Here is a 121,896-nt window from a genome sequence, read left to right on the forward strand (position 1 = left end):
ATTATAAAATACAATAAATAAATATAAAATCCAAGAAGCCATAAAATCCAAGCTGATGGGAGGGACTCCAGGGTGCGAGCCACCCCGGTTGCCTGAAAGCAAGTCACAGATTTCCCACCACAAGATAGAGACGCTTGCGGAAGAATCTTTGACGGTGACCTCAAGGCAGGTGAACAAAACAACAGGTGTTCTCCTTTAGGTAGAGCAGAGCTTTTAAAAGGAGACTGATAGCTCAGCCACATTTGCAGACCGGTCCGTTTGCTACTGAGACACGCAAACAAGAAGTTATAGCTTGTTGCTGGCTTCTGTTCCCTGGTTTATTTGGGAAAAGTGAACTGGGGGGCTCTGATCTGGATGTTGTGATCCACAAGATACAGTTGTGACTTGTTTTGTCACTCCTGCTGGCGGTAGGCAAGCAAAACCCCCAAATTCTAAGAATCCTAGGAGTAACATGCAATTCTTCTTTGATTTGTTCAGTCGTGTTCAATTCTCAGAGGCTGCCTGGACAGGTCCCTGCAGTTTTCCTGGGAAGGTTTTTCAGAAGTGGTGTGCCATTGCTTCCTTCCTAGGGCTGAGAGAGAGTGATCACCCAGCTGGCTTCATGCCTAAGGCAGGACTAGAACTCACAGTCTCCCAGTTTCTAGCCTGGTGCCTTAACCACTTCACCACCTCAGCATGAAAATATGACCTCTGAATTGTGCTTGGAAAGGAATCAAAGGCGGTGAAGTTCCTCCAGGGTCAATAACTCAACTGTTAAGACACGAGGATCAGCTCCGCGTCAGGGTCCTGAGGCAACTGGTATGCTTTATTTCCTACTCTAACAAGAGGCACAATAGAATCAACGCCCTCCCTGCGCATTTCAGGAAAGTATTTGTGTAGGGCCTTGTTTAGACTCAACCTTCTGTTGAGTATTGTGGTGGCGCTCGAACATGCCTTCACGGGCTGCTTCCAAACACTTAGAAGCAGCAGATCCCGCTATCTAAATCTTTGGCAGTGTGGCTGATGAGTGCTGTTGGCCATCCTTCAAAGCTTGCCATGTAATCTGAGATTGAACCTGGTGTCCTCCTCCTGCATCGTCTCTATTAAAAAACATGCTGAGGACAACCCCTGAAGGAGGCTTGGCCTTTTCCCTCTATTCGCCCCTCCCTCCACCAGCATGACATGAAAAAGGTCTTTGTTCAAACAAGAGGCAACTTCAACAGTCCAGAAGGACACCCTTCCTGGGAAAGAGGAAAACATACAGACAAGTCAACATCCCTCTCCTAGGAAGACAGAGTGAAAATTTCAACTCCTAGCAAGGCAGCTGCTATGTAGGAAAAACATTCAGTAAAATCAACAATATTCCAAGTTTTCTGGCTGGAGTTTTTCCACATGACTGTGAAGATGCTGGAGAAGATGGGGGCCATTGGCAAGCAAATCCAGAGCTCTGCTTCTAAACTACAGCTTTTTCTCCAAAGCGACTGGGGGACCTGGTTGGCTAAGTATATAAATTAAGAGCACCCCGTTATCAATTCCATGCCCAGCCTCTGCTTCCTCCTTAAAGGTTGTTCAGTTTTTATCACTCCCTGGCACTGAGAGACAGAAAAATGCACATGTGTGAGAAACAAGTCATACACCTTTGTGCCAGGAGCTGCCTCAGTGCACCCGAAGGCAGGATTGGAGATGGCTGACCACAGAGTCTGGGCTAATTAAAACATTACAAACCACTCTCCTTTGCTAAGGTGCTAAAAGAGGACAGCCAAGTCAGACGTGGGATTCATACACCGGCATTGCTCTAATCCATAATGGGGCTGGTTCGTTCTGTCTCAGCACAAAGCGTGCACCTATCCGCTTTGTTAGCATCAATTACTAATGTTGAAAATGTGCAGACCTCTTGCATCTTAGCCTTTTGACCCAACAGTTTATTATTTTTCTCCCTGAAACTGTGGCATGCAAGTGCTAAGCACTTTACTGCACTGCACACAATCTCTTCTACAGTGTTCTTCAAAGTGCCACCACAAAACTCTTGTCTCTATAATCAAGCATATTCAAACACACACCTGCAACTTCCTAGAAAGTCAGAGATTATTTCCTTTTTTTTAAGTTTAGATGCATCCTGTCACAGAAGGATCTGCAAGGGAAACCCCTACTGATCCAAATGTACACAAAACAAAGGGACATCCGCAAACACTAGAAGAGAACCCGGAGTGTTTGATGTGGTTAAGACACACAAGTTAGGATAACATTGAGCTAAAAAGTTGCCATCTTCTCAACCCCATCTGAACTGGGACCATAACTCCTAACATTTCCAGCCAGCATGGCTGGAGTTGGGGGGTGAGGTTGGCTTAATGTACTCTTGAGGTTTCTACTGAGAAGGCCCACAAGGCCTTGTCACAGTTTTAAGTACCATTCAAGCCAATTTCTTCCACATGGGAAGGGCTAGGAAGTTGTGGCACCTCTTAATTCCCCTTCACGTACCAGGTGGCTACTGTGGGGTCCACAGAATAGCAGCAAACGTCATCCTAAGGCATCATAAAATGGGTGACTCTCTTGATCTTCAAGAGTACTTCATTCACATGGTTAGGACAGAAACGATGGGACATCTGCTGGAAAGTCTGACCAGCCACCGTTTAAAGGAATTATTTCCTCACTCAATTAGCTTCATTATCTAAGTTTGCTTTCATGTATGTATGTATGTATGTATGTATGTGTTACTGCAAAACTGACAGTTTAATTATTTATGCACCTGACCATATTTTAAGCAGCCAGGTAGCCTAACTCCATTCCTCTTTGAGATCGGCCAGATCATCACTCCAGTTCCTAAAATGACTGCTTTGTAAATACCCACTCAACTCACTCTGAACCTAGAGCTCTTTCAACCAAGAGTATCCGGCCCCTGTTTTTGTTGTTGCTGCTTAATTAGTTCCACTACAATGTCCCACTGTCCTGGTACACAATGGAGTCGTCCCAAGCTGCTTCATTTGACGTGGGTTCTGGTTTCCATGTACTGTGACACGGGGGGAGGGGGGGAGAGAAAATATAAGCTGCTGATCCACAAAGACAGAAGAATAAGAGGAAAAGGACAGGACCCTGCACTCAGAAAGGCAAGAGGGCATCATGTTCGGCCCCCCGCTCAGCATTCTCTTACGGTTCTAAGTATTCCCCCCCCCACACTGAAGTCGAAGATGCAGGAAAAGAGTGTGATATATGAGCTGCTTACTTTGAGTGGGATGCACCAACCCACCCAATCATTTCAAACACTGGACTGTATCTTCAATGGTGCCTTCGTATTGATCAGCGGTGGCCCTTCAGAGGTCCAAGTGGTGAAAAATCTTTCCCACCTCTACTGCATTTGCCTTACCTTTCACCTGGAGACAGTGCTGAAAGCCTCTGCTTTACAGTTAGTCCTTCTATGGCAGGGTTCCTCAACCTTGGCAACTCTAAGCTGTGCGGACTTCAACTCCCAGAATTCCCCAGCCAGCCAAGCTCTAAGGCACACCAGGAGCAACCCAACTATCTGGAAACGGAGTCAAATTAACAGCTGATTCATAGCTCACATCCTCAAAGTTGAAAGGCACTAAGGAAGTCAAGGCATGATCCCGGGCCCTACCAAGAGGGGTCCTTTCCTCGCATGCACACCCTCGCTTCTGTCCCTGAAGGAAGTGGAACCAAAGAATAATGAATTGTCAGCTGGCTGCACCCCAGTGCTTTGCTTGAAAGTAAGCCCATTGGGCTGAGAAGGTCAAAGCACTGGCGGGGGTGAGGGTGGCTCCATGGCGGCACAAAGGAACCTCATTGATCTGCCTCCTCATAAATCGTCTGAATTTAACGGGAACCCACTCAGGGAACAGACAAGCCCCCAACACGTTTGAGATGCCGGTGAGCCCACCAACCCAGAAGGATTGTCTCCCCTGGGCCGAGAGGTTATACCTTCAATAGATAAGGCTCACAATCTGGTGAAAGGATTTGTAACCCCCAAGTCAATCTCCAGGCAGGGCTGGGACAGACCTTGCCTGCAGACTTGGGAAATTGTTTGCCAGTGACAACCTGGGTTCAAATGCCGTGCTAAGATGGGGTAGGGTATATTTACTTTTTGCTCAGTCCGTGTGTTTTCCACACGCCCAGCTACTGTGGTTTGCCAATCATGGTTTTATAATGCAACACAACGAACGAGCCCAGGAACTGTTATTTATATAATAAACCAATATTAAGCAAACCAAGTCATTGTCAACAAAGCTGGGCCTGACAGACCCAGGGCCTGACTCAGCTTCCCAGGTGTTTACAGAAATGCTGCCCGCATAGTTTTACAACAATATATCAGATGGGTCAAAAGCTGACTCAGTATATAATGTCTTCAGCAGACTAAGGACAGATAGCTCAATGGCAGAGGGCTTCAGTCATTAGAATCTGCTATTTTTGGAACACAAAAATGTGTTTTCTCTGTGCTTGTCAGGTGCAGACAGATTAAAAACAAAAAAAGCCTGTTGTGGCAAAGAGGCAGAAGCACTATTTCTCAAATGGCTTAATGCTACTCCGGTGTGAGCTTTGAGAAAAACAATAGGGTAAACTGCTATCAGGACATGCATCCCGGCAAGGGGACCACAAGGGGTTTCTCTAGTCTACTTGCAAAGCCAGGACTGGTCCGGCCCCTAATTAATTAGCATTCGCTGCATAAGGGAACAATCAGAATAATTAAGGTAAAGATTTTGTTTCCCCACCTCTCAGGGGATTCATGCTGTACTGAAGAGTTAAAAGGAAGAGCTAGTTAAAAGCAGCATTAGAGAAAAAGAAAAAAACAAAACAGCTCAGCCATATATTCTGTTTTCACAGGTCAGATGGTAAAGCAAGCGTGCCCATAAATAGAAGATACACACAAACCAAATCATGGGGCAGCAGGCACCTCCATCCCCCCAAAACCCTGAGTCACGGTCCTGCAAAAGCTTTGTGATAGAAAAGAAAACACGCAGGGAATAATCGTATCAATTGAGTGTAATTTTCATTAAATCTGTATTTGGCTTCAGGTAAAACCAAAATTTTGCTTTGCACACCACCAACCCTGCCCAAGGTTATTGCAGAGGTGGTGGGGGGGAAAGGTTGCTGGTTTGCTGAGTTATGGCTGTAACTGAATAGGGAATCTGCCTCCCTCACAAAAGAGCATCTGAGGGGAAGGCTCGAAAACAGCCACCGTTTGCCCCAATCCTATCACAATGCAAAATGTGGCAGCAAGAAAGCAGAAAAGCTTGCTCTTAACAGCAAGGGAGAACTCTGATTTATTATTGCAGCTAAGTCCTACGTTCTGTGGGGCGGCTGGTTCTCAGGCAGAGGTGAAGCTTCACCTGACTCGCAACAGACTGGCAAGCATTCTTAAATACTACATTCCGTTTAAATTATGGTGCTGGAAGGAAGGAAGCTTGGGGGTAGCCAGCAGAGGATTTGCATTTTGTCTGTTGCACGCACACCGGCAGGCAGTCGCAGAGTTGGGGAACGCCTGGGATACGCTAACTAAAATGCACTTGTTAAATGTCAGTGATGTATTGGTGCAAGAGAAGTAAAGCCATTCGAGGCTGGGATCCTGCAAAGGTTGAGGGCTGCTGCCTTTTGCATCTCGATGGTGGTTCTAGCAAAATGACCACCGCTCTCTCTGAACAGACACTGCGCGAGCTGAAATCTGCGGGACTCTGAGCTGCCTTTCCGTTACGTTTCCCCATTGTCCAAAACCACAGTGGGCTTTGAACAGGAGATCCGCAAGCTTAATGAATCAATTAATTAAAGGGCTTAAAAGGCCAGCAAAATTATCTTTCAATGGTCTGGAGAATGGGTGGGGCAGATATGTATGTAGGAAAGAGGCTAACATTACCCTAAGCTTACATTAAACTGCTTGTTGCAGCAACAGAGGAAGCAGTGTGTCGAAACGGATGTGGCTTCCCGTACTTCTCTTGTGCCAATGCTATATTGGGATTTCTTCACACCTCTAGGATCTTTTGAACTGTAGGCTATTTCTCACAACAAGCGTGCTACTGTTCTTCGACATTTACCCAGGCCCCTGAAGGAGGTTTTTTTTCACCCTTCTCTCTTTTACTTACATGAAGAAATATTAAGCAGCCTCCGATTAAATCAAATCCCTGTAAAGATGACTAGGCTTTTTTTTTAAAAGCTCATATCTAACACAAAGGAGACCAAGACTACAATTAGACCAGGGTCTCTCGACCAGGGTTGCGTGGCACCCTCGGGTTCCGCGAGAGGTCACTAGGGGTTCCCTGGGAGATGACAATTTATTTAAAAAATTATTTCCGATTCGTGAAACTTCACATCAAAGAGGCAAGTTTCATTCTTTATTTTCAGTTTAAGAGCCCTGTTAATGCATACAGACAGGCCTACCCGTGAAACGAACATAATAATTTGGTAACTTCTGGCCTACATTTGAGCCTGGATGTGCAGGGGCTCCCCGAGGCCTGAAAAATACTTAAAGGGTTCCTCCAGAGTCAAAAGGTTGAGAACGGCTGAATTAGAGCTTCAGCTTCGGTAATGGGCTACTTGTTAGAACTGGGCTATGCAAATCCAGACTGACAACTCAGAAATGGGACAGGTTGCCATGGACCTTGCCCATAGAGGCAATCCATCAGAGCCTGCACACACACACCTGAGAATGGACTTGGGGAGAAGGAAGCAACTGATACGCCGAGGACTCGGTGGATGAAGGAAAGCGAGATGGCGTGGAGAGCTGGCAGTGCTGAACGCATTTGTGGTCAATCTTGAGAGGAGCAAAACGCTAAAAACAGCAAATGGGCTATTAACTGCAAAGAGGCTGAAAATGAAGGAATATTTTATCACATCTTTAGAAGTAACAACGAGGCTTCACATTCACTTGGGCAAGTCAAAGCAGGCACACGCAAGACCGTGCAATAAAACGGTACCAGAGTATTTCACACACAAGATTAATAAACTGCCTTTGTGTGATGCTTCAGGGATCCTGCAGGCAAACAACATTTCCAATTTACAGCCTGAATTTGGCATTCTGGTATCTGTCAATGGAAAGAATAATCTACCACAAAAAACTACTTAAAAAAAAAAAAATCTGATGGCATCTTAAAAGCTAACACATTTTTAGAGTGGAAGATGCATTTATGCCCCAGGGACTGTGTCATCCAACGCAATGAAGCATTGCTCTGTTACTCTGAGAAATTTATTAAATCTTTATTTTGTCCGCTTTGTTTAAGGCTGTGGACCATTTAATGCTTTCTTATGTGCCCCGTCATTCTTTCAGGAAAGGGTACTAACCTTCTGCTGACAAGGAGCAGTTCAGAAAGAAAAAGTGCACCAAGTTTATGGGGGGAGAGAATTGTTAGCATGAAAAACTGCCATGCGTTCTCTGACACCCTCAAATTACATTGGACTAAGGGCCCTGCTGGATTACGAGCACTGCCAGGATTGGCTGGAGAGTCTAACACATCTACAGGAGAGGTGTGCAAACCATTCTGAAGTGGAAACACCCAGAAATGCCCCATTTCAGCCTCAGAACAGTCATTCCCTCACTGCAGCCTTGAAATAGACCATCCTGTCCGTGACATGGAAGTTCGAGCAGCTACTCTCTGGCCCTGGGCAGTGCAGGAATGCTTCTGGAAAACTAGAATAGCACCAGAAAATTGTGAATGAGATTGGGACAGTCAGAGTGGGATGTTTTGAGAGCACGTGCAAACTCAAAAGGTTTTGCACATTTGTAATCTAGCAAGCACCAAGGGAAGAAGCAGGTGGTGATGGCAAGTATAAAACAAGGAAGGCTTTGCAACCCGTGATGCAGGCGTGCTAGAATTATCCTCATCCCATTCTTTGATGCCAAAGGGTAGCAATAAATATGAATCAGTGCTGAAATTAATAATCATATTTATAAACAGCCCATATGGCAAAATATTTTCTGTAGTGAGCTAGCCACTGTACAGTGAAGCAGATCTGACACCACTTATGAATTCTAAGTCAGTCATTTAATGCAGAAAACTTAGGAACACCTTCATAGCACATGGTAAAGTTTTGAGGATCCCCCGGTTTCTGAGCATGACACTTTTTTGGTTTAAAAGTCCAATTTGCAATGTTTTATTTTCTTGAACAGAGACATGCAGGGTGGACTTAGGTAAAAGACAAATGAGCCCACCTGCTCTTGATGAACCAGGCCGTGCTTAGCCTTGCCTGCAACTAGGGTCTACAACTAATGTTATCCAAGTGAAATGTCTGCTAAAAAGACAAGTTTTTCCCTCACTTTCCCCAGCCTGCAGATCTATGGCAGGGACCACCCCAAGCAGCACAATAGTTTTGTGTTAACTACTACCCTTCTTTTTGTATGCAATTGTCTTTTCTGATGGGAATAGTCCTAAAGTCTACAGCCCGGTCAAGGAAAATTACCATGCTAAGTAAGGACGCCTTCCTCTCCATCAAAGATATTTCCAAATTTATAGACTCCATTTAACAATTCCAGCTGTTAAAACTTGGGCAGTTACCTCACTGAGGATTTTTCCTGCCTTAACTACAGAGCGTTTCTACGGTCTTTTCCTATCTTCTCTGAATCACAAAGAGAACTTCAGCGCCAGCAATTTCATTTGGGGGAAAGTAACGAAACTCAGGGACAGACTACCTAGCTTTGTTCGCAGAAGGCCGGAGGGAGGTTCAATCTGCAGGTACCTCCAATTTGAGAGAGAGAGAGAGAGAGAGAATGCCCACAGGCAGAATATGAGGGAAACCTCCTTTACCCAAGATTCCCAAAAGGTCAGACGGATAAATAGTCTGATCTAGCAAACACACAGTTTCTGAAATGAAACATTTCCACAAAGACATTATTGGAAAACTGTGTTAGTCTATGGTATCCCCAAATCAGGAGTCTGGTAGTACCTTTTCAGACCAACACATTCTATTAAAAAGCATCTGATGAAGTGAGCTGCAGCTCACAGAAGCGTGTGCCTTTTAATAAAATGCGTTAGTCTGAAAGGGTGCTACCAGACTCCTGATTTTAATAAAAGTAAGTCTTTTCTATGATGCAGCATTGCATGTCTTCAGCATCTTGCATTTAAAGTGTAAACTTGAACTTAAAATAAAACCCAGGTAATACAAACGGCCCCAACCAGGAGCACTATAAGCTATAAAATTGTAATTTTAAAAAATGGATCCATTTGGAAAGTTATGTGACAACCAGAAAAGGACTCTGGAAAGAGGAAGAGAGAATGAAATCACTTCTGACTGAACCTGTCAAGCAGAGGTATAAAAAAGCCACCATGTAAATTGTTACTGCTCATTGCCGGGGCTTAAAATTCTTGAAGCTTTGACCGAGCTGAATAAGAGCAGGTAGCAAGCAACACCTGGCTGGGCCTGAGAAGCTCAGTGGGGTCAGGACTGATTAGTAGCTGGATGAAGATCACCAAGGAATACCGGAAGTAGGCTGATAATTTAAAAAAACAAACAAACACTATCTTGGAAGAAAACAGAACCGCCCCTACATTTTGGCCAAGGCAACTACACGGATGTGTCCATGATGTCACCAGTCTAGCTCAACTTGGAGATGACTTCGGACAGGGAAACCAGTTCAGCTGACACAAACGCTGGAAGTTCCACACACACCTACTCTCTAATAGGCCTTACTGTGGTTGTCTTTTGGGCCGTTGCTCTACAGGTAGTCCTCGCTTAACAACCATTCGTTGAGTGACAGTTCAGTTACCACGGTGCTGGAAAAACCAACTTACGGCCGGTCCTCGCACTTATGGCTGCCGCAGCGTCCCCACAGTCACACGATCACGATCTGGGCACTCGGCAACCAGTTCGCATTCACGACCATTGCAGCGTCCCGCAGTCACGTGATCGCCATTTTTGACCTTTTTGCCAGCCAGTTTCCAGCAAGCAAAATCGATGGGGAAACTGCATGATTTGCTTAATGACCACGTGCTTCACTTAATGACAGGGTGATTCACTTAATGACCGCTGCAAAAAGATGTAAAATCAGGTCAGATTCACTTAATGACTGCTTCACTTAGCAACCAAAATTCCAGTCCCAATTGTGGTAGTTAAGCAAGGACTACCTGTACCAAAGTTTGCTTCACCTGTGCTTCAGCTCCCAATTGATAGCTTCTGATGGAACACTGCCACCCCTGCTTTGCAGGGATACCGCAAGCCTCAATTCATACATCAAGATCACACGTCACACCTAGCCATGATGTGGTAATCTGGTCTTGGCTCAGTGAGTTTTGTGAAATAACAGGTGGCTTGTAACCTAAAAGACTAAGAACCTAAGAACCTAAAAACCTGGTTCTGCCGCCTCGCTTGGGGTGAGAGGGGCACCTCTTCATCTTGGGGGTGGCTATTATAGATCTCTCCCCAACAAACAAGATCCGCGCTGCTGGATTGTATATTTTATATTTATTTTATTTTTATAGAGTTATTTATATTGTAATTTATGTTTTTTAATTTTGATTGTAAACCGCCCAGAGTCCTTTTTGGGGGAGATGGGCGGTGATGGAAATCTGAAATATAAATAAATGAACAAACAAACAAACAAACCTTTTGATAGCATGTTGAATGAATCCTGACAATTGGGGCTTTTTTTTAATCCCCAAAGACGGCATCTAAGCAAATTACGGTTTAGCACAAAGTGTGCACCACTCTGAGAGTCATGCAAGAGAACGTGTGAACTGCTTGGAAGTACTACATAAGCATGCCCTTCTTTCACTCAGCATTAAAGCACCTCTGAGTCCGTCCTCTACGACTCTACGTTTGCGGCAGGAGTAAACGCTTAGAAAAAGCTCCAAGCCCCGTTTTGCTCACCCTTTAAAAGAGACATTACTCAATTCTGCATAAAGATGTACTGAGATAAAATAAAGGTCAGTCCAAGCATCTGGAAAATACTGCAGGTATTCCATCACTCTGTGGTTTCAGAGGTGGATACGGGGGTCCAAAGTGAAGAAAATGGTCAAACCAACTATGGAAACTTGGCACACCAATTATCTCATTGTGGAATAAATAGGTAAAGGTAAAGGTTTCCCTTGACATTAAGTCCAGCCGTGTCCGACTCTAGGGGGCGGTGCTCATCTCCGTTTCAAAGCCGAAGAGCCGGCGTTTGTCCGTAGACACTTCCTCCGTGGTCATGTGGCTGGCATGACTAAACGGAATGCCGTTACCTGCCCACCGAAGTGGTACCTATTAATCTACTCACATTGGCATGTTTTCGAACTGCCAGGTTGGCAGGAGCTGGGACTAGCAACGGGAGCTCACCCCGTCACGCGGATTCGAACCGCCGACCTTCCGATCGGCAAGGTCAGCAGCTCAGTCAGCAGCTCAGCGGTTTAACCCGCAGCGCCACCGCGTCCCTTGTGGAATAAATACCTGTGTGCAAATACACACGCTGAGGATCCAGCTGCAGGAATGTAATCCTGGGTGAGCAGTCCTCAGTCACAGTCCAGTCAGAGTACTAAAACAACAGGTGGAGCTGCAAAGGCTGAGCTTGACTCCTCCTTTTATCACAAGTGACCTGCAATCATCGCTCCAATTCTATTGTGAGCTACAAGCCAGATTACGTCAAGCAACTGCAATTCTGGATAATTTATTTATGCATCAACATTACAGTTCCAGCCCCAACCCAGCAATTTATTTCCTCAGGTGTGGCAGACAGGATAACACAGAACCTGGCAAGGTGAAGCTGAGCAAAAGCTGAGAGGGAAGCTTTCATTTCAATTTCTTAATATTCATCTTACAGTAGCTAGGGGACCTGCAGATGTCCTTTTCTACCTGGAGGCACGTGAAGCCGCACCCGTGCTCCCAGGTAGCCGGGGGAAAATGGATTTGCTGAACTGAAACAGCAACAGAACATTGCGTGCCCCAAGTGAACTTTAAGATGGATTAGGCCTAGGAGAGATTTAAAGAAAAAGCACCAAGAGAAAGCGGAAGCTGACCACTCGGGTAGTTTTAATTAAAAGTAGATTTATACACGGAGGGTGCTTTGCCTTGTGAAGTAAATCCTAGATTGCTCAATCTGTCCTTTTTTGGGTGGGTGGCATTTCTGACTTTTCCTTTTGGGAACCCCTGAGCAGAGGTTGCTGGCTCTATAAACAGGCATTTGATCCATAAGAACACAACCGACGATCCCAGTCAATCCGTTGAGTCGTACACTTCGCAAATGCCTCTCCCACCCTTTCCACCGGGGCCTCTGAAAGCACCGCCCTCTTGCCCGCTCCAGCGCAGGGGTGAACAGGACGCAGCAAAGGTAACCGGAGGCACATCCCGACCTGAGTACAGATCAGGTCGTCCCTTTGTGGAAACTGGGAGACTGCCTCTCTTTAGTGACCCTTGATCACCCCGCTAAATTTCTTCGGGGAGGGCCCATAAACAACCCATCAGTGATTTGTGATGGTTAACAGGGGTGGGCTGTGGCAGAGAATGTGTAAGCAAGTTTCCTGTCAATAGGGAGAACTCTGGATGAAGTCTTCTTAATGGAGGGTCTGGAAACAACTGTTATTCTGGAATTTGCCCCAAAAGAGTATTGGCCAATACCAGTCCAAAGACCCGCATGGAAGCTAAGAGAAGGTGTGAGAACCACTGGGACGTGGCCAGTTACCCACCTGATTCAGCTTCCTGCTGTTTACAGCAGTCTAAACAGATGCTTGCAAGGGTTTTTCACTACACGTTTGAGGCAACATTATCTATGCGCATCATGTCAATAGGAAACATATGAAGCCTTAAAAAACAACAACAACACAGTTCAAGGTATTTCCAAATAACGGAATTGAGAGGATCCTGGCTGGCTATAACTTACGGCTGAAGTGAGGGTCGAACCTCATTCACGCTCTCACCTCAAGGTTATATGTTAGAGCGACATGCAAATCATATGTCCAACCACGTATCCCCAGTGGAGCAGGTCAGCAATTTAAGGGACAAACACGTGAAACAAAAGACACGGTAGCCCTCGTATGGTGGCAGCAAAGGAGGTGACTCCTGCACCAGAAAACAAGACAATGGATTTCAAGGCAAAGCCCGGGGCCCTTGGATAATGGTTGGCAAACAGGTGCCCCACTGTTCTCTCCTGCACTTTTACAGGTCAAGCTTCCCTTCACTGAGTATTTACAGAGGCTCCAAGCGTTCCCATCTATCAAGTGTGCCCTGCAACAGGAATATGCAGGTTTTTAAAATCAATCTCTTTTTTCCCCCTCCAGAGTACAGGCCCCAGAAGGGAAGGGAAGGGAAGGGAAGGGAAGGGAAGGGAAGGGAAGGGAAGGGAAGGGAGAAAGAGAATACCAATCCTTAAGAGAACTGGTCTGACCAGTTTAGCCTGGAGGAAACATTACCTCCCTTCTCCGCCCTCCAGATGAAAAGCTACGTGTACTAGGAACTTGCTTGCTTTATAAGAGGAATAAAAGGCCTGCCAACAAGATACTCTGATCATTGATCAATGCAGTCTGCCCGCCTACCTACTTACCTGCCTACCTATCCATCCATCCAGGAAAGGAAAGGAAAGGAAAGATATTGGAACAATTAGTCGCCATCCGTAAATCAGTGACATTTCTAGCTCCTCTTTTTACTAAAGGGTCAGAGAAAAAGTGGTAAGGGGAGAGAGAAATGCCAGCAAGCACACAAAACACGGGGCCCTTCAACCGACGTACTATACCCGGTGTGCATAAAGGAGACAACGCTGCTAAGTGCTGATTGCAGGCTATTTTCCTGAGAATTTTTCCTACGCTCGGGTAAGATTCATGATCCTCGTTGGCTGCCTCAAATCATTCTGAGCTCTGGGTCTGCTTTACAGGTATGATCCCTGATGAACTAGATCTAAGCAGAAAGATCTGATTTATCTCCAGGCAGGTGGAAAATGAACTACAGAAATCTCACCTCTTCTTTCTAGGGGAGGGGAGTCAGGAGTTGAACTGTGATACCAATGGTTATCTGCTTAATCTAAAGGTAGAGGACAACAATTTCTGCACAACATCCACAAAAGCTTTCCTTGCTTGCTTGCTTGAATACAAATGGATAAGTTAGGCCTGAAATGATGGGTCATTTCTGTTTAAATCAGGGACTGTCCATGTCACCGACTAATATGCTTATGAGACCCATCATCCAACTACTGTACCATCTCATATGCATTAATGAAATCTATGCATATTATTGGCAGATGATTCAAAGATACTTCAGAAAAAGAAAGGCATTGCAATAGAATATTTTTATTGCCCCCACCCCCCCACTTCCCGATTTCACACCCCACAGGAAGATGAACTGCTTGAGTTATGCCTTCCCCAGTTCCTCCTGGCACTGCTCACTCAATTGACCAGAGGAGGTGATGGACCTGAGACCAAAAGGACAGCCAGGCCACCTCAAAGAGAGGTTTTCGGTCAGAAAGAAAAGGGATCAAAGGCTTTCGGACACACTGCAAGGCTTTGCTGATCAAGAACTTGCTCAACAAGGGAAGCACCAGGTCTGTAAAAGTTTAGATACATCAAAAGCATCAGAATGACTGACTGAGTAAACCAGTTCTCCTTTGGGAACAGGGTTCCCAATAAACAGAGAACTTTGTATGACTGCAGCAACAGGATTTAAGCAGCATGTAAGTAAGTATTCAGGCAGAATGAAAGAGTAAGTCTTTCCTCCTTTTTCATTTTTAAAGAGGATTGAATCAACAAGTGTTAACTAACACACAAAAAGGAAGGCTTTACCCCCCCCCCAATTTTATTTTATTGCTGAGCCAATTGTAACAAAATTTCATTTTAATGTACACTTTGGTGTATAGTGAAATGACAATAAAAGTTATTCTATTCTACTCTACTCTACTCTAATTCAACCCCCAAAGGTAAAGCTTGGTGGGTGAATGGTGGGTGAATGAGAGCAGGGGAGCATCCTGTCACCCTCATCAGGAGACAAAAATACATTAAAATTCCAGCTGTTAAACTTGGGCAGTTACCTGCAACAGCTGCACCTTAGTGTGTGTTTTTTTTCCCTGCCTCAACAAATGTAACCTGAAACAGCAAAGGAAAGCTTTGGAGGGGGGGGGACATTTTGTGGCAGTCACGACTAAATGTCAGCCAAATTTAGTTATTTTGAAGAAGCCAATGAGAATTGCAAATGAGATGAGGGAGAGATGTTGCTTTTTAAAAAGACAGGATTCTTCAAACCTGCATTTGCCTTAAAACCGCTATCAGGAACACCAGAAGGTCATGATCAACAAAAACAAAAGCCAAACTTGAGATTTTTGTTTTGTTTTGCTTTCTCTCCCCCTTTCTCATTTTTGTGACTCCCCTAACACAAGGGATGCTGGAGATATATTTAGGATGCTGTTATACATGTCTCACTTCCACGCTAGCCGTTCTTTTTAGGCCTCGTTGCTAAGACACATGGTATATGAAGAGAACCCCAGTCCCCGAGTTAACCGTGTGTTCAGGCTGAGAAAAAGAAGGCGGCTGCTGAAAGTGGTGGCTTTGGAGAGAGGCTGCTGCTGCTGCTGCTGCTGCTGCTGCCGCCCCAAGGGGGGCTATGTCGATCACCAGGTGGGAAGAGAGCAAAGAGGCAGAGCAGAGGCTCCTCCCGGGGGAATGCAAGGCTTCCTAGGTGCAACTCCTCCGGCTGGCGTTTTCCAACCACCACCACTACAGTACTTACTGCTGGCCAACTTTCCCCTGTAATCCATCGAGCGCGTGAAAAGGGCACTTACCGCCTTTCCAGAACCAGAAGAACAGCTCCCTGCCTCCCCCCACACCCCCACCCCCGCCACCCCTTATCATTTATCTTTTTTGGAAAGCAGAGCCTTTGCTCCCCTTTAAAATCACCAACAACCCAGAATCCAGCAGTGCTTAATAGGGCAAAAAGATGCTTTTGGCCGCCACATCTTGAGTTCTTCAGGGCAAATCTTATTCAACTGGCAGGCAATGACCAATGCTTGGGGGGGGGGGGGTGCGCGCACGTGCGTGCGTTTTTAATTCCCCCAGCCAAATGTTAATTATTATGCACATGCTGTCTTTTCCAAGTGATATCCCAACGCAGTGCATAAATCCAAATCTTACTAACATCTAACAGCCACAAAATAAAAGGATATTAATAGCAGCAGACTGAGCAAGCACCAATAAAAACGCTTTGTGGCTTAATGATAAATAAATGGCAAAAGACAAAATACAAAAGGTAGCATTAAATGGTGCTTGATGGCACACCCCCCCGCCCCCCAGATTTGTGTGTCAAAGGCCATAGGAACTAAACTTCAACAGCAGGAAAACAGGGAGTCAAAGAGGAGATTAAGTCTTTCTTCCCATGGAACAAAATGGATCAAATACTTCAGAACTTCTTTTTGGTTTCATTGATAACCTGACCTTCCCTATAATTTCCCCCCCCCCCATTTATTATATGCAACAACCCTGTGAGGTAGGTGAGTGTTAGGGGGCTTCGATACCACATCGTGACACTTCAACTTCCTCAATTTAATGCGTTCCAAATGTGTTGGGAACACAATGCCCAGAATCTCCAGGCTGGCGAGTAATTTGAGGAATTTCAGCTCCCTCTCCCAAACCTGGATGACACCCTTAAGGAAAGCCTCATCACCCAAGTGTGGTGCTTTGATAGCGACATAACACAGACAAGAGGCGCACTTCGCTAACCACGGGGTCATTTTTGAAAGCATGCTCCCCAAACCCAATGATTGTAAGATGGGGTTTATGGCTTAGGGCATTGTAAGCGAACACACAGACAACTATGATTTAGTAATTTAAAAAAAAACCACCACTAAAGCAACCGTGGGTTAGTGTGATGTGCAAACAAAACAGTCTCAATAGGGATAAAAAGTTAATTTTTTTTTATGGCTCATGATATCAAGTGCCTGGGACCGACCTGAACTTCCTCATTCACTAAGTGGGGGAAGGCGGTGGGGATTTCCATGCATTTCCACGGAACAAGCCTTTGAAATTGTGGGAATATTTCAGTGCTGGTGAAATTCACCAGCTTTCAGTTTAGAAGGAGCTTGGCAGCAGAACCTTAAAAGATGGAGGCCAGGATGGCTTTGACACAGACAGTCAAGGTGGGAACTTACGCATCGCAGGACCGTGACTATTTCATGGTTCAGAAAGTGAAACCTCATCCAGATTGAGCTTCACAGGTACGTACGTGGAGATCACAACCCAGTCATGGCCAAAAGCCACAAGTGGCTTGCCCACAACCACCACCTGGGATGTTTTTGACTTCCCAGTCTAGGATACATCTCTGGGATCTCCCATCCGAGGACAAACCAGATCTGACCCAGCTGGCCTTGGGCTAACTGGCCCTTAGTTCAAGAAAGCATTTTCTAGGATGAGGGCATGACTTTCTAAAGAAAAATAATCCAAGAGAAATAGCATCACGTGGCCAAAAAGCAACAGAACTTTGACCCAACTTTCTGATGAGGCAAAAGGCTACCTACGAGCTGAAAGCATGCAAAATGCATTTGGAATCCCATCACTGGGGGCAGCAGCAAAGGGCCCTGAGCTAAACTGTGGTGCCAAAGGTGTGTTGTAGGGGCAGGGTTAGTTTATTGATCAAAAACTTCACAGCTGAGTTAGGGGATCCTCAACATTTCAAGTCTTCTACCAGAAAACCCAAACGGCCTAAACTCAGGGACTGCTGCCCCCCTTAAAGACACACAGAAGCCAATGATGACCAGCGGGGTCCACTGTCAGGATTAAGCCACCCTGACTTTCTCAACAGGGAGGCGATTTGCAGCCAACGGCAGCAACCCGCTTTGTCCCCGGAGCTTTTCTTCCCACTGACCCACCTGGGACAATCGATGAATACACCGCCCCACCGAAGCAATTAAGACGTTGCGGAAGCGGCAAAGAGCAAACCCACAAAAACAGGAAACTGACGGAGAGAGAAAGAGACTTGAATACTGGGAATGAATGAGGACAGAAAAGGGTGGGAAGCCAGTTTTCTGCTCGGCTCTGAGCAAACACTGGTTCTGTGGGCAGCCGAGCAACATGTGTAGGAGGAGAGGAGCAGTGCGTCCGGATGATTTCTCCTTGCACGCAGAACCAAGAGGGAGCAATGGTGGGCACATTCCTTGGGTCTAAGTACCTCCAACGATTACTCAGCTCCTTTGGGAGAAGAGATCTGTAATACAGGTGGTCCTTGCTTAACGACAATTGGGACTGGAATTTTGGTTGCTAAGCGAAGTGGTCATTAAGCGAATCTGACCTGATTTTACGACCTTTTTTGCAGCAGTCGTTCAGCAAATCACCACAGGTGTTACATGAACCACATGGTCATTAAGTGAAGCTCGCGGTCCCCCATTGATTTTGTTTGCCAGAAGCCGGCCAGAAAGGTCAAAAACAGCAATCATGTGACCACGGGACACTGCGACGGTCATAAATGCGAACTGGTTGCCAAGCACCCAAATCGTGATCACATGACTGTGAGGATGCTGCAACGGTTTAAGTGTGAGGACTGGTTGTAAGTCAGTTTTTCCAGCACCGTCGTAAGTCTGAACTGTCACTAAACAAATGGTCGTTAAGTGAGAACTACCTGTACAGCAGATCTCCTCAGAACAATCTGAAGAACCCTTGTGTCTACCAGGACTCCCCAACTTATTCTCCAGTTCTCTAGCCATGCTGAAGTATAATTTTTACAATCTCCAGCCTTTTACCAGGCTGGTTTAAGATGGTGGTTGTCACCAAATAAAGCTGAAAAGTCTCTCACTGGGGAAAGTAGGTTTGCATGTGTTTTTCATTGGTCCTCCACAGATTTCAGACTACCACCAATAATTCTATCCCCACTTCTGTCTTGAAAACATCCTAGTGAAGGAGGCAAGAACTGAACATCCCGCATCTCAGTGTTCTACCTACTATACCATCCTGTCTTTCTTATTCCCAGTGTTAAGGTCTCAGTGCTCTCCACATGTGACCAGTCAGAAAGCATTTAGACCACACCTTTATTTACATATTACTATTTGTACTTTGCCCTTTTATTCTTTCTACATGTCTTTTACCTCTCCTTGTCTACTTTCTTTAAAACGCTTGATTTTAAAAAAGGTATGGTAAGAAAACGTAGCAAGGAGCAATTCATTGTTGGTGATTTATAGGCCAGCTTTTTATCCAGTGATTTCTGAAATAGCTTATATGCAACAAGCAGTAATGCAAGCAAAACCTGCCTGGGATGACCTGACGCACTAAGCCAACGGTGTGGTTACTCTGGTCTTGCTTTGGAACTTTCTATAAACCCAACCACTGTGGTTGGTAAACCATTGTTTATGGCTGGATACAAGGCATGAGCTCAGACATGGCAGCTTACCTAACAAACCATGGCAAAACAAACAATATGTTAGCTTGATTTGGAAACCTGGCCACTATTTCAACCCCTGTCCTACAAGTGATAGGAGAATAAGGATGCAGTTCTACCTAGCACGGCAAGAAGTATGGATTTTACATGGAATGTTTCTGATATCTGAAATGTACTATTGACAAAGCCAGGGTTATTACCACTATAGTAGATCCAGTGAGTGCATCCAGTAACATCATGTCCTGGGGTAGGGTCAAGATAGGTCAAACCTACCCTATGTAAAAAGGCATGCATATATAATTATAATTATAATAATAATATAAAAAGGGTAGCACAGGTGGTGCTCCTTCCACTGAGATGATAACCTCTTCTGTTCTAGACCATCGTATTTAGGGGTTGCAGCCTTGGATTCAAGTGCCCATTTGCCTCATTTCAGGCGGAGTCTGGTCTAATTTCGAAGCAACCTTGACTAGAAATCAGCTCAGCTCTAAGACTGGTTTCGCCACCTCGCCTTCTTTTAACTTCCTGCACTCTCTTTATATGGAAATAGATGCTACAGAGCTTGCCACAGAATCCACCCCACACATGAAAGTAAAATGAATAGATTGCTCAATATAACCCCTACACCAGATGCAAGATTGCACACAAACAAGTTCCGGGTTTTGAATCCTTTGCCCATGCCATTCCTCAACTGCCTTCTCCCGCCGAGAAGCAAGTAATCCATGCAAGATATACTTAGAAAGAAGAGGGGAAGGAATCTTCTCACACAATACAACTCCTTCCTGTGACAGACCCAAGAATAGACAACTAGGCACCCTTCTGATGTTTTAGATCACTTCTCCCACAATCCCTTGCCACCAGCCATGCTAGCTTGGGCTGAGAGGAACTGAAATGCAAAATACATCGAAGGGAACCCAGTTAACTGCCTTGGTTCTAGATACATGCTTCTCACTCCAGCATGTTTGCTCCTTTAGAGACAGAGTAAGTAAGAGAGCAAGATCTCAGCCAACTACATTCAACTGCATCTTCCCTGGATTCAAGAAGCTTTTTCTTACACCCTCTGTGTGTTGGTTGCTTACCAAGACGCCCTCCAAAGCAACAATTGCTACATCCCACATCCGAAGCAGGGGTCAGGGCAAAGAGATTCGCACACATGTCCCTTCCCTCACCCCCAGGCCTTCCAGAGGTAAACAACCTTGTTATTTACAGCCTGTTCCCCTCCAGCGGGGGTTCCGTACAAGCCCACAAATGCACCTTCTGAAGAGAACCTTCAGCCTCATCCCGGCATCCAAACCTTGGCACAGATTCATACTTGGGATGTCACCGTCTTCCAGATGTTCCGCCATCCTCGCTTTGTGCCTCCGAACAGATTAACATTAACAGGCAGACATTTTGGAAAGGAAAGACACCCCCCCTCCCAGCAGAAAGCACCAAAACCAGTTTAAAAGAAAAGAAAAGAAAAGAAAAAGAAAAAGCAATCACCTTCCTTCGTTGGCATCTGTCCACAAAGGGCTTCTTTTTACATGGCACAGATGGAAGACGACAGCCACGGAGCACCTGTCGCCCCGACACCCACACACAAAATACAGAATCCAGCAGAGGGGGCACCCCTTGCAGATTTTCCCACGGGCCACACAAAACACGGGGGCACCACGCATCCTGTTTTGCCCCGGCCCAGAGCAACCGGACAGCACTCCCCCTCCGCTACACCTCAGTGCAGGCAGCCACCCAGGCCTTCCTTTCCAAAGGCCCAGGAGAACGGTCCAAAGAGGGGGCAGCATCCCTACCCATTTCCACCCCGTGGTGGCAGAGCTGGGGGGGGAGGCAGAAGAGCACGCAGAGAAAAGAGGCGAGGGCCATCCCAGCGGCCCAGCTCCATTCCCCCTTCCGCACAGCCCCTGAAGAAGCAGACCCCCCCTACAAACACACCCTCCTCCCACCCAGGACAGCCACCTGTGTGGGGCCAGGGGGCCTCTCCGCTTCTGCTCCTTCAAGAGGCCCGGCCCCAGCAGCAGGAGGTGGGATGGTGGGGCCTCCCAGCACCCCTTTTCTCCCATCACCGGCATGACAGGAGGATTAGAGGGAGGGAGAAGCCCGCCCCCCCATGAAGGTCCAGCTTAGGTGGGGCGTAGGTTAAACCCCAGCGAGGCAGCCCAGGCTTGGCCCTTCCACAGGTCTCCACTTCGCTCGGGGGGGCCCGAAGACCCCCCAGAGGTTGCTTTTCGCCCCCTCCCGCCTACACTTCGCCCCGCGTCTCCCGTTACCTGCTCCAAGTTCTCCGTCACGGTGGGCAGGGGGCTGCGGCCGCTGTTCGACATGGTTCCGCTTGGCAAAGGCCTGAGGGGGGGTCCCCCCAGCTGCTCAGCGCCTTCCCCGCCGCCTGCTCCCTGACCCAGCTGGAAGGGGTCGGGGTCCTCCTCCTCCTCTTCTCCTCCTCCTCCTCCTCCTCCTCCTCAGGGCGAGGGGGGCGGCCAGGCCACCAGCATGGGGGAAGCGGGGCTCAATGGGCGGTCGGAAGGCACTACCACCGACGAGGCATAAGGCTTCCCTTCTAAGCCGGGTGGGAGTGCAGGGTGCCCGGCTTGGAGGATCACGCGAGGCCGGGGATGAGGCGCTAGAGACCAGGCCGCACCAGAAGGAAAACCGCAACTGGGGAAGCCCCGCCGTCCGAGGCGCGTCTTGGGCCGGCTGGACGTCGCCAAGCCCCGCCGCGCCTCCGCTGTCGGGCTCGGGCACCGTCTTCCCTTCGCCGCCGGTGCCAGGACTCCACTTGCCGCCCCTCGGTTTCACACAGCGGCGGCTCCCAATATGGCCGCCCCAGCCGGCCTTCGGCAACTTCCGCCGCGCTTCCGAAAACAGCCGAAAGGCCGCCTCGACAACAGCAGCGGCGACGCTGCCGGGGCCGCTTCCCACGGTTCGCGGAAAGATCCGAAGAGCCTTGGAGGCGCGTTGATTGGTTGAAGAAAGGGTCGAGGGAGGCGGGTGGGAAAATAAAAAGGAAGGGGGGGGAGGAGAAAGGGGCGTGGCTAAACTTTCTATCGCTTTGGGGTTGGAGAGAAAGTCAAGGTGGAAGAAGACGGGGAAAAGAAATAAATAAGACACTTCCGGAAACCTATGGCTATTTAAAAAAATAAAGCGGGGGGCGGAGAGGAGTTCGGTTACAGACGGAAATAGCCGAACATTCTTTCCCTGCTAGATACGAAAATAACCGAACGGGCTCGGAATGTACGGAAAGAGGCGAAGGTGGTGAGGCTTTTTTTTCCCCCTCTAGGTCAGTGTTGAGAAACACTGCTCTAGGTACCGTATTCCTGATCGGTGGTCAAATACCAGTGTTATCCAAGATAAAGAAATACAGATTTTTAAATTCGGTTTTTCAGATTCGGAGCCATACCTGGCCAGGACAAAGTGTACTTATTTCAATTGACTTGCTTCATGCCTCCATACTCTTTCTCAGTCTGAAAAAGCCCCTTAGTTAGCCTCTGTAAGAAGCTGGGTGAGAGGACTTTAAATCGGATTTGATTGGAAGGGGCACCTTTGCTTTGAGCTAAGTAATTTTAATTACTGTACATCTCATTCGGTTTACTGTACCGGAGCTGGCCTGCCAAGCCCTGCACGACCACTAGAGGGATGAAAAGAGTTAGATATTTTCCGTGGTTTCTTGCTGCCCTCTAGTGGTGCGGTCTGGAGCTGATAGCTCTAACCTCCCAAATACTGTAGGAAGATGTTCCATCTGCAAACAGTGCTTCTTCAGCCCCACAAGCTTTGCATCCATTAATTTCCCAAGCAATTTTACAGCCTGGCTACACATTATAAGATAGCAACAGCCTAGCTCAGTCATTCTCAGCCTTGGCAACCTTAAGATGTGTGGACTTCAACTCCCAGAAGTCCGCAGCCAGCATGTCAAATAGCTTCTTCTTAGCCCATTTGAATTACAATGATAAGGTAAAAACCCGGCCTTCTAGGACTGTTGTATGGTTTGAAATAAGTGGCTAGAGTGGAGGCATTGCCAAGAGACCCAAAGAGCTCTGTGTGGAATCAAAAAGCAAGCTAATCTTTTGCGGCAAAAGCACCCAAGAATCTTGTGGCGTCTGAAAGGTGTTTGCATTTGTTACAGCATCAGCTTCCAAGGACTGCAGCTGAATCCATGAGATGCATGGTAAAAGCTGTCATGCGTCTGCATTTCTCCTTGCGGAATCACATAAGGGTGTTGGAGATTTAGCTCCCATTTATTAAAATCAACAGTTTATTTATTTTTCCCTCTGAGATCTAACTGTTCCCCAGCCTGCTGTTAAACTTTTCTGGATTCCCTGTTCTGGTATATAAATCTGCTGTTTGTAATTGCTGATGCTGATGTACTGAATATTTAAGTCTGATGCCTTTGTGCACTTTTATTTAAATCTATCATGTGTACATGGCTTGCTAATTTGGAAAGCTCTTGGGCCAAAACTAATAAATAATAATAATGTTTGGGTTTTTGACCATAATAAGGCTTTTCTTTTCATTTAAAGATGATAATGATGGTGATGATGGATATTCACCACCAAAGTGCAAACTTTCTCACTCAAAATATCCCCAAGTAATGCCAATAAAGACATCTCGTAAACCAAACGAAATCTATGGCAGGATTCCCAGAGACTCCTGTGTACTCTAGGATAGGTTTACATATCAGGTGGAGCCATGTTTGGCTTTAACCATCATTTATTAAGCCACAATGGAAAGATTCACATATGATGATGCTAAACCATAAACCGTGGTTTGCATACTACTATTGCCAGGGCTGTATAATATTTGTTGTTTATTCGTTTAGTCGCTTCCGACTCTTTGTGACTTCATGGACCAGCCCACGCCAGAGCTTCCTGTCGGTCGTCAACACCCCCAGCTCCCCCAGGGAAGAGTCCATCACCTCTAGAATATCATCCATCCACCTGGCCCTTGGTCGGCCCCTCTTCCTTTTGCCCTCCACTCTCCCCAGCATCAGCATCTTCTCCAGGGTGTCCTGTCTTCTCATTATGTGGCCAAAGTATTTCAGTTTTGCCTTTAATACCATTCCCTCAAGTGAGCAGTCTGGCTTTATTTCCTGGAGGATGGACTGGTTTGATCTTCTTGCAGTCCAAGGCACCCTCAGAATTTTCCTCCAACACCACAGTTCAAAAGCATCGATCTTCCTTCGCTCAGCCTTCCTTATGGTCCAGCTCTCGCAGCCATATGTTACTACAGGGAACACCATTGCTTTAACTATGCGGGCCTTTGTTGTCAGTGTGATGTCTCTGCTCTTAACTATTTGATCGAGATTTGTCATTGCTCTTCTCCCAAGGATTAAGCGTCTTCTGATTTCCTGACTGCAGTCAGCATCTGCAGTCATCTTCGCACCTAGAAATACAAAGTCTTTCACTGCTTCTACGTTTTCTCCCTCTATTTGCCAGTTATCAATCAAGCTGGTTGCCATAATCTTGGTTTTTTTGAGGTTTAGCTGCAAGCCAGCTTTTGCACTTTCTTCTTTCACCTTCATCATAAGGCTCCTCAGTTCCTCTTCGCTTTCAGCCATCAAAGTGGTATCATCTGCATATCTGAGATTGTTAATGTTTCTTCCAGCGATTTTAACTCCAGCCTTGGATTCCTCAAGCCCAGCATGTCGCATGATGTGTTCTGCGTACAAGTTGAATAGGTAGGGTGAGAGTATACAGCCCTGCTGTACTCCTTTCCCAATCTTAAACCAGTCCGTTGTTCCGTGGTCTGTTCTTACTGTTGCTACTTGGTCGTTATACAGATTCTTCAGGAGGCAGAGAAGATGACTTGGTATCCCCATACCGCTAAGAACTTGCCACAATTTGTTATGGCCCACACAGTCAAAGGCTTTAGAATAGTCAATAAAACAGAAATAGATGTTTTTCTGAAACTCCCTGGCTTTTTCCATTATCCAGCGGATATTGGCAATTTGGTCTCCAGTTCCTCTGCCTTTTCTAAACCCAGCTTGTACATCTGGCAATTCTCGCTCCATAAACTGCTGAAGTCTACCTTGCAGGATCTTGAGCATTACCTTACTGGCATGTGAAAAGTGCCACTGTTTGATAGTTTGAACATTCTTTAGTGTTTCCCTTTTTTGGTATGGGGATATAAGTTGATTTTTCCCAGCCTGATGGCCATTCTTGTGTTTTCCAAATTTGCTGGCATATAGTATGCATTACCTTGACAGCATCATCTTGCAAGATTTTGAACAGTTCAGCTGGGATACCATTGTCTCCTGCTGCCTTGTTGTTAGCAATGCTTCTTAAGGCCCATTCAACCTCACTCTTCAGGATGTCTGGCTCTAGCTCACTGACCACACCGTCAAAACTATCCCCGATATTGTTATCCTTCCTATACAGGTCTTCTGTATATTCTTGCCACCTTTTCTTGATCTTTTCTTCTTCTGTTAGGTCCTTGCCATCTTTGTTTTTGATCATACCCATTTTGGCCTGGAATTTACCTCCAATGTTTCTAATTTTCTGAAAGAGGTCTCTTGTCCTTCCTATTCTATTGTCTTCTTCCACTTCCACGCATTGCTTGTTTAAAAATAATTCCTTATCTCTTCTGGCTAACCTCTGGAATTTTGCATTTAATTGGGCATATCTCCCCCTATCACTGTTGCCTTTTGCTTTCCTTCTTTCTTGGGCTACTTCTAGTGTCTCAGCAGACAGCCATTTTGCCTTCTTGGTTTTCTCTTTCTTTGGGATGCATTTTGTTGCCGCCTCCTGAACAATGCTGCGAGCTTCTGTCCAGAGTTCTTCCGGGACCCTATCTACTAAGTCCAGTCCCTTAAATCGATTCTTCACCTCCACTGCATATTCCTTAGGAATATTGGTGAGCTCATATCTAGCTGATCTGTGGGTCTTCCCTAATCTCTTTAGTCTGATCCTAAATTGTGCAATAAGAAGTTCGTGATCTGAACTACAGTCAGCTCCGGGTCTTGTTTTTACTGACTGTATAGATGTCCGCCACCTTTGGCTGCAAAGGATGTAGTCAATCTGATTTCGGTGTTGTCCATCTGGTGAAGTCCACGTATAAAGCTGTCTCTTAGGTTGTTGGAAGAAAGTGTTTGTTATGCAGAGTGAGTTGTCTTGGCAAAATTCTATCAGCCTATGTCCTGCTTCATTTTGTTCTCCCAGGCCATGCTTACCTGTAATTCCAGGTGTCATTTGACTGCCCACCTTAGCATTCCAGTCTCCTGTGATGAAAATAACATCTCTTTTAGGCATGTTGTCCAGTAGGTGTTGCAGATCCCCATAGAACTGCTCTACTTCAGCTTCTTCAGCATCTGTGGTTGGGGCGTATATTTGGATCACTGTGATGTTAGATGGCTTGCCCTGAATTCGAATTGAGATCATTCTATCATTTTTGGGATTGTATCCAAGCACTGCTTTAGCCACTTTACTATTAATTATGAAGGCTACTCCATTTCTTCTGTGGTCCTCTTGTCCACAGTAGTAGATCTGGTGGTCATTTGATGTGAAGTGGCCCATTCCAGTCCATTTCAGTTCACTGACGCCCAAAATGTCTATCTTTAATCTTGACATCTCACCAATAACCACATCCAATTTGCCCTGGCTCATAGATCTTACATTCCAGGTTCCAATGGTGTGTTGATCCTTAGAACATCGGATTCGCCGTTCACCACCAGCACCGTCGGCCGCTAGCCGTCCTTTCGGCTTTGAGCTAGCTGCGTCATCACGTCTGGGGCTAGTTGAGCTCATCCTCTGTTCCTCCCCAGTAGCATTTTGACCATCTTCCGACCTGGGGGTCTCATCTTCCGATGGTATACCGACATCTCTCTGGTTGTACTGATCCATTTAGTTTTCACGGCAAGAATACTGGGGTGGGTTGCCATCACCTTCCCCGGGGATCGCATTTAGTCTGACCTCTCTGTCATGTCCTTCCCGTCTTGGGTGGCCCTTCACGGTTTAGCTCATGGCATCATTGAGGTGCTCAAGCTCCAGCACCACGACAAGGTAACGATCCTTTGCTGAAGGCTGTATAACTTGCTGAGCCAAAAATAAACAAGTCATATTATGGCTTAGGGCAATGTAGGAAGTGAGTCCTTAAATCCCATGGAAACTTCCTCCTACGTGGACATAAACAGGCGTGGACTTCAAGTGCATTTTAATGCAGGCAACAAAATGTTGGCACTTTTGTAACAAATCTGGCTTTCTTGTTTGCATTTCTATATTCTCTCTTTGCTATTTCACTTTGCAAAGGGCTAGATTCTGGCCAAAAGACCCCATAAGCAATGTGGAAATATTTAACCTCTTATATATTGTCTAACATGAGAGCCAGTTTGGTGTTGTGGTTAAGGCACCAGGCTTGAAACTGGGAGACTGTGAGTTCAAGTCACACCTGAGGCACAAAGTCAGCTGAGTGACCATGGGCCAGCCACTCTCTCTCAGCCCTGGGAAGGAGGCAATGGCAAACCACTCCTGAAAAGCCTTGCCAAGAAAACTGCAGGGACTTGTCCGGGCAGTCTCCCAGAATCAGACACAATCGAACGGATTTAAAAAAAAAAATTGTCTAATATTATGCTCTCTGGAAAAGGTTTGATACTGGGACAGGTGGAAGGAAAGAGAAGAGGAGGACCAGCAGCAAGGGGGGTGGGCTCAGTTACAGAGGCTACGGGGACACCATTGGAAGATCTGAAGGACCAGGTTGGGGACGGCTCATCATGGAGAAAATCTATACATGGTCGCTAAGAGCGGATGCCTGACGGACCTTCTCATCCCCGTTACATCGGCCCGCCCCACCCGATCATCCAGAGAGGGCATGTTGTGGACCCCGTCCATAAGAGAATTCCATCTGGCGGGGTCCAGGAAGCGGGCCTTCTCTGTGGTGGCCCCACTCTCTGGAGTACCTTTCCCCCGGAGGTGAGGCAGGCCCCTTCTCTCCTGACCTTCCGGAAGGCCCTGAAGACCTGGTTTTGCCGTCTTGCCTGGGGTGGGAAAGGGAATAACCATTCTTGGGGATGGCTCGCACCCTAGAGTCCCTCCCACCAGCCTGGATTTTACATTTCTCTTGGATTTTATTTATTTATTGGGTTTTATTATAATTGTTTTATGTGATTTTAATGTTTATGTTTTATGGGGAATTTTATTGTAAACCGCCCAGAGTCCCTCTTCTGGGGGAGATGGGCAGTGGCTAAATATGAGTAATAAATAAATAAAAATAAATGCTGACTTGCTGGTGCGCCATCAATAAAAGCAAATATTTATATTTCTTTCCTTTGTTTTCCCTGTGTATGCCTCAGGCATAAGAATGCAAGGAGGGGATCTTTCTTGCTAGGAAGGATCCAAAAGGCTTCAACGATCCAAAACCAGGTGGGTTTATGTGGGGGTCAGCTAAGCTCCAATGCGCGAGTTGCCAAGATTTATCAGCCTGCTTTCCTGTCACACTCCACCCAACGACATTGTGAGGCAGGACCTTCCACAAATAAACTTTTGAAAATCTGCTCCTGTCCTTTCATCTGCAGGAGAGTTAGGAGACTTTCAAGCTCTGATGCAATCAGCACCTCATTCCAGACCAGAAAGGTAAGTTTTAAGACTAGCAGCCCTCCAAGGAAGAAACCACTGCCAAAACTTTGGTCGATTAAATACCTACCGTTGAGAAAGAAACTCCCAGCTGAAATAACGCAATTAGCTGTTATTTCTGAAAAACAGGATCTACTCAGTGCTCTTGCTCTGCTCTCAGGAAAATACAACCCCTTCCATTTCTCGCCTGGGAAACGTCACTGTTTCCGGAACCAAAACGGTGCTCAAGGTTTGCAGAAGGACACAACAACTTTAGTGAGGCAAACTGTCCCCCAAGAACTAGCTTGGATGAATACCGGTAGTCCTTGACTTACAACCACAATGGGGACTGGAACTTCCATTGCTAAGCGAGGTGGTTGTTAAGTGAGTCATGCCTGATTTTACCACCTTTTTTGCTGCGGTTGTTAAGTGAATCACCGTGGTCGATAAGTGAATCACTGTGGTCATTAAGTGAACCTGGCTTCCCCCACTGACTTTGCTTGTTGGACGCCAGCTGGGAAGGTTGCAAATGACAATCACAGGACCCCGGAACGCCACAACTGTCACAAGGGCGAGCCAGTTGCCAAGCGCCTGAATTTTGATCATGTGACTACAGGGACCATTGTAAGTGTGAGGACCAGTCATAAGTCACTTTTTTCAGCACCACTGTAACTTCAGACAGTCACTAAACAAATGGTTGTAAGTCGAGGACTACCTATACTGAATGTTGGTTGGTGGAGGGTTATACTTGGGTCTGCTCAAAGGAGTGTTGGTGTTGAATCAGCCTTTTCCTGACCTGGTGTCCTCCAGTTGTATTGAGCTGAAGCTCCAAGAATGGCAGCATAGTGCGTCCAGAAGGGTGTCAGGTAGAGAGAGCGTGGCTGGTGTGGATGAGGTGTCCTGTGTTTCAAGAAACCAGAATGGAGAAAACCTTTGAGCTGAATGGGTAGGTAACATCAAGGAAGCCAAAGACAACCAGGGTTTTTGCACACTCAGGGAGCTGGCTGGACAAAAATGACCTGTGTGAGTTTCAAGGGATATATTTATATTGGCACCACGCTGTGTCCTAACACATTTTTCTTAAACCACAAATGGGTTAAAATTGCCTAATGTCAGGCTGCTGCCAACAACCCAGATTAGAAACTGTTGATCCCAAGGATGATTTATAATATGTATTGAGAAGGAGATGAAAGGAACGGTGCAAGAATTCTGCCAAGTTCTCTAACTTTGGAAGGAGAAACCTATATATAGGCCAATTCCTGCGGGAAGACTTTGCCTCTTTTTCTCACACATTTTATATGAAAATGGGAAAGCGGCTCATCTCATTTGTGAAGGAGAGGCAGATTGCAGCTCTTAATTGTTTGGAAACTAGGAGGCTTCCTATTAATCTGAGAATCAAGTCTCATGCCCAGTTTCACCCATCAGACTTAGCTGGCTTAGCAGAAACAGCTCCACTTCCTACCTGCCTCTTTAATAGACAGCTCCACCCTGGGATGTGCCAAAATGTGCTGAGCAAGTCATGAAGCTACGACATAAAGACGTCCAGGATACATAATGACCTGATTCCCACATTGCAGTCAGTCCTAATGTGGTTTATTTCCTTTTGGCTTAGTGTGCAGTATGTGTACAGACCCAGCCAAAGTCGTTTTATTCAATACAACGTTGCTTAATGAAGCTCAGCTACCTTTGAACTGGACCACTTGGCTGGGTTGAGAGAATCTGCTAAGCCCTGATGGGGTTGATTTGGTTTTTGCCGTGATTTGTAACTCCCATCATTGTGGTTTGTAAGCTCTGATTTATGGGGAGATGTGCAAACCGGCCCATGTCTCAAGCAAGTCATGACAATAACACAATACTCTTCCCTGACCAGGGAACCAATTCTTACCAAATGGCCAGATGAATTCGGGCCTGTAAAATTGTGCATGCAGAATGTATGCTGCGGGTGTGAGGGTGCAGGAGCAAATCTGAGTGAAAACAAGGATCAGAGGTACTATAAGCAAAAAATAAATAAAATCCCCTGGTGGTTGAATGAGGCATTGCAGGCTCAATTGCTGAAATACCACAATACTATATAATACTATATAATGGCATCTATAGGAAACACTGCCCTGGTGACTCAATGAGGTATTGCAGGCTCAATGGGGAGACTAGAGCAATATAATGGAATCTATAGGAAGTACTACTGTATAGGAATACTATAATACAGCCCCTTCAATGTACCTCAGTGCACCCTGGTGGCTCAGTGATATCTGTATTTCCTATAGATTCCATTATATTGCCCTATTTTCCTCATAGAGCCTGCAATACCTCTTTGAGCCAGCAGGGGGAGTGTTTCCTTTAGATTCCATTATATTGCCTTATTATCCATAATGAGACTGCAATAATAGGGCAATATAATGGAATCTACAGGGAATACTTCCCCTGGAGTATATAGCTTGCAATACCTCATTGAGCTGCTGGGGTCAGTGTGTCCAATAGATTACATTATATTCCTGGTTATCCATACTAAGCCTGCAGTACCTCATTGAGACCCCAGGGACAAGTATTTCCTATACATCCCATTATATTGCCCTATTTTCATTACTGAGTCTGCAATGCCACATTGAGCATTTCCCTTAAATTCCATTATATTGCCCTATTTCACCCACTGCGCCTTCAAAACCTGAGATATTGCAGGCTCAGTGGGTGAAATAGGGCCATATGGAATCTTTAGGAATTTTCCATTGAGACTGCAATGCCTCACTGAGCCACCAGGAAGCAATATTTCTTATACAGTACATTCCATTATATAACATTGCCCTATTTTCCAAATAGAGCCTGCAATACCGCACTGAGCCATCAGGTGGCAGTATTTCCTATAGATTCCATTATATTGCCCTATTTTCCATCTTGAGACTGCAATACCTCATTGAGCCACCAGGGGGCAGTACCCCAGAGCACCATATAGATTTTCTTCTCAGCTGCAGGGAGATCATCAACACTGAGTGATGGATTTAATGCAGCAAAACATCTCCCCTCACCATGGATCTTTGTGACCCAGAAATAAAAGCAACAAACCAGCATTGGGTTGGCAAAGAGCAACGTCCTTTTGCTGCCTGGTTTAATATAGAGGGAGGTTCAAGTTGGTTTTTAATTGCAGTTGAAACAGTTTCCATTTATTCTTTTGAAAGGGAGCAGGCTATGCTTGGAGCTGTTGATGAATTTCCATTAAATTAGTAAATGATCCCTCCACCCGCGTCTGTCTAAAGATAGCAGCGTTGATGATGCATAAGCAACGTGAAAGGCACAATTTGGCAAGAAATGTATTAGGATCAATCAAAAAGCCACAGGATGCTGGAAACTGAACCAACAGCTGTACGCAAAGCTGATGCATGAAAAAGGCAGAAAAAGACAGTCATCTAACAGGGTTAGGGAAGACCTAGCAACCAAAGGAGAATTCTTGATATGCTTTATTTGGAAAGGGTCTCTCCGTTCCCTAAAATGAAAGCTTTTCTTACTCACACACCCCCCATTCCCGCATCTCGGAGTTACGGATGGAGAAGCAAAAGCGAAAGAATGCATCCAAATAAATTCAGGGGGAGATTTACAACTGGGGTGAATGGGGAGGGCTCCCATTGGCCAGTAGTGACATCATGGTTTCAGCCCTCTTGGGGGGCAAAGAGGCTGGAGGAGGGGGCTCACTGTATGTGTGCAGAGACAGGCCAGCTGGGGGTGAATCCGCAAGGGAGATCTGCACAAGCGGGCACACGCCGTAGGCAACCCTCGCCTGGCTCTCTTACCCAGTGGGGGAGAAACAGCTTGGGATAGAAAGGCCTGTGTGAGCATCCCGAAGAAGCTTAATGAAAATTTGTCATTGTTTTAATTGTGAGTGTGGCGTGGCATGCAACTGAGAGCATGTAAATATTACAACAATAATAGCCAGAGGAGTCAAGTCATGGCATCAAGCTGGCCTTTCTTAAGAAGGGAGTCCGGTCTAACAGTTACGCTCATCAGGGTTGGTTTAAATATTGTTTATCGGGGGGGAAAAAATGCAGTTGGTCGGGCGTATATCACACCTGAAACCATGGGGAGCTGTTTGAGAAACCACAGGGCGAGCTCACCCGACGGAGTAAGCCAAACTGAGGTTTCGTTGATTCGTTTGGGCTTTGTGAACTTAACTTCTAAGAGCACGCTGGATCAGGATAAAAGGTTTACCTAGGCCTGCCTTGTTCCGCCATGGCCACCCTGAAGCCTCCAGGAAGCTCAACACAACAACTCATGCTTCCTATTTTACCCTAGCCAGCAGCTCATTGTGGTAGACTACTGAGGGCCTACTTAACAGCCATTCGTTTAGTGACAGTGCTGGACTTACAATGGCGCTGAAAAAAGTGACTTACGACCAGTCCTCACACTTATGACGATTGCAGCGTCCACGCTGTCGTGTGATCACAATTTGGGTGCTTGGCAACTGGTTCGCATTTATGACCATCGCAGCATCCTGTGGTCACGTGATCGCCACGTTCAACCTTCCTGAACAGCTTCTGGCAAGCCAGATCAATGGGGAGCTGTGTGATTTACTTAACAGCCATGTGGTTTGCTTCATGCCCATGGGATTTGCTTAACGTCTGCCACAGAAAAGGTTGTAAAATCAGGTTGGATTCGCTTAACGACTGCTTCACTTAGCAACCAACGTTCTGGTCCGATTGTGGTCATTAAGCGAGGACTACCTGTACCCTGCTACCATGAAATTCTGTCTCTTTCAACCAAGTATCTCTAAATAGTCTAGAAGGAGAATCTAAAACTTTCTTTCCTGTACCATACAGTCCACTTCACCCATGTGTAATTAAGTTCTGGCTGTTTCCTAAGTTCTCTTTGCCTTCGCTCTCCCCCAATACAAGTAAAACTTAAACCTTGATTGAGTGGAATGTCTCTCGGATGAGGCTATGGCTAACGGGGCACAGAACCGATTAGCCACTTTATCCAATCCACCCATACCGTATGAACCCAACTCATAGGAAAATGAACAAAATACAAAAACGTCCCCATTAAAAACTAGTTCGGAAACCCAGCAAGGGAGAAATTCCTTTCAAATATGCACCAGGGCCAAGCTCTTTTAGCCACCGCGACAAAGAACGCGAAATGTTAAAATCCTGAGGAGCACAGTAAGAAAAGGCTGGCATTGCAAGGAGATCCTGCATTTTCCCCATCCGGAGTCACCCAGCATCGTCACCCAAAACTGTTTTTGCATTTTTGCGTCAGTGCGTGTGTGCATCTCATAGCACAATAACAAGACAACACCCGTGTGTGTGGTTAAACTGGTTGTTCCGGAGCAGGGGGTAATCAGAGGCAAAACCACACCACCAGGCAGCCAACTTCTCCTTCCCGGTGCTATTGTGAGTGTGCAGGGCGTGCAAAGGGTGAGATTATGTTGGTTGATGATTGATCGATTACACTGGTGGGATTGCTCATCACTGGAATTTTCTGGGCGGGTTCCAGATAAAGACACGTGCAATTTTGAAGCAGCCATTAAAAACGAAGCATAAACATACACCTATAAATATCTTCTTTTGGGTACCTCCGAGAGAAAGCTGAAAGGTGACAGGAACTGCTGACGGTGCCGGAATTTAGCAACCTGCATTCATGTTTCCTGTCAGCCACATATAGGCTGGGAACAGAAAATTTTAGGGACGTTCCGCCATGAGCTGAAGGGGATTTTTTCCTCTCTCCCTTTTGAGGCTGGCATATGAGGAAGTTGAGCTGCGCTGTGGGTGGTTCGGTTAACCCAGCCATCACAGCTATCTTTTTAAAAAAAGGTGATGCAGGGGTGGGGAAAGGGTTACAACTTTTGGAGAGCAGATGTCCACACGATGGCCACCCTCATAAGACAGGTTAAACCCCAAATCTGGGATAAGAAAACCACAATTTCCATGGTCACAAAGGTATGGCACGGGTACGTTTAGAATGCCGTGTCCTGTGCTGGCTTCCACGTTTCCAGTGGGATGCAGGAATGGGGAAAGGTGCAGAAAAAGTCATCTGAAATGAAGAAGGGAGGGAGGGAGGGAAGATTGAATATAGGAAGTATTGTGTGGGAGAGAAAATGGAAAGGAAGGAAGCAAAGAAGGATTAAAAAAAGGAAAGAAAGAGGGAAAGTATGCTTGTATGAGAGAGAAGGGAGGGAGGGAGGGAGAGGAGGGTGAGTGTAAAAAAGGAAGGGACTGGGGGAAAAAGAAAGAAAACAGGGCTTGGTTTCTTCTCCTAGAAGATTAGAGCCAAAGCCAATTCACTGGGCAGACCAGAGAAACAGCTGCTTCTTGCAACACATAATTAAACAATGGAATTTGTAGTCACAGGATGTGGTGAGGGCTGCTGCTTTCAAAGGTGATTACCAGCCAGTTCAGGCAGTATAGACGTTCGCCCTGACCAGAGCTAGTTAATGGATACTCTGTGGAGCTTCCAAGGAGTGAGGCAGTCTACCTGAGGGCTGCGATTCCTGTTCCCTGCTCCCCGTGAGCTCTCGCGCGATGGCTGCTTGGCCTCTGCGCCAGCGCTGGGCCAGGGTTAACATTTAGCCAGTGGCCTCGCTTGCCAGGAGCGTTTCGGCAACCCAGATTCTCAGCCCCAGCTGCAGGCTGCCAAGGGAGAGCAGAGCACACAGGGCTGGGCCAAAGAGCAGTGTGTGTGACAAGCATATGACACACGCCCAGGATGACACACAAACCATTCCGATGACCAATGCAGAGACCCGCCCTGTTGTGGGCGGCTGGCGTTGAGTCACTGCAAATCTGGTCTGAAGATGAGCGAGGCGGAATTCCCCCCAGCCCAAGACAAAGGAAAAACAGAGAGGGCCAATGCGGGGCGGATTATATATTTCCCCTGTTTCTCAAACTAATTTTTCCCTTATGGCGTCCAAACAGTTCAGCCTGATTGGCCTGCAGGTGAGTATAAAAGCTGTCAAAGGACATTGGTTTAGACCTGTGACCATAAGGGCCGATTCAGGCCCAGTTTATACACAGAGGGAACAACGCGCTCCCATCTTGCTGGATCGTGAAAATGGCCTTGCACCTAGAAACACAGCCTCTCAGGTTGAGAAGGCCGAATGCTTTACCTTGAAACACTAGCTTTCTACATGCAGATTCAACGATTTTTGCCCATTCTTTGCCTGAAACTGCTGTTCTCTTAAAACAACTGTTGGGGTGACATCATCTACGGCTGATTCAGCCAGCCGTGGCTTAGCATGATGTGTGAAGCAAGGAATCTGTGTGTGGGGGGCATCTTCGGATGGGTTTTCAGAAGAACCATTTTTAGAAGTGAAGAAGAAAACGATGGGAACCGTTCCTATAAAGGGGCTACCTCAAACTGTGTTTTGATTCCCACCACAGCCAATCGGATGCCTCCAAGGTGCCCACCTGCACTGGTACCGTGCCCACAGCAGCCTTCCTTGCCGGCATCTCTCAAAATCATATTTGGAGCTTCCATTTATGCCCCTCAAGATTGCTCAAGCTTTCACAGGTAGTCCTCGACTTACAACCATTCATTTAGAGACCGTTTGAAGTTATGACGGCTTTGGAGCTTCCATTTATGCCCCTCAAGATTGCTCAAGCTTTCACAGGTAGTCCTCGACTTACAACCATTCATTTAGAGACCGTTTGAAGTTATGACGGCTTTGGAGCTTCCATTTATGCCCCTCAAGATTGCTCAAGCTTTCACAGGTAGTCCTCGACTTACAACCATTCATTTAGAGACCGTTTGAAGTTATGATGGCTTTGGAGCTTCCATTTATGCCCCTCAAGATTGTTCAAGCTTTCACAGGTAGTCCTCGACTTATAACCATTCATTTAGAGACCGTTTGAAGTTATGACGGCACTGGAAAAAGTGACTTATGTCTGGTCCTCACAGTTACGACTGATGCATCCCTGCAGTCACATGATCAAACTTCAGGCTCTTGGCAACTGGCATGTTGCAGCGTCCCGGGGTCACGTGATCACCATTTGCGACCTTCCCAGCCGGCTTCCAACAAGCAAAGTCAATAGGGGAAGCCGGATTTGCTTAACGGCCACATGAGTCAGTTAACGACCGTGGCAAAAAGTTTGTAAAGTCAGGCGTGACTCGCTTATCAGTCCCAATTGTGGTCATAAGTCGAGGACTACCTGATGTTTTTAAGAAAGCAATCGCAACACAAGGAACTGGACACATGCAGCCTTACTTTTTTATTTGCAATTGAATCTTGAACAAATATCCAACCCTGTGACTTGGGGGACTTGCTCTTTCTAAGGAGTTGCCTTGCAGCAACAGAAGAGGCTTTTCGGGGAATGGAAAAAGCCGTGCTGGAGAATGCAACAGCTTTCACGCCTTTCATATTTACTCATAACCATTTTTAAAAAGCCATTTTCCATGAAAGGAAGTGTTCCAAAGGGGTGGCCAGTCAAAGCTGTTGCCTTGATCAAGAATGATGTCAAAATACTAGCAGTCCGTTGTTAATATAAAGCAGTGTTTCTCAACTTCGGCCACTTTAAGGTGTGTGGACTTCAGCTCCCAGAATTCCCCAGCCAGCATGGCTGGCTGGGGAATTCTGGGAGTTGAAGTCCACACACCTTAAAGTGGCCGAAGTTGAGAAACACTGATATAAATACATCAGGCCTTTTCAGAAAAGACAAAAATATGGAGCTGCCTGCTTACGCTCCGTTTTAGAAGTATGATTATCTACATTTTGCATGTTTTGTTGCTTTTGGTTTCAGGTTTTTTTCCTTCTTTTAATAATTTTGCCTATTCCTTTTCTTCTTCTTTTTTGTAGCTGATAAAAATAACTTACCTTTCACTGATAGCAACAATAATAATACTGCCCTACCTAAACCAGGAGAGAGTTGGACCATAAGGGAGGCCGAGCGCCGAAGAACGGATGCTTTCGAACCGTGGTGCTGGAGAAGACTCGTGAGAGTCCCTTGGACTGCAAGGTCAGATCAGTCGATCCGACAGGAAATCAACCCTGACTGCTCACTGGAAGGACAGATACTGGAGCTGAAGCTCAAATGCTTTGGCCACCTAACGCGAATTGGGGACTCTCTGGAAAGGACCCTGATGCTGGGAAAGACCGAAGGCAAAAGGAGAACGGGGCGGCAGAGGATGAGATGGTTAGATAGCAGCACCGACGCAACAAACGTGAATTTGAGCAAACTCTGGGAGACAGCGGAGGACAGGAAGGCCTGGCGTGCTGTGGCCCATGGGGTCACGAAGAGTCGGACACGGCTTAACGACTGAACAACAACACATAAACCAGTGTGTCAGCCTACTGTGGAAAGATAAAATACGCAGATCCCTATTCTTTCCCCCATGCCGTTCTTTCTTATAATTACATATGATGCCTGATCAGGAGAATGTAATGAAATATTAGTACCAGAATATCCAACTGCCGTCAAAAAAAAAAAAAAAATAGGGCAAATTAAGTATCTGCTCGTTTGTTCCCCCTTTTGCACCACTGCTGTTACTTATAATGATTAGCTCTGATTATGAATAATAATAATAATAATAATAATAATAATAATAATAGTAATAGTCGCCTTGAGTTATACATGAAAAGGCAAGCTTTATTTATTTATCTATCTATCTATGCAATTTATAGGGCTGCTCATCTCGCACAAGGTGACTTCGGGCGGCATATAGTAAAACCCGATAAAAAAAAATCTAAAAATTTTTACAATAACCATGAAAACAGGATAATAACCTAACCATATTAACAGGAAAAAAAAGTATTAAGCAGGGAGTAAAGGTGCCATAATAAGGATAGGGCGTGGCAGGTCCCCCTTTTCTAGGGGCGTCCTGGAAAGATGCACGGCGACCCCCCCCCACCCGCGCGGGCGCCCCCCACTTTCTCCAGGGGGTCCCCCCGCTCCGCCCGCCTCACCATGAATGGGGCCACCTGCCGGGTCACGTGCCACCCGCCGACGTCACCGTCCCCGGGAGAGCCGGGCCGGCTTCTGATTGGCGGCCGATGAGGTCACCCCGCAAGCCTGCCTCTGCCCCCCCCGCCCCGCTTTCCCCGGCCGAGGCTCCGCTCCCGCCCCGAGCAGGGGAAAAAAAAAAGCAAAACACGACCCGTAACAACAAGACGGGGACGCCGCGGGGTGGCGGCGGAGGGGAAACGGGGGCATCCCTGGAGCCCCGCGGAGGAAGGCTGCAGAAGCGGAGCTGCGCCCGGGTGCTGGCGAGGGGTCCGGAGCCCGGGATTCAGCGACCGACCCCCCCCCGCCGCCTCCTTCCCGGATTTCGGCTCGAGGATGTGATGCAGGTGAGTGGAAACACCTTGGGGGGGGGTTGACGGAGGGAGGAAGATGCTTGCTCGCCCCCTCCCCACTTTGCCCATTGCAAGGGGGGCGACTTGGAGGAGAAAGCCCTGGAGATAGATAGATAGATAGATGTGTGTGTGTGTGTGTGAGAAACTGGAGGTGGGGGGGCGCAACCGGGTGTCTAATGGTGGAAAGTCCCCCCACCCCCGTGCGCCCCTCGCAGGGACTGATTTGGGCTTGAAAGAGGGCAAAAGAGGAACTGCATCTCCCTGGGCATTTTTAGCACGGTTGTTTTTCAAGGTGGGTGGTGGAGGAAGGGAAACAGGGGTGCCCTCTCGGCCCCATTTGGGGACGAGGACCGGCTCTTTCAGGCTTGGTGAGGGCTGCACCGCGCAGCCACAAAGGTACCTGGGCAGAGGAAGGTTGGGGGGGGCAGGGATTGTGGAATTGTAGGGGGGCAGAGGCAAACGCCTGTGTTCCCTAAGGTGGCAACGCAGGAGTGGGTGATTTGTGGTGGCTGCCAGTCGGCTGTTGTGACAGATCCGGGGTGCGTGGGAGGTGCAGGGGGAAAGGCTGCTAGTGATGCTCCGGGGATTTGGGGGGGGGGGTCTGTTTTGCCTTCTAGGTATCAGTTTAAAAAAAGAAGCCTCATGACGGTCACTCATGACACAGGGAGTTATTTTTAAGCCAATGATGCCAGGGTGCTGAAAACCGGGCCTGGTGGGTTTGTGGCAAAGATGGGTGCTGATCGGGCACACGAGGTGGGGGGTGCATGGGTGTCAATTCAAATGCAGGGGGTTGGCATGCAAGAAAGACACCTGTCTGTGAAAGGGCGGTGAGTAAAACAAAGGGACGGGGGTGGCTGGGTTTTTAAATGTTTAAAAAAAGGAAATTTAACCACGTCTAGTGTGGGCATTCCCCCGCACCAGCTCATGGTTTATGATGAAAGAGCAAGATGGAAATCAAATAAATGAATGCAAGCATCCCAATGAAAGGGGGGGGGCCCTTCCCTTGTTTCTTTTTTTAAAGGATGAAAGAAAATTAAATAGTTGCACAATATCTGTAAATTAGATTACGCGAAAGGTGTGTGTGTCCTGGATGCGTGTAGGCACACTTGGGGCGCTGAATCTGTGCAAGTGGTGTTTTGGAAAGGGACAGACCGGCCGTGTATGAATGAACGTAATGGATTAGCAGTCTGTTATTGTTTTCAGATTTATACGCTGCTTTTGCAGAATAAAACCTGGTTTGGTTTGGGCGAAGGGAGCAAAGGTATCAAATCGACAATTTTTTTTTTTTTTTTAAGTCACTAGCCGGCCACTTGTCCATGCCACCAACTGGCAAGCAGCGTTCTCCCGGCCTCCTCTGTTTTCCCACCTGCAACATGGGTATCGCGTTGTTGATGCTGGCTTGCGACAAGGTCTCCAAGGGTTTAGATCAGAGGTTTTCAAAGCTCTGCCTGGAGATTCTGGGAGTTGAACTCGGGGCTTTGCACACACAAAGCAGGACCTCTTTCTTTCACTAGAGCGCTTCTCCGGATGATTTACCCTAACACTGCTGGGTTATTACGTGTTTCTTACATTCAGATGAGTGGCTTTGTGTCCTACCCAAGCCCCTTTAGCTTATGTTCTTGTGTGCTTTGGTCTATGTAGGAACCTTGTTGACCGCTCTGCTGTTCGCACAGCATTTGAAAAAGAACGTGCAGTGCGTAATCTTGCCCTCTTCCAAAACACCACATTTATGCCAATGTCTTAAACTTGCCTCTTGTAGAATGCACGGGGTGGATATCTTGCACATGGGCCTTTCCTTGACATCTACCTTTGTAAGGCACTTCTGAACGACGCGAGCACGATGACCTCATTGTACGCAGCTTCCTGAATCAAGTATGCAATCCTGACATGGGCGTGATGATGTCATCGCACATGTGCGATGACATCATCACGCCCATGTCTGGGTTGGGTCCTCATCTTGGCATCATCGTGGTTTTGCTGAGTTGCAAAAGAGGTGCGGTATATTTGGCCTCCCTTACAGGGTTGTTTGTTTGTTTCTTTGTTTATTATTCAGATTTATTTAGCCCCTCCCCCACCTCCGATATAGGACTTTGGGCGGCTTCCAAACCATTAAAACAAATGTAAAAACAACGAAACAGAACAAGACAACCCTTTAAAAACAAGGAAAGGGGATCCCACAAGGATACAGATGCAGTGAAAAGCACGTCCGAGATAGGAGTTTTAAACATGATTCGATTCATCAGCCCCTATTATTTTTATCGGGTACCAACTTCTCTGGTGGAACATCGGGGCCAGCTCTAACCCCAGCAGCAAAATTCAGGTGCCACCGCCAACAAAAAAAAAGTAGGGAATTATTTCTCACGAATTTGATGGCACAGGAAGAGTCGGGGGTGGGGGCCGCCTTCAGACATGATACTCAGCCGCAACAGGGCTCTTTGAGCACAGCGGAACGTGTGAACCCAGCCCCTGGTTTTGGGAATCCAGCCGCTGCAGCTTAGTGCACCAACTGCTGTACGGCGCAGAGACAGCCCCTGGTGTTCCCCGATCAGATCAGATCGGAGTCTCTGGAGTTTGCTCATTAGAAATAAGCACGGCGTTGTGCTCGGGGGAAGAGGGATCTAGGAACGGCACGCAAACATCTTTGAGCTACAGGCCAGGGACTTCACAAGGAAGTGTGAGATGTCAGGAAGCATGGATCGTCCTGGATGGCGACTAGCTAAGGACAGTAACTTGGCCCGTCCAAGGCCCTTACATCAAAGGAAATTGGGGAGGGGCCATAGTTGTCCAAGAGGGCACATCAGGCTTGGGGCCCCCTTGGCAAAGGGTGGAAAATACTGGGAATGTTTAGTTCCTGGAGGGAGGTCGGTCCCCGGTGTCTGGGGGGACCTTGAGATCTTTCTTCGCCTTGGCCGGCCTCACTGCCCGCCTCTTCCTCCTCCTGCGCCCGGAGAGAAGGCTGCCCAGGGTGTCTAGGGCCAAACGGTGAGCTCATGCTGGGGTGAAACCCAAGAAGACAGATGCCCTCGTGCAGTGCCAAGCTCTGAGCTCAGGTTGGTATTTTTAGAGGCATCCTCCAACTTCTCTTGCTGAAAGGAGCAGCAGTGCCTTAGGGGGACCCGGCAGGCTGCAGGCAGGTCAGAAAGGTAAGTGCCAGAGAGGGAAAGTGCCTGTGTGTGTACGTGGGTGTGTGAAGCATTTCTTTAAATATGTGGCCTTTGGGAAGTCTTGCTGTGTGTCTGTGTGGATTTATAAGGTAGGGGCTGTGGACTGAGCCTGGAGCAGGAGTGGCTGTTTTTAGAATGCCCCACCACCCCCCTGCAAGGTAGGCTGCAGAGATTCAGGGCTGAGCTGGGGGATGGGGTGGGGTAAAAAGCCCAGCTGAACTTGGGTGTTAACAGTGCAGAAGCAAAACATACGTGTGCAGGGATCCCCCCCGAGAATTTGCACACCTGTGGATGTATTAATAGCCAAGAGCTACGGGCTGGTTGTGTGCGTGTGAAAGAGAGACTCCCTAGTGCAAATGAGAGGGTTAGGGTTGCAGATTACTTTTTAAAAAACGGCTAATAGTAGTTGGGAGGTTGGTGGCTTTTTGGCTGGTCCCTCAAGCAAGGCAGATCTCTGCCCACAAATCTGAAATTACAAGCAGAACAATCCATTCTCCCAGCCTCAGTCCCTCTGCCACTGAAATGGGCGGAAGGCTCTCTGCGCTTGATTGTAAACATGGGATCCTTGGCCTGAGCTACTGGGATGTTGCTGTGTGGCCAGGAGCACCTGCGGACACATAATGTGATCCAAGGAGGATAAAAGGCTGGAAATGTTACAGGAACCCTTGCCAGAAAGCAGGGCCATAAAAAGAAGTTAGCCTAAATACATCAAAATGTTACTGGATTACAGCTGCATTGCTTTTGGGTGAGGGCATTTAGGATGGGAGCCATCAGGGAAGAGTAAGTAAATAAAAAGGCTGCAAGACTTCAGGGTCTGGGGGCTTTAAACAGTACGGGTAGTCCTCGCTTAATGACCACAATTGGGACTGGCCTTTTGGTTGCTAAGTGAAGCGGTCATTAAGCGAATCCAACCAAATTTTGCGACCTTTTCTGCGGTGGCCGCGAAGTGAATCACCATGGTCGTTAAGCAAACCACGTGGTCGTTCAGCAAATCACACGGTTCGGCGTCGATTTTGCTTGCCAGAAGCTGGCCGGAAAGGTCGAAAATGGAGATCATGTGACCACAGGGCACTGCGATGGTCATAAAAGCAAACCAGTTGCCAAGCGCCCAAATCGTGATCTTGTGACTGCACGGACGCTGCAAGTGTCGTAAGTGTGAGGACCGGTCATAAGTAGTTTTTTTTTCCAGCACTGTTGTAAGTCCGAACCGTCACTAAACAAATGGTTGTTAAGCGAGGACTACTGGTAACAGTCAGGAGGTATTTAACCGGGGATGTGGATGGTGTGGATGACCTCCCTTCCCCGCTTCCTTGCTTCTTTCCTCCCTCTCTGCAGGGAAATGCAGATCTGAGGCTGCCTTTTTCCTGAGAACTAATGGGCCCAGGGGTGAGGAGAAATGGTGGCAGGAAACGAACTTAGCAGAAGAGCTAAAACTGGGGACAGCGGGAGAAGCCGAAAGACCTTTGCACGGAATCTTCCTGTATTCCTTTGCGCTGCATAGAGTTAGGAGTGCAGGGAGTGAGTGCAGGGAGTGCTTTTGCTAAATTTGTCCCAGTTTCTAGCTAAGATGTTTCCCCTTCCCTTTAAATGCGCTTTTGAAAATGGTGGAATTGGAGAAGGAAAAAGGATGGGAATAAATAATTCCTTTGTGCTGCATGGCCTGTTGTTGCTCCTTAGAACATGATTCAGGATGCCAGTTTATTGCAGCAAAGAGAACCAATTTTAAATGGAGACCCTGAGTTCTAGTCCCGCCTTGGGCACAAAGCCAGCTGGGTGACCCTGGGCCAGCCCCTCTCTCTCAGCCCCAGGAAGGAGGCAATGGCAAGCCCCTTCTGGAAAACCTTGCCAAGAAAACTTCAGGGACTTGTCCAGGCGGTCTCCGAGAACTGGACACGATTGAATGGATTAAAAAAAGAGAGAAATAAAAGTGAAGGAGATCAAATAAGGGGAAAAAAAGATGATTAGCTCTAATCTACTTCTGTTGGCCTTAATTTTCCCCCCTCTGTGAGACAGGAAACGGCCCGCCTTTGTTGCTTTGAGAGATCTAACGCAAGAAAGGGCGGGGAAGAATGATCATTAACTTTGTTCCTTACATCGCATTCTGCTTTCCTGCCGTCCCTGGCATAAGAAAAATGAAATGGTTAAAATTCTGTGCCCAAACAATTGTCCAAAGTAAGGAATGTAATGATGTGTTAAAGACAGCAGAATTCTGCAATAATTCTGCAATTCCATGTTAGTGCAGGCGAGGCACAGGGTTGGATCGATGGAGCGTCTGTCCGCCTGTTCAATTTTTTAAAAGCAAACTTCTAACCCCAAAGGCAAGCAGAGACGAGAGAATACACCAGCTGTCTCTGTTGTCCTCTCTGAAATTTGAGAAGTTCCTTTTTCGCTCTTAGAATCCAGAGATTAAGTCCTCTCTTAAGAACAAATGAATAGCGGGAAAGAGATGAGGAACCGAGACAGGATGGTAACCAGTTAGTGTTATTAGACTCCTGTCTTTCTCAAGGCAGAATTTGGTAAGGGCTATTATTTCACTGCAAAGGAAACACACACCTTCCCCGTGGTTTAATGAAAAGGGCAAATTTATTTGGATTTAGACCAGAAGCGGCCCCATACGTGAATCCAGAGCCAGAAGCTCAGTGCCCTGGACACAAAGGCCAGATAGCCCTTTCAGGAGCAAAGGGGTTTGAATAAAATTATTGGGGTGAAAAAGAAGGAGCAAAGGGGTTTGCAAAACGAATGCAGGAAGGGGAGTTTCCAAAAAGGACAATGAGTCACTGCCTTCTGGATGATGGATGTTGCAGGCCACCGAGAGCCTCTCTGACCGCGATGGGGATAAACCAATAAATAAATGAGCACCTGACCTTGCATCAGATGCTTCCAGCCTAAGATTGTTAGTATCAACCAGCCCCTTTCCCAGTTCCGTCTGGAAATAAAAATCAAAGTGCAGAGGGGATGTTTTGCGCTAGCCGCATTCCTGCGGGGTGTTGCTTTAGGGTGTTTTTTTGCAAGCCGATGGTTGCGTTACGCTTGTTGGATCTACGAGCTGCTTCAGGGCAGCGTTCATGGCACCCCTTCTTCCTATATTTTCCCACAACAACAACCCTGCGAGAGACCCAAGTCAGGGCCCTACCACAGCACCTTCCTTGTTAGACCACGCTGGCTCTCGCTTAACCTATTCAGTTAGAAATGGGTTGCATTGGTGCAACAGGTCTGGTGATTTTCACCTCAGTTTGCTTTCTGGGAACCCAGTTTGTTGATAATTAAGTCTGCTGCGCAAGCCCAGTTCCATAACCTGGTTAAGCAAATGCAGTCGGGGACTCTACAGCCAGGAATTGAGGCTGCACCGGAGCAGTGTTTCTCAACCTCAGCAAGATTAGGATGTGTGGACTTCAATTCCCAGCTGGCTGGGGAATTCTGGGAGTTGAAGTCCACACATCTTAAAGTTGCTGAGGCTGAGAAACACCACATTAGAGTATACTGCCCATTGTAGTGCCTGATTGACTTCTTCCCTTCTCCGCAGCTCACCTTTCCCAATGCCACCCTCGCCACTGGAAGAGCGGATTGGCGTGCTGCAGAGGCCCAAGACTTTGGCTCTGCGTCTCAGCCACAGCTTCGTCACCCACAGCGGTGGCGGGGAGAAGCCGCCATCCCCGTCCGCGGCCTGCCGAGCCACCAGCCAGGGCCCCTGCGAAGCGGCGCATCGTCGGAGCAGCGTCCTCCTCCCCGGCCACCCCCAGGTCCTCGACCTCAAGCTGCGGACAAGTGGCGGGCCGCCGGGCCGAGGGCCGGAGCGCGGCTTTGCCTCGCCGCCAGACCTTAAGTGGGGTGAGAAGAAGGGGGTGCTGCCACCCCAGCTGAAGGCACTTCTGCCCCAGGCCAAGCTCAAGAAGCGGGATTTCAAGGAGAACTCCAGGCCTGCAGGGGAGGCTTCCCCCAGCTCCTCCTTGCCCCCCAGCCCGGCTGGCACCATGCGCCCCTTGAAGTGCGGCTGCTGGGGCTGCTGGCGGCTGATGCGCTGTGAGGAGGCCGGGGCCAAGTCTGGCCTGCGCTCCCTGGGCAGCTTCTCTGGCCGGTCCAGTCTGCGCTCCCTGGACTGCCCCAGCTGCAGCCCGCAGTCCGTGAAGAAGCCGGGCTGCTTCTCCTGCGCCCCGGTGGCCCTGCGCTCCCTGGCTTGCCTGACCTGCAACCCCTCGGTCAAGTCGGCCAGCTCGTCCTGCAGCTTCTGCAGCAGCGACCCCATTGTGGCCTACGACTCCCGGGCGGGCCCCTCGCCCGCTCCCAGCTGCTACGGCAGGGAAGACGACCGGGAGGAGGAGGAAGAGGACGACTACACGGTCCGCACCATCTGGCCCGACGAGCTGGCCAGGAAGATGAGCAAGGCCCGTATGCAGCCCCCGCCGTGGGGCCAGCAGCAGACGTCCCCCTTGATCCTGGACTGCCGCAACCTGGTAGAATTCACCAAGACTCAGCTGCAGGGCGCCATGCGCTTGGGGGCACCCGACGCACTGGGACGGCGACGGTTCCAGCAAGGGAAACTGGCCGTGCTGGATTTCCTCTCTGCCCGGGGTGCCTGTGACGGCCGGGACTCCTCGCTGCAGCGCCTCTGGTCCAAGGAGGGGACCGGCTGCGGGGGCGTCCCGGAATCTCCGCCGGCCAGCCCCCCCACGCCCCAGCCTACGCAGAACCTGCACCTTGTCCTGGATCTGGTCCACAAAGATGAGCAAGAAGGGCCTGGTAAGAGAGGTAAAGAGGGACGTAAAGTTCCCCAAGTTGGAGCACGAGACTGCCTAATTTAAACTGAGGTGCAAGGTAGGATGTGATGGTGGCCATTAGCTTCGAGAAAGGAGGATGGGAGAGGGAGAGGAAAACTTCCTGCAATGGGACGCCGGGCCTGACAGCCATGAATGGTAAATAGAGCATCTCAGTTCATGAGCAGTGTACCTTAAATGTAAGACACTGACTGGGACCCTCGGCAGTCATAGCTGTGTGCAAGGAATGCTGGGAGTTGTAGTTCAGCCCACATTCCAAGCCCCATTGTTCCCCCTGCCTCCCGGCCACTTCTGAAAAAAATTAAAATTTGCTGGGTGAGATTCCCTTCTCTTAGCTAACCGAATGAGGGGAGGGGCTACAAAGGAGGGGCAGCAAGGGAGTCAAGCTTTGTGCCTCTTGTTCCCCCCAAACTACAGCTCCCAGCATTCCTTGCCCCCTAGTAGGGACGCTGTGACTGAACCAGGATGAGCCTTGCCCGGCTCATAGCCTGATGGAATTGCTGAAGCTTCTTTTATGCTTGTCCCCATCCCCAATCTGGAGGATTCTTTTGACAGATGTTGGAAAGCCGGAAGGGAAAAAGCAACTTCATCTCCGGCCCCCGCCACGCTCCCTGTCCTAGCTTTGAGCTCAATGCTCAGGGATGCAACTGTCATGCTTTGTGTTTTGGCCACAGGTGGGCCAGTCGGGTCGGAGATCTCAGACGACTCGGGCTCCCCGCTCACCCCCGACTTGGAGAATGCCGAGCTGAGCCCCATCCTCCCGTTCCTCTTCCTGGGCAACGAGAGGGATGCCCAGAATCTGGAAAAGATGCTTCACCTCAATGTGGGCCACGTCCTGAACGTCACCACCCACCTGCCCCTCTACCACGCTGACAGCGGGCGACTCCGTTACAAGCGCCTGCCGGCCACCGACAACAACCGCCAGGACCTGCGGCAATACTTTGAGGAGGCTTTTGAGTTCATCGGTACGAGCCGAAGCTTCGCCGAGGTTGGGGAGCAAACCACAGGCTGAAAATCCCCACCTCCCCCCCATCTTTGCAAGAAAAAATTCAAATCTCAGTGGGGTGGAGGTACAAAGGTTTGGCACAGAAGCAAAAATTGGGGGGAGTAATCCTTCCTTTCCCAGGCTACGTAAAGATGCTTGGCTAAAGGGTCAAATAATAACCTTTCATTTGACAGCAGCCCCTCTCTGGGGTTTCAGACAGAGCTTCGGTTCTTGCAGGTGCTAAGCCGTACTGTAATTATGGTTTGTGGGACAAGCCACAATGGCTAGGATTCCCCCGTGCTAAGGAACAAGCCACAGTTTATAAATGGCCCTGAGTTTGCACAGCGCGCTAGCTCAAAACCAGACTATTTAAAATCTCACGTGATTCTGCTAGGCTGCAACCAAATTAAGCCATGATGCATTGACTATGCTACTATTGACTGAATTTGCCGAGCGTGCTAAGCCATAAGCCATGGTTTGCAAACCACAAACCATAGCTTATTCATCTTGAAGCTGGTTTGCAATGACACAAAGAACCACATGGGGCAATGCAGCTTCGAGTGGGAAATTTATGGGCCTAATCCAGCTGTTTTGGAGAAAATGGCATTTCAGATGCCTCCATCCTAGGACCACCTCCCACACACACATACACACACACACAAAAACCTAGAATAACTTCTAATTTCCTAAAATGTTCTCAGCAGAGACGGTACATACAACTGGGTTATGAAACATCAGTTGTCCTTTACCTTAGATCAGCCTTTCTCAACCTTGGCAACTTTAAGATGTGGGCTGGGGAATTCTGGGAGATGAAGTCCACACATCTTAAAGTTGTCAAGGTTGAGAAACGCTGCCTTAGATGGATGAGACAAATTCCCATGCTGAATTTATTTGGACCCAGAATAATCCAGCCTTGAAAATCCACATCAGTTGATCACCTGCAGATTTAAAAAGACCTGTCCTCAATATCTTGAGGGCTCTGCCTGACTGACCCACTTGCAGCCAATCCTGAATTCATCTGAGCCAAATGATCAAGGAGCTGTTTATAAAATAACACTCTGAACAGGAGGATATTGAAGGCTTGCACAGTACACTAAACTGAACTAGAATAAAATAATCCAGCGTGCTCTTGCGCCTAGGCATCTTCCTGTTTGACCCCCAACAGTGATCTTTTGGTTCACCCAGGTTCCCGTTTCTACGTGCCGTAGCAAGTTATTTATATTTTATTTATTTATTAAAGGAATGTATATGGCTGCCCAACTCACGGTGACTCCAGGCGGCTTCCAGAAATAAACCCAACGCAAAACCCAGTATACCCCCACCAAGCTAGCCAGGATGTATCTCGGTTGGGGCCTCTGACACCGCTCTTTCTCTCCCCAACCGCAGAGGAGGCTCAGCAGAGCGGCAAGGGGGTCCTGATCCACTGCCAGGCCGGCGTCTCCCGCTCAGCCACCATCGTGATCGCCTACCTGATGAAGCACACCCTGATGACCATGGGCGACGCCTACAAGTACGTCAAGGGCCGCCGGCCGGTCATTTCGCCCAACCTCAACTTCATGGGGCAGCTCCTGCAGTTCGAAGCGGACCTCAATGGTGGCGTCACGCCCCGCATCCTCACCCCCAAGCTGGCCGGTGTGGAGACCGAGGTGTGAACGGGATGGAGCGTTGGGGGACCTCCTCCGTCAACTCTCAGGGCTGGGGAAGGTGGGGGTGTGTGCAATAAGGGGCTGGGGGGCAGCAAGAGGGTGTACCCCCGGATGGCCAAAGCAGCGAGCCGACCGACGGGTCCCGAACCTCGTGGAAACCAACCGGCCCCGGGTCTGGCTGGCTTTGCCTGGCAGTCCTGGTGCGCAAGCGCCTGATGCTGTCTCCCCCCGCACAAACTGCCAGAGGCTGCCAACGCTTGGTTTTGTGGGTCTGGGTGGCACTGCCAGCGTTCAGCGGATGCCGCGCTTTCGCCTCCCACCTTGACTTTTCTGAGCTAGTCGACCTTGGCATCGGGGTGGGATGGGGAGTGATTGGGGTGGGCTGTTGTGTGCCAGGTTAATTTATTGGGGGGTGTGTGTGTGTGTGTGTGTGTGTAAATTAGGGGAGGGGGCTGTCCCTTGCCACTGCCTTTTTTAAAGAAAAGCTCCAGCGTACTTCCTTTTTTACCGTGGAGAGCAGTAAGTCCCCATTCCTCGTGCACTTGCCCACCGTTGGTGCTTTTGTGCGTCTGCAAGAGACCGCAAGTGTTCGATAGGGAGGTGAGGTGGGGCGGGGGAGGAGGAACGGGTTCCCAAAGCTGGGGGCTGCAGACTTTCCTCCTGGGTGAAAAAAAACCTTGCTGCAAATGGGAAGGTGGGGAATGATGAGATTCATCCTTCTCTCCCCACTTGATGGGGGCAGCCAGGTCTTTCTCTCTTTCTCCCCCTCCCCTTTTTTTGCTGTTTGGCCTCTCTCTTTGGGACCCCAACCACTGACCAGGATCGTGCAGCACTTCGGAACCCATAGCAAAGTGGTGTTTCGGAGTGAGCTGGAGGCAGCCCACAACTTTTTAAAGTAGCTTTTCCTGTGCCACTAGTGAAGGAATACAGGTAGTCCTCGACTTATGACCACAATAGGGACCGGAAAATTCATCATTAAGCGGTGTGGTTGTTAAGCGAGGCATCACGTGACTGCACCCAATCTTACAACTTTTGCTGTGGTGGTTAAGTGAATCACATGGTCATTAAGCAAACCACACGGTCGTTAAGTGAATCACACAGTTCCCCATTGATTTTGCTTATCAGAAGCTGGCTGGGAAGGCTGCAAATGGCAATCACATGACCTCAGGACACTGCAACCATTGTAAATGCATGCCAGGCACCTGAATTTTGATCTCGTGACCGTGGATGCTGCAACGGTCATAAGTGCGAGTGCTGTCGTAACTTTGAACAGCCATTAAGCGAATGGTCGTAAGTCGAGGACTACCCGCAGATGCAACAGCTTTAAAGAGCTGCAGATAGCAGTTATGTTGCCCCCAGAAGCAGATTCAAAACGTTGCACCACCCCTACTGAGTACATGGGCTGAATCTTTGAAGGGTGAAAATGTGGGGGGAGGGAACAGGAGCCCTCCTCTGAGCACAGCTAAGGCAACCTGCCTCCCCATCACTGGCATGGCCTTCCAGAAAATGAAAGGGGTGCTTAATTTAGAAAAGTGCAAGGGGGTGGAGATGAATGTACAGATGGCTTGAGACTATCATTCCCATCATCCTCAACAGCCAGCGACAATGGAGGCTGCTATCTTACGGAGGCATCTGCTTTCCCCAGGACTTACTTGGGGACGGTGAAGCCGAGATGGTTTCTCCCTCCCCTCTGACTTGAGATGCAATACATACACGCACATTTTTGTTGGAGGGTGGCTTTTCTTAAGGCACCCGTGTCCTCCCCTGCCGCGAGGGGAGCGCAAACAGTCTGCCGTGCGCCCTGTGGATTTCAATGGTCTTCCAAGTTTTGTTTCTCCCCCTTTGTGGAACTGAAACCCATCACCAGCAAGGACCTGCAAAGTGGGCATAAAGAGGGGGAAAAATGTGGCTTTAAGACATTGGGGGGGGGGGAGAATGCAATGAGAAGTGGGCAGCAGGCAGGCCCTCCTTTTCCTCCACTCACTGACCATGCCAAAAACAAAAAACAAAACAAAGCAAGCCACACAACTGTGATAAAATCTTTGTAGTTTCTGTGTTTCTCTCTCCCTGAAAAAGTGTCTTAGGTGATCAGTTTTTGCACCATTCCTATCTTGTTGGAAATGTCTGAGCCCTTTTGACTCTGAATACCGCCAGCAGCAAGATTTTACAGGATCAAGACCGTCTGAAATTCCTAGGGTGGTGTACAGGTGGTCAAGTCACAACAGTTCATTTAATGACAGTTCCATTTTATGACAGCCTCGGAAAACATGCTTTACGACCTGTACTCGCACTTATGCCCGTTGTACCAACCCTGCAGTCACATGATTGCAATTTGGGCACTCGGCAACCGGATTCCATTTATGACTGGTTGGAGCGTCCTGTGGTCATGTGATTGCGATTTGCGACTTTTTGCCGGTTCCTGGCAAAAAAAGGCAGTTGGGGAAGCTGGATTCGCTTAACGACTGCCGTAAAAATAGTCAGAAAATTGGGTCTGGTCATGTGGTGACCCAACTTACAACTGCAGTGACTTATGAAGGAAATTCTGGTCCCAATTGTGGTTGTAAGTCGAGGACTACCTGTAGTGGGGAAGATGTTGGATTAGGACTGGGGAGACCCTGGGCCAAGTCCATCTTTGCTGTGGAAGCTCCCATGAAGTTGAGGCCCAAACTGTTTCTCAGCACATCCTCTTGCAGGATCATTATGAAAACAAATTGGGCGGGGTTTGGCAGAGGGAGGGATATAAACTGAATAAATTTGGCCAGCGGGATTGGCAATTTAGGGAGGGGCTGCCAATTAAGCCTGGCACTCCAGATTGCCATGAAAAACAACCGTTTCGAAGCCTCTTTGGCAAGCGAATTCACATCGTTTGCTTCCCCTCAATATTTTGAGTTACCTGGAAGCCTCGTTGTGTTTTCAGAGGGGAGGGCTCGGGAAATGGTGGCTCTATTTGGAAACACGAATTCGGTTTCTGAAAACAGGACTCAGGAAAAAAAAAACTGAATGCACAGGATGCCCAATTCAAAGCGACTGAAGCTGCTGGCCGATTTGTACGTGCATGTGTGCGCACACACCTGCCTCCATCAACCTGTGCTCCTGGCCTTGCTTAGATTTTCCCCAGACCGAGCCAATTGGTGGCTGCGAGGCATCTCCAGTACCCCCCCTCCCCTGTGGTGGCAGGGGCAGCTAGCGAGTGCCATTCCTCCGTTCCCACTTTTTAGACTTTTGTACTTCAAATCCCGCCTCTTGCCATTCGGTCCCCCCTCCTGCCTGCCGTTTCTCTTTGGACCCCGCCTTTGTTATTTATTAGGCCCGACTGTAAAGGCCTCACTTAATTTATTAAATGTGATTTCTGCTTTTGTAATGAGACTCTCTTTCGGAGGGGGAGGGCCGGGCCTGTTCAACTCCATGACCTCTGCTGCGGCGGCTTTGGACGGGAAAGGGCGGTGGGTCTGATTCACGCTTCACAGAAGCCTGACCCAATCCTGCCTGCTGTTCCATGGCTGGCTTCAAGCTGGGAAGAGACGTCCGATATTTGACAAAGCTTTGTGTTTATTGGGGGGTTGGGGGGGGACTGTTTTCCCTAGAGGAGTTGCTATTTCCAGTTCTATGCAGAATGCCTGGCTGTGCAGGCAGGAAAAAGCACTGAAGACGTTGCCTGGCCTGGCACTGAAACGCCTGCGAGGAAACAGCAAGGCTCAGGGAGCACCAAGGACGCCACAGGCAGGAGGAAGTCTGCCTTGCGACGTGTGGGTTTCTGGGAACTGGTTGAGCTTTTCCGCTAAAACCTTCGCTGCCGTTCATCTTTTGCCGGGATCAGGCCGGAGGAGCAAAGGTCCTGCTGCTTTCAGATGACGCGGGAGCATCCTTGGACCGATCCTCTCGGAGAGTCCGTCCCTCGCTGGCCCCCTGTGCAGCCAAAGGCGCCACCCAGTGGCGGCTTGCGGAATCGCACGGCAACCCAAAGAGGTTTTCAGTGGTTTTATTGTAATTAGCAGCAGCGCTAACGAGCTCGTCCCTGGGACAGAACGGCAGGATAGGAAACCGACCCCTTTTCCTCTACCTTTAAGATCCAGCTCAGTTATGTCAACCTGCCTTCCTCTCCAGCCGGAGCCCACCTTTGAATAAAGGAATAAATGCTTCTTTCTCAGACGGGCGTGCCGCCCTGCTGCGAGTTGGGGCTCGCACCTGTTGAACGGCTGCCTGTCACCTGGATAATAAAGGCACACACAGAGATGCCGGTTGTTCGCATGTGGTTACCAAGCCAGGGCTTGCTTGGCGGAACACACCACCATCAGCCTGACTTGCGGATCTGGCCCCCCTTCTCTAACAAAACAAAAGAGAAATCCCTTTCCTTCCCTGCAGGGGAACGGGCAAAGCGGTGATTGAAGCACAGAGCTCAGAACGTAGTACGTAGACAGAAGGAGACCTAAAAAGCTGCAGCCGATCATAAAAAATAATTTACTGCTCCCTTCGGGTCTTTAATCCGCGCAAAGGCCCAGGCCGAAGTTTCAGCCCGTCTGTCAAATCCGGAAGCCCCGGCACGCCCGGTGTCCCTTTAATCGCGGCAGACAAACGCCTCGGCTGCGACGAAACGTCCTCTCCACCACCAAATTCAGGCAATTAGCGTGTCTATTCCTTCCTGCAGCCTTCACGGGAACAGAAGTTAAAAAAAGGGGGGGGGCGAGGAAGAGGGGCCAACAGCAACTCAAAAAAGATGTTCCCCTGAGTTTTTCTTTTCTTAAATCGTCCCTGAATAAGGGGAGGCAGTGGTAGGCGCTCCCATCTCCCCTGGCAGATTCAGTGCCTTCCTTCTCCGTCTTCCTTACCCACTGCGGCATGGAGCTGTGCTGGTGAGAAAGAAGGCAGGGGGCGGGAGGGGCCAGAGAGAAGGCAGAGTGGCTTCGGCCTGAATAGCAAAATTGAGAAACAAAAAATAAGCATGGTGCGAGTCCTACGGCCGAAGAATTGCGGCAGGGTCTGCCGGGGTGCTGCTTATTTTTGCCAGCAAGGGAGATCTGAGTGGTGGCGCTGGGGCGGGGCTTCTGAGGAGGGGTGGGGCCTCCTTTCCTTGTGCTCCGCCCCTAGGCCTGGTCCAGAGTTCCGTCCTCTTCGACACTTCCTTCCTCTCGGCTTCCCGCAGCGGGTGGAGGGCCGGCGGCGCTTCACTTCCTCGGGACTTGGGTGGCTGGCTGGCCCCTGCTCTCCCAGACTTCGCGGATGGTGCGGCGGACTTCGCGAGGCATCTGGAGGGTCTCGGCGTGGCACTGGAGAATGTGCTGCTTGACGGTGGCCAGGCAGATGCGTCTCAGCGGGTACTCGCATACCATGCACACCAGGTGGCCGGTGGCGGCATCGAAGTCCACCAGGAAGCGAGCGCGCCAGGTGGGGTTGAAGCTCTTGCCTAGGAGAGGGGAGGCCTCCTTGCCCACAGGGGTCCCCTGCTTGCCCGCCCCCTGAGCTGCCCCACAGTCTTTGGGGCTGCTGCCAGTGGAGCTGCCCAGCGGGCAAGGGGGGGTGAGGGCGTCCTGGCCTGGGCGGAGGTGACCGGCAGCGTCCCTGGAGTGAAGCCGCAGCAGAGGCACGGAGCAGTCACGATCTGGGAAAAGAGGCAGGCCGTGCGTAATCTATCAGATCGGCTCATACAGTCCACCTTAAACACTCTGGGCGAAGAGAGTCGGATGCTACCCAACATCCTGTCTGCCCAGATGAGGTTTTGCATAACTTCCACCCCCCTCTTGGAAACAACTTGACAGGTAGCCCTCACTTAACGTCTACTCGTTCAGCGACTGTTTGAAGTTACAACGGTGCTGAACAAGGAGACTTACGACGGGTCCTCGAAGTTGCGGCCGTCACGGGATTGTGATTCAGGCGCTTGGCAACCGGTGCACATTTACAACGGTTGCAGCATCCCAGCCTTCACGGCCAGCTTCCAACAGGCAAAGTCAGTGGGGAAGCTGGCAGGAAGTAGCAAGTTGCAGTCACATGACATCGCGCTTAACAACCCACTGTGATTCGCTTAATGACCGCAGCCAGAACTGACAAACTGTGGTCGAAAGTTGGGTGCAGCATGTGATTTTTTCACTTTATGACTGCGTCGCTTAGTGACGGGATTGTTGGTCCCTATCGTAGTTGATAAGTGAGGACTTCTATTGACCATCAGGAGACAGTATGTGACCGGTTTTGTCCCATATAGTCCCACGCTGCCTCCTGGTGGTCAGTGTAAGTAAGAACACACATAAGGAAGGGTAGCAATCTCCAGAATGGTCAAGCCACAAATCTCAGCATCCCTTGCCAGCCTGGGTGACGGGAAAAGGGCAGATGTGTTCCTGGGGGCTTGAAAACCACAGCACTGGGACTCAAGAGACGCAGCCCCCAGAGATGCCCCAGTGGCATCAAAGTTATGGGCTGGCCCATTTTGTCTCTGCCGTTCCCACCCCCTGCCCCCCTCGCCATCTCAACCGATCCAACCCCAGCTGGTCAAGCCATGGGAAGCCACGTTGTTTTCTCCACCCACCTCTTCTGAATTTACTCTCCCTCCCTGAATGTGATTGCCTTAAATTCTTAATTAACTTAAAGTACTGACACACCGCTTGGTGCGCTTACAACTCCGTGGGGGACAGAAAAAGTTGTCTGTTGGTGACAATGGCCAGGAGAAACATTTAGATGTGTGGAGTGTCCAAAAATGCAGGGAATGATAGTTCCCAGAGATGCAGGCCACAATATGGTCTGCCTCATTTAGGACATGGCATGTGAAATCAGTCAGTTGCTGCTAATTCAACAGGCTGGGCCTGAAGCAAAGCTGGCTTGCTGTGGCATGCAAGCCATCATACAGCCCACTTGAACACAACATTTAGCAAAGAAAAGAGCGCAATGCCCCAAACAGGTTTGTTTGCTCGTGAGCAGACCCTCTCCCAGGCTCATACCCGATATTAAGCCTTCACCAGGCTCATTCTGAGCCTGGCCTACCTCGCAGGGACTTTGCTCATAAATGTGAAGCAATCATACCCCTGGGTGACAAGAGATGGATGAAAAATGGAACAAAAGATGAAGCACTATGTTGGCCAGGTGTCCAGATGTTTCTGGCCTGCAACCTGCCACAGCTCAAGAACAGCCAAGGGAGAAAGGTGCTATCCTAACAGCTGGAAGGCTGCAGGCTCCTTAGTTCTCATGCAGGAAACAGCTTGCAATTTGCGATGCTTGCAAAGCTTCATTTCCAATTAATGGGTAGACTGCTGGATATCCATGCTGCTTCCTCATACGTCCTTAAAGGATCTTAAGGCAACCCAGGAAGGCAGGGGAACAGCAACAGCCAGCCACATCCTCCTGTACCAGGGGCAGGGAAAGGGGAAGACACCCCCCCACAACTTTCTAGCAATATTCACTGCCAGTAGAACAAGCCTTTTGCAAGGCCGATAGCTCTTAAACTGCCAATTCAGGGCCAAGCTTCCCCAATATTTTGCATTTGAACAGAGAGCTAGCTCAAAGTATTGGTGGGAAAACAGCTCTCTCAACTCCTTATGGTAAAGATTGCTATTAATATCAGAAAGGGAGAGGGAAAACAAGGGACCTTGTGAATGATGATGATGATGATGATGATGATAAAAATCCCTTGTTCCCAGGAATTTGGCTTCACCTGACTCCTCCCTGTAGCGATTCTAAATCTCTGCGTGCGAACAAGCCAAATCCAGACACCTTTTAAAATTCAGTAGCCCAAGCCAGGGGCGCATCTGATCTCTAGTTTTCAGCTTTCTATTATTAATTTATTTGCCTTAAATTCCCCACTGGAGGAGGAAGGGGAAAAAAAACCCAGCAACAGCGGATCCATACCCCAACTGCCCAAAACCCTGATTCGGCAACTTTTTGCCCGGAAGCATGAGAGGGTGGTACATACAAGGAACGCAGAGCAACGTTCCCTCTCTGCACACAACTTGAGGTGAGGAGATTCAGGAGATAAATGGGTTTTTTTTTTCAAAGCACCCAGAATTAAACTGTGGAGTTCCCTCCCATCAGATATGCACCACAGACTGAAAGTTGAGGGCCAGTCTGTTTTTTTAACCCACTATTTCCTCACCCTTCTATACTGCTACATTCAAAGATTTGGACTAACAGCTGCTGTTCTTTACAGCAATGCACAGCCTCTGAAATCATGCATGGTCTCCGCAGGGGAGCAAAACACTTGTCTTCTTTTCCACGTTTGTGAACTTCCCGGATGGCCAAGGTTGGCCTTCAGGAGACAGCTAGTTAGACTGGATGGGGAGTTCTGGCCAGATCTAGCGGCAGCGCGCTTTTGACGTTGGGCACCTACAATTTTACCAGGCGCTGCTCATGTTTCCAAAATGAGCTTTCTACCTATAAGGACTGAGTCTATGCGAAGCAAGAAGTGGAGTCAAATGCTGATTTACCTCTCTTCCCTGTTTTGTGTACAATTATTACACTTAACCTAATCTTTGCTTGCTAAACCAGAATTCTCTGCAAACTCTTCCAGTTCCCCTGCAATTCATTCTTCTAAAACAATGAGGACCAGTAACTTTTTTTTTTTTTTTTTTGAAGAGAAACAGCCACAAGTTCTTAATTAGATTCAGTGCTGATATTCAACTGACCAATGCACAAAACAGGGATCTTCCTTCCTTGTAATGGAGAGGAACTTCGTCTACCTGGGCAAAATGAGTGACCACTGGCATGGGGAACCCATTGCTGATGCCTTCCTGGCCAGTGAAATGCAGCTTGATCTAAAATATGGGAAAGACAATCCCTGCGGCCCATTTGAGGATGTTCTAACATGGAACAAATACCCACTATCTCAGATGAACAAAAATCCATGCTCACCCACTGTTCGCTTCCTTGTACTGGGCTTAGCTCCAGAGCCCCGGGACGGTTCTACAACAGAAAGATATCGCAGCTGTTACTGTCGGATGCACACAACCCAAATGCTCAGCTTCCTGTCGCCCCAGGCAACTTCTTCATGGCCCAGGAAAAGATGTGTTCTGCAGCTTTGGGGAACAAACATCAACCCAAATGCCCAAAGGGCACAGCCTCTTTGGGGACAGGCGATTATGCCTGGGCACAAACGCTGTGTGTTTCTTTACAGACCTGTGACAAAACTGCAGCGGAGTTAAAGCTACGGGCAAACCACAACATACACGGAGAGTAAAAAATGAACAAAATTAAAGTGTGATGGTCAGGAGGAAGCTCAGGTTATATTTTGAGGCAGAGGATCTGCCAATGGGGCTACCTTCTATGGCTAAGCTTGGCATGATGCTTGAACCTGGACTACGGGTTAAACCGCAGCTTTGAATGAGGCCTTTAACTACGATTTGTTCTAATGAGTAGATTTACTTAACGAGTAATGGAGGAGGAGGAGGAGGAACTACTTTAATTCCACCATGGCTCCGATTGTTGCTCAGACCCAGAGGGCAGAGAGTGTACAGCTTAAAAAAATAACTTCTGCTGCTCTCCAGCACAGAAATGGGAGGCAGCAACAGCCGCTCCATCCATACAATCTCTTTTTTACTTTTTTATTTAAAATACAGGATAGAAGAGGTTTGCCAGCCAGGGACCAGGATACCGGCCCACGCGGAGGGCAGCTGGCTGACCGAGCTTAGTCAGGTACGGCAGTCATAGGTAAAAGCCTTATCGGTGATTCGGGTGTAGGGAGTTGTGCAAATATGTTCAGAGCCATGAGAAACAGGACTGATTCTGCCCCAAAGTTTCTACCCACCGGGCTGAGAACGGCAGTACAGCTTCAAGGTGAATCCAGCTGGGAAGGAGCCGTCAGTGAAAATCCGGATTTCAGCAGGCGCTGAACCGGGAAGTCCACATTCTGAGAGCCACTCCTTTCCTAGGGAGCAAAGCAAATGAGAAAAACCGAACGCAGTGATGGCTGATTCTCAGAAAGCCAGAGACTTAATATTGGAAGGGACCCGAATGGTTTCTAGCCCAGCCCCCTGGTGAAGGAGGAATCTAATCTGAAAAGGCAGGATATCAATTAGCCTAATGACCTCTCCCACTGCTCTCTCCCTGCCGAATCCAATAAAAATCCTCATTTTATTCTGGCACGAGGATTCCTGCCTTCCTGCCTTGGGCTGCAGGTTGGACTGGAAGACCTCCAAGGTCCCTTCCAACTTTATGATTCTATGATTTCCAAGCCATATATAAATCGAAGGACATTTTCACTGTTTCCTCCAGAACCTTGAGGACTAGAGACATTAACAGGCAGGGAGTTCAAAAGGTGCAGAAAAACGACTGTGATACGCACAAAGAGAGGAAGGGTACGTTCAGTGTGAAGCACAGCCAAGTTGTGGGATGGGCATAAATTCTGTAAAGACCACCCAAAGCCTCTATTTCGCGACAAGCTATTTCACAAAATGTCTTTTGCTGGAAGTTACACAAAGATGCAATCCTCCATTTCTGACCAAGTCCACTTTTTATAATCTCTATGGAGTCAACCCGCCCCCCTCCAACTTGGTTGGCTTTCAAGCTTCCCTTTGCTTTCATAAGGGCTAGGATCTTGAGTTTTGAAGGCTGGAGGAAGACCTTCCAAGTCTATTGAACAAATCAGCTTTTGTTTTAGCATTAAGAGTGCTCACAAAGTGGCATAAAAGGGGGGACAGACAGGACGATGGGATTCAGAAAGGCAGGTGCCCCATGTGTCTGGAAAGCTCGTCCCAAGGGCAGACAGTCAGGCAACCCTGTGCTACCTGCAGCCTCCACGGGCTCTTGACTCCTCAAATCTTTGGCAGGCAGCCTCTGTCGAACTTGAGTTCGCCGTTCAGGTTCTAAGTGCATGCCTTCTACCAAAAGAGAAGAGATCAGACGACAGCATGAGTTCCTTTGTGGGCCTTGAATGGTGGGGCAGCTTTGTCGGGGCAGGGCCCCAATTTTATGGCAAAGGAGAACCAAGGCCCACAAGAGCTAAGACACAGTTAGGAAGCAGCAGTGTTCACACAAAACACTTGCCAAGGCATTTCAGAGATTTTTGCGGCTACGTTCAGGGCACTTGCTACGGCTGGTAAAGATTATATTAGCCTGAATTAAGTTTCTTGCACAAATCCAGCCAAAGGAGAGCACTGAGGCTCTCCAGGTGGTGAATTACAGCTCCCAGAAGCCCCAAGAGCATGGCCTACAGCAAGGGATGCTGGGAGGTGTCACTGAGCAGCAACAGGAAGGCCCCACCTTTAATAGCTGCATAGAAAAAGGGCTTTCTTTACCTGCCTTCTTAGATCAGCCCTGGCAGCTGAGGCTTCTCTTCCTTGCTAAGGGATAGGGAACCTTTGGCAGCCAGTAGACAGGGAGGAATTTTGAGAGCCTGTCACAAGCGCGCTCACAAAATGGATTCCCAGGGCAGGGAGCGTAACTGTTCACAACAAGGTCAGGTGCAGCTGGTCTGAAAACATTCGCTTCTCGGGGCAGACTTGGAGGGGGCAGTTTTGGGTGGTAAAGAACATCCGAAGCGAGGAACCAGGGTTCAGCGAGGTTCTGGGTCTGAAAAGGATGTTCTAGGCCAGCCTTTCTCAACTTTTTGACCCTGGAAATACTTTTCAGGCCTTGGGGGACCCCTGCACATTCAGGCTCAAATATAGGCCAAAAATTACAAAATTATTGTTCGTTTCACGGGTAGGCCAGTATAGATGCATTAACTGTGTCCTTAAACTGAAAATAAAGAATGAAACTTGCCTCTTTAATGGGAAGTTGCCTGAATTTGAAATAATTTTAAAAATAAATCGTGATCTCCCAGGGAACCCACAGGGACCCCTTGCGGAACCCGAGGGTGCCACGCAACCCAGGTTGAGAAACCCTGCTCCAGGCAGCTGCCACCATCTCTGTGATCCAGCACTCACCGCAGCGCACTTTGACGGGCCCGCGCTTCCGGCTCACCGGCTGCTCCTCCGAATCAAGGAGGACTTCGATCTCGGCAGGCCGCTTGTTCTCGCTGGGACCGCCTGGGGTGGGAATGGTCAGAAAGGGAATCAGAGGCTGTAAGCGCGGGACCAGGCCGTCTGTTGCAAAAGGCACACCTCTTCGGCAGTTCCAATCGGCACGGGGAACGCAACAAGAACAGCAGAGTGGGGAGCTGCTTACCTGCCGAGGAAGTCGGTGATTCTACTTCGGGAAGTACAGCCCCTTCACTCCAGGCCTCCAGGATGTTACGCTTCTCTTCCAGGCTGAAGTCCAGCGAATGGGCATGTTGCTGCAAAATGTGCTGACGGGCTGCCGTGGGGCCAGAGGCAGTCAAGACACCGCCGCATACCATGCATACCAGCCGCCCGTGATCTGAACTCTCGGCTATCAAGTATTCCTGCTTCCAGGAGAGTCCAGGCTCTTCCTGGCCAGCTGGGGCAGCAGACTCTGAAACTGGATGTTCCTCTGGGGGGAAATGGGGTTTTCATGAAAAAGAAGCCCGATACTATACCCAGAGAGAGTTCTACAACCCACATTCCTTCTCTAAGCATTAGAACAGCGTTTCTCAACCATGGCAACTTTAAGACGTGCGGACTTCAACTCCCAGAATCCCCCAGCCAGCTATGCCGGCTAGGGAATTCTGGGAGTTGAAGTTCACACGTCTTAAAATTGCCAAGTTTGAGAAACACTGCAATAGAAGATACTCAGTTGCTTTAGGGATGGGACGTCTCATCCAATTTAGTTTTAATGCTTCAGGCAATGGAAGTTTAAGCTGGAGATGGGCGGCCTGTAATCGCAGAAATGCTTGCCTTGTGGGAGACGTTCCCCACCTTTATCCACAGGGTTTACACGTGCCCCATCCTGCTTCACTGAGGGACAGATGAGGAGCCGAGAATCAGCAGCAGATTTCCCCTTCTCCTTGAAGCGTGAGATGGCCGAAGAGACCTCGGTGTAGTCTGCCAGGGGGGTCTCTGCCTTCAGCGCCATGAGAGGTTTGGAGGTACAGAGTGGACACCCCAAATCCCAACTGTGGAAGAATCAGAAATACCACTCACCAAAGGAGAAAGGAAGTACTCCACAGCTGCCAATTATTCTTTCCCTTACCAGGGAAAAACACGCCGACACTGTACCAGCATCACAGGAGAGGCAGCATCTGGATGATCTTAGCCAATTCAGGGAAGCTAAGCAGAGCTGTGCTTGGTTAATACTTGGATGGGAGACTGCTAGGAAGTTGAAAAAACTTCCCAGAAGAAGGCAAATCACTTCCATGTTATTTCCAAGAAAATCGCATGGTCATATAATGCAGTCAACAAGAGACAGGCTTGGGGACGACTATCTTTACACACACACTAAGGTGCCTGTATACCAAGTCGGGTATCACCTAATATTTTCATTTTAAATCAAGGTATCACAATTAAGTCTTGTTCCTGACACTGACATCTCTTTTAGAGCTGTTTCACCCCCCAGTAAGCCATAGTTTGTTGAAACCCAGCTGATAATAGGCCACAAATCATTGCGTTCACGCCCTGTGCCAAGCCATAAACCACATCAAACAAACCATAAGAGGCGGATCCTCAAAGGCACTAAATCAACAGCAAAACAACACAATAGCGTAGCATGAATTTTCCCCCCTACTCTCTACAGCTTTCCCCAGTCTGATGTCCTCTGGATGTTCAACAAACCAACTGTATAATACGCCAGTTTATCTGGTTTAATATGTCTCTAGCTAAGGAAGGTCTGTCTTTGTCTGGTACCTAATCTTTGGGATCTTTTGCAAAATAGAGGGGCTGGAGAGAGGCTTAGACAGAGAAATAGACTACTGGCAGATTTCCTTTACAGGTTTTACTGCAAACGTACCAGCAGCCGACAATGAGAGAGATGCCACTTGGCTCACGCTGCCTTTACAGGGATCCCTACTCTTCTTAAAATAAGCATGCGATTAGCAGACAACAAGCCTGCATTAGCAGACAACTGAAGTTCTTCTCAACAAACATCACCGGCTTAATGCATTCATATCCCAGCCTGCTGCCAAGGCATTTTAACCCACAAAAGTCAAGGAATGTTCCACAAAATACCAAGCGGGTTTCGAGGCCTCTTCTGTTGCTGACAGAGGTCAAGGACCCCAAGAGTCTGTTAGCCTAACATCTGTGCATCCAGTTTTGTACACTGGGCTTCCCCAGCACGTGCTCAAGAAATCTTCCAGTCATTAAACAGATTTGCTTTTCCCCAACCCGCTGCTCTTCAGCGATGTGGGACTACGGCACCCCTAGTCACCAATTATGCCGGCAGAGCATGATGGGACTCAGTGCCCAAACTGTGTGGAAGACTCCAGGCTCAGAAAGATTCTCTAAGAAGGGTAATGATTTTGGAATTCCCCCAAGCACACACAGATTCTCACAGATAAAGAAGCCTGCCTTACTTACTTACTTACTTACTACACAAGTTAAGAGGGGAAGGATTAACGAGGGATGAGCAAAATAAGCAGAACCAGGGTCTACAAAACAAAACAAAACAAAACAAAACAAAACAAAACAAAACAAAACAAAACAAAACAAAACAAAACAGTCTTGCAGTATTGCTTTGAAACGAGCCATCAATTTTTGCCTTTTCCCTCCCTTTTACATTCCTCAACCTCAAAGGTATGTGCTTATCTTGAAGAGACAAAGGCGGCTTTGTATTTTCAACATGGAAACTAAAGTGGAACAAATGGAGTGAAACCGAATCTGCACTATACAAGATCCGGAGGAGGGGAGAAAGAGGGAGCCCAGCTGGGTACCTATTTATTCATTCAGTCAGTTTATACAGCCTCCCCACTCGACAAGGACTCTCCATGCCGTGCATTTTTTCATACCATGATCTGAAGGAATGCGAGGGCAGTGCTGTTAACTAACTGGAGAGGGAGAGCGTGCTCGAAGAAACCCATCAACGGTGTTCATACAACACACTAAAACCAAACCACAGTTGTTGTGTTCCCCACACTTCTAGTGCCCCAAACAAAGAAATCATTTTACAGCTTCATCTGGCAGCAGGATTCACCCAACCCGCAAAGACCACAAGCGAGGTTGGCCCAACTCACTGGACCACACACCGCCCAACCCCATTTTAGCCTGCTTTAATGTACGGTGGGAATCCAATCATCCCTGCTCTTCTTGGGGAGTATGATTTTTTTTTAAAAATCAAGTAAAAGACCCCCATTTCTAATCACTGTTTTCTCATGCAGGATTTTTTTTTTTAGAAATAAATAAAAGAAGTGACCTCTACTCAAAGATTAAAAATAACTGAAATGCAAACTATTTTAATTGTGTCTATCGTACAGATCGCAGTTGGAGGGCAACAACAAGTGGGTCAAACTTTGGCATAAGTGGTCCAGTATTTGATGGAAGGGAACCTCATGGAATTTGGAAGTGGTCGCCCTTGTTTTCTTCCAAGGATTTTCTACTTCCTAGTCCAGGGTTTCTCAACCAGGGTTCTGTGGAACCGTCAGGTTCTGCAAGAGGTCACTAGGAGTTCCCTGGGAGATCACAAATTATTTTAAAAATTATTTCAAATTTGGGCAACCACATTAAAGAGGTTTCTTTCTTTATTTTTAGTTTAAGAACACCGTGAATGCATCTACACAGGCCTACCCATGAAATGAACATAATAATTTCACAACTTCTGGCCTATATTTGAGCCTGAATGTGCAGGGGTTCCCCGAGGCCAGAAGAATATTTCAAGCGTTCCTCCAGGGTCAAAAAGTTGAGAAAGGCTGGGGGACCTAATCTAACCAACAAATCTTGGATTTCTGAGAGATCTCCCATCCAAGCACTAAATGGCTTGACCCCACTTAGCTTCTGAACTGAGACCTGGTCAGCCAGGTGCCACCACTTGCTGAGACTAGCAGCAATGTGCAAATTCAGACCTTCTTACCTGCTGCAGAGGCCTCCTTGGACTGGATAAGCAGAAGGACTTAGCACCAGAAACCACTCAGTGCTGACTAAACAAAGGAAATTAAGCAAAATCAGAGAGAGAAAAAAAGATGATTTAATTAGTTGCCCACCCCTTGAGGACAAAAAATCCTAAAGGGAAGCTTATTTTGTCAATAAAGAGAGAAGAATTTCACTTATTGCCTGTGAGAAAGAAACCTTTTGCTCAAAACACATGCACAGCATAGCAACCTAATCTCCCAAGATTCCTTTTCTTTCAACAAGATTTTAGATTCTCCCCCCCCCCCCCGCCGTCCCAGCAGACAAAACCTGTTCATACACACCCTCCCTTCAACCCCGTTTTCTACTTTTCCCTGGATTCCAAATTCGCTGCCACCCCCTGCCAAAAAAGCACCCACCCACGTACCACCAGATAGTGCTTTTTCTGGCCATCTCACCCTGGGCTCCATTCGGATTCCTTTCTGGAGCTTTTAAGCAGCCAGGCCAACGAATCTCGTTTTACTTTTCAGCTTGGAGTAAACATGCGACACCCCCTAAATATGTGACACCCCCCCAGGTGAATATTCAGGCTTTTCCCCACGCATTTTGCCTCCCCACAATCCCCAACCTTTCCCTACATCTTTTAAAAGTCCTTTTCCAGATTCCAGCGTCTCCCCCTGCCCACCCCTCCAGATCTGCCTGAGGATGCTTTTCCACCCCCCCATGAAGAGGGAATGAGCCAGCCCCTCCCCCAAAGCTGGGGGGGCTGCTTTAATGTGGGTGACCCCTTCCCCCCCCATGCATCGGGATGGGGAGAAGACCATACCCTCGCCCCCCCACTCAACCAGGTGATTTTGCACCTGCATGGAATTGCCCCCCCACCCCCTTGCACTGCCAAAGAAGGAGAAACTCCAGTTTTTCGTCGGGTGGGGGTGAATTTAGAGCGGGGGAGGGCAACAGGTATGTATGGGGTGGGGAGGTGGGGGGATGCAACAAGCACAGTTTTCAGTTCCCCACCTGTAAATTGGGGGGGGAGATACCTGCCCCTTCCTCAACCCTGGGGGGGGTTGCTCTCCCGGGGGGAGGAGATTAAAAAGCCCCTTCCTCCCCGCAAAGGCCTGTTTGAACGCACTCCTGGGTGTGGGGGGGCTACCTCAGTCCCTCCCTTTCTCAGGTGAGCAATGGGGGGGTTAATAGAAGCCCCCACCCCCGGGGAGAGCAACAGCCCCTCCCCCACTCAGGGGGCTCCCCCAGGCTTTCTCCCGACCCCCAGGTGGTGGTGGGGCAGGGGGCCGGAGACCCCGCCCCCCCCATCCCGAGAGCTCCCACCTGGCCGCGCAGCTGCTGGGCCTCTTCGACGCTTCTGCGGCTGCGGCCCCCGCCGCGCATCATAGAGCATGGCGGCTCCCAGCCACATAGAGCGGCCGCACTCGGCCAGACCACTCCCGCTCCCCGGCTGCTCTATGGTCCCATTGTCCGAAGGGCCTTCCCCTCCCTCAGAGGTAGCCGAAACTTCCGGCGTGAGCGGCGACGGTCATGGGCCGATCTATCCTTCCGCACCTCTATGGTAGCGGCCCACGGAGTTAGACGGCGCAGGGGAAAGAAGGGAGGGCACACTTCCGGTTAAAGCTATAGTACGGGCTGCTCTCCTTGGCTCTTGGCTCTATGTTCGCCGCCTGGTCGCTTAACCAATCGCCAGCCGCGTGGTAGCTCGCTTCCCCGCCCCCTCGCCTGGCGCGTGGCCAATCGGCGTCAAGGGACCGGGTGGGGGGCGGGGACGAGAGCGGCTAGAGAGGCTGGAGAGGCTGGAGCGGCTGCCATCTTTTGGGGAAAAGGTGGAACTGCAGGGGAAGAGAGAGACTTGTTGGGAAAAAGAAGGAAATCAGCAAAGGAGGTCAAAGTGGTGGACTCTTGTCCCGATCCCTGTTTTGCAAAGAGAAACCCCTCCGTTTTTTGGGGGGGAGGAGGAAACAATGCAATGACATACAAAAAGCAGAGAGCCCTCCCCAGTTTCTACCTGCCTCCTAGTGGCTGCTCCTTGCAGGTAGGCTGCCCCTGCACAGGGAGGTTCTGACTCGATCGTCCAAAGATGGAGGTCTATTTGTCTGCACGACTGGCCTTGAGCCTTTTGCCCCCAGAAGCCAGCGATCCCACGAGTGAACCAGCTGTTTCAACTGCGGGACTGTTGGCCATCCCGGAGTTAATTAGGGGAAGGGGCTCCAAAGGGTTCCCAGGCCTCTTTCGTGCCTGAGCTCCTCCGCCTTTTTGACAGCGTGCCTCGAGGGAGCTTCTCCCCAGCATTGCAACCCCGTGAGCTTCACCGGTCGAACTTCGGCCCCCTCGCCCAGCCACCGGAGAGGAAAGGAAAAACCCGCCCTTGCGGCAGGGGGAAGGCAGACGTGGCCCGCTGGGCTGGGCCTCTGGTCGCTGGGGGGGACCCAGCAGCCTCACCTCCCGCAACGTCCATCCAGCCCCCCAACCGTCCAGGACTTGCAAATCGGGTGGCACCCGGACCCAGCCTCCCCGGCGGCTGTGCTGCGTGTGGAGCATGGGCACTGTAGCCTCTCTGTCCCGTAGGAGACGGCCCTTGCCCTGGAGGACTCCCCCGCTTTCCCCCGCCACCCGCAGGGAGAGGGTTAGGGTTCCAGGAACTGGGCTCGTGCACATCTGGGCGCGTGCACGCGTCTCGGTTCCCTCTCCAGCAAGGCAACGAGTGGGTGGGCGCGCCTGGGGGTGGGGGGGAGGGCAGGGGCCACATCCTGCATCTTTCCTCCCCTTCGCTAGCAAAGGGCGATCAGCACCCTCGTGCGTGAAAAATACACGCGCGCACACCCGCACGCATTTTAGGAGAAGGAAGAGGAGGGGGGCTTCAGGGCCGTGCAAGCCATTTATTTATTTATTTATTTTTTCATTTGATTCCCTCTCTCCTCCCCCCCCCGCCGTTCCTCTTCTCCCCTTCTCCCTCCCTCTCCCCACCCCCGCTGCAGAAATACGATGCGTCCCCTTTAAATTTACCCAGGAGCCTTTAAAGGAGCCCCAGGGGCCCCGGGGGGGAAGGTTTCCCCACCCTGGCTGGCTGGCTGGCTCGCCCGCCCGCTCGCTCCCTCCCTCGGCCGCCGGCGGGGAGGGGGCCCTTTTGGCCGAGCGCGCGGCTCTCGTTGCAGTTAGTGGCGGTATCGATCGGAGATACGGAATTGTTGTTATTATCATTATCATTATTATCATTATTATCATTATCATTATTATTATTATTTTGGGGTGGGGGGAGGAAATCGTGAATTGCATGCAATTGCAACGGATCGAGGGAGAGCGCGATCCGGAGAAGGCAGGGAGGGGTCGATCGGGGCAAAGTGGGGGGACGGGGGGGTGGATGCCTGAGAAGGGAGGCGGACGGACGGACCGAAGGAGCGGGCATGGAGCCCCCCCGCCTCTCCATCAAACAGGAGCCCCTGGACGCAGGTGAGAACAAAAGGGCCTGCAGACGGCGCCCTCCCCTCCCCCCGCCCCACTTTCCCCACCCACGCCACCTGCCGGCCCCGGCTGCGTAGAAAGTGGCCCCCCCTCCGCCCCCTGCCTCCCCCTCCCTCCTCCCCCCGTCTGTCTTCCTGCCCCGGCAGTCCCCCCTCGGAGGAAGGGCGCTGCAGCTGCGAAAGAGCGGCAGCTTCAGCTGTGTGCCTGAAACCTTTGGGGAGGGATGGGGTGGCAGGATGGGGAGGGGGGTGGCCGCCCGGGGTGCCCCCTTCCCAGAAAAGGGGTGCGAGGGAGGGAGGGAGGAAGCCACCACCACCACCCGCAGCAGCAGCAGCAGCAGCAGCAACAGAAATAAGTTGTCCCCCCCCCTCCGCAGGGCTTCTTAGCCTGGCCACTCCATCAGCAGTCTGGCTGTGGCTCTGCTGCCCGTCCCCTTTTCCCACCAGGGGACCCTCTTCAAGAGAGGGGGTTCTGTCTGCGTCCCCCCTCCCTCCTCCAGCTCTGGCTCCCCAACTTGCTCAAACTTCTGCCTTTCCCAGCCGAGTGATGCCAGCAGCATTCGGTGGTTGCTGTCAAAATGCAGGGTCGGGGGCTTTTGTGACTCTGGGCCGCGAGGTTCGGGTGGCAAGCGTGTCCCCCCTCCTGCTTTCGATGCCCAGCGTGTGTGTTCTCCTCCCGTGGGCACTGCGGGGCAAGTGCCGCCATCGGCCGAGGGTGTTTCTCTCTGGTTGGTCGCCCCTTCAAAGAAACAACTCCCCTCTTCCTCCTCCTGTCCCAGGGCCTGGTTCCTGGTCTTAGAGGAACGTGCAGGCTGAAACACTCTGCGTGTGGGCTGCAGCTTAGCTTTTTAAGTAGGCTGGGCAAAGGAGGATTCCTGGAGTGGGGAGGTGGCCTCGTTATCCTGGCCAGGGACCGTCCTTTGGCATCGTCTAGCTGAAAGTCCTCCCGTTCTAACCTTGGCCCTGTCTCTCAAAGGAGCCCCTTTCTTGCTGAAAGGACTTGGCCTTTGCGGTGAAGAACCGATGACCACTTCTTCTCTTCCTTCTCCCTCCTCCTCCCCATGAAGAAGTCCTTTGCTACGTCAGTCTAAATTTCCATCTCGCCTGGTTTGCCCTGATGGATTGCTAGGTCTTCCAGAGATCCGAAATGTAGAGATTGACTGCCTCGCTCTTTGGAAGCCCCCTTTGGCTGCTTCAGGACCCACTTTCTCTACCATCCTTGCATGGCTCCATTTGGGTATATTTTTTTGCTATTTCCAGTGTTGTTACCTAGTCAAAACAGTACCACCCATGCACAAGAGAGAGGGATCAGAAAGCCTGGGGACTCGAGATTTGTAGAACTACGAATGACGACAACTGAGAGTGGAAGAAATGCCACAGAAAGCCGAGAGACAAGCTTTGGACGTGAAGGTGTGGGGAGAACGAGGAACGGAATAGCATCTCATACAGGGGCGCTGTGGTGTAGAGAATCTCATAGACCACTCTTCACTACCTCATGTTAGGAATGTAGGAACGTAAGCTGTGCCCTGCTGGATTGAACCTCTGGCCCCTCCAGTCCAGCAGTCTGTTCTCGCAGTGGCCGACCAGCTGTTCAAGGAAGCCCACCAGTGTCCCAGCAGATGGCCTTCAGAGGCCACCCCTTGATCCCCAGGACTTCCGTGAATCAGTCCAACCTTCTCTGAAGCCAGCTCCGCCTCTTGTGGTAGCAAATCCCATAACTGAATGAGTAAATCTGAGCCTTTGTATCTCTCCAGGAGACTCCATGTTCCCGGAAGGGGCCTTTGAGTCCCAGAACAGTGGTGAGTCAAGCTCCGGACGTCTCCTGCGCCCCTCCGGGAACGGCTTGCTACGAGGGATTGCCAAAAAGGATCCTGTGGCACTCTTGGCTGGAGGGCGCAAGTACTCGGACCATTGTGAAGCGCGAGCATCAAGACCGGGCAAAAGCCGGATTCCCGGGCGGGACCACCGGCGGTATTACCACGAGCACTGGCGGGCCGAGTACCTGATGGACTTCAACGCGGCGCGGCACGGCATGATCTGCATGGTGTGCGGGAGCTCCCTGGCCACTCTCAAGCTGAGCACCATCAAGAGGCACATTCGGCAGAAGCACCCTTACTCCCTCGCTTGGAGCGCCCATGAGAAAGAGGTCATCATGAACAGCTGGGATGCTCATTTGGGCCTCGAAGTGGAGACTGACGGGACCCGGGACTCTGCCAAAAGGTCTGGCGCGTCCCCAGCGGATCACGGTAGGCTGGCCAAAATGAGGGGCAGGTTTCAGGCTGGCGGATTTGGTTTGGATTTTGAGCAGGAAGCCCCGAAGTCCATTCATGGGAGTTTAATGCAGAAGGCACATATCCATTGGTGACGTTCTCATGTTGGATGCCTATCAAATATCTATCAATCTAATTTCTGATGTTTGTTTAATTTCTAATATTTAGCTTTCTAATTTCTGTGTAATTTCTAATATCTATCTATCAGCTGTCTAATATCTATCTAGAGAGCCAGTTTGGTATAGTGGTTAAGTGGCTAGAAACCAGCAGACAGTGAGTTCTAGTCCTGTCTTGGGCACGAAGCCAGCTGGGGGACCTTGGGCCAGTCCCTTTCTCTCAGCCCTGGGAAGGAGGCAATGGCCAACCACTTCTGAAAAACCTTGCCAAGAGAACTGCAGGGGCTTGTCCAGGCAGTCGCCAGGAGTCAGCACTGACTTGAAGGCACGCGCACAATATCTATCTAATTCTATCTATCTATCTATCTATCTATCTATCTATCTATCTATCTATCTATCTATCTATCTATCATCCACCTATCTAAATTCTCTCTCTTTTTCTCTCTAGCTCTCAAATTTCTCGGCCTTACTCCATGTCTCTGGGTGGCTAACATCGAAAAACATTAAAAAAAATAAGTGAAATAAAACCTCAGACAGTATCATCTAGAGGGAGATGAATGCTTTAAAATCATGGTTTCTTGAACAAGCTGTTGTTTGTTTGCTTTTATTTTAATTCTTTTAAAAATGTCAGCCACTATTGGCCCAATTTGCCAGTTCTGCCCATGGTTTTCATACCTTAACGGCTAGCTGCACGCCTTTTCCTGCACCCAAAAACGAATGAACAAAACTGCATGTTGATTTAGTGTGGTGAATGAACCAAGCAGTGACGTATTGTAGCTCCAGACTTGTAATGTGCTTTGAGTCCAACCGGACTGAGGCAGTGTATAAAGGTCAAAAATGAAAAAAAAAACCCCAAACAATAGGAAGATGGCATTTGCCAACATAACAAGCCTGTAAGATTACAAGAATGGCCATTCTCTTGTTTGTTACAAGGCTCATCCTTCTCTGCTGGATTGTATCTTCCAGCAAAATTCTTAATAAAATGCATGTATGGCATTGATTTACAATACTGGATATAACTAGTCTCCCCAGGTTCATTTACATGTAACTTGAGATGTGGCCTTCCTTCCTCTATCTCCCTTTTCCTTTCCTTTCCTTTCCTTTCCTTTCCTTTCCTTTCCTTTCCTTTCCTTTCCTTTCCTTTCCTTCCTTCCTTCCTTCCTTCCTTCCTTCCTTCCTTCCTTCCTTCCTTCCTTCCTTCCTTCCTGTCTCCTCTCCTCTCCTTCCTTCCTTCCCTCCTTCCCTCTCTCCTCTCCTTCCTTCCCTCCTTCCCCCTCTCCTTCCTTCCTTCCTTCCTTCCCCCTCTCCTCTCCTTCCTTCCCTCCTTCCCTCTCTCCTCTCCTTCCTTCCCTCCTTCCCTCTCTCCTCTCCTTCCTTCCTTCCTTCCCCCTCTCCTTCCTTCCTTCCTTCCTTCCTTCCTTCCTTCTTGTCTTCTCTCCTCTCCTTCCTTCCCTCCTCTCCTCTCCTCTCCTCTCCTTCCTTCCTTCCTTCCTTCCTTCCTTCCTTCCTTTCGTCTCTCCTCTCCTTCCTTCCTTCCTTCCTTCCTTCCTTCCTTCCTTCCTTCCTTCCTTCCTTCCTTCCTTCCTTCCTTCCTTCCTTCCTTCCTTCCTGTCTTCCCTCCCTCCTCTCCTTCCTGCCTGCCTGCCTGCTAGCAACTTACAGGTAATCCCAAAGTAGCTTCTGCCTACGCCATTTCCTTAATCTTCCCCAAACAGAATTGCTGGCTAATGTTTTCAGGGCCATAAACATTTTAAGAGGAGAAGGACTGAGAAAAGGCGGCAGAACCCCAAAAAGATATTGTGCCGGTCTTGATGGGAAGCCGTTGACAGAAGAGGCCAAGTGCACAGCGGAGCGGAGATGAGCTGGGCTTATCTCTGAAAGAGAGTACAGTCGGTGTGCCTGGGGGAATGAGTTTTCCTGGGGGGGTTCACCTTTTCAGCCTGATGTACCTGAAGGTGGAAGTAGCCCTGTTCAAATCACAGACGTCTGGTGGGGACCGTCGTATGTCTGAACTGTAAGTCATAGGGCGGAACCTGCATTTTCACAGTAGCTCCAGATGTGCAGCAACAGCTGGGACAGCAAAAACTTTCTGTTCCTAGAGAGCAACAACAGCAGCTGTTAAATATTGAAATAACAGATTTTTTTTTTAAAATGAAAAGGAAGTGTGTCCCTGTAGGGTTCAAGATGGGTCCTGGGTTAGGAAAAATGGAAGACAACAAAGCGGTTTAAATCCCAGCCAACAAGGGGTTTTCGGCACATCCCATTTCGGTCCTTGACCCTCCAGCTCAATGCCAAGATAGGTTTCTTATTTTTAAAAAAACAACAACCCCGAACTCTGATTTTTAGAATAAAACAAAGTTCTTAAAGACAGGTATCTTGGGGTTGGGCATGCTTCCACCCCTGTGCTGTGGAGGCGTCAAAATTAATTCCCCGTGTCAAAGGGCAGTCTTTCATTGCTGACATTAGGACTAGAAATCTAACTTAAAGATGGGGCGAAAACAGCATTCCCCTGAGGCTGAATTCTATGTCGATGTTTCAAAATTAAAAGTTTTTTTTTTTAATCTGTTCAGTCGTGTCTGATTCTGGGAGACTGCCTGGACAAGTCGCTGCAGTTTTCTTGGCAAGGCTTTTTGGAAGTGGTTTGCCATTGCCTCCTTCCTGGGGCAGAGAGAGAGTGGCCGGCCCAAGGTCACCCAGCTGGCTTTGTGTATAAGGCAGGACTAGAATTCACGATCTCCTGGTTTCTAGCCCGGTGCCTTAACCACACCTAACTGACTCAAAAGTAAATTAAATAAGATTAAAATTAAGTTTCATGGTGGCCCCTGTAGTACAGAGGGGTTTCTTCTAAGTTTATTCCCATAAAATGTGGTGTGATCTGCTGGACTGAGATATTCCCCTAGGGGGCTATGGGGTCAAGCAGGAACTTGAATATTTTCCATCCAAATCCAACAGTTTAATTGTTGCCCTAGATCAGGGTTTCTCAACCCTCAGGTTCTGCGAGAGGCCACCTGGGAGATCCCGATTTATTTAAAAAATTATTTCAAATCGGTGCAACTTCCCATTAAGGGGGTAAGTTCCATTCTTGATTTTTAGTTTAGGAACACTTAATGCATATACATACACAGGCCTCCCCAGGAAATGAATATAATAATTTGGTAACTTCTGATTTGAGCCTGAACGTGCAGGGGATCCCCGAGGCCTGGAAAATATTGCAAGGGTCCCTCCAGGGTCAAAAGGCTGAGAAAGGCTGCTCTGGACTGCTGGAGAATGGGAAAGATTTACCTGGGTTTGCCCCGTCTTGCTTCCCCGCAGGTGAGCTCTTGCTGGATGGAGGTCGCCGGAGACGCCATGGCCCAGGTCCCCTTCCCTCCCGCGGGGGACGTCGGCCGTCCAGCCTGGCCTTGAAATCTTCCTCGGAGGGAGAATCCCAGAGCCTGGAGCAGTATTTGAAACAGTCACTGCAGAGCTGGTTCCAGTGTGAATTCCTGATGGACTACGATCCCCAGGGCAACCGTCTCTTCTGTATGATGTGCGGCTCCTCCCTGCCCAGCCTCAATCTGGACGATATTAAGCGCCACGTGATGGATGCCCACCCTACCTCCCTTGGCTTCAGCCCTGCCGAGAAGGGGGCCATCCTGGAGGCGTGGAACTCCCGTGCCTTGGTGCTGGCGGCCGAGGGGAGAAATGCAGGGGGCACAGCAGCAGGTGAGACAGAAGTAGGGACGGGGCAGAACCAGCGCATCCCAGGCTTGCCCGTTGCTCCGTAAAATTTTGAAATCAAATGGAGCAGCTGTTTTGTTTGGCCTAAGTGCCTGAGTTTTTATCTATCTATCTATCTATCTATCTATCTATCTATCTATCTATCTATCTATCTATCTATCTATCTATCATCTCTGTCTGTCTATCTATCTATCTATCTATCTATCTATCTATCTATCTATCTATCCATCCATCCATCCATCCATCCATCCATCCTATCTATCATCTCTGTCTGTCTGTCTGTCTGTCTGTCTGTCTGTCTGTCTGTCTGTCTGTCTGTCTGTCTGTCTGTCTGTCTATCTATCTATCTATCTATCTATCTATCTATCTATCTATCTATCTATCAGATTTTGCCACTGCCCATCTCCCCCCAAAGGAGAGACTCTGGACAGTTTACGAAAACAATAAAAACATTAAATATCATAAACATAAATATACCTATCTAATACAATATTACAATATAATATAAAACATAAATGTAGTATAAAATCCAGATGACAATAGTTGATATAAAACTATATATCCCTTTCTTGGGGAAAGATGGGCAGTAATAGAAGTTTGAAAATAAATAAATAAAGCCACTCGTGTGTATCTAAAGGGCCATTTTAGGGCACCAGCCATCTCCAAGGGTGATTACCTTCCTCCCCCCAGGCAAGATGGCAGAACCAGGTTTTAAGTTGTTTTCGGAAAACCACCAAAGATGGAATCTGCCTTATCTCTGGGGGAAGGATGTTCCAGAGGGTGGGAGCCACTGCAGAGAAGGCCTTGAGTGAACCTGAGTTCACATTTTCTGCTAAGTTTTTTTTTAGATTTTTTTTATCCCACCTTTATTATTTTCTATAACTAACTCAAGGCGGGGAACATACATAATATGCCTTCCTCCTCCTATTTTCCCTGCAACAACAACCCTGTGAGGTGGGCTGGGCTGAGAGAGAGGGACTGGCCTAAGGTCACCAGCCGGCTTTCATGCCTAAGGTGGGACTCGAACTCACCGTCTCCTGATTTCTAACCTGGTGGCTTAACCTCTAGGAATATGGACGTTGGGGATAGGGATAGGGAAGGAATGAGCAAGTGGTCAAGGCAGGACCTGTAGAAAAGATTCCATGGCCCTGGGAAAGAGGGAAGGGTGAGAAAGAAATTGAAGGTAACCCCGCCTTGATTTTGTTCAGCATGCAGTGGGGCAGAGAGAAACTTGAACAGGCATGCAAGTTTGCTATCAGCCCTTTGAGGTTGGCCAGGTCAGGAAACAGGCATGGCAGAGATGCTAGGAACGTTCTTTATTCTAGAAAATTGCAGAACCTTGAAAGCAGGGCAGGAGAACCCTGGCAATTTCCAGGAATTAAACTCATTATTTATCTTCCTCTCGTAACCCATCCAGAAACAGGGACGTCCACCCAACGGGATCTGAACGTGAAAGAGCTGGACTCATCTGCTTCCCCAGATCACCCCACTGCAGAGGACGGGATCGACGAGGCTGGCCCTTGGGACTCAGAAGAGAGCAGCCCTCGCGCTCCAGCACGTGGCAGAGACCACCGCCGGTACTTTCAGGAGCATTGGAGAGTGGAGTATCTGATGGATTACAATGGGGTGCGCCACGGGCTGGTGTGCATGGTCTGTGGGAGCACCTTGGCCACGCTCAAGATGAGCACCATCAAGAGGCACATTCAGCAGAAGCACCCAGACTCCACGCAACTGAGTCACCAGGTCAAGGCCCTGATCGTGCAGGAGTGGAGCCAGAAAGTTGCCCGCCTGGCGGATGCTGAAGACTCCCAGCCAGAAACGGATGCTGAGGTAGACCAAGGTAAGGGGCGTGTGTACAGGTAGTCCTCGCTTAACAACTGTTTAGCGACCTTCCAGAGCTACAATGGCACTGAAAAAACTGACTTACGACCTTTCCTCGCACTTACGACCATTGCAGCGTTCCCCACGGTCACACGATAGTGAGTCAGGCGCTTTCAGAGGGAGGGCGGCCCCGTGGCAAGAGAGTTGGTTTTGTTTTGTACAGTGGGAAATGCAACAGCTGTAACGGTGGGGCAGATAAACCATACGCGAAGTATTGGAAGGGTTACCCAGGGTGACGATGGAGGGAGCAAGAAGTACGCTGACTTCAACCCCTAATGCTGGTCTGGGGACAAATCTTGGGAACTGGAGGAGGAATTTCTCATTCTCCGTTATACCCGTTAAGGGTATACTCCATTAAGGATATACTCTGTTAAGGCAGTGTCTCTTTGGATGGTTTGCAATGCCACTTCCAGGTTTTCTCGCCACCTGGGCCGAGTTGCGGTTTTAAGAGAAGCCGCCAGCAGACTCACCTTCTGTCGCTTGACTGCTGAGGTCTGCTTCCTCTTCTGTCCCTTTCCCAGCCTCCCCAGAATCTCTCACACGCAGGTGCCTGCCTCCCTTTCGTTGGCTCATAGTCTCTTTTCTAAAACTGGGGATTATTCTTTGAAAAGGGGGGGCCCTGACTGTCTAAACCAGGGTTCCTCAACCAGGATTCCGTGGCACCCTCAGGTTCTGCGAGAGGTCCCTAGGGGTTCCCTGGGAGATCACGATTTATTTTAACAGTTATTTCAAATTCGGGCAACTTCCCATTAAAGAGGCAAGTTTCGTTCTTTGTTTTCAGTCTGAGAACACTGCTAATGCATCTAGACAGGCCTACTCAAGAAATGGATATAATAATGTTGTAACTGCTGGCCTAGATTTGAGCCTGAATGGACAGGGTTCCCCGAGGCCTGAAAAACATTGTAAAGTTTCCTCCAGGGTCAAAAGGTTGAGAAAGGCTGGTCTAAGCTAAAAGGGGGATAAACAGCAAGGGAGCCCAGCGTCAGCCGCTTTGCATAAAACAGGCAGCTATCCACGGCAAGCTCACCATCCCTTCCCCTCCTTTCTTGCTTTCCAGCGGAATCACAGCGTGTTTACAAGCCACCTGCATCTCCCAAGGAACCTCCAGAGGATTTGGCAACTGCTAAGAGGGAGGAGGATGCCCCCGCAGCAGACAGGTTGGCCCTGTCCCAGCCCTCCCCGGGGGCCGCATCCCTGTCCACCGGGACCCCGTCTCGGCGGAGCCAGCGTCGAAACTACCAGCCCCGCTGGCGGGTGCAGTACCTGATGGACTACGACGAGCAGAAGCATGGTTTGATCTGCATGGTCTGCGGAGGCACGCTGGCCACCCTCAAAGTCAGCACGATCAAGCGGCACATCCTTCAGGTGCATCGGTTCTCCCTGGAGTACACAGAGCTGGAAAAACAGACCATCCTCGACGCTTACGGCGAAAACGACCGAGTTTCGAATCGCCAGGAGCCGGGCCCCAAGGCGACGGCCGCAGGGGCCGACTCCGAAAGCCAGGATGTTAAGCCGAACGTTGAGGAGGCCAGGAAAATGGCCTTGGGTTACAAGCTGTCTGTCTGTGCGGTTTAGCCGTGGTTCCGAACGGCCCTGGGGTCGGGACAACGGCGGACGGGTCGGTTTCTCCTCTCCTGCTGTGGACAGCAGAGATGCTTGGAGTGCTCGTTTTTTTCGGAGATCTGCGACTGGAACAATGGATGCCGAGGCCAAAAAAAAAAAGTATTCTTTCTCTTCTGTTCCAGAGCATCCATTTGATCTGCATGTTGTGTTTCAGCAGCAATGGGTTTTTGAGTTTCTTTTTCATCTTCCTGGGGCTCTGAGCTCCAAAGATTTTGACTCAGAAAAGGCGGGGGTGGGGGGCTGACGGTACATTGAGGCGCCAGAGAGCTGGGGAAAAGCAAAACAAAGAAAAAAAACAGAGGGTCCCCCTTCGAGGAAGGATGTTAGGATGGAAAAGAGAGGTAGACTTGCCCATCGTCAGAGACACTGCAATCATCCGAAATGGAGCAGGCTTGTGAGCTGCTAAACCGCCACGCATGGAATTCCCGTATCCTGCTACTTTGCTTCAGAAAAGCACTTAACAGGCTTGTAGACGTGATTTATTTCTTAACTCTTGAGTTGCTGTATGAAGAGGTATACCCCTAGCTTAGGGCAAATCTGCACGCCAGCAGCTGCTGCTGCCAACCGGCAGTTTCCACAGACATCCTTGCCTTACGAGGGTCGTTGCTCAGGGTCGGGGCCTCCGGGTAGGAATGGGCTCCAAGCGAGGTTGGGAAGAATCCCTACCCAAAACCCAGTTGGCCTGGACTGGGGAGGGTACCCTAAGGGCCCCTGTGGACGGGCCTGCCTTTAGGTTTCTCGTTTTTTTAAAAATGGGAAGTTGCATGCCACAAACCCGCACAGGAACTTCCTCGGGTAACGTGTTTTTTTCCGCCCTGGGAAAGCCCTCGGGCAGGCGTTAGAAAATAAAGATAGCAGGTGTGTGCAGCTGGGAGGCGGCTTTGCGTAAAAGTTGGCCTGGCTTGGCTGCTGAGGAACGTGACGGTGGGGAGCTGAAGTGGCGGAACATCCTGACGTTTGGAGCTGTTGCAGTGGCATTTGGCACAGGGCATCCAGGGTGGAAGGCACTTATTCCAGCAGGCCAGCTTTCAGTCCTGCAACCGTGCTGTGCAAAAAGTGGGCCCTTCGATTCCAAAGCGCCTCCCTTGGCCCTACGGGAGAATTTGGTTTCTCCTGTGCCCTGGAGCTGAATAATGGTGACCTCGCCCAGAACAAGGGGCCCTTGGCTGAGGTGGCATCACTTGCGGAATTTCCTGGGAGAATTTTGGCTCTGTTCACTCTTTTCTCTTGGAGTTGCACTTAAATCATGCGTAGGACAGCGGATATTGCAAGGGACTCCGTGTTCGTGGGGGCCATATCACGTCAGGCTGAGAAGGGGCATCGGCCACACGGTTCTTCCATGAAGAATTAATTGATTAAAAAAAACAAAACACAGCACAGCACAGCACAGCATGGAAGGCAACAGGATGACAGTTTAACTGTGATGTTTCTTTGGTACAGAAAATCAACAGGAAAAAAAAACCCTTCAAGTATACCAACTTAGTGCAGTCCAGGGAGGAAAAAAAGACTTGCTGGAGCTGCTGCTAATACGTTTCCCCGCCCGCCCCCCATCCCAGTCTGCTAGACAGTTTTTGGAGTTTTGGTATAAATTTTAGCACTTCCATCATCCCACGCTTCAGCCCTCTGCAGCAAAGGGTGAGAAGAACGCGGAGGACGTTGTGCGGGCGCTCGGCTTTGCCCTCTGCAGCGAGCAGCAACTGCTGACCTTCCCGAGGCAGATGGGACATTTTGGAACGGTAGGCATAAATCCAGGGTAAGCCTTGGGAGATGAGCTTCTGCTGGTCAAGAAGGAATGAGGGGGGGGGTTTCTCAGAGGACCTTCTACGCTGCACCCCAATTGTTTGATTTAGGATTACAGCACGCAAGCGTGGGGCTTTCACGAAACAAGGGGTTGGGGAAGAAGCGAGCAGGGATCATACTGGCAGGAGGGGGTGGGAAAATTGAGATTCAGCAGGAGGGCAGCTGGTCTGGGAAGGTCTTTGGCTTTGAGGGGGTTGCCAAGTATAGACAAGTTAAATCAGGAATCGTCGGAGACCCTCTGGATTTTCCTGAATTATACCTCCTGGGATCTCTCGCCCTCACTCCGGTGTCCTGGGGGTGCCATAAGCAAAAGGCGCGTCGTCTCCACCCAGCCTTTAGAGAGCTTCAGGCTGCATTCTGGGCAGAGCGCAGCCAAAACGCACATTAGCTGTTGTGCCCGAGCCGTTGCCCGCTTCCAAAATCCAGAGCGGGATCTCTTCGACCTCCCATGTTGCTTCGAGACGGCAAAAGCTATCCGAACTGGCTTTGCAGCTGTTGCCTCGAAAGGCCCCCCCTTATTTTTCAGCAAAGAAGTGTCATGCAGACCCGTCTTCGCCACCCTCTCGTGGGCCTTGTTCCTTCTGGTAGAACGCGCCACTTAGGAACTGCAGTGAGCTAGACCTGTTGTTAGCAATAGCCTGAAGGCTTCGAGGACAGCATGAAGAAAGACCCCTCTATATTGTGGCACACCCATATTCGTAGCAAACCCACTTCGGGGGTGGCCTGTTCCTTTCCCTCTCCAAAATGACGACTCGGTTCTTCCTTCTATCACCTCCTTTTCCTAAATGGCCGGCTTGGTTCGTTTTTGTAGCCGGCCGTGTTCACGCCGTCCCCAAGTTTGGCCACCAGGAACGTCGATTACAACCTTGTGACTGTCGGAACTTCGTCTCTGTCGCTTGTGAAATGCATCAATATGAAATGTGGTTTTTATATTATATATATATATATATTATATATATATAAGCACTAAGTTTTGTAAAACAGGTTATGGGGAGGGGGGGAAAAAGCCTTTTAAAAGTTCTGCTATTTTAAAACGCAACTCCAAACGTTCCTTCCTTTCCTTTTTGAAAGCTTCCGGGGCTCCAGTTTTCAATTTCGCTCTTGTGGGTTTGACAAAGCTGGAGCATATGGATCCGATTTTGCAGGGCACGGTTGAGCGCTAGGGCTGGCGGATCCTCAGGCCACCATTTTCAAGGGGGACAGCATTTGAGGTTTTCAATCCCAGCCATCTCCGGTGAGGAGTGTGGGGACCCATCTAGGGCAGACCAACCACCCAGCTATGGAAGGCAAATGCTTTGGATCAAAATTTGTATGGCTTCTGCTGCTTTGCAGCCCAGCCTTTCTCCTCTGTGCCGACAGGAGTCCAACCAGAGCGATCTTTCATCTCTACCGTGTTCCTCCCTTAGAGCAGCAGCTTCCAATATCAAGCAGATGATCTGCTGCTTTGCCGTTTTTGGCCATTGGATGGAGCCCTCAGGCTCGCCCACAGGCCAACCTTGGCATCTGCAATTTGCCTTGTCTCGGACCAGTGTTTCTCAACCGTGGCAACTCGAAGATGTGTGGACTTCAACTCCCAGAATTCTGGGAGTTGAAGTCCACACATCTTCGAGTTGCCAATTTTTTTGCAATCCCTAATCTATGAATTAATCCTGTTGCTCATTCAATTGCTCTATAGCAGATACTGCTGTGCAGTTAAAAAAAAAAAAAAGGCAATCACCCCTCAAAATGCAAAACAGATTTGGGGTGGCAACGGAAGGACAGGACCCTAAATCTAGATATTTTCCCTCTGACTGGAGTGCAGAGTTGCCTTGAAGATACCACCTTCCTTTTTGATTTTTTTGACCAAAAATTCTGAATCACCAAACCCTCCTTTATTAACTGCCACATCGTGCATCGAAAAACCATTTAGATCCTTTCCTTCTTTAAGCCTCAGGCCCCAGATCTCCCCGGCACCCGTATTCCCCGGCACCACAACCCCATAAAGCACATTGAATGCAAGAGCTTTGTTGGTAATTTTTTTTTTTTTTTTTGCCATCTACGTACATTCTTTTTTTAAAAAAAGAAAAGTCTGCCCGGCGCAAAGAAGTCGGTTCACGGTAGTCAAACACAGCAGTGACAGAACAGATGTAAGCACGGAGCCAAAGGCTTCCAGTGCAGAAAAAGGCTTTTTAAAAGGGGTATTTCGGGGGGAGGATGTGGGGGTGTTTGCAAAGAGCGGGGAGAGAAGCCAAATACTTAGCCATCTCCCTGGGAGCGGATGGTGGCGTAGAAGTGTGTTGGGAATGCATGCAGCTCTCAACGATTGGGGCTCCCTAGTGCCCGAGGGGTGCCCACCTGAGAACCCAACCCACCCTGGACCCACTGGCACTGTTCTCTTTTGTGGGAAACCTGGGGCACTGCCACCCCTGAAGGGATGCTTTTCCCCAAGCTGAGATTTTGAAAGCCAGAGCACTTCCTGGGTTGACATGCCGAGGTTCCCCCACCCACAACCCTTCTGGAGCCTGCGCCCCCCCCCCCCCAATTTTAAACAGCAATCCAAGGAGCAGCTTGCAGAACACAGGTTGGGAAAGAGAGGGGGGGGGAGTGGGGGGGCAACCCCTTCCTGTTCAGCTGCCAATCTCTCTCCGGGCTCTTCCTCCCCATGCCCAGCACATCTGCTCAGCCTCAACAGGAGATGCTCGATTCTGGGTCGGCCCTGCTTCTTCCCTGCTAAGCACCATTCCGCTTTCACCAGAATGGGCGACCAATTTGCGGGAATAAACGTTTATGTCTCTCATCTGCCCTGGCCACTTCCGTGAGGACAGGTGTCTTCACTCCAACTTGCGTCCCACTTTTCCTGAATCTAAATTTAGCCGGTGCTTCTAAATTTAGCCAGAATCCCCGCTGAGGCCACCGACATACAAGATGGCGACTCTCTGGGAGTTTCTCAGTCTGGGCCGCTGGAAGATGCGTGGACTTCAACTCCCAAAATTCCCCAGCCAGCCAGGCTTGCTGGGGAATTCTGGGAGCTGAAGTCCACGCATCTTCCAGCGGCCCAGGTTGGGAAACATTGCTCTGGGATTTAGGGAGGAAAAGGATTAAGCAAGGATTCTGGAAGGAGAGGGCTAGAATGACGGTGTGATGAGGAAGGGTGGGGGGGTGGATTTTTTTTTTTTTTTTTTTAAGAACAGCCATTCATACAGCAGTTGCAGATGTTTTCATTTCGGGATCACACAAAAAATACAGCGTCGGGTGTGTGATGGGGAGGGAAGGAGGAGAACAGAAGATGAGCTAGAATCAAGGGGGGGGGGTTGAAGTCATGATGAGATGGGGAATCCCCCTGATCCGTTTCTATTGGCGGAGTTTTGGGGGGAGCTTCCTTAATCCGGAGCATCTCATCTGAGGGGCGGGGAGCAAATGAACCTGGTGCAGTGGATTGTTCCCCCCCCCCGAGCAGAACGAGAAATGCAGCACCAAGTGGAACCCACCCCCCCCCGTTTTACTGGAGGAGGAGGGTGGAGAAGGGTGAAATACTCTGGTCACTTGTGAACCCTTTCAACCTACAGGCTGACTCACCAAGGACATCTCTCTTAACCGAACGGCCCTTGCTTTGGATGGCCGGAGGATTTTCTATCCGAGGAGGACCCCGCTTAGGGAACGGCTCTTTTCGCACTTCCCATCCTTCTCCCCAGTTTTCAAAACTACCGATACCAGTTCATGATTAATCCAGTGCATTCTGAGCTCAGTGTTTACGCTTTGGGGGAGGGGAAGGGGGGAAGGAATAATAATAATAATAACAATAATAATAATAAAACACAATCAGTAAGCTTGGAACGCAGACATCAAGCTGACTTGGCAAGTTCCTTCATAGGTACGAGTAACAGTGATTATAGCCATGACACAAGGGGGATATTTTTTTGTTGGTGTGGATTTTGTTAATGGCTGGGTCCTAGTTCCTGGCAAAGGTTATTCGGCCTTTTTCTTCATGGTGCCGGGCAGCTTCGCCTGGATCCTGGGAAAAGAAAGGAACGCGTAAGAATGGAGGGTCCGGCCGCAGACAACTCCCTCGGTGGGCATCAGGGTTCTTGCTCCAGCTGATTCACGATTCTTTTTAAAAACTACAACTGAACAAGTCGCAAAGCTTCCTCTTCACCCTAGGATGGACAAGGCTCAACAGGCCTTTTTAGTTTCTTTATTTGCAGCCCGGAACTTTCTTCTGAAATGCATACACCAGCCCCGTGTGTGTGTGTGTGTGTGTGTGTGTGTGTGTGTGTGTGTGTGTGAGAGAGAGAATGAGATAAAAGGCAAAACAGAAGGGAAAGAAGCTTAATACCCCTTCAAGCATTTTTTATACCCCATAATCCCTGAATTATTTTTTAGAAGACCCGTATTTAAGATTGTCAAATGTGGAGTCTATGATATTTGACTGTCCGCCAAAGTGAAATTTCCGGGTTTCCCTCCCTTCTCCCCCCCCCTCCCTCCTCTTTCTCCCCTTCCCTTCCCTCCTTCTCTTTCCCCCTTCCCCTTCCTTCCCTTCCCTTCCATGGTGTTGAGCCCAACTACCTCCTAAGACATCAGCTTTAGCCAATGGGCTTGTTTCATTGCCAAGGAAGTCCTGGGCAATGGCCCTTAGCACTCCTGAGCTACCCCCACCCATCTTTGGAGCTGGAAGCGGGGAGGAAGGTCTTGCCACTACGTGGCTGAGCCTCGTCGTTTCTACATCTGGGAGGAAAACATGCCATTTGCCAAGCTCACTGGAGACTGCCTAGAACCGGTCAGTACGTTTGGGGCAACTCACTTTGTAACGGCAGACTTGACTCGATCCCGGATGATCCCGACATAATGGTCGATCTGAGTCTGAGAAGGAAAGGTGACAGGATGAGAGAAACGGAATGGCTACCAAGGATACAAAGATGGTCAAACTGTCAAATTCTTACATCCTCATCCATGGCTCTGGTCCCACCCCCACCCCCCCTGCTGTTGGACCTTCTACAACTCATCCCACATGTCCCCAGCCTCTAATTTTCTGCTCCCGATGAGGGTGGCTACAAAAAAGAGGGAGCGAAATGTTGAAAATGGGTGGGGCGATGTTCCACATTCAAAAAGAAAAAGAAGTACAACACACTGGTTTCCATTCTTATTTACTGTTTTGGTTCTAACAAGCTACCCTTCACCTGCCAAACGTCAAAAAGATGGGATCCAAAGCTCTGCTCCCTTTACTGGGACACACTGCCAGGCTCCCCTGCAGGTTTCAGAGCCTGGGAAGGTGTTTGTGACTCTGTGCTGCCTGTTTTGTAGCAGAAAAAACGTTGGAAAGTGCCCGAAGTTCCCCAATATTGTCAAGCCACCAACTTTTCAAAAAATCCCATTATTCCAGCATTGCTGGAGCAATCCTAGTCCAGCTGTGGGAGACACACATCCTACCATCATTTCTGAATGGCTTGGACCCATCTTACATTTACCCAGAATGCTTGTGACTGAAGCTACCCACCTTGTATTTCTCATAAACGACTGGGACGCTGAAAACCAGCAATTCCCCTAAAGAGAAAAAAAGACATCTTAGGTCAAAGGGGTGAAGCCTGATTCTGGAGAGGCGCTGGGGCCAATCGGGGGGTCTGCAAAACCCAAGGGCTAGTTAAAGAACTGAGGGCAGGCCCGAGGATTCAAAGCAGGCCTCTCTGAGGTCGCTGCTCTTCACCTTAAAAGGGGTACTAAGTGGTGGACTTTCTGCATCTCTGGCCACCCAGGAAGAGGAACGCTTGGGGTTCAGGGCCAGGAGGAAACGCACCCCAGCAGGAGAGGACCAGGGACTTTGACATCTTGTGGGTGTTTTATTTATTAATATTCTATTTATTAAATTTATACAACGCCCATCTCACTATAAAAGCAACTCTGGGCCGCTTACAAATAGAAAATTCATCCAGCTGCCCAGGAAAGGGAAATGCTCTGCTTTGGGCAGTCTTGATGTCCCTTTCCCTATCATGCCACCTGCACCATTTTCACCCTGGCTGGGTATGAGGAGGACTACAATTTTTCAAATGGTGCCTGAGTTTTGTTTTTTTTTATAACCTCCTCCCCGCTGATGCCTCTTCCTTGTAGGCTGGGTATTTTTGATTGTGAGCTTGAGCAGCGATGCTCCTTGGGAAGAGCCAGGATGCTGGTGATAAGACTGGCACTGGGGAGACCCGGGTTCAAGTCACCCCTCAGCCACAGACACTCTCGGGGAGGCTCTGGGCCAGTCCCTCCCTCTCAGGCCAGCCTACCTCACAGGGTTGTTGTTTTGGGGTAAAAAATAGATGCATGCCGTTTTGAGGTCTTGAATGATATAAATCTAACACACACATGAAGAGTAAAGAGTGGGGTAGCCACGCCCCAAGCAAATGAAGGAAGCGACAGGGCTCAGAAACCTGTCTGCCTGGTCACTGGGGAACAAACAATGCTCAGGTCTGCATCACAGTTGCAACTTACCAAGGATGAGGAGGGTGATCCCATTAAAAATGGCCCCGACGTACGTCATCAGCCACATGACGACTGCGAGCTGCAGGCAAAACAGGACAGGGCGTTGTTAGCAAGAACCCAAGGGCAGGCTGCTGCGCACGGGACGTTGTGAGGCAAAACTGGAGCAGCCAAATCCCTTAGATAGAGGGGGCACCCAGCACGCCGCAGGACCCCCTTCTCCCCTGGGAAGGGGAAAGAGGAACCCACTGCTCCCCTCAGGGCCGCCTGCTGCTCACTAGAGCCCCTCCCCAGAGGCCACTGAGTTCAAGCTCTTGGTGCACCAGATGATTTTGCACACTGGACATCATCAGAGGTGCACAACGAGGTGTGCAACCCTCAGCCTGGGAAACGGGGTGTGTGGTTGGGACAGAGGCGCAGCCCCGAAATGGTCGCAAGATTGGGGTGGGCAACCTCAGGGTTAGCGGGGGGGGGTGCTCTGAGCAATTCTGATTATCTATGGGCTCATTAAAAGCCGATTTTGGGGGGCTCTCCGTTAGCCAGTAACCAAAACCGTGCTGCAAAATGGCAGAACTCATGCTATGATTTCAGATCATTGGGAGGGAGGGTGGGGTTTTTAAGGAAGGAAATTGGAGCATTTCCCCACGTCTGTTCCCACATGTACTTCTGAGAAACGGGCAAAACACGGCGTTGGCAAAAACAAACCATTCTGCCATCGATGCTGCACGTGGGAACAGTGCAAGCTGCTGGCCAGTTGCCCACTGAGAAGACAAGTGAGAACCCCACGATTTTCTACCTCCCCACCTCCAACTGAATGAAATCTTGGGGGAACGCAGGGGCGCTAAACCTATGAACTGCCTGTCCCAAGGGGGCGGCCAACTGAAAAAGGCCACCGAAGACCATCTCGGTACTCCTCTGCCCAGGGGGACCGGATGGCATCACCCACCCTGGATCTCATGTGGGTTTGTGGGCAAATCCTAGGATCACAGGATGGAAGGGCTGGTGTGGAGTGGAGACCATCTGGCCCAGCCTTCAGCTCTTGTTATTTTAAACTATATTAAGCCCTACTTTCGGGCTCAGCCAATAGTTCCTGCGCGCTTCCTGTTTGGATTTTCCACCCAGGCGTGTTAAAACTGCAAAGAGAGCAACTCTGGAGAGGCAGCTTTGCCCGACGCCCGCACTGAACTAGAAGCAACGTTTTCCAAGCCACCGGGGCTGGGTTCGCCCATCGACATTAAGCCCCAGCTGAACAAGCCGCACGGTGGTTTAGGAGGCGGTGTGGGAAGCCAGACAATATCTGCCTCAGAGAGTGGGGAATCTAAGGGCCTTCCCTTGCTTTGTCCTGAAGTACCCCCTGGGCAAAGCTTTGCATTATAACATCCTTGACCCAGATTGCCAGAGCAGGCCTCGCTCTGACCTTCAGCGAATCCACCAAATCCTCCACCAGGAAAAGGCGCAGGACAGCTTTCAGGATGTGGTTGACGTGCACCATGGCAGAGCTGACGTAGTTGTGGAAGGTCTCGGAGGAGAGCGTAATGTCCTTGTCCAGATAGGCTCTGGGGAGGGAAAAGGTATAGCCACAGCCAAGGAAATACAGAGACGTCCGCAATCTTCCGGGGCAACAGGGACACTGTTTCTCCTTGGGGCACGGAGAGTATTTCAAATTCAACACGTTCACACTCTGAAACACTGTACAGGTAGTCCTCACTTAATGATTATTCATTTAGTGATGGTTCAGACTTGCGACGGTGCTGAAAAAAAACCCGACTTACAACTGGTGCTCACACTGACGACTGTCACAGCACCTCCAAGGTCACGTGATCACGATATGGGTGCTTGGCAACCGGCTTGCATTTCTGACTGTTGCGGCATCCCATGATCACGTGATTGCCATTTTCGACCTTCCCAGCCAGCTTTTTCACCAAGCAAAATCAACGGGGAACTGCATGACTCGCTTAAAGACCACGTGGTTCGCTTAACAACCATGGTGATCTGCTTAATGACTGCTGCAAAAAAGGTCATAAAATCGCTTTGGAATTGCTTAATGGCCACTTTGCTTAGCAACTAAAATTGCGGTTTCAATTGTGGGTGTTAAGCGAGGACTACCTGTAGTGCTGTTCCAACCACTTTGAAAGCGTTTCGAATGCAAAACACTCCCAGTAAAGCTGGAACAGCCGTTTTAAACACAGGACAAGGAGGAGGAGGATTTCAAGCTCTGCTAGTTTCCCCCCCATCCCTTTTGTGCTTCGGAAGAGAGGAAAGCGAGTGCTGAATCACTGGAAGGAATGCGTGGTGTCCTGATGAGCAGAGAGGTGGGCTGTCTGGAAAATCTCCAAATGGAAAATTTCCCTGCACAGATGAATCTGACTCCTGTAAGTATTCCCATCTCAAGATCCCCAATCTGTATAAATATCGTGCCACATTATTGGAGGGGGAAAATAATTAAAGTTACGCCATTTTGTGAGGTTTTAACAGCGCATTCAAAGAAAGCAAAAAGTTTTCATGCATGGGAAAAAAAATGCACCGCTGGAAACAGTGCTGGGCAAAAGGCAATAAAGCATCATACGAGCGTGAAACTGCCCAGCTGGACCAATGTGGGAAGAATTCTAGGAAAAAAATTGCCTCCAGAGAAAACTTTCTGGCCTGCATCTTGAATGGGGAGGGTGGTGGTGGCCTAAGGTTCCTCACCGTTTACACAGGTTGCTTCCTTCTGAAAATGAGCCTTTCTATATCAACTTCCAGATTTGTGGGTTCCCTGTCAACTTATCTTCCCAACAAGATGAACAGCGCGGAAGAGACTGTTCTCCCAGCATCCCCACCTCTGCTTTCGTGGCCAATAAATCTAGCCGCACTGCCTTTCCTTTTTCTTATCTCCTGCCTTCAATCTGTTTGGCTATTTCTGACTCTTTTTCTGCACTCAGCGTAATGTTGCAGATGGGGGTGCGTGTGTCTATATGAAGTCCTGTAAGGATAGGCACAGGTTCGTTTACCTGCTTTAAAAACCCCTGTGAGTAGCAAGTGATGGGAAAACTTTTCAGTGCCCGAGTCTCTGAAACACTCGTCTGGCCAAAAGGCTTTCAGACACAATGGACTTCAATCCCCATAAAATATAAATGCCCATATACAGGTAGTCCTCACTTAAGAACCATTTGTTTAGTGATGGTTCGGACTTATGACAGCGCTGAAAAAAGCCGGTTTGTGGCTGGTCCTCACACTAATGACCATCACAACATTCCCCGCAGTCACGTGATCACAATTTGGGCGCTTGGCGACCAGTTAGCATTTATGACCGTGGCAGCGTCCTGTGGTCATGTGATCAACATTTTTCACTTCTCGGCCAGCTTCTGGCAAGCAAAATCAATGGGGAACCATGTGACTTGCTTAACAATCACGTGGTTTGCTTAACACCCACGGTGATTTGCTTAATGACCGCTGCAGAAAAGGTAATAAAATCAGGTCTGATTCGCTTAATGACTGCTTTGCTTAGCAACCAAAATTCCAGTCACAATTGTGGTCGTTAATCAAGGACTACCTGTAAATGCCAACCGGTTGCTGGTTACCTTGAGTGGGTTTTATGGATACTGAACTCTGTGGCATCTAGAAGATACTAGGCTGAGCGAGGCCACGCTTTATAGTGCCTCCTCTTGCCCTATAGACTTTTAATGCACTCTTGTCTGGCACTCAAAGGTCCCCTTGAATTCTGACAATTTGGTGGAGATCTGCCCATTTCACAGGAGGGGAACTGAGGGCAGAAGACCCAGGTGGGCCCAGAGCCAACCCAGCCCGCTCACTTGAAGGGATGGCCTTCTTCGGATTTTTGTACAGCTTGGATGACGGACTTGTAGACCCGGAAGCAGATGGTGACGGAGAGGAGGGCCAGGACGAGGTACGAGACGACGCTGATGACGCTGAAAGCGGCCAGGGAGAGCAGCAGGATCAGGGTCGTGCTGAAGACGGCCCCCGTCTTCTTCACATCCCGCCAGAAGATCAGATCTCGCACTGTGGAGAAAGCGAGAAGAGGAGGCACAAGCCATTAGCGGAGGCGGCCAGAGACACTGCGAGGAAAAGGTGGAGGCTCCGCTGCGAAACCGAGCGCGCCAGCCCTGCAGGGAAAATAAGAACGATTTACAGTCTGGCTGTTTTGCAGACCTCTAATGATGCATTTGGGTTCTCGTTTTAAAATAAAGGGAAGAAAAAGCCCCCTTACAAATCTGCTTCAAAATATAAAGATGGAAGAGGGAGTCTCCTTTTTTTTTTTTTTTTTTTAAAGGTAATTAACTTGTGAAATCTGTTAGATGCGTAAAACCAGCCTTTCCCAGTCTGTAGTCACAACAGTTGGGAATTGCAATCCCCAACACATTAAGATGGGAAGCAGCACAGAAGCTCTTAAAATGCAAATAATTTTTGTGACTGAGTAGTAAGCCCGTCTTAAATCTTCTTCCATTCTCCTCAGAATGGAGACTCTGAACATGGAGTACCAGTTAAAGTATTCTTTTTTAAAAATCTGTTCAATCGTGACTGATTCTCAGAGACTGCCTGGAGCAGTCCCTGCAGTGTTCTTGGCAAGATTTCAGAAATGGTTTGCCATTGCCTCCTTCCTGGGGCTGGGAGAGAGTGACTGGCCCAAGGTCACCCAGCTGGCTTTGTGCCCAAGGTGGCACTCGAACTCACGGTCTCCCAGTTTCTAGCCTGGTGCCTTTAACCAGGTAAAGGTAAAGGTTTCCCTTGACATTAAGTCCAGTCGTGTCCGACTCTAGGGGGCGGTGCTCATCTCCGTTTCAAAGCCGAAGAGCCGGCGTCTGTCCAAAGACACTTCCTCCATGGTCATGTGGCCGGCATGACTACACGGAACGCCGTTACCTGCCCGCCAAAGCGGTGCCTATTCAACTACTCACATTTGCATGTTTTCAAACTGCTAGGTTGGCAGGAGCTGGGACTAGCAACGGGAGCTCACCCCGTCACGCGGATTCGAACCGCCGACCTTCCGATCAGCAAGCTCAGCAGCTCAGCGGTTTAACCCGCAGCGCCACACCATTAAATAATAAATATTCTGTTTCCAGACTCAGAAATATTTTTTGTGGAGACCATGCAAAGCCATTTTTAGTGAGCCAAGATTTTTTTTTAATTCTGAAGCTTATGTAGATTTCAACCTAATTATTGACATGTTTAATGAATTTCATATCGTTCGCATTCACGCATACCAACCATTTATGTCTGAACTAAATTCCGCATTTCAGTTCCTTTTAAGGAGCAGAAAGGTAGGATATAAATATAGTTGCTTATTTTTTGGATAATGCTGTGGAGAAGAGGTGGTTTCAAATCCCAAACAATAAAAACTTCATTATTGTCTAGTGCTCATATTGATTCTTCCTTTTTCCTCTGCTCTTCCAAAGGAAGAGGACACCAAAGACATACTGTGGTCGTTTAGGGCTCAGGAGCCTGTTCCTGCAGGCCTGGTAATTTAAGTATCCTTACTTAAGATAGCTAGCTGTACCGTCTGATGTGGAGAATGAGTCAGTGACAATACAATTTATATTCCCCAAATAGCCACGTTAATTTACAGTAGATCCAAGACTACTGTCGGTGTGGGTGTGTCTTTCAACATTTCTATGTATTTAGCCACCAACCCCCCTCCCCCATATTTCAAAACTATCCCATTTTACAATATTTCTAGAGTGGTATAAATGCATGTATTGTACAATATATTACAATATTGCTTTAAAAAACCACATAACGGTCCATCAAAACTCCAATTCACTTACTGCTGCTAGAAAGTCAGACGGTCCCCCCTGCCATCCCCTGGACTTTTTAAGAATACGTCTAGCCTCCTCCTGGGGAAGTCACCTCAAGATTTAAGGTGAGGAAACAGACCTGGATTGGCTGTTGGGGGTTTGCAAGAGATCAAAAGGACAAGATCAAGTGTATGATCCTTTCCAGCAAGCTCCGTTTCCTGATCCCAGGGCAGGATTGTTGAATCCAGGGCTGAGGTGGGTGGTCACATTGCTTATACTACCTTGCGGGGTGTGTGTGTGTGTGTGTGCTGTCTGGCAAGATATAGAGTGCCTAGCTTCCCCACCTTGGGTGGGGATGAGATAGACCCACAACTCTGAAATACTCCCACTCCAATTGAGAATGTTTAAAGCATTCCTTTAACTACCTCTTTAGAGTCTGGCTCCCAATTAGCACCAGCCACACTTTTTCACACACGGCATTCCCAAAAGAGGGCCTGAAATATCTGAATCTGAGCAGCTACACGCTCCCCATCAAATGTCCCAAGTACAGGTAGTCCTTGCTTAACGACTACTCATTTAGTGACGGTTCGGATGTACGATGGTGCTGAAAAAACTGACTTGCGATCAGCCCTCACACTTACAACTGTTGCAGCGTCCTGCAGTCACGTAACTGCCATTTTTTGACCTTCCCAGCCAGCTTCTGGCAAGCAAAATCAATGGGGAACCACGATTCAGTTAACGACCATGTGGTTCACTTAGTGACCACCACAAAAGGTCATAAAATCAGGCCGGATTCGCTTAATGACTATTTCACTTAGCACTGAAATTGCGGTCCCAATTGTGGTTGTTAAGCGAGGACCACCTGTAGTTGCTAACTGCAGAGAGATTGTAAGCAGCCCTCACCAACTGGGTGCCCTCCAGATAGGTTGAATCAACTCCTGATGAGCAGGTGTTTCTGGAAATGGAAGTCTAGGGCATCTCAATGCCCTGGACTTCAATTCCCAGAATCTCTGAGGTATCCGGACGGCACTCAGTGGGATGAACCCTGATATAAGTCAGGCTGGCTTTTGGTAAGAGACATCAGATCTGGGAGTTGTTGGAAGAAGGAACAGACTGGTAAATTATTTAGGTCAAGGGGGACCTACTGCTAAATCAAGAAAAACCTGAAAACTCTCAGTGTTTCCCAACCTTGGCCTCTTTAAGACGCGTGGACTTCAACTCCCAGAATTCTTCAATCAGCATGCTGGCTGGGAAATTCTGGGAGTTGAAGTCCACTTATCTTAAAGTTGCCAAGGTTGAGAAACGCTGCTCTATCTTGTACAAGTACTTCACCGGTCTATAGCGTAAAAACATGGAAGAGATTTGGGGGTTCTCATGCAAGGCACTCAAAGCTTGTGAAATCTGGACCATTAAAAAAAAAAGGCAAGGCAAGGCAAAGCAAAGCACAACAAAACAAAACAAAACAAAACCAACTGAAACATTAATTTGGGGGATTGGTGTATGGCTTTTGATGGCAATGGATGCATTGACATCCGCAAATCCTCCGTTGCTGACAACAAATTAAAAAGTAGGCTTTGAGAGATCAGAAAGCAGCCCCTCCTGGGTTGTGCCAAGTTTGAAAATAGACTCTGACCCAGAGGAATGCCTGGAAGGAGGGCTGAGGGCACCTTTTCTACCTCTCTGGGTCATTTTTGGCCTGCAATATCCAGCGAGCCCTAGGAAGAGGGCACTGTCGCCCCAACCGGATGGAATGAGCAGACCAGCTGCTAGCAAAAACTGCTGCGTCCAGCTCTTGCTGTATATTCTGGGTGCTAATTTTAACACATCGGAAAATAAACATATAGCTAGCCCGCTGTGGAATCTCAAGAGGAAGCTCACTGATAGGAGGGAGACCCAGGGAGGAGGAAAGAAGGGGCATGTTGAGAGCATAACTGGGGAGGAAAATGGGGGGGGGGGAGACTAAGAATCCCCCCAAAACACGAACACGTTTTCACTTGCGATGGGGAGAAAAGTAAGCCTCTAAGGCAGTGTTTCTCAACCTGGGCAACTTGAAGACGTGTGGACTTCAACTCCCAGAATTCCCCAGCCAGCAAGGCCGGCTGGAGAATTCTGGGAGTTGAAGTCCACACGTCTTCAAGTTGCCCCGGTTGAGAAACACTGCTATGGATAATGGAATAAAGAAAGATATATAAACCCCGCAGCTCAGCCCATTATTTGGGGGTTGGGTGCATTAGAATACCCAGGGAAGGGTTGCAAAAAGCTGAGCAAATACATCTGGTGACCAGACATGGCACTCGGGTCAGGGAGAACGTCCATGGGTTTGGACAAGGGACTGGGGAGGCCTGGCCATGGTCACAGTCCTTGGGTCAAAGGGGGCAAGATGGAGGCAAAGCCGAGTGACCACTACAGGGCGTGGCACGGCCGGAAGCTGATGCGGGGTGCAGACCCCGGGGACCCAGCTGCTCCTTACAGACTTGCCATCTCAATCGCAGCTTCTACACCGATTTTACCTTTGTGAAAAAGGGCAAGTACAATCCTACTCCTCGCCGGTGTTCTCTCACACAAAAGCAAGCTGAATCGCACAGCGCAAGGCGCGGCAACCCCTAGAATTTTCAGCAACTGTGGGTGAAAGGAATTCTGGGAGTTGCAGTCCTAGCACCTGCGGGCTGGAGTATTCTGGGACTTCTGAAGGACCGCCATTTGGAAAGGCCGCCATGCAAGGTCCCTCTGAAAATCAGCCCTTTATTAACCACACAAGAATACTGTGTCTTATGCCAGGACTAGCTCCATGCAACGCCAGGCTCTCCAAAGTCCTTTTCCGCACCACCGCCCCAGACCCAAATCGGCTCCCCACTGGAAACAGATCCCTTGGAAATTCCCTCTCCCCTCTTCAAAAGCTATTCTGTGTTACTGAACAGTGGGGCTGCCATCTAAGCTATGGATCTGGGTGATAAAACTTCAGGCTTTGCACACAAAAAGCATGTGGGGCTAGTCCCAGCCAATGCCTCCCCCCCAAAAGAATCCAGTCCCCTCGGAGCAGTACAGAAGAGGCATTTAAAACTCAACACAACGCTTCCTCTGTTCGGAGAGGGGGGAGATGGGCCACGGGTGGCTTGCCAAGAATAAAAGTTTATAAAAAGCACACCCTTTGGGGGCTCCCTGACCCAGAAAGGGGAGGGAACAGAGGCCAGCCCCTGCTATCTCCAACTGGCAGTTTGGTTTTAAGACAAGCGCTAAAGATGCAAATTCCCCAAACTGAACCCAAAGCCCAAGTTTTTTCTGGACAGAGTGGAAGCCAAAAATTTTCGCTGTCTTTGCCTTTTATTGCCCCCCACGCCCAAACCCCACCTGGTGCTGAACCACAAAAGTACAGCAGACTCTCAGGATACTTGGTGTGAATACAAAACAATATTCCAGTTTTGCCAGATTCTGTTAGGTACTGTTAGGCCCCAGGCTCTCAAGAAGCAATACGTCCCTCCAGTAAAATCTCCCTCCCTCCGTCTCCCTCTTTCTTTCGACAATTATGCAATTTTTTCCATTAAAAACTGGTTACCTTCAAGCCATTTGAATGTCCCACATTGGAAATATCCTCTGGATATTTTATTAGTCAACTTTCACTTTTAGAAATGGGATGGAATATCAAAATAAAATGGAATTTTGCCAGAGCACCTTGGAGGAAGGAGGAGATACAGGTGAAATGAAAAATTAGCTGCAAGTTCACTGGCTGCTTGCAGTAAAATAGCAATAGTTTATTGGGTGCAGGAACTAATTATCTCATCATACGTTATTTCTTGACTAGAAAGCTGCACCCAACTATTCTCCCCAGGGCTAAAAAGAAGGGAATGCCTCTTAAGACATCTGCATTACTCCAAAATGCAGAAAACCTGTTTCCCTTTGGAATTAGGAGTTTCTCTCGGATGCAAATCCATGCAGATTTATCAACTGCCTAACGCTCATCTATTACAACCTGCTGCGCAAAGCAAGCCCCCCTCCATCCACTGCAGGAAAGAGAGACTAGTCTGCTTTTGCAATGCTGCATCTTGGGCTCAGCCAATACTAAGCCTATCCAAGTGTCCATTGCCAATTAAATAATGCAATGTCCATTGTTATGCAGGCAGCCACATGCAAGCCGCATCATAACCTCCCAGTGTGGTTACCTGAGAATTCAGCCAGTAATTTTGTAATGGCATGTGGTACAGAAGGCTCAGGAGGAAGGATCTGGGAGGTTTTCCCAAGACCGACACTGGCAGGAACCAGCTTCACATCGATTGCCTGCCCAAGGCAGAGGGGTCTCTTCTCCAAGGCGGACTTAGGAGCAGACGCTGCAGCATCAGGCAGGATCTCACAGTGCTGTCCAGAATGCCCCCCTCTGGGGGGAGAGAACAGGGTGGCCGCCGGTCTCTCCATCTCAGCTTTCCTACCCGCCTCTTTGAGTGCTGTGATCGTGAGTTGCTCATGCTCAAAATCTTGCTTTGCCTGGGGTGGCTGCTGGAAATAGGACGCCATCCCTTGGGAACGAGCAGCCTTCAGCTCTGCCTCTGAGAACATCTCAACGGGGTCTACAGGAGATTCACCCCCCTTGGATTTTAAGCACTCCTTCGTGAAGTCCATAAAACTCTCTCTGCTCAGCCCATCCGGGCGCACCATCTCTTTGAGGCTGCCCAAAGTGATACTTCTTGGGGAATCTTCTGTTTTGGGAGTCTTCCTTGGCAACTCCAGTTCACAAGCATCTAATACCTGCCTGGCTTTGGAAGGTGTCTCTGGACTGGGTTCTTTGGAGGGCTGGGGGGCAGGAGATGGTCCCCCCCTAACAGCATCAGTCTCAGCCTGGACTGCTTTGAAGTCATCAGTGGATCTCTCGTGGCATTCCAGGGCCTGGGAAGCCATTTGGCCTTTTCTGCTGGACTTCTGGAGCTCATCAGATGTCTCTCCATCACCTATATATACAATTTCTGTTTCGGAAGAGCCAGTGGGTTTGGGCAATGCCCGGCAATTCTCAACAGAATTCTTATTCAGGAATGCAAGATCTGCTGGAGCATCCTCTATGACTGTGTCGTCAGACTCCCCAGAGCTATCAGCATCAGTTGTTTCCAGCAAGCCTGGATTTGGCCAAGAAACGTCGGTCTTCATCTGTATAGCTACTGGAGGAGCACTTTTCACTACAGCTACTCCCTGACTAACAATGGCTTGAGTCTCTTCTACTTTTAGAGAAGGCTTGCCTTTTTGGTGGAGGCTGATTGTCAGAAGTTGATGAGGAGCAGAAGCCTTGCTGGCTTCCATACTGCTAGGGCTAACCGTTGGTCCCGGAACAACACCACTAGTTTCGGTGGGTGAGGCCTTAAAGCCTGAGTTGATAAAGTCATCAGCCTTGTCATCAAGATCCTTGGGAATCAAATCCCAGTTAAGCAGTTCATTTGTGAAGCTATGCATTTCACGGACACATTTGGAGACTTCCTCCAGGGCCGCAGTCGTGCCCGAAGACTGGCGGGAGAGCCCTGGTCCTGAGGGAATCCTGCCACTGCCGCGAGGCTTTGCCTGGAACTCACAGATGCTATCCTCTGGAATGTCTGTCAACAGCTCCCTTTCACTGTGTATCACCCAGTTGCTACTGATGTCCTTGGAGTTGCTTGTGAGGACATCTTTGAATTCCTTATCAAATTCCAGTTTGTCAGCAATGACCTCAAATGGAGATTCAGGAGAATCTTTTTCCACTGGTGCCTCAACAGCTACCCCAGAAGATGCTATGGAATGTGAATTTATGATCTCAGAGGGAGCCTGCTCAAGTTCACCTTCTGGGTTGGTTAATAGTGCAAATTTGGATTCTCCATTTGAAGCTCGTTCTTTTTCTTGGTTGCATCCATTCAGATCAGTCTTACCCTTCAGAGGACCAACTCCCTTGAACACACTCTCCTCCAGAGAAGTAGTTTCCATCACGGGGCCATGGGTATGAACTTTGGATCCAACAGAAAAGGGTAATTCCATTACGTAAGGAGATCCTACAGAAATGGTCTCTATTCTTGAACCTTCATTGCTCCCTTGGACACTGCCTTGTCTTTGTCCTCCCAAGACTTCCTGTTGCACATTTGAGGGGGTTGATTTGCTGTTGGTTTCCCTCTGATTTCCAGAATGTGTTAAATAAACTCCAGCTGATGGAAGAGAAGACAGGAGAGGAGGGGGGACTGCATCCTTGCAAGCTGAATCAATGGCCCAGGAAGACTCCCAGATTTAAAGGCAGAGACGCACATAGGATCGGTTACAGATTCCACAATCAAGCAGGCAACATGCTCTTAACGAAACAAAAGCCACAATTCCAACCTACCAAACTCTGCACACATGCATAAGACCGTCACCTGGAGGATAGGAACTTTGTAGGGATCTACGTCAACATAAAAAGTCACCAACATTCAATTTCACAGAAGAAAGACAGCTTAGGTCAGCCAAATATACAGTGCAAAAGAACAGGTCATGCTGGGCAGGTGAACAGAAGCCGTCCAAAAGAATGCAAATAAATGCCTAGATGGATTGTAGAAGGTTTTCGGGTGCTTGTAGATCAGAAGCTGCAGGATGATACAACCTGGGTGCACCAACGGGCTTTACCTTGCAGTGTACTATGTTTCTATTACTATTTAAGGTCACGCTTATCTACCTCATCCAATACTCTAGCCTGTGCTGCTCCTAAGGCATGGAACATTATTACTTCCTCCAGCTACAATCCCATAAGATAATGGACCAGCTGAACTTGGGGGAGGGGAAACCAGAGGTAGACTACCTGCTTTACTGGTAGAAAGTCTCAAGATTAATGTCTGACCATCTCCAAGGTTAGGCCAGGAAAGAACTGGAAACCCATACTGAGCTAGACAGACCCGGAATTCAACCATTTATTTTCTCATGGATGTCATGAACTTCCATTTCGTTTAAGTTCCCAAGCTGGTGACCCTTCTCCAGATATGGTCCAACTACAACCTTCAGAAGTCCCAGCCAGTTAGTTATAATCCCAAGATATGGAGAAGACACTAAGCTAGAATAATACACAGAATCAAGGCAATCAAAGCTTCCAAGAAAGGGAGTTACCTGGACTGAATTCAGGAAGTCAATCTTCACAGGCAGGGGCAGTAATTATAAAAGAGGCAAGGCATGCCAGTGCCTGAAGGCATCAGCCCACACATTGAAAGAGAACAGAACCTGAGTTGCGTAGGAGACTTTTCTTCCAAAATCACCCACAATGCAGCAAATTCTGATGGAAAGCAGCACAGAATTGGCAGACTGTTTTCTTGGACAAGGGAAGGAACAGACTCGGGGATATTATTCTGAAGAAATCTTTAGTAGGAACTATGTTCTCCATGAGTTGTGGGAAGACCATGCTAAGACTTTTTTCCCCTTTAGATCTAAAGGTAAAGGCAATTTGTATGGCCTTACTACAGACCACATCATCCGCCACAAACTTCTTTTGACTGCCCAACTGCACCACTGATCAACGGCAAGCTGGCTCTGAATGTGCTCCGGTTTGATAAATGGTGTTGCAGGCACTTAGAGGGTGACCTTCTCAACACAGTAACCTCTTAGCAGTCAAACAAGAAGTCTTGGAGAAGTGGTGGAGCCTGAAAACTGGAAACACACCTGTGAATTGGACTCAGAACAAGCCTGGGCAAAGGATACATATGAGGCAACATCCCATTGCCCAAGGCAGCTCAGCTTAAACATAATTTGGTTATCTGTAGAAGCACCTTGCTTCCAACTCTTCAATCGGTCAAGAACATCTGGGCTGAAAGATGCACTGTGGACCCAAAAGAAGGCTTTAACGTGTGAGAGAAGCACAGCAAAAATTTGTAAGGGGGAAACACTGAAGGAAACCTTCCAGAAATCTTCCCACTCCACTCAGCCGTATAATCTCATCAGCCAAAGCTTTCTGTACCAGCTTCTTTGCTTTCAAAATTGCGCTTTCTGTCGTGATAACGAAAGGGGTTTATCCCAGCACTACAGTACATTTTGTATGGAAGGAGAGAGAGAATGAATGTTCCTAAGTTAAAACCCTACCACCTCCCCACTTAAAAAGATTTGAAGAGCAGAATCCAAATCCCTGCGGTCTTAAGTACCTGCCACCATGACAAGCAGAAATATAGATGTTTTATCAGCTGTTGGCAATGGTTCTCTGGGCCCCACAATGTTCGCTGCCCCCCAACATAAAATTAAGCTCCAGCAATAAGGCCAAAATTTCACCAAATTATGCAAGTCTTGCAAGATTTCAGCTCCCTCACAGAATTTCAAAAACCTCAGGCAAGAATGCTCGAATCTTACAAAAGGTCTCGTGAAATTTTGGCATTCTCAAACCAGAGTTTTGAAGCCCTGTGAGATGTTGGATGTACTGGAGGGAGGAGGCGGTGAGCGGGTTACTGCGGAATGGCATCAGGGATCTGCAAATGTGGTTCAAACTCTAGGAAGACAGATAAAATTTATCTCGGTTTCTTATGAAACCTTCATCAGCAGTGACACATTCCTTAGCATGCGGGAAGTCCAATGTCTAGCTTCTGATGCCCGCAATTTAAATAAGGCTTAGACAGGCCAAAGTCTGTTATCTTGGCAGGGAATGATCGTCAGGAGAATTAACTGATCTGCAGGCAGCCAGGACGCTCACTCAGAAAGGTGCCTTTGTGTTAGTATCCCTGCTTAGTCAGAGGCCTTACAAGAACGGGAATTACTCTCACCCTTAGAAAATAAGATGCTAGCAATCCATGGTTTTAATTGCTTGGCAAACAGTACGGAAAGGGAAGGGATTAGCAGGGGTCTGGTGGCAAAACACAACTGCGCTTTGGATTCCGACATCAGAGTTGGCTTCTAGAACCAGAGAAACATCCCCGAGGAACTGTTTTGATCTGGTCACTGAATTAAATTCCCAGCGAAAGCCTGAGTGCCTGCAAGGGCAGAGGAAGTTGGCGTAGGTGTCACCCTCTCCAGCCCAGAAGTAGGGTGCCCTTTCTAAGCATGTCAGCTGCACACCAACTTTCAACGGATGATTCATCTATGGAATTCATGACCATCACCTTCAGTTACAGACCAGTGAGTCAAGTGAACAAATCTCCTGAGCGGTGTTAGTCGTGATAGCTAAACAGGGAAGTCCACCTCCAGAAGCATTATACCACTGAGCATCTATGGCTGCAGTAAAGGGCGTGAGGTTGTTACAGACTTGGGGAGGTCCCTGAAACATCTCATGAAGAAAAGATGTTGTGTTTGAGAGATGCTGGTCAGCCCGAGCCGTCGTTAGATCACTCCTCATTTTGGAAAGAGTTTAGGCCAATCCAGATATTACTGAATTAACAGACTGATCTTCAAGTGCCCTTCTAAAGGGGCACGATGTCCTGGGTAGCTCTTTAATGGTTACCCCAGCTGGACACTTGATAATGGCAGAGAAGCTGCTCTGGAAAGACGTCTGTTCATTGGGACCCAGCCTGTAGCTCCACATGTTCCAGGCCAACCAACTTTGTTTTGTGAATTGACAGATCTTAGAAACTCCTGGGATGGCCCTCACTGGAGAGATTAGAGATGGAAAGAGATGTGGGAAGACCAGAGGCCTGAAAACTCTTGGATTAAAGCTTCCAAAACAGAACTGATCTGGGAGGTGCTCTGAACAATGAAACCCCAACGCTAGCTTTACCGGTGCCCTCCACCTACATAGGACTACAGCTCCCAGAATTCCTAGCCAGCACAACTTTGGAGTCATAAACTTGGACACGTTGTCCTGATTCACAAACAGTGACTAACGAAGGAGAGTATGTGGAGCACCTAAAACTGGGTTCACATGGCATCCCAAGTAATGGCTTGCTTAACCAAGGTTTATTAAATAAACCACAACAACACTAGATTCATAAAACACATTAAACCCAAATCAAATCCAATCCAATCCCATGATGGAAACCCTAGTGCTACTGCTACAGACTGAGGCTGAGTAGGTCTATAAAGTCCTACCCATTCTTCTCGGCTCCTTCTCAACATTTTGTCCTGAGACGATAATTCACCTGCACATTTCCTGTCCTTTGCTGTTGCTACAATCACCCTCAACCTCCACGGACCTTCCCAAACAAACCTTTTTGCATTCAGTACTTTGGAGGGGGGGGGGGGGAGCAAGCTTAAAGAGACAAGGGGGGAGGTGGAGGAATTAATAACGCAAGAAACACAGCGTGGAAAAGCAGCCGTCGTAAGAGCGTGTAATAATCACAGCACCATGAGAAGAACATTTCAGCACTTTGCAGCCAAGCTGGGTCTCAAGTGGACGTGGAAGGAGAAGGGAGGAAAAGCAAGAAGAAAAATGTTGACAATTCCAAAAAAAATTAAAAAAAAAAGGCTGTAACTGCTTCCCCGCTCCTGGTCCCCAATAATGCCCTTTTGTTGCAGCTTCCTATTCCTAAAAAGGTAAAGGTAAAGGTTTCCCTTGACGTAAAGTCCAGTCGTGTCCGACTCTAGGGGGCGGTGCTCATCTCCGTTTCTAAGCCTTGGAGCCGGCGTTGTCATAGACACTTCCGGGTCATGTGGCCAGCATGACGACTCGGAACGCCGTTACCTTCCCGCCGAAGCGGTACCAATTAATCTACTCACATTTGCATGTTTTCGAACTGCTTGGTGTGCAGGAGCTGGGACGAGCAACGGGAGCTCACCCCGCCGCGCGGTTTCGAACCGCCGACCTTCCGATCGACAGCTCAGCGGTTTAACCCGCAGCGCCACCGCGTCCCTTTTCCTATTCCTAGAGCGGTTCAAAAGGCACAGACTAGCTCTAGGAAAATAAAAACCTCCCTTATAGAAACACTCTACCTCTGAGAATGCAAGGGACAAGGATGGGACCCAAAAGCCATGATGCTATGCTGGTAAGCTTCTGCCAAGGGGGGCAACCTTGGCCCGCCAGAATCCCTCAGAAGTGGCCAGGCTGCCTAGTTATAGTTCATAAATATCTGGAGGGCCACAGGCCTGCTGCTGCTACAGAGCATAGGTAGTTTTCTGTTAGAAAATGGTAGTCTCCTTGTGGCTAGAACCAACCCAGGTCCTCATATGGCATCGCGATCAACTGGAAAGGTTCTTCTCCAGGGGAGGACCCATAACAGAAGGCGAGATGTCTTTTGATGCAAGTCTGCACAGACACACACGCAAACCCATACTGGTCGAGGAACCCGCCACAAAGCACCTTTTTAGACCCTAAAGGGTCTAAAACTATGGCTGGCTCGTTAACTCTGGGCAACCCTGCAGCCAAACTGAAATGAACCCAAAGTGGATGGGTGTCACTTTCTTCTGCAAGACCTATAGTGGGGGAACCAAGTCTAAATTACACAGTGGATTTCTATAGCCTCCCCTCGCATGTTCTGTGTACAAGCTGCAGATTCTGGTGTATTAATTACACAGTGATTCTGATTTGATGAAAGCACCTTAGCAGTTCTAGATCGAGGAAAGATTGGTAACAATCTCCTTGCGCTGAGCAAGAAGCAAACTGATTTTGCAGCAACGTCTTGCTCAACCTCTCTTTAAGCTGGGCATCTTCCAGACACAGTGGACTTCAACTCCTAGAATCCCCTTTATCTGCGCTTGTTGGGAATTCTGGGGACTGCTCTCCAGACATGGTGTACTGACTACCAGAAACCACTTCAGCCAAGTTTGCTGGGAATTCTGGAAGATGCATTCCTAATATATCTGGTGGGCAGCCCTGTAAGAGGCTAATTTAATGGACCAGTGTGTGGAGGATCCTGCATCTTGCGTTGTTGCTTGCAAGACCTGCAAGAAACATTAGCGAGCCCCAGAATTTTGTGCCATTATAGTCTCAAATCAATTTTTTTTCTGGTGGAATGAGTTTGCATTCGGCAGCTCCTTCGTGGATGCCATTCTCCTCTGGTTTCAATCAGAAAGGAGCCTCGATGTGAGTCAGACACTGGTCTAAAGAGATGGGCAACAATTTGCCCAGAACCTTGGAGGAATGGGACCTTCTGCATGAATTCAAATGCTGAGCCAGAGATTCTCTCTCTATGATAGTGGAAGCTTATCCTTGACCACCAAGTTTCTTGTGTGCCAAAGAGCATGCCATTCCTTCCAACTCCCCTTGTATGACTCAGCAAGTAAAGTCTACTGATACTATCACAGATTCACATAAGAGCTTTGCTGCGTATACAAGAACACCTCTCTTATCTGGTGCAGCAGGCAGACCCTAAACAGCCCACCATAAAGGCTTTCCAACTCTGTGCTGCTACTACTGGTGGCTTTTTTTGCCATCAAATGTCCTGACGGAGTCTTTGACTATCTCAGAGGCTGGAAAACCCAGTGATTGTCATTTGAAGTGCCGGGGCATCTGAGAGAATTCTAGAAGGCTTCCTTGGCCCCTCAACATTATTTTTAAAAATTAAGCTAGCACAGAAGTTGAGAGATCTCTAGATCTCGTGGGATTTCAGTGTTCTTGGGCAATATTTCATGAGAAGGCTGAAATTTAGTGAGATTTCAGGCAATTAAAAAAATTGTTTGAGGAGCATCATTACTGGGAGATGTCAGAAAAAGCGGCCTACTTTGGACTACCTGTTAAGGAGGCTCTGTGCACAACATGGGTTCTACGGTAGAGCATCAAAAAATGTGACTCACCATTGCTCTCACCACTGAAGAAATGCACACCCAAGAACACAACTCAGCTGTTTTGGAACATGCAGTTTGCTCAGGGCAACGAAGCTGGGCTGCATTATGAGATGCTGATTGATTGCTTACACTTCTTCTTGCTAAGGGGGCTGACACATCCTGCTAAGTCATGGCTTGTTGGTTTGTTTTTAAAAAATGGTTTATAAACTACAATGGCTAGGTTCACACAACATGCTAATCTAAAACCAAACACATTGTGACTTACCATGATGAGTGAACCTGGTCTCCAAGAAACATGGAGTTCTTGAGAGCAAAGTCATAAAATCAGTTCCCGAAGACTAGCAAGCAACTCCTATAGAGTAAGGGCAATGCTATCCTGCAGATCAATGTTTCTCAACCTTGGCAACTTTAAGATGGGTGGACTTCAACTCCCGGAATTCCCCAGCCAGCAGGCTTTCTGGCTGAGAATTGCTTTCATAGATCACCCTTCCCCAATCTAGCATTCTTCACATTTGCTGGGACTACTGCAAAGACGGGGGTGGGGGGACTTTGGCAGGGGAGATTTGCTTAGAAAAGCACATGCCAAACATTGGGGCCAGCTTGAAAGCCCCAAAAGCCAAACTGAGATCTTAATTCTTCTTTAAGCTTCAGCTCTTCATTGTTTAGAAGAGTATTGGCTTTAGATTTCCCTCCCACTTTACAGATACACAACTGAGCTCCACCGATGTCATCACCACCCCATCTCTTTTACCTGATATAGAATCACTTGGATGAGAAATTACCCACTTTTGAATTCATGGAAAAGGCCTTGCTTACTGATGCAGCATGACTTTTGTTTTTTTTTAAGGTCGTTGCCAATTCTGGCCCATCAGATTGTAGGGTCATCAAAGCGGCACGTTTCAAAAGCAGAGTCTTTCCTACCTCCCCCGTTCTAACGCCTAGCATTTTACCAGAAATGATTTGGGGGAGGGCTATGGATGAACAGCCACAGGACGGAAGCCTGACCCCCAGCTGGGAGTCACAAAAGGGTTTGCGGGATGATCGGAAAGGAGAACCTTGTCCTGTCCCCAGTTACAGCCTCTTTCAACATTTTTCTTTCAGAAGGGGGCACAAGAAAATGACAGACTTGCCTTGTGAGGTTGAAGAGAGAGAGACAGGCTGAGAGGAAGAAACAAAGGTATCTGAAAGGGAAATACACAGGGTGAGACTTGATAACTCTAAAGAGGAGGCAAGCAAGTATACCGTTAACAAGGGAGGTGCCAAGGCACCTGTTCTCTGATGCCCGAGGAAAGTGGCGAGGGGGATCAGAGGCTGCTCACTCACCTTGATGCAAAGTACCTATGAAACACAAGTCAGCTTTACCCATCTGCTTAGAAGGAAAAAGGACAGTTGTGTAACATGAGAATTAAATTAGTGATTCAGGTGTTGTTTTTTGAAAGGCCAGAAGGAAAACTGGCAATTGCATGCTAACCGCACTTAAGAGTTATCCAGAAGGCACTTGAAGATTTGTTTTATTGCATTTAAATACTACCTCCCCCATGGGAATTGAAAGCAATGCAGATGAAGGACAACCCTCGCTTTATCCGTACAATGATAACCACCCCTGTGTGGCGTAACCTTCCAGGGATATCACCAATTGGTCATTTGCAGCAATCTGGAAGATCAGGAGGCAGAGTTGTGATCCTCAAATACCCACCTATCAGGGTGTGTCACCCTGAGATGATAAGACAGCCCACGCCCACTTGGTTTCTTCTAAGAGGTTGCACAACAAATCCCACTATAAACTAGGCTGGCTAGAATTTCCTTTTCTGAAATCGTCCTATAAACAACGTGGCATTCCACACGTACTTTCCATCAGGTTACAAGTATTTTAATCAACTGTTACACACCGGGAGGCATCAACCAAGTATCCGAGAGCATGACTGCCCTTCCTGCTCATCACAACATTCCTACGTGGCACTAAGCCACAATTTTGTCTTCACAATGATTGGTTGACTAAGCCATAGTGGCTTGGTTTGTCTGACACGCCAAGTGAAACCAAAAAACCATAATATGATGTGTGGATCTGACTGGCTTCCTTCCAACCTGTTTTGTTCAATAAGCCATCATCGGCTAGGATCATACAACATTTCAAACCTCAAACCAGGGACTACAAATTGCAATGATTGGGATCATATAACATATTCAACTAAATCCAAACGTACCTCTGAAGCATGTCCAGAGGAACACGGTAAAGTAAAAAGATAAAAAGGTAAAAAGGGGCCTGGAAGGAAAAACGTACAAGGGGTTGAGTATGTTTAACCTGGAGAAGAGACTGATCATGATACCTGTCTTCATTTTGGTCTGAAGGGCTGTCATATAATAGATGGGACAGGATAGTCCAGAGTTGCTCCAGAAGACCAAAAAACAACAACAACAACCCCACAAGGGGTTTAAACGACAAAGAAGCAAATTTTGCTTGGACATCATGAAAAATCACAGTAAAAGCTCCTTTGGAGGTGGTAGATTCTGCAGAGGTTTAAACAGAGGCTGCGTCGCCATCTGGGGGGGAGGGGGGATACTCTAGTAATGGACCCTTGCACTGGCAAGCGATGGATTAAATGATCTCTGAGGTCCCTTCCAACCCTGTCATTCCAGGGTTCTTAGTGCAATGCACAACCCCCACCAACCCTCCCAATCAATCTTTGGTTCAGCGTGGAACAGGCTGAAAGAACCCCCTACCCCACACTGGTTTCTACGTCTCAAACAATGGTGGTGCTTTGCAACCAGTTCAACACTGCAAGTATCTTCCAGACAGCGGGTTCAGTGAAAAAACAATTTATCCAACCTTTCTCCAACCTCGGCTCTAGCAGCATGGAAAGAAAGGAGTGGAGTAATAAGTGCCCAAACTCGAGATGTACCAAGTTGGGAATGGTTTTGGCGCGATGCCCAGCAGAGAGGACAGTACGAATGGCATTCTTGTGCCTCCCCCTCCTCGCCACCCAAAAATTTCAACACCCAACCTTTTTAATCAGCCACGAAGACTGACTCTATATTGGCCAAAGGGTAGAGGACAGGCGATTTCTGGCACCTGGGGGCACTGCAGGGGGTCTCTGCTTTTCACAAAAAGTGCCTTGTACATCTCTGGCAACGTGCTCCAACCCACCCCTCCGGCTCCAGCAGGCAATGCTACAGACAGTGAGCGCACACACGCTGCATTTATAGAAAAGATGCATCGACAGAATGAATAATGGGAAAGCCTTTTAGTGTTCGTTCTGGACCTCCCCCTGCCAGGGTATCTCCAGCCCGGGCTGTCCGCCAAACGAGCCATCCCGTGTCATTTGTCACAGCATCAGAGGGCTGTTTATTTAGATTTACTGGCCCTTGCAAAGACTTGCAACCAGCCAGTGCATAATGCAGAAGTTCTGGATGGTTCTCTCGGTGGTTCCCCAGCTGGGATTTGTACTCAAGTAAAGCCACTATGCTGAAGCTTTAAACACACTGGGAAAATGTTTGTTCGGAGAAACAACCATGGAACTATTCTCTATCACTTCAGGAGACAGCGTGAGGCAAAGCTGTTCAAACCATGGGCAAATTCTGCATTATTTTTTGTGTTTTAATCTGAGCCTTTCTAAGTCAGTGGCCTGGAGGACAGACTGCGATGAAGAAACCAAAACAGTTATAATAATAGAGCAAACGGACAGGAAATGTACGAAGGAACGACTAGATTAACAGAGGTGGGCTAAAAGCCACAAAATGTTTAATATACAGCACTCCTGAATAACCAGTGCTATTATAACACACCAATAAGCAGTTGCAATTTTCTTGATTCATCCAGAGCAAAATGAGTAACCTACTCAAATGTTTAGCCTGCTCTTTAATTTACAAATTAAGCACTAACAAGGAACAATTTACATGCACTTCTACATCATGCAAGGCAACATCGGAACCTCATTTTGCAGAAAGGGAAGCAAAGGCTGAGAGAAAAGCTTGCCAAATGCTATCTAACCAATTCACAATGGAGGTGAGATTGGAACTGGGGCCTTGTGTCCCACTTCACACTCCTGGTTACTTCTTAGTAAAAAACAGGCAAGAACTTGGTCTGCTTTTCGAGCAGGACTGGATTGGTAGGAAGTCAACAAGCCCGGCAAATTCAAAATCTGAAAGAGGGCAAGTATAATCAGCATCTTTACTTCCCACCTCTGCATTTGTTGACTTAAGTCTGCTTCTCCTTTCCTAATGCAGTTTTTCAGGCTCAACCAATGCTGAGCCTGGCAAGTAGAAGATGTCAACAGTTCAGCCACGGGACAAGCTTTGGGCTACTGCAATCTGTTCCTTCCCTGCAGCAAGTCAAGGAATGAGAACCTGACTCCAATTTGCTGCTTGCTTCACAATCCCCAATAATAGGAATGGCCCTCACTCCTATCGCCTTGATCAGATCAGGTTTAACTCTCCACCCCATGGCTATTTCTTATCAATGACTGCCCGTATCCTGTCTGTTGAGGATCTTCAGTGAGCTGGGGAGAAATAGTCTTAAAAAAAAAAAAAAAAACCCAGAGGCAAGCATTGATGGACATTTTTGCTGAGGCAACTGTGGCACACTCATTCCTTCTGGGTCAAAGCAGAGAGCTGACGATGGCTGAGGAGGGTGTGTGGTTGAGACAGAACTGGAAGGCTGCCCTGGAGCGCCTTCGTATAAAAGCACAGTGTAGCCCCGGGGCAAATGAGACACAGAGGTGGAAAAAGCAAGATGGGGGTGTCTTGTGTAAGAGAAAAATCTACTGTAATTACTTGAGGGGTAGAAACCAGGCTCACACACTAACGGAGGCTGCTTGAAGTCCAGTATTTTGGATGCACCTTCCGGGTGGTTACAGAAATGCCACCAAGCCAACAATATTATCAGCCCGCTGCTGACGGCGGATAGTTAAGCGAGCCAAAAAGGTGGGGACGGCCACCTTTGCTTTAGTCTCCTTGAATTTCTACACCTGCTCTGCGGTTTCACCTGCCTCTCTCATCAGCTGGCAAAGTCCAGTCCTTTGCGCCAGTGATTTCCTACAAGCTTCATGACACATCTGCGGCATCACCTTCGAACCCACACTCGTGCAAATCACCTCAGGATGACCTGGCTAGCATTCACAGCTCTTCCCCCTCCTGAGAGGCATTTCCCCCCCTCCATTTCGCTGCTGCATTTATAACTGGCCTTTCCCCAGCAACCGGAAAGCAACGTACATAATTCTCTCTCTTGACTGCAGCAATCCTGAGAGCTAGGATAGGTGGAGATGGTGGGATCTGATCCTTCCCAGACCACCCTTTAGTATCCCAGTCACTAGGCCACGCTGACTCCTGGCATCGTATCTCTGAGAAGCAGGCTAATAAAAGCAAGGCTTGATTTCTAATTGTTATCCCCACTGCATAATATCTTTAATGGCTGAAAGATGACCCGGGGCAAATTTAGTTTTCTGATAAAAGTCTATTTAGCGCCACTAATTTCTCAGGAAGTGAGTTTTTTTTTTTTAAGTGGCTAGGTAAGACAATAGAACTGGATGGAAACACTCATGTTTTTCCTCTTAAAAGTTCCTCACTGCAGAAAACAGTGTGAGAAACATCCACTTGAGAGAGAGAGGAACCCCCCCCCCCACATTTTAAGGAATAAAGTATGATTTCTTTCTCCAAAAAGTTTATGAACATTACAATAATCATGAATAGTTTTTTAAATGGCACAGTTCATTTTAGCGCTTCGTTGTGGACTCAGCACCAACTCTTGTTTGAGGCAGATCAGCTATAACCATGATTTCTTGAAGAAGCCACAACCGGCTGACTTTACATATTACACTGAACCCTAAGCGATGGTTTTCTAAGCACAGGATGTGAACCCAGTCATGCAGATCGGGTTGGATTTGGTAGATAACCACCTGTGACTCGGCCATCATGAAGGGCTTGTGGGCCTCCACGCTCCCTTCTACCTCTCACAAATGTTAGTTCCTTCCAGTGGTGACTTGTGCAGCCATAGTTGGTCATTGTGATGCCCATCTGGGCAAATTTGACCTTTACCGATTAGTTTGCTTCCAAATTAACTTGAAGCATCACTCAAACCATAGTTTGAGAGACCGGGCTGGAGCCAAGATAGGGCAAAACAAATAGCTGGCATGCAAGGAAAGAAAACGTACGTAGTCAAAACTCATTCATGCTGGCCAAGGCATGAACTGGTGATTCCATTTCAATCCGGTCAGAGAAACATGTTGTTTCTTGCCCCAAACCGCCTATTCAAGAACATCACATTTCTAGAACTAAAATGGTTTTGAGTGAATTAACTTTCCAAGCTCTATGCTTTTTTTTTTTTTTTAAGCAGAAGCAAGTCAATAATTTACAACTTCAAAAATATCTGAACACGCTATAATGTTGCATAATTTATATTTATCCGGCTGCGGCAGCCGGATGCAGCATTTCAGAACCTCTATTAGGTTGAATGCATCTTGGACAGCAGGCAAGACAATTCTTATTCCTCAAAGACCAGCAGAAACTAGTCAAGCCCTTTCAGGTCCAAAACATCATAGAAGGCGCAACTAAAACAGGTTCTGTGTAGGTTTAACAAGAGAGCATTAGGAAGCCTACATTAATCATGCTTAATAATGGCCATGCTGGCTGGGGATGATGGGACCTGTGATTCAGAAAGCTTGCCATGAGATATAGAAAGGAATTAACAATACAACATGGAAAGAGTGTCTTGGTCTCTATAGGGCTATAGTTCAACTGTCTAATTCTGGAATATTCATGAGCTCCTACCCAACATCCAGATCTTCAGAAGCCAAAGGTAACCCAACACAGTCAAGAAACCATGAAAGGGAATCTCTGAGCAAACCCAAGATTTCTGAACCAGTTCTACACCCCATGCAGAACTATGTTAATTATTACAGCTCCTTAATGTGCCCATTTCCTACCGTTTAGTCATAATTTACTAATTTGGCAAATGGCACTCCACCTTTATGCCAGGTAAGCCCATGTTACTCTCTCCTTAGGGAGAAAGAAGTTACCTCCCATCATGCTGAGTCAGTAGATGAATTCCTAAATCACCCAAATCTTGTGGAATTCTAGGTTTTTAGGCCTCTCTACATTTTAATGTCAAACTGTGTGAAGGACATCCCCACATTTACACCTCTGGACAGATATGCAACAGATAGTCCAGAGATGCAAATTCATTGGATTACACAGAATTTGCCCAGCAATTCCTAACAGGCTGGATTTTAAAAATGTGATTAAAAAGCACCCTTCAAATATGAATATTTCTACTTGTATTTAACCAACAGACACTTTGCATCCCTCCCTTGAAAAGTGCCCTAGTCTTTATTGCTAAGTAAAGACTGCTTTTAGGATTGTGACATTTTATTTTTCCTGGGTGGGCCAAAGCAGAGCACAGAGGGGTGAAAAGCAATATTAAAAAGAGATTCATCCAGTGTACAGATTCCTACCAGCACCATGCATAACCCGTATGAGTTGTCATGGGTGAAAGGCAACCCAGTCATGGAACATTTTGAAAGACATTAGTTGTTTAGGGTTGTTGTTGTTGTTGTTTTGAAAAAATGGGCAAATCCAAGGAGGGGCAAAGGTGCAGCCTGCCTGCTAAAGAAAGAAAGTGTGTGGATCAGGGTGCAGATAATTTTTGTAAATCAGCAAGGGTTAGCAGTGAAGTCTATATCATTTAGATAATCTACAAAAATGCATTAAGGCAAATTTTTTGATTCAAAAGAACAAACTTAAATCAGCTTTTTTCTCTTATGGATTTATACCCTGGTTTCAATCAAAACAAGCCAGCTGTCATGGGAAGGCGCTCCCTTATCCAGCCCTGCGCATATTCTGTCGCTTCTACAATTTCACACAGCATTGCTCACGTAGCTTTCATGCTCAGCCCAGCAGCCTGAAGGGCTAGAAACAAGATCTCCTAACACAATCCTAACGGTGCATTCCTCGCCCGGTGCCAATTTCTGGCTTTGTCCGGTATTTTTACAGAGCAGATGCCGCGACACCACTCAAGACGCCCAAATTATGTCATCTTTTGAAGTTGAGACATTCGGCCGGCTGTTTGACAAAGCAGGGACAGGGGCTCCAGAGCCATCACCCGCCGCCATATACAGCCCGTAATGTGTGCTCGGAGCAATTGCAAGGCAGAATAAATGCCTGTTTGTCTTAGCAACAAGGGATAAGGGCACACCTGGCTCCGTGCATCACACTAAGCATTAGAACGTGGTGGTTTATGGGCAAACCCAGCCAAAGGCATTTTGCAAACCAAAACATATGGTGCCACAAGCAAATGACTGTGGCTTATTCAGGAAACTACAGTGAGCAAAATTATGGCAGTGCAACGCATCAATGCAGAACACAGAATTCTATTTCACATTTAAATTGTCTTGCAGGAGCATTTCTTCCCATGGCTACCAGCCAGCCTTAGCTCTTGGGGTCCCTAAAGTGAGTGAGATCACCTCAAATGGAAAAGTCTCTTTGGTGATGGCACATCCGTAGAAACCCCCCTCCCCCAAAAGACCTGCTCGGCACCAACATTACTACCCTTTTGATGCCGGACAAAGACTTCCTTTTTACTACCCCAGGCCTTCTGGAAACCATGTTAGCATTTTGAGATCTTCAGGATTCTGCTGTTACTTCACTGAGATGTTATGCTGAATCTATTACTGCTTTTGATATTGCAGGTCCCCTGCCCAGAACCGCTATGGTAGAAAAGCACAATAGATTGACTCAAAAAAATGCTATAAGGCTTCTCTGAGAATGTAAGAAGGGGTGCAATGGGCAAAGTCCACTAAATTAACTGACTCTGAAGCTTTTTGTTTTTAATCCGTTCAACTGTGCCCAATTTGTGGACAAATCCCTGCAGTTTCCTTGGCAAGGTTTTTCAGAAGTGGTTTGCCATTGCCTGCTTCCAAGGGCTGAGAGAAAGTGACTGGCCCAGGGTCATCCTGCTAGCTTTGTGCCCAAGGTGGGACTAGAACTCACGGTCTCCCAGTTTCTAGCCTGGTGCCTTAACCACGACACCAAACTGGCTCTCCAGCATCACCTAAAAAGCCTTGCTTCTTGCATCCAGGAAAGACTTGATTTTTGTAGTGGGACTCTGAAGATCGGATTAATCCAGTGGATAGGTGGGGAGGGGAGGAATTCCAATTCAAAAGAGATGGCTTGGATTTGTAAGAGAAGGATGGTCCAGGGGCTGGGAATCTGTTTCACCCAACAGGGCAAGATGGTCAAGCCACAGACTGAGACACCACTTCTGGTGGCACAGGAGAGCAACCTCTCTCTACCTGACATGAAGCTTTTCAGCAGACAAGACAACTGACTTGCAGTTTGACCTTGACTCCATGGACGGTAGAAAAACCACCCAGGAGAAGCCAGCTTGCTCTCAAGCTGGAATACCAAGAGCAGCTGACAGGTGGGAGATACATCAGAAGCGTCCAACCCCAAGAAAGTCGGCATCCTGACCCAGGCAGAGCAATCTGCCGCATGCCAGATCAGATTGTACTAACGTGCCTCTGCGAGGGAAGGGACGTGATCAGGAATTTTTTTTAAAAAGCTCCCAAAGCTGGATTTACCATCAGATGGCGAAGGGCTGGCAGACTCGGCCCCTTTAAAGCAGCGTCACCTGCCCCGTGGCTTTCGCCCTGAGAGACATCTGCAGTGCAGATTTCTCAGGAAGGGGAGGGTTTTTTTTGCCCAGCTCCCAGAGAAGAAAAGCTGCCCACCTTCCAACCCACCCCAAACTGTTCGGGGGGGGGCTTCAAGGGAGGGAGAAGGGGCCCATACTTCAGATAATCAGGGCTTTGTCTTGGGCTCAGCCCAGTCTCCAGAAGGCACAAAAGAGCAACCATCTGAGCCACAGCCAATGCTTCCCCATGAGCAATTCTAAAAAGCATTCCTCCTCCCCCACCCCCAAAAAAGATTTTTTTTTAATTTTGCAGGTTTAAATGACAGTAGATTGCCTACTTCTTTCATGGGGGAACCAGCAGCAGTTAAAAAACCATCCAGACAGAGAGAGAAATTATTTGCCTTGGAAAAGCCAAAGCCCTCTTCTTCTCTCCCTCACCCCCCCAATTACCACTGGATCACCTGCTTGGGGTGGGAATATTTAGGACGCCATCATATATCCTGGCCCTTCAGGCAAGAGGAAGGAAGGATGGACGGACAGACGGAGGGAGGGAGGGAAGGGGCAACAGGCAATGCTCCAAACAGGAAGCTAAGTGGCACTTTGGGGACCTCGACTGATCCAAAATAGAGGTGGCAGCGCCTTTCAACTGCAACCAGGCTCCCTTCCCCAACCTCCTACCCATCTGGCATTTTTCACGTCCTCAGCAAGGTAGACCATGCCAAGAAGGTGGAAAAGCCAAGTTCAGCCACCCAGCACGCTCCATCCTTGGATCCTACGCCTAAAAAAAAAAAATCTAGGATTTACTCCCTATCCACCCACGTCCCCTCACTTCGGCAGCAGAGAAAGGCACTCGTCTTGAGAGCTTTATAGGCCACTCCCCCACCCACCCCGCAGTATTAGGTCAGACAGTCTGGAAGACACCTGAAATGGAGGACTGGGAAACGCTTGTGGCTGGAAAGCTCCCATGGTCAGTCATGCACCAAAGAGCCAAGCATTGGCCATCCCCATCAGCCTTTCCACACACCACCAGGAGGATCATCTTGCCAGTCCCTGTAATACTGTGCTAAGCCACCCCAAGATTGCTTCATCTCTCTGCTCTGGAGCTTTACCTAAGCAATTTCCACAGTACTGGCGTGCCACGCCCATGGCATCTGCCTGGACTCCCTGCCCTGCCCGCCCCTGGTAGGGTTGGCAACTTAGCATCCACCACCCCCTTTCCCAGCTATTCCAACCTTCATTTGTCCTCTGCATTTGCCTGAGCTAGGCGTGTGTTTTGGTGAGCCTTTCCACATTCTGCCTTCTGAGTAGAGCCAGCTGATCCGCATGCTCTACCCCCATTTTCTCCCAGGCAAGCTGCAAGCCAAGGGAGCTGCCACACCCTTCTTCTCCGAGCTCAGTCAATCCTGGGAGCCTTTTCCTAGCAATCAGACCCAGCAGCCCTACCCCACACCTTTCCAGGAAAAAAAAATATCGGGGGGGGTGTGTGTGTCTCCAAATGCACCCAGTGCCCCTTGGCAGGTTTTGTCTCTCATGGCAGCTCTCAAAATTATAAAGGGGGCAGAAATATTTCTCACAAAGAGGTTACAAGTCCTGCCTGTAAAAGGATCTCTCAGAAATCCCAAGGGTTTTTTTTTTTATGGTATTTTACATTTCAAGCCTGGGCAACTTGCATGGGTGCTGTTCTCCTGAAAATTCTGGCCACATTAAATGTATTAACTTGATTTCTAATTAATGTCCCTATTATAATGGTTGCAACAAAAGCTTGCTTACTTTGAGCAATCTCTCCTCAAATCCTACCAGCCTCTACCTCTTCTTCTTGCCATATGGCTATTCTAGCCCTTTCCTTTTTTGGCAGGAGGAAAAAACCACTCGATTTGAGGAAAGGTTTCAAAATCCCAGAATCTGCATTTGGATTAGTCCTGATAAAAACGAGCCTTCCATCTCAATAAAAGCGCTCCCTGAACTGCCCCCAAGCTATCATCGCAGGGGCTAATTTTTACATTTCCCTTACAAAAATTATGCCTTCCACCTTGGTTTAGACATTTCCAAGCTGACAAACCGCACCGCAAAGCTAAAAAAGAGGCTTTGGTCTTCCTGGGACCGCCACTTTAATCTCTCCCTGGCACATCTGGGCACACCGAGGGATCCCTCCCTGGCTCCTACTGATGGGAGCGGCAGTCCCCAGTCGTGGGGAGGGCGCCGGGTTGGAGAAAAGAGCTGTAATCAGCAATCTCATCAACAACCAGCCTGACTTTCTCCGCGGCAGGGAGCAGATAATGGAACCAGCTGCCATGGGAATTGGAGCCAGCCCCCTCTTTCCTTAGGAAGGAACTGGAGCCGTGTTTGTTTTCCCAGGCTTTGGGGTGTTTTTTACGTTTTGCGTTTTAACACTGCTTTCCAGGGGGCTTTAAACAGGCCACCTGCAGCTGTTAAAGAACTGCAAGGCGGAGAGACATTTGCTAGAGAAATGCGGGGACGTTATTTTAATTCCTCTTGCATCCTGCTAGGGAAAAAGGATGCTCTATGGCCTTCCCCCCCTTATCTAGCTAGTCTTAATGGGGGGGGGGAGCAAATAAGGTATCTGATCTCGATAAACTAATACAATGGGCAAATTTATTGGCAAATTAACAGACCGTGCCATTTTTTGCATTAAATGCAAGAGTTCCAGGAAATGCTGGTCTCTGATTGGCTCCCCCCATTTTGCCTCCTCGAGCCTGACAACCTTACGGCTCTTCCCTTCCCCGTGCACCCCCCCGCGCGCGCCGCCGGCCGTTCCTCCCACTGCCCATCTCCCCCCCCACCCGTCCTTACCAGCGCAAGACTGGGGGGAACCTGCCCCCTTCAGGTCTCGGCCTCCCGGCTCGGAGAAGCCACCCCCGGCAGAAGAAGAAATATACGGGGACTGGGTGGCGGGATCGGCCATCTTCGCCTACGACGGGAGCGAGGGGAATAAAAAAACGCACGCAGCGTCAACGCAAGCTCTCCTCCAGACGACCGCCCCGCTCAACGGACAAGCGCCAACTGACCAACCTGAGGCGACGAGGCCGCAGTGCGCAGGCGCAAAAAGAGGGAGGTGAGCAAACGTGCCGCGAAGGGGCGTGCCGGGATGGGTGCTCCCCGGCGCAGGCGCAGTGGGAAAGAAGGTTTGGGGGGAGGCGTGTCCTTTGGGGGCTGTCAAAATTTCTCCTAATTTGTTTTTTTTTATTAAAGAAAGTCGTATATTCCCAGGCTGCTTTAACTTAAATAAACACGGAAATTGCTAAAAATATCAGTGTAGCTTTGTTGTTGGTGGTAGAACTTGGGCGTTTAGCTGCCAAATAGTTCAGGAAAGATGATGTCAGTGTTTTGAAAGAATTAAATGCCATGTAAAGCTTTAGGGGCGAGTTTCAGGTATGAGTATGTTTTGCAGTAATTGTAAAACATGCACTTTGCGTACGTTCTTCTACTTGATCGCTAGTCATCTCGAACGTCATTGTTTGCATAAGAAAAGCGGACGTACCTTTTAATAATAATGGTAATATTATAACGTCATTTGTTGTTGAAGGGGTTTGAGAGTTGAAGGCATTTGTGGCTGACTAGTCTATTATCAGCGGCCAATTTTTCTTTTATTGTGTTAGCTGTTCCGGACTACTTGCTGTCATCAGATGGGCAGTCCTATAAATGTAGTTGATTAAATAAATAAATACATACATACATAAATTAATGTAATGTAATGTAATGTAAAATCTCCATACCTACCCAACTTTGGTTGACCTGGAAAAGCCAGGAAGGGTACGACTTGGGTGGGAGACTATCCGAAATTCCAGGACTGTAGGCTGGATATGGAAGTAGCAAGGCTTCCTGAAAGGAGGCCATGGCAAACCATTTTTATATGATACGTGTACTTTTCTTGGTAATGTGTCCATGAACTCATCAGCAGTCCGGACTGCTTTTTTTTTTTAAATCTCACTATGAAAAATTCAAATACAGGACAATGCAAACTTAGCAGTAAGCCAGCCAAACAGCTTCCTCATGAATATTCCATACACAGGTGATGAAGCTTTCTTTCCAAACGGTTGGGACTACAACTCCCATTAGTCCTGCCCATGATGGCTGTGATTGGTAAGAGTTATAGTCCAACAAGGCAGATGAAAATGGATCATTTTGGTTCCCCCTTTCTCCCTTGCTGCCACATCTGACGGGCCTCTGTAGTGTAAGCAACATGCGGTCCTTGAGATGAGGGATCCCAACTCCCATCATCCCCCACCGTTGGCCTTGCAGGGACACTTTTGCTGATCTCAGACTCCTTTTCTGAGCTCTTGGCAGAACCCCATCATCCTTGTCCTGTGGTTGCAAGACTGGGAAGCCCATGGGCCATGGCCATTTTGTGGTCCCCCCCACGGCCTCTAATAATAGCACTGAAATTGGGCACTTCCCCACTTTAAAGTTGGGGGGCAACAGTGTCCCACCCCTTATCTTACAGCAGGAAACAGAATAAAAACAGCTGCTTAAGGCTTCAATGACGTTGAAGGCCTTCGAACGAATTACCAACACAAATATTTTTTCTGCAAATCAACCCATCCCGCAGGTACTCTGTGGACCTGCAAAAGGATGCTTGCCCTGCCCAGCTATAAGTAAGTCAAAACTGGTGGTCAGTCCCTGCCTGCATTTTGTCCCCTCCTTTAAAACAAATGGCAAAAGCTATCTTGGTGGCTACTGAGCATAGGGAGACAATTCCCAGCAGAAAAAAACATGCCAGCTAACTCAAAAACCACGTGCCCACTATCCTTTGCTGCCTTGTAGCGATTACGGAGATTTTTGCAGCCCAGTACGCCTACTACAGTAAATCTATTCAGTATTCTATTTCACCCGCTGCATCAATTGAAAACTAAGCAAAGGGGCTATTTTGCACAAACACATGAACCCCACCACCAGAAGGAACTAGGTGAGGCATTTGATGAAGACCCGGCCGGAGAGTGGCTATTAAAACACTCTTCAAGTAGCCAAAGGAAGGCCCTGCATTTCTGAATGGCTTCGGGAAAGGATTGAAGCTAGAAAACTGGGTTGTTTTCACTCATATACAGCAAAGTCTAACTTTTTTTTCCTTTAAGACTGGGTGCCTTTGAAACCTGCCAAACCTGGTCCTTGTAAAACCCTGTGAAAGGCAATAAACATGAGAAAGAGTGCTAGCCAGTTCCAAAATTTTACAGCTGGGATGGCATACAATTTCAGAAGCCGAAATCGCTGCTTGGAAAAAAAAACTTTTCGGATATGTATTTCCTTTCCTGTATTTCGGCTGCATATCCATATGGGCATCAAAGCTGCCTTTGCAAAGCGAATCTAAATGCCAATATAAGGTATTTATTTATTTATCTAATTTATCCCCGCCCGTCTCCTCCCGTCGGAGGCCTCTGGGCGGTTTACAACAAGTGATTAAAACCATCAGAATAATACAAAAAATAAAATACTATAAAAATACTATAAATAGAAATAAAGAGTAAAAAATAAAAAGTCCAAGTGGCAAAAGAATCTAAAGCAGTCCAAGTGTGGGAGGAATGGTCTATAACAACCATCCCCATGTAGATCCATTCCCCTCTCCGCCCCAAGCGAGGCGGCAGAACCAGGTCTGAGTAATTATACTCAGTTGTCGTGAACACGCTCTTGTCCTCTTGATAAGGTGGGGAGGAAAGTATACTGTGATTGGTTACTCATTGCTGGTTTTCTTTCTCTTTGATTGATTTTGATTATGTGCCATCAGCTCCCTAACCTGGTCCTTCAGGTCTTCTAATGGCAGTGCTCCCATCACCCCTGTAACTGAGACAGGGCTGGTCATCCTCTTCTTCTCTTTATTTCCACCTTTCCCAGTCTTGGAGCCTTGAGCCTTCTCCAGAGAGCTGGGCCTTTGCATAACGTGTCTGACGTAGGATCATTTGAGCCTGGTCATTTATGACTTGAGAGCCAGTTTGGTCTAGTGGTTAAGGTGCTGGGCTAGAAACCAGGATCTGAGAGTTCTGTTGGCAGAGTGCTAGGAAAGCCTTTGGCCCAGGAGAGATCAGAAAAGTCACACACCAGGCACTTCTATAAAAATAATTTTATTTACAGAAAGCAAAACATATTTAAAAGCTTCTGCATTCTTCATAGGCTCTCAGTGAGAGCTGCTTAACTCTCTACATGCCTACACAGAAGGGAAACTGAAACTAAAACAAGTCCAGGCAAGTTCTTCTCCCCTTAGGCAATGCAACCGTTAACACGTGAAAAGGGGACAATTAAATTCAACCTCTTCACCTTGCCAAAATGATTAGTTACCATAGTAACCTTAATCTGTAGTAGAAAACATATAAGTTCTAGTCCCACTTTAGGCATGAAAGCCAGCTGGGTGCCCTTGGGCCAGTCCCTCCCTCTCAGCCCAACTCGGTGCAATGTAGACCAGCCTCCTCGTGGTGTACCACGGGTAACATGACTTGTCACGGATAAATAATTTACACATCTGGCTGCTGGACCTCACAAGGATTTCCCAGCAAGAAAAAGCAGCATGAACACCAAACTGCTATGCCATATGATTAAAAAAAAAAAAGACTTGAGTGAGAACTCTGGGTTTTGTTTTGTTTGTTTTCTTGGCTGTCCATGATGTTCTCAGGAGTCTTCTCCAACAGCGAAATCCAAACGTGTCGATACTCTTTGTATCCTGCTTCTTCAAAGTCCAACTTTCGCTTCCATGGAGCGTCACAGGGAATATCAGGGCTTGCATGATTCTTATCTTTGTAGGTATAGACACATCAGGGCATCTGCATATCTTTTCCAAGGCCTTCATGGCTGCTCTGCGAAGTGCTAGCTGTGGTGTATTTCTTGACTGCTTGTTCCTTTACTGTTGATGGTTGAGCCTAAAAGGGAGCAGCTCTCCACCACTTCAATGTCTTCATTGCCAATTCTAAGGCTGGTTGTTCTACCCGTTGTCATTAGTTTGGTCTTCTTTATATTTAATTTTGAGAGCCAGTTTGGTGTTGTGGTTAAGGCACCAGGCTAGAAACCATGAGGCTGTGAGTTCTAGTCCCGCCTTGGGCACAAAGCCAGCTGGATGACCCTGGGCCAGCCACTCTCTCTCAGCCCTAGGAAGGAGGCAATGGCAAACCCCTTCTGGAAAACCTTGCCAAGAAAACTGCAGGGACCTGTCCAGGCAGTCTCGGAGAATCAGACGTGATTGAACAGATAAAAAAAATAATCTTAATCCCATTTTTTCTCCACGCGCTTTGATTTTTAGTACTAGGGCTCACA

General features: G+C 48.5%; 5 protein-coding genes across 13 annotated transcripts in view; 2 read left to right on the forward strand and 3 right to left on the reverse strand.

Moving 5' to 3' along the window:
* The window catches only part of MARK2 (microtubule affinity regulating kinase 2), a 104,815-nt gene extending 82,751 nt beyond the window's left edge, over positions 1 to 22,064 (reverse strand). For 3 of the 7 annotated variants that reach the window (XM_063316594.1, XM_063316592.1, XM_063316591.1), the window contains exon 1: positions 21,483 to 22,063. In XM_063316594.1, the coding sequence (XP_063172664.1) occupies positions 21,483 to 21,536 (54 nt within the window). In that variant the 5' untranslated portion in view covers positions 21,537 to 22,063. Of the gene's footprint in view, positions 1 to 12,566; positions 12,643 to 21,482 lie in introns of those variants that run through there. The other 4 variants (XM_063316596.1, XM_063316595.1, XM_063316587.1 and 1 more) reach the window with 3 other exon arrangements.
* A 16,872-nt stretch (positions 22,065 to 38,936) lies between these two features.
* LOC134506722 (dual specificity protein phosphatase 10-like) lies at positions 38,937 to 49,631 on the forward strand. The gene is made up of 4 exons (XM_063317004.1): positions 38,937 to 39,009; positions 45,703 to 46,925; positions 47,626 to 47,916; positions 49,323 to 49,631. Exons 2-4 carry the CDS (start codon positions 45,716 to 45,718, stop codon positions 49,586 to 49,588), a joined length of 1,767 nt encoding a protein of 588 aa, XP_063173074.1. The 5' UTR covers positions 38,937 to 39,009; positions 45,703 to 45,715; the 3' UTR covers positions 49,589 to 49,631.
* A 3,916-nt stretch (positions 49,632 to 53,547) lies between these two features.
* On the reverse strand, positions 53,548 to 67,187 carry SPINDOC (spindlin interactor and repressor of chromatin binding). 2 transcript variants are annotated; one of them, XM_063316837.1, is made up of 9 exons: positions 66,946 to 67,187; positions 65,390 to 65,456; positions 62,311 to 62,507; positions 61,661 to 61,945; positions 61,420 to 61,521; positions 60,280 to 60,372; positions 59,301 to 59,420; positions 58,409 to 58,459; positions 53,548 to 55,178 (listed from the first exon to the last, which is right to left on the reverse strand). In XM_063316837.1, exons 3-9 carry the CDS (start codon positions 62,465 to 62,467, stop codon positions 54,745 to 54,747), a joined length of 1,242 nt encoding a protein of 413 aa, XP_063172907.1. In that variant the 5' UTR covers positions 62,468 to 62,507; positions 65,390 to 65,456; positions 66,946 to 67,187; the 3' UTR covers positions 53,548 to 54,744. The 2 variants fall into 2 exon arrangements, with proteins under 2 accessions (XP_063172907.1, XP_063172906.1); XM_063316836.1 differs by lacking the exon at positions 66,946 to 67,187 and adding an exon at positions 66,715 to 66,934.
* A 1,576-nt stretch (positions 67,188 to 68,763) lies between these two features.
* On the forward strand, positions 68,764 to 78,710 carry ZFTA (zinc finger translocation associated). The gene is made up of 5 exons (XM_063316912.1): positions 68,764 to 68,844; positions 70,610 to 71,101; positions 74,554 to 74,946; positions 76,379 to 76,801; positions 77,900 to 78,710. The coding sequence occupies exons 1-5, from the start codon at positions 68,799 to 68,801 to the stop codon at positions 78,415 to 78,417; spliced, it is 1,872 nt and encodes a 623-aa protein (XP_063172982.1). The 5' UTR covers positions 68,764 to 68,798; the 3' UTR covers positions 78,418 to 78,710.
* Positions 78,711 to 84,086: 5,376 nt separating this feature from the next.
* RTN3 (reticulon 3) lies at positions 84,087 to 117,701 on the reverse strand. 2 transcript variants are annotated; one of them, XM_063317240.1, is made up of 9 exons: positions 117,457 to 117,701; positions 106,154 to 106,204; positions 96,590 to 98,578; positions 90,492 to 90,699; positions 88,118 to 88,256; positions 86,713 to 86,782; positions 85,736 to 85,782; positions 85,043 to 85,101; positions 84,087 to 84,256 (listed from the first exon to the last, which is right to left on the reverse strand). In XM_063317240.1, exons 1-9 carry the CDS (start codon positions 117,566 to 117,568, stop codon positions 84,211 to 84,213), a joined length of 2,721 nt encoding a protein of 906 aa, XP_063173310.1. In that variant the 5' UTR covers positions 117,569 to 117,701; the 3' UTR covers positions 84,087 to 84,210. The 2 variants fall into 2 exon arrangements, with proteins under 2 accessions (XP_063173310.1, XP_063173309.1); XM_063317239.1 differs by lacking the exons at positions 96,590 to 98,578; positions 106,154 to 106,204 and having other exon boundaries at positions 117,457 to 117,686.
* Positions 117,702 to 121,896: the final 4,195 nt, after the last annotated feature.

Source organism: Candoia aspera, chromosome 17, assembly GCF_035149785.1.
Source record: "Candoia aspera isolate rCanAsp1 chromosome 17, rCanAsp1.hap2, whole genome shotgun sequence".
NCBI lineage: Eukaryota > Metazoa > Chordata > Lepidosauria > Squamata > Boidae > Candoia > Candoia aspera.

Coding starts and splice junctions, on each gene's coding strand:
- ZFTA (XM_063316912.1), top strand. CDS start 68,799: ATGGAGCCCCCCCGCCTCTCCATCAAACAGGAGCCCCTGGACGCAG. Junction 68,845..70,609: donor ACAGGAGCCCCTGGACGCAG/GTGAGAACAAAA, acceptor GTATCTCTCCAG/GAGACTCCATGTTCCCGGAA. Junction 71,102..74,553: donor CGCGTCCCCAGCGGATCACG/GTAGGCTGGCCA, acceptor GCTTCCCCGCAG/GTGAGCTCTTGCTGGATGGA.
- RTN3 (XM_063317240.1), bottom strand. CDS start 117,568: ATGGCCGATCCCGCCACCCAGTCCCCGTATATTTCTTCTTCTGCCGGG. Junction 106,205..117,456: donor TTCCCCCCAGTCTTGCGCTG/GTAAGGACGGGT, acceptor TTTCCCTTTCAG/ATACCTTTGTTTCTTCCTCT. Junction 85,102..85,735: donor TCGTTTATGAGAAATACAAG/GTGGGTAGCTTC, acceptor TTTCCTTCTCAG/ACTCAGATCGACCATTATGT.
- LOC134506722 (XM_063317004.1), top strand. CDS start 45,716: ATGCCACCCTCGCCACTGGAAGAGCGGATTGGCGTGCTGCAGAGGCCC. Junction 46,926..47,625: donor AGAAGGGCCTGGTAAGAGAG/GTAAAGAGGGAC, acceptor TTTTGGCCACAG/GTGGGCCAGTCGGGTCGGAG. Junction 47,917..49,322: donor GGAGGCTTTTGAGTTCATCG/GTACGAGCCGAA, acceptor CCCCAACCGCAG/AGGAGGCTCAGCAGAGCGGC.
- SPINDOC (XM_063316836.1), bottom strand. CDS start 66,802: ATGTGGCTGGGAGCCGCCATGCTCTATGATGCGCGGCGGGGGCCGCAG. Junction 65,457..66,714: donor CCCAGCAGCTGCGCGGCCAG/GTGGGAGCTCTC, acceptor TCCTTTGTTTAG/TCAGCACTGAGTGGTTTCTG. Junction 55,179..58,408: donor TACAAGGAAGCGAACAGTGG/GTGAGCATGGAT, acceptor CTCTTTTCCCAG/ATCGTGACTGCTCCGTGCCT.